The sequence below is a fragment of the Xyrauchen texanus genome, chromosome 31, assembly GCF_025860055.1.
Source record: "Xyrauchen texanus isolate HMW12.3.18 chromosome 31, RBS_HiC_50CHRs, whole genome shotgun sequence".
In the NCBI taxonomy this organism is placed as follows: domain Eukaryota; kingdom Metazoa; phylum Chordata; class Actinopteri; order Cypriniformes; family Catostomidae; genus Xyrauchen; species Xyrauchen texanus.
Genome location: NC_068306.1, coordinates 1,695,431 through 1,831,098, shown reverse-complemented (window position 1 = coordinate 1,831,098; position 135,668 = coordinate 1,695,431). Strand labels below are relative to the sequence as shown.

The window sequence follows — 135,668 nt, the reverse complement described above, 5'->3', positions numbered from 1 at the left end:
ACAAGCAGTACAATATATTAGTACACGCTCGACAGTTCCCGCTGATCCACATAATCTACAGTTACCAGATACACTTTGTTCATCCTATATAGTTCATCCTTTCATAGTGGCCTTTTACCGTTATCCAATAAGTCATTAACTGCATAATCTGCATAATTTGCAAAAGTTTCCAATTCAAGACTAATGTTGCCAATTAGATAAGCGTTATGAACTGTTCCATACCAAGGAAAAATCCTTTCTAATGTTTTACTTAAGGTGAAATTTTCAAATGTGGCCTTTATAATTCACGTCTAATCTTTCCCAGGGGTTTGTGTGACTATTTTTCTAAGATATTGTAATGATTGCAGGATGAGGCAGACAAGGAGTTTGGATCTACGTACGGGTTTTAATAGAACAGGAGTGAAAATAAACAGACATGAACAAATGAAACAGCCACGATGGGCAAACTGAGACTAAAACATGAAAACAATGAAAGAACACGGACTGGAATAACACGGCACGATAAACAGGTTAAGACATGCAGCAGAGCAAACATCAGAATATCAAGACTGTGGGAACATCGACATACAACAATCGACAAGGTAATGGAGGAACAGGCAGGGTTTAAATACACAGACACATGAGGATACAAACGAGAGTCAGGTGCGCACAATGACAGAATGGAACATGGTGACGGTGACACGGAAAACACGGGGCAGACAACCAGGGATCGTAACATAGTGACGGTGACACAGAAAACATGGGGCAGACAACCAGGGATCGTAACATAACCCCCTCAAAGGATCGGATACCAGATGATCCTAAACAAAACAAAACATACAAAAAAAATCGTCCAAGGAATGAGGGGGACTGGCAGACCACGGAGAGCACACGGGAAACCAGACAGTCCAAGGGGGCACAAGGGGCAGACAGGCAGACCAAGGGGCCACAGAGGGCAGACGGGCAGTCCAAGGGGGCACAAGGGGCAGACAGACAGTCCAAGGGGGCACAGAGGGTAGGCAGGCAGTCCACGGGGGCACAAGGGGCAGACAGGCAGTCCACAGGGAGCACAAGATGAGGACTGGGTTAGGTGGCCTGGGAGCTGGCCAGAGAGCAAAGACAGGGTCTGGAGGTCTGGGAGTCGGCCTCAGGACCACAGCCATGGGGAACTCTGAGGGCGGAGCCGAGGACTGCTCAGGTGGCGACGTCGTAGCAGGCTCAGGAGGCGGCACCGTAGGAGGTTCTAGAGGTGGGGCCCTGGAAGGCTCTGGAGGTGGAGCCGAGGGAGGTGGTGGCGTAGGAGGCTCTAGAGGCGGAGACCTGGAAGGCTCGGGAGGCGGAGCCGAGGGAGGTGGTGGCGTAGGAGGCTCTAGAGGCGGAGACCTGGAAGGCTCAGGAGGCGGAGCTGAGGAAGGCTCAGGAGGCAGAGCCGTAGAAGGCTCAGGAGGCAGAGCCGTGCAAGGCTGAAGCAGCATAAGGCTCTGGAGGCGGAGCCGAGGGAGGAGGCGCCGTAGGAGGCTCTAGAGGCGGAGGCCTGGAAGGCTCTGGAGGTGGAGCCGAGGAAGGTGGCTCAGGAGGCTGAGCCCTAGGAGGCTCGGGAGGCGGAGCCCTGGGAGGCTCGGGAGGCGGAGCCGTAGGTGGCTCAGGAGGCGGAGCCCTGGGAGGCTCGGGAGGCTTGAGAGGCGGAGCCCTGGGAGACTCGAGAGGCGGAGCCCTGTATGGCTCTGGAGGCAGAGCCATAGGAGGCTCGAGAGGCAGAGCCCTGGGAAACTCGGGAGAGGCGGAGCCCTGGAAGGCTCTGGAGGCGGAGCCGTAGGGAGGCTCGAGAGGCGGAGCCCTGGGAGACTCGAGATGAGGAGCCCTGGGAAGCTCGAGAGGCTTGAGGCGGAGCCCTGGAAGGCTCGAGAGACTTGAGAGGCGGAGCCCTGGAAGGCTTGAGAGACTTGAGAGAGCTCTGGAGCTGAGGCGGAGCCCTGGAAGGCTCTGGAGGCAGAGCCGTAGGAGGCTCGGGAGGCGCTGGAGGCAGAGCCGTAGGAGGCTCGGGAGTCTCTGGGGCGGAGCCGTAGGGAGGCTCGGGGAGTCTCTGGGGGCGGAGCCATAGGAGGCTTGGGGCGGAGCCCTGGAAGGCTCAAGAGGCTTGAGAGGTGGAGCCCTGAAAGGCCCGAGAGACTTGAGAGGCGGAGCCCTGGAAGGCTCGAGAGACTTGAGAGGCGGAGTCCTGGGAGGTTCGAGAGGCGGAGCCCTGGGAGGCTCGGAGACACTTGAGAGGCGGAGCCCTGGGAGACTCAGGAGGCGGAACCCTGGAAGGCTTGGGAGGCGGAGCATGGGGAGGCTTGGGAGGCGGAGCCCGGGGAGGCTCGGGAGGCGGAGCCTGGGGAGGCTCGAGAGACTTGAGAGGCGGAACCCCGGGAGGCTCGAGAGACTTGAGAGGCAGAGCCCTAGGAGGCTCAGGAGGAGGAGCCCTGGAAGACTCGAGAGACTTGAGAGACGGAGCACTGGGAGGCCCGAGAGGAGCCCTGGGATGCTCGAGGTGCGCTGGCTCACTGACGCCGGAGGCTACAGGCGCTGGCTCACTGTCGCCGGAGGCTACAGGCGCTGGCTCACTGACGTCCGGAGGCTACAGGCGCTGGCTCACCGACCATGGCAGGCGTAGGCTGGAGAGCGGAAGCCTTTCTTCTCCTCCTCCTCCGGACGGACGAAGTTGACAGCGCTGGTTCATTGACCAAGGCAGGCGTGAAGGGACGAACCACGGGCGAATGGAGGGTTACCACTGTGGGAGGAGAGGCAGGGTTCTCCTCGACGACGCCCACAGTGAATGGTGAGGCGCAGGCCAGCAGAGTCTCCTCAATGTACGCGCGGAGCGTCCAGCCGCGCGAGCCAGTGGCAACCGCTCCTTGAGCGCACGGTTTAGGTTGGCCCGAAAAACACCACCATGGAGGAGTCAGGGATGTCGGTGGCACTCGCAATCGCGAGAAAATCGCGGATGTGGTCTTCTGCCGGACGGTTTCCCTGCATCAGGCTGAGCAGCTGACAGTTCGCTCAGTAGAACCACTAGATCCATGGGTGGTCGATTGTTCTGTAATGATTGCAGGATGAGGCAGACAAGGAGTTTGGATCTACGTATAACAACAACCTGACCAGGATTGTGGTTAGCCATACATAGGCAGAGCTGCCACATATCCAATATTGATTCCTCAGTGCCACAAATTTAGCATCTCTCATGCATAAACAGAAAATTAAACTTGAATATCTACAGGTGAAACTCGAAAAATTAGAATATCGTGCAAAAGTTCATTAATTTCAGTAATTCAACTTAAAAGGTGAAACTAATATATTATATAGACTCATTACAAGCAAAGATATTTCAAGCCTTTATGTGATATAATTTTGATGATTATGGCTTACAGCTTATGAAAACCCCAAATTCAGAATCTCAGAAAATTAGAATATTGTGAAAAGGTTCAGTATTGTAGGCTCAAAGTGTCACACTCTAATCAGCTAAACACCTGCAAAGGGTTCCTGAGCCTTTAAATGGTCTCTCAGTCTGGTTCAGTTGAATTCACAATCATGGGGAAGACTGCTGACCTGACAGTTGTGCAGAAAACCATCATTGACACCCTCCACAAGGAGGGAAAGCCTCAAAAGGTAATTGCAAAAGAAGTTGGATGTTCTCAAAGTGCTGTATCAAAGCACATTAATAGAAAGTTAAGTGGAAGGGAAAAGTGTGGAAGAAAAAGGTGCACAAGCAGCAGGGATGACCGTAGCCTGGAGAGGATTGTCAGGAAAAGGCCATTCAAATGTGTGGGGAGCTTCACAAGGAGTGGACTGAGGCTGGAGTTACTGCATCAAGAGCCACCACACACAGACGGGTCCTGGACATGGGCTTCAAATGTCAAACGTCTTACCTGGGCTACAGAAAAAAAGAACTGGTCTGTTGCTCAGTGGTCCAAAGTCCTCTTTTCTGATGAGAGCAAATTTTGCATCTCATTTGGAAACCAAGGTCCCAGAGTCTGGAGGAAGAATGGAGAGGCACACAATCCAAGATGCTTGAAGTCCAGTGTGAAGTTTCCACAGTCTGTGTTGGTTTGGGGAGCCATGTCATCGGCTGGTGTTGGTCCACTGTGCTTTATTAAGTCCAGAGTCAACGCAGCCGTCTACCGGGACATTTTAGAGCACTTCATGCTTCCTTCAGCAGAAAAGCTTTATGGAGATGCTGACTTCATTTTCCAGCAGGACTTGGCACCTGCCCACACTGCCAAAAGTACCAAAACCTGGTTCAATGACCATGGTATTACTGTGCTTGATTGGCCAGCAAACTCGCTTGACCTGAACCCCATAGAGAATCTATGGGGCATTGCCAAGAGAAAGATGAGAGTCATGAGACCAAACAATGCAGAAGAGCTGAAGGCCGCTATTGAAGCATCTTGGTCTTCCATAACACCTCAGCAGTGCCACAGGCTGATAGCATCCATGCCATCCATGCCACGAGGCAGTAATTAATGCAAAAGGGGCCCAAACCAAGTACTGAGTACATATGCATGATTATACTTTTCAGAGGGCCGACATTTCTGTATTTAAAATCCTTTTTTTATTGATTTCATGTACTATTCTAATTTTCTGAGATTCTGAATTTGGGGTTTTCATAAGCTGTAAGCCATAATCATAAAAATCATATCAAATAAAGGCTTGAAATATCTTACTTTGCTTGTAATGAGTCTATATAATATATTAGTGTCACCTTTTAAGTTGAATTACTTAAAAGATTTTCAAATAATAATAAAATCAAAAACAAAGACATACAGGCAAACAAGCCAACAAACAAACCCCAGGCGCTGCAAGTTAGATAAAATGTACATTGTACAAATGTGTCCGTTTACAAAAAACACAAGTCAAAACAAGAGAAGCCAAAACCTTCTCAAAATAAAAATGTCAAAATTTGTATAGAAAGGATTGGAGAGGATCCCAAAGACTCAGTAAATTTGTCCTGTTTGTGGTTGAGGTCATAGGTTAGTTTCTCCAAAGGAAGAAAGGCTGACAGTTGAGAAATCCACATAGAAATAGTAGGGACCTGAGGTGTAGACCATTTTAATAGTATACATTTCTTAGCCAGGAATATAAGGGTTGTAAACAGAGGATTGAAGCCTGAGTCAAGCAGGTCTTTAGGAATGTCATTCAGCAAAAAAGTGAGGGAGATAAAATAAAACGTTTTCCTATTATCTCCTGAATTGCAGAGTGAACCCCTTTCCAAAATGGTTGGATATGAACACATGACCAAAATACATGAAAAAAAACGGTCCAGTGTTTAAACAAAGATTTTGTATGAACTTTAAGATTTATGACTAATGTCTATGAAGTCCATCCTGGATTAAGTTCTCATAATAATAATAACAATAATAATAACAATACTTTTTATTTATTATGCTTTTCTTCCACTCAAAGCTACAAAAACAGCAACCACCTTACCAACAAATTTGAAGACTAAACACAAAATTACTAACATACAACAACTACCACACATAAAAGTAATATTGATAATTATTAAAAGACTACCTTAAATAAATGAGTCTTAAGTAACTTTGTAAAACAATCCAAGGTTGTGGCATTTCTAATAGTAAAAGGAAGAGCATTCCATAGCATAGGGCCTCTGAAAGAGAAAGCTCTTTCCCTATAGATTTAAGTTTGCAGGAGGGCTTCTGAAGTGCAAATAATTGGCAGAATGAAGAGAACGGGACGGAGTGGAGGGAGCAACAAGACTGCAAAGATACTCTGGTGCAATACCATGAACAGCTTTATACTGTACATTAAAATGAGAGTTTTAAAATCAATACAAGCATGGATGGGAAGCCAGTGCAACTCGCGAGAGCACAGAGGTAATGTGTAGACATGGTGAGGTATGTGTAAGAACACGAGCAGCAGAGTTCTGAATATACTGAAACCTATTTATGTTTTTTGCTGGTAGGCCTGAAAAGAGGGCATTGCAGCAATCCAGCCTAGAGGTGATAAAAGCATCGATAAGCCTTTCTGCATCAGCCAGAGGGAGGCCTAAGTCGTAGTCATAGATGAATTGTCCTTTGTTAGTTAGCTGATGAAGGGTTTTGTTGGCAACTAATTGATAGTCAATGTATTCCATTTCAAGAGTTTAGTCCATCATTAGACCGAGGTGATGTAGGCAGAGATCAGTTAGGTGCATCGCAGTTCAACTAACCGGAAATTTTGGTGAGGTCTATCTTTAGACCAAAGTTCAGGCAATGGCATATGATGTCCCATGTGGTTGGAGTTGGCATCAGTTCATCCTCTGAAGTCTATCTTAATAGACTGAAGTGATGTTTGGCTGGCACCAGCTGCTATTTGTCATCATCACATGTGAGGAACAATAGGGAACAGCTGGCAGAAATGAGAGCAGGGAATTATGGGAAGTGTAGTCCGGAAACAGATGACAGGAGAGAAACACAGGCCAGACAACAGTGAATCGTGACAATTATAGAAATTCTACCACAGAGCGATGACACCTCATATCATTACCTCGTCACTTGTTTGTTGTGATCAGCTAATGTCACTCAATCTACACCATGCTATCGTTCAGGTAGAACTATTCTCTAGACCACTAAAGAGAGCTTCACTAATAATCCTCCAGAACTGTCTCATACTCATTAAGCCAAAAAGTTGAGAACGATATAATAACAGAAAACATAAATACAGTCTTCTCTAGCACTCTCTATAGTGTCAGCCTCACCCTTCAATTAAAGCCTGCACCATGGTACAATGATCACACTCATGCTCTCAAGAGAGCAGCTGAGAAAATGGAGCACAAGTGGAAGAATACAAAATAATAAGTATTTCACAGTGCATGGAAGAATGGTGTCTTTAGCTACAGAAAAGCACTAAAAGCTGCCAGGTCAGCATATTTGAGCAAACTCATAGAACATAACCACAACAATCCTAGATGTTTATTCAGTACTGTGGTGACATTGTTAGTAATAAAGCATCGACTGAACCAGATATTCTGTCACAGCACAATAGTACCGACTTCATGAATTTCTTTACTGATCAAATTTAAATGTACAGAAATAAAATTGAACTATGCAATCAACTGTCTATGCTCCTTTCTAAGGTGCAATGCACCTTAGAAAACAGTGTCTCAAAAATGTTTCTTCACAAGCAACTTCAATCCTTCACTGTCATAGGTCACGAAGATCTAACAAAAAAACTAAAAATCAAAAGCCACAGCCACAGCATGTATGTTAGATCCAATACCAACTACGCTCTTAAAAGAGGTATTCCCTGTAATCTCAGAACCCCAGCTTGATCCTGAGGAATTGGCTAATTATAGACCAATTTCAAATTTAACATTTATGCTGAATATATTAGAAAAGGCAGTATCCTCCCAACTATGTTTACATTTATGCATTTGGCAGACGCTTTTATCCAAAGCAACTTACAGTGCAATTATTACAGGGACAATCCCCCCGGAGCTACCTGCAGTTAAGTGCCTTGCTCAAGGACACAATGGTGGTGGCTGTGGGGTTAGAACCTGTGACCTTCTGATTAACAGCCCTGTGCTGTTAAGTCAGGATTTAGGCCCCATCACAGTACAGAGACTGCATTTATTAGAGTTTTAAATGACTTCCACTTATCTGATCACAGCTGAATTTCTCTTCTAGTGCTTTTAGATCTTAGTGCTGCATTCGACAAAATAGATCACAACATTCTCTTGAATAGGCTGGAGATCATCATAACATCATGATGTTTTTGGAAGTCATGAACAGTGTTAGGGAGACTATTCAATAGTTTAGGAGCCAAATATGAAAAGGATCTTCCTCATTTTGTGTATTTTTACATTCTAGAAACTATTAACATGCCAGAATTTTGTGATTGTAGTGAACATGTTGGAATATAGCGTGTTAGAAGATCACTTAAGTACTGCGTGAGCTAGACCATTCAAAGCTTTGTACGTAGTTAACAGAATTTTATAATGAATATGAAATTTACATTTTTCTTGGTTCTCGTCAGCACTCTGGCTGCTGCATTTTGAACCAATTGAAGTTTATTTATTGATCTTGCTGGACATCCTCCCAGTAATGCATTACAATAATCTAGTCTTGAGATCACGTAACGCATTCATTAGTTTTTCGGCATCAGCAATTGAGAGCATGTGTCGTCATTTAGCAATATTTCTGGAAGAATGCTGTTCTACTGGTAATTTGATTTTCAAAGGACAGATTGGTATCAAATATAACACCTAATTATTCACTGTTGAAGATTATGTAACAGTACATCCAACAAGAGTCAAATTATATTTTATATTTTATATATTTCTTGTTTTTAGAGGTTTTTGTTCCAACAATTAGTACCTCTAAAACAATTAGTTTTATTGGAATTGAGTAGAAGGACATTTCTGGCCATCCAATCTATTATTTCATTGATACACTCTGCTAATTTGGAGAATTGTGAAATTTCGTCAGGTTTTGAAGAAATATAAACTTGGGTATCGTCGGCATAACAGTGAAAACTTATTCCACATTTCCTGATAAAATCTACCAGGGGAAGCATTTACAAGGAGAAAAGCAGAGGCCCTAAAACTGATCCCTGTGGCACTTTTGTTTCAACTGTTTGACAATTCCTCATTTACATAGACAAAGTGGTAGCGGTCTGCTAAATAGGACCTAAACCATGCTAATGCAAGTCCACTAATGCCAACATAATTCTATAGCCTATTTGTGTAATGTTGTAATCTATCATGTTAAATGCAGCACTAAGATCTAAAAGCACTAGAAGAGAAATGCAGCCACAATCAGTTGATAAGAGCAAATAATTTGAAACTCTAATAAGTGCAGTCTCTGTACAGTGATGAGGCCTAAATCCTGACTCAATTTGCTCATATATACTAGTTCTCTGTAGAAATGAACATAGTTGGGAGGATACTACCTTTTCTAGTATTTTTGACAGAAACGGGAGATTTGAAATCGGTCTATAATTAGCAAGTTCTCCAGGATCATGTTGTGGCTTCTTAATAAGCGGTTTGATAACTGCAATTTTAAAGTTTCTTGGGACATGTCCTAAGGATACCGATGAGTTAATAATATTAAGAAGAGGTTCTGAGATTATATGGAATACCTCTTTTAAGAGCTTAGTTGATATTGAATCTAACATACATGTTGTGGCTATCCGAGAACCTATAGGGACTTGTGGACTATAGCACTGAATTGGTAATCAGAAGGTTGCTGGTTCGATCGCCACAGCCACCACCATTGTGTCCTTTAGCAAGGCACTTAACTCCATGTTGCTCGGGGATTGTCCCTGTAATAATTGCACTGTAAGTCGCTTTGGATAAAAGCATCTGCCAAATGCGTAAATATAAATGTAATAAAGCAGCACACATTCAGACATCACTGGGAAACCAAAACGTTTAAAGTATGAAAGTTTAAAAGAATAGTTCACCCCAAAAGGAAAATTATGTCATAATGTAATCACCCTCATGTTCAGAGGTGGACAACGTACAAGTCCATTACTTGAGTGAAAGTAAATTAAGATGCTGCGCAAGTGAATTACAACAGCATGAGCTCACGACGTAAAATGTAATCCTACAGAATTTGCAAATCACAAACTCGAGCACCAAAATAAATATGATTGGGTGCACAAATTAACAAGTCGCAATAACGGGTAGAAATAACAAAAAGATCTGAACACACACGCGCAAGGGGAGATTATAAAGCCTCGCTACTGACGATGATCATTATCAATCATATAATGTTGCGACTGACAAATCAGAATCAAACATTTCAGAGAGCCATGTAATAAGAATCTTAATGTACAGAATGATAAGAGTGGTATCAACGCCTTGCACTTTGATGTTTGGGGCATTTAAGAGTAAATGGTTGAAATCATACTTGGCACAACCTTACTCTATGTGGTTTTACATACCTTCATCTCTATTTAATAAAATAGGTGGGCTTGAATTTCTTTTAAAATGTGATTTTGAGGTAACTAAGATTCCTATTAAATTATCAAACTTCCACAAACAACTTCTTCAATACTGTTAAATTATATTTACCCACAACTGAGTGCTCTTCCCATGGATCCACCCTATGGAATAACAGGGTCATTACAGTATGACACGGGTATTGTGTTTGTGAATGATATATTAGATGATATAGTAACTTCTTGGAATATATTGGCTTTTTGCTCAAGTATAATCTTAACCGCACTTCTAGAGAATATAATAAAAATGTGTAAATCAATCGTTATTACCGTTAATCCAAAACACATTGATGTATGTGAGAATAAGACTTTCACCAACCTTACCAAATCTAGTAATTAATGAATGTAATTTACATTACAGTAAATGTAAGAACAAACATAGAATTATTTATTTAATCTAGAATGTTTTTTGGATTATAATAAAGGATTGAAGTTCCAAATATGAAAGCCTCGATCCATAGATAAACCACAAATTCATCAAATGGCCCATTTCCCCTAAAGTCAAAGAGACTCACTTTAAAATAATTTATAAAATATATCCGGTTGCTGACTTTCTTAGAGGTTTAAATTGGAAGTAGATCCCTGTGTATTTTGTGAGGCAGCTGATGAGACTCTGGAACACTTGTTCTTGTTATGTCCTATGGCCAAAAGCTTCTGGTCTGATTTACATAACTGTCTGTCATTTAAGATTTATGACATCCTGATGTTTGACTTATCACACAAATTCTCTTTTATATGGATCATGTAGATTCATCCCTTTCTGATTTGGTCCTCATGGGTAAATATCATTCATTATAATAAGAGGAGATATTCAAAGCCTTCTTTTTTATGGTTTATGAATGATTATAAATTGTATTTTCCTCACTGAAATAAGTCTAGTACAATTGCAAGACAGATGTGTAGTGATATACCCAGACAATTGTTTCGATAAATATCCACTTGTATGCTACGTCTAAAGGATGCTTTTATTTTAAAAAAATTATTACATTTTTTTATCTAGCCTTTAGCTGTCAAGCCTTTTTTTTTTTTTTTTACTAATATTTAAAAACTAATTTGTAACTTTTTAACCCCCTCATTGTTTGCCGTTTGTTGTTCAGACGCTTTTCTTTAATTTACACTGACAATAATTGTATTGTTTCTATTGATGTTTATTTCTTATTTCCCCCCTAAGAGAGTTTTGTATGTTTTTTTTTTGTTGTCAAAAAAATTAAAAAAGTTCCCGCTTTCTGTCTGTCCTCGTCCAACAGCCAATCACGAGAGATTCGAAGAGATGCAGCCAATCAATACAGGATTTGGTCAGCAGCCAATAGCATTTGTTAACAGAAAGGATCGGGCCCCGCCCGAGTGTCAAAACCGACATGTGTGCGTAAAGATTGTTCGCGCGAACATCCAATCCAACTTTGGCATCTGGCTCCTCTACAGTTAACGTAGAACCAATAATCTGAAGGGCATGGTCGATATACCACACCAGGCCGTAAGTACTCCGACCACCAGGCATCAGGGAAGAAACTGGCTCACTCATACAGTCCTTGAGGGCCATTTCATTTTATTCAAGTCCACCCGGCAGGCCAGAGCGCAGAAGTTCTCCACATAATCCACAAGGGACGACTCCCTGATGTAGACGTAGAAGTCGGATCACTGGGTTCATATTATGTAGGTCAGGTATTCTGTACCGATGTTGCGGATGATGACGACGACTAAGTAAAGAACCCAAGTTCATTTTATATAACAAAAGTGAGATCCAAAAAAAACCCAACGATAAACGTGAAACATAAAAATGAACTTGTCTAGACTTAAACTTGTTTGCAACTGTGTGTGTGTATATATGTGTTTGTGTATAATATACACACACACACACACACACACACACACACACACACACACAATCATCTTTCCTAGCGTTGTCCGACATGGGTACAGGATCTGCTTCACGTGTAAGTTTTACACTGGATGCCCTTACTGACGCAACCCCCAGTGGCTGGTGGACTCAATTTAGAGTCTCGCATTTTACATAACCTGCATGGTTTTTGGACTTGAGGAGGGAAACCAGAGCACCCAGAGGGGAGAACATGCAAACTCCACACATAAAATGTGAACCGGGACCTTCTTGATGCGAGGCAACAGTGCCAACCCCCGAGCCACCCATACACGTACATGAAATCTGTTTTGCATCTTATTATTTTTAGTAATTCACTCTTCTAGACTGTATTTGTTATTTCAATGTTATTTGGGTCCTGTGCCAGCTGGACGCAGGTCCTTTAACTACAAACTCATCAGTTTCAGATATTAAGTTTTAGACCAATCCCTATAGGTTCTCGGATTGACCCGTTTAGTCTTATTTGGCCAAGTTCTATTATAGGTTCTGGACTCACCGTTTAGCCTTTTACTTCACTAATGGGGTTCTTCTGAGGTAGCTTTGTTAAGCCAACTCTGACCATAGATTTGTAGTTAATAAGAAATATACCAAAAAAAAAAAAAAAAAAAAAAAAACAGTCCTTCAGGATGAATTAAAAAGTAACAATTTATTTTAGTAGGTATTAGTAATACAGTCAAACAATCCAATTAAAATAATACATCAAACTAAAATCATCAATGAATAATATAATTACAGTTGCATTCCATTCAAACATTTTCCAAATATAAGAAAATTAAAATTGTAATTACCCGGGATAGAAAAAAAAAACACGTTGTCTGTGTGGATCAATCTGGCTGCAGAGAGACCTTTTCATTCAAATTGCAATTACCATTAATTGATTACCTGATAGAAAACTACACACAGTTATCCATGTGTGAGATCCGAAAGGCAGATTTTTCATTGAACAATGCGTCACGTCGCCTTAAGTATTCAAACCAGAGAAAACAGACAAAGGGGATTTTGGGAGGGGTAGAGGGAAGAGATTTGCATTTTATGGTTCAAGCTGGGCAGGGTGTGTTTGTTTATGTGGAGATATTCTTCTGTGTGAGAGCTTTTATGACTTGTTTCTTGCAGAGTTGAATAGCCATCCCAGAGCCATCCTTACAGTGGCCACTTTGAAGATATAACAGTTTTGATTAATTTGGGATTTTTTTTTTAGTCACAACATAATTCCCATATTTCCATTTCTACCATTACATAGTTTTGATGACTTTACTATTATTCTAAAATACACTACAGTTTAAAAGTTTTAGATCGGTAAGATAATCTCTCGCATAGTATTGCATATAAGCATTGTAATCTTTGAAGTGAACAGTTCACAGCACATAGATTTGAGAATACAGTTACAAGGCTTCGTGATATTTTTTAAAACAGTTCCTGCTCAACTGAACACACAAGTAAACATCACATGCCTGACATTTCCAAGGTGTGATATTCCTTGGAATGTCCTGTACTCTGCAAAACATGCATTCCCGGCGACAAACACTAGAAAGGTTCTTTACATGAGATGTCATATTAGCTCCTGGAACTGGTACATGATCGGTACAGGCATGTTTTGGTGCTCCTTTCTGTGACACACCACAGAGCTCTTCAATAAGCTGTTTCATGAATTCTTTGTTGGTCATGTTACCACCTAGCTCTTTGTGCATAATGAAAGCGTTGGTGGAAGCAATGTCCAATAATTGAAGAAAGATCTTTCTATACCACTTCATTGTTTTGTGTAGTGCAACAGCTGTCTTTAACAGCCGATAAGACAGGTCAATGCCCCCCATGTGTTGGTTGTAGGCAGTCACAGGTGCAGGACATGGAAATGTCTCTATCCTCTTTTTATCTTGTGATTTCACCTTCCTCTGCACAGTCTCGCCTGTATAAGCAGAATGGATGGTAGAACAGACAGCTACCGCTCGTGTCTCCATCCATTTCACAAACAAAAGAGGTCCATCCCGAATCCACCTAAAGGATCCCCGGCCAAATCTTCTTTTGAGTGAACAAATAGCAACCTGTGGGCAGTCCTTCCTAGAGTCTCTGTAAGTCCCACAAGCACCAAACTTCATGGCAAACAAGTCTTTCAGGAGCTTTGGACTTGTGTAGAAATCGTCCATGTACACATGGTATCCAGAGCCTAAAACTTTACAGTCCAAAAGAGATGTCACAGCATCATATGATATTCCATGGCCTGTGGGAAAGTTGTTTTTTCCTGTGTATACAGAAAAATCCACAGTGTATCCATTTGATGAATCAGTAAGGGCAAACAACTTGAAGCCCCACCTGCTTGGCTTGGCTTTCATGGACGGTGTCATTTTTCTGTATGATTTACATTCCACCATTTTTTCATCCACAGCTAAGTTTCTTTTAGGATGATAGATGGCTTTACAAGCATGACGGATAGTGTCCATCAGAGGTTTGACCCTGAAAAGATGGTCATGTTCAGCTGTGCCCCTTTTTCTGTCATTTTCTTTATCTGCATCTGGGTGACTCATGTGCAGATTCCATGAAATGGTGCGGTATCTTTCTTTTGACATGATTGTGGCAGGAAAAGGCACAGAGAAAACACTGTCTGGCCGCCAGTAGTCTCTGATGGAGCTCACCTTCACCATGGCCATGTAAAACAGCAGGCCAAAGTAGCAGTACATCTCACTGACGCTGACATCTACCCATTTATATTTGCGGCCCTTTGCAATTGCCCTGGCAGCCTGAGCATTGGTGTTGTGGCACAGAGTTGACACTGCATTCTCAGAAAAAACATTTTGAAGAGACTCAGGGAGTGTGTGCATCAGCAGGACTCAGCTGTGGTCCAGGTTCCCGTGCAGGCAGAAATTTCAGAGTCTGGGGAACCGTGTCAATATCAGTCTCTGTTTTCCATGACAGAGTGGACTGCTTTTTCCTTGTCTTGGCCTTCTTTGCCCTCTTTGCAACAGGTGTCTGATCACTATCATTCTCATCGCTGTAAAACAAAAAAACAACTGTGAGCATGTTTATTACACAAAGAACTATATTATTAGCATTATCAATAACTAAAATACACACATTTGTGCACTTCATCGACCAGGAATATTTACAGCAAATTTGACACATTTACACCCAAACAGATATTTGCGAGCACAAGCTTCGTGGATGATAACGAGGCAGCGTAAACACTAGTTAAAATATTATCTAAACAATATTATTTTTAAATCATACAGCATTAGGGATGTAACGATACACTCCGAGCCGGTTGAAAATATTTGACGATTCGTGTCGGTTGAGATGTTAAAGGAATCGCGATACACGTATTAAACAGCAGGGTCGCTGAAGCAGTATATTTTGACCTCGCTTTACAGGCACGATAGCAGCGAACAAGTTGAAGCGTTAAACAGTAGCAAACATGGCGGCGGCGAGTGTAGATCGTGATCTTGAGGATGCCGCATTTTGGCTTTCCGAAGACTAAAAATGAAAGCGGTGAGGTGGTAACAGACAAAACAAAAACGGTGTGCAGATACGGCAAGATGTTAATATACACCAATAGCACAACAAACATGATGCAGCATACAAACAGTTACCGCCATCTGCACGTAAAAACTTAGTAGGGCAAACCACTCTGACCGGCGGATTTGCAGCCCCACTTGCGGCGACGAGTGTGAGAGCCAAGGAGATCACAAGGTGTATCGGTGTTTTCATGGCAAAAGATGAGGCTGTTTTCTGTCTTAGAAAATTACGGATTTAGGCTACTCCTCGGAGGGACTTTCGATTAACCAGTTGCACAGCACATCAGATAGATTGATGCAGAAATTAATAAATATAGAGCTGAAACATCCATTTCCCTCAATAGCTGTCCACTCAAGTGGTGGAAAGAGAATGCTAGGCTATACCCACTGCTATCCAGTATAGCAAAAGCATATCTCTCCACACCAGCCACCTCTGTCCCTAGTGAAAGTGTTTGTTCATCAGTAGGGGACATTGTGAATGTGCAGGGATCTCAGCTTCTGCCAGAAAATGTGGATATGCTGATATTTCTTAAAAAAAAAACTTGTAAAAAAACAAAAAACATTATAAGCTAGGAAAGAGCACAGGCAAAGCCTTAGTTTGTTTATATGAAGAGATTAATTTTGTTGTATTTTATTTGGGATTTGTTTTAAAATGTCAATTTAGTTTTGTTATTTGACAAAGATATTTCAGTTTCACAAAGAAATGTGCAGCATTTTGTCTGAGTGAGAAATAATAAAAGGACACTTTTTCATTTATCTTAAATCTCATTTTGTTAAAAAAAAAAAACGTGAGAATATCGTATCGTGAAACCCGTATCGTGAATCGTACCGCGAGTTGAGTGAATCATTACATGCCTATACAGCATACAATTTAAATACATTCTTTAGCCGAAACAACATTTAAATGTAACTAAATCTCGCTTATTAGGACATATTTCAAAACTCTGAATACTGGCTGGGAAGTCTGGAAATAGTGCAATTAGTAAAATATGTACATGTTTATATAAAATAGCATGTCAACTAATGTAAGTAAAACGAAATGACTTACTCATCCGCAATTGTATCCTCGGCTGGATCAAGTCCCTCTTCAAAATGAAACAGTTCATCGTTGGCGTGCCACTCTTCGTCTGAAGAAATTGTGAACTCTTCGTCACTATCCAGGCAAACATGCTGGGAAGTGATTGAATCTGATGTTGAAACTTCATGCTTTTTAAGACTACTTTTACTTGAGAAACACATTCCACACCGAGAGCAGGTGAAAGATTTCTTGGCTGCACTTCTTCGAGGCCTTCTTGGAGATAAATTCTTTTTAGTGTTTGAGACATTCAAACATTTTTCTCCAGATATGAAATCTTTCTTTTCGTCCTTCACTTCATTCAGTTCTTCACATTCCTCTTTCACTTCCATCAGCTCTACAATGAACACAATAAATTGAAAAAAAAAAATAATTCAAAAGGATTGTACAATCAATATTATATATGATTTGTTACTGGGGTAATATTATTACGATGTAATGCTTGAGTTGGTGCAATATTGTTTATTGTCTGTTGTTTTGCTTTGTTCTTGTTGTTTTTATCTATTATATTAATAGTTTTTAAATTATATATATTTGTTAAGATATGGGTTGTGTTGCTGCTGTAATGTGTGAATTTCCCCCTAGGGGGATCAATAAAGTTATCAATCAAATCAATAAACTTCTGACCGACACATAAATTCTTGCTCAAGGGGGCAGTTTTAACTGTTCATGAGATGGATGGCCTGAGGGAAGAAACTGTTCCTGTGTCTGACGGTTCTGGTGCTCAGAGCTCTGAAGCATCGGCCAGTAGGCAACAGTTCAAAAAGGTAGTGGGCAGGGTGAGTGGGGTCCAGAGTGATTTTACCAGCCTTTTTCCTCACTCTGGAAGTGTATAGTTCTTGAAGGGGGGGGCACGGGGCAACCAATAATCCTCTCAGCAGTCCGTGTGTGTCTCCCACTTCGGGTCCTGTCAGGAGGGGACATGTTTGGGTGTTCCTCCTGAAGTCCACAATCATCTCCACCGTGGAGCGTAGCTCTTAACACATCTGCACTGCTCTTACACTTTAGTTTAGAACAGCACGAAAACAAGCGAAGTGATACACACACAGTGATGCGTCAGGGTGCTGATGGTGTGAGATAATCAGTGCTTGGCATTGTACTTGATGTAAGGCTTGCATACAGCTGCTCGACCATGGAAACCCATGCCAGTTTTTGTGCTGATGTTAATACCAGAGGAGGAACTCTGTATTTATTGAGGTAGCAGAGCGTTGGCGACTTTTACGCACTATGCACCTCAGCACTCGACGACCCCGCTCTGTAACTTTACGTGGTCTGCCACTTTGTGGCTGAGTCGCTGTGGTTCTTAAATGCTTCCACTTTGCAATAATACCACTTACAGTTGAACATGGAATATCTAGGAGGGAAGAAATTTCACAAACTGATTTGTTGCAACAATGGCATCCCATTACAGTACCACACTAATTCAGTGAGCTCTTTAGAACGACCCATTCTTTCACAAATGTTTGTAAAGGCAGACTGCATGGCTAGGTGCTTGATTTAATACACCTGTGGTAATGGGACTGAATGAAACACCTGAATTCAATGATTAAGTGGTGTGTTCCAATACTTTTTTCCATATAGTGTATATATCCGCATATGGCCCAGCCCTAGACACAGAACGAAAGTCACACATGTTTGGGATTTCATGAGGGTCAGTACATGCACCTTTTAAAAGACAACAGAGCACTAAAACTAAAATAAAAACAGCAGGGAACTTTTTAGTTTGACATGTGAGTGATAAAATGGTCTTTCTTGAATCAAACTCAGACAAAGTGGATTGTCATGAAAATGTAACATTAAACTTATGAACAACAGAAACATACCTGCAGGAACAACTTCACCACTCTGATGTTCCTCTGTTGTGTTTTCTTCTTTTATCTCCTCCTGCTTCACTTCAATCTTCACTGGTGTCTGCAGCATCTGCTGTTCATCAGCATGAATCACATCCACCTGCGCACTCATGATGAACATCTGAACACAAAAACATTATAATGGACTGACATTCATCAAACTCAAAAACATTATTATATGATTATACACAAGAACAGATCTGTTCTTTCTGAAATGCTATAAATACAAATGTGTGTTTGTTTTTTTTCTTCCTGACTGCATATTATAACAGGTTATATATAAATGGAACACAAATACTTGTTTTTGGGTGAACTTTCCCTTTAATTTTTCAGGCCATTTTGTCAACATTAAACTTATGAATTCATGTCAATGTTAATCAAGGGAAAGTTCAACCAAAATGAAAAGTCTGTCAATATTTGTTTTTGGTGGTTGCATTTTCCTCATATGAATGTTTCTCAGATTGGGACATGTCCTAAGGATAGTGTTGCGTTTCATCTGTTTGAACAGCCCCTGTCCTGGGCTCATAGTCTGAGCCGCTTCATCCACGAGTTCAGCCGAATACCACTGATATCTGGGAATATTGCTACTCTACATACAGCTGTACTGAATAAAACACAATGTGGTATTTTGCGGTTATTATGAAGCTTGAGTCTGGAGTAGCAGGAATCAGTGCAAGTGTTACATCATGTGTACGGTTCCCCGTGTACTGTTCATGACTTCCCGCAATTGTTTGTTGTTGTAATGGTTGTACCTGAATGGCGAGGGTTTGAGATCGATGTAAATCCCTCACGCAGTTGTTTGTTGTTATGGTTGCGTTGAGAACGATGTAATAATCTGTGTAACAGAGGAGAAAATGGGTGCACATGGTAAAATTTGCAGTTTAATCAAGATGAAAAAAAGAAAGCGGAGGCACATGTACAAATGCACACAGATGAATCGCAATAAGAGAATAAAGTGGGAACTTAAACCAGGATGCGTGCTGAAAAATGGCAGCGATGAATGATTAAAAGCAGGAAACCGATAGTTAAGCAATGAGCACCAGTATGACTTCTTTCCATTGTATGAGCACTTGTATGGTTTCTCTACAGTAGGAATTTATGCATTCAAGTTTTTTGAAACTTCCTCTTCAATCTGTCAGAACTCACTTAGATCGTTTATTTTACTAATACTTCCTGTTCTATTAGGAAGACTTAAATTTAAGATGGCATTTATTTGATAAATATAAAGTCTCTCTTTGGCGTAAGCCCCATCTGGCGGTCCAAAGAATTTGTACTCTGAATCATCATATCCTGTCGGAGAGCCTACCCCCATGCAGGATGGGACTCAACTGGAGATGGTGGGGTGGTGGAGTTTGTCATGTTAGCACACTGAAACAGCAATGTGATAGATTGTGAGCAGACTTCTAAAGCAATGGCTGACATGTAGCTAAGAATTACACAGCTAATGGTGTGATAATGTACAGCTGCTAGTCTTCCCACTAGAACTACACTGCGCTTCCATTTCTGGTTGCTGCTGGTGTGCTAGATGAGTGCTTGTAGCTTGCTAGCCTGCTTATTCTTATACGATTGTAGTTATATCCTTTGCCATTTTACCACTATTTCAACTGCATGTATTTTACGGCACACACCAGTTCTCTCTTTTTTTATTTTCCTGCTTGCCTCGACTGAATGCATTTGCTTTCTCCACTGTGTTTTACACAGATTATTGCATCAATCCCAAACATCTGCTGATCAGGAACCATATTGAACCACATCAATATCAAACCCTCGCCACTCAAGAACAACCTTTACAACAACAACAAATAATTGTGGAAAGTCATAGCATGCACTCATAATATTTCTTCCTGCATATCATGCCATGTTTAATATAGCTTCTTCCATTGGTAGTGAGGGATTCACATGTGATAAATGTACAGAATTAGTCAGGACTGAGAAGGGTTGGAGACATGCATCTGAACACTAGTGGAGGTCAGTGAGAAAGAGAAGCCGGTAGCTATGGATTCAGATGCGGGTTGTATAGCCAGCAACACACTTTGTTCTGACTCTAGAGCCCCCGCAGCAAGACGTTTGGGTGATCATCGACATACTCGCTCAGCAAAGCGACACCACGCTCACGTTCCTGTTAGGGTTTCCAATCTATTCTCTCCACTCAGTGATGCACCCACTGAGAATCATGTTGAAAGAGCTTTAATAACTGGTGATTCTATTGTAAGGGACGTGGAAATAGAGCCTTCAGCCACCATTGTTAAATGCGTTTCCGGGGCTCGAGCATCTGACAACAGATCAAATTTACAACTGCTGGCTAATGCTAAATGTAGATTTCCTAAAATTGTTATTGTTATTCATGTCGCCACTAACAATGTCCAGCTTCGCAAGTCGGAGATCACTAAAGATAATGTTAAAGAGCTGTTTGAACTTGCAAAAATGATGTCAGACACTGTAATATGCTCTGGTCCCCTCCCTGCTCACCATTTTGATGAGGTTTATAGAAGATTAGAGTCACTGAATAGCAGAATGTCTAAGTGAGAGAATAGCATAGGATTAATAGACAATTGGAAGGGTTTTTGGGGTGGATCTGACCTGCTAAAGAGAGACAGCCTTCATCCCTACAGGGAAGATGATGATCTCCTCTGTAGTAATTTGGCTCATAGTCTTAATAGTGATAGTATTTGACAAATTGGGGACCAGATCAGGAAGCAGACAAACTGGTTAATCCAAACATCTGCTAGCTGCCTTGAGAAATCACAAAGATCACATAAACTACAACACATAGAGACTGTATCACATAGATATCATATAGAGACGGTGTCTGTTCCCCGAGCTACCAAACACAAAACTCAGTAAATCATTTAGAAAAAATGTGATTAAATTCAAACTTCAAGATAAACATAATATAAAAAAGTAGGGCTACTAAATATTTGATCTCTCTACCAAAACACTAAATATAAATTCAATTATTACAGATCATAGTTTGAATGCGCTCTGTTTGACTGAAATCTGGCTTAAACTGGATGAATATATTAGTTTAAATGTTTCTACTTTAACAGGTTATTGTTATAAATATGAGCCTTGTCTGTAGAGGTGTTTCTACAATTGACAGTGATTTTTAGTCAGAGATCAGGATTTAAGTTGAAGTCTTTTGAACTAATTATGCTTATTGTAACACCATTGGATATAAAAAAAAGAATCGTGACAGTATATAGATCACCTGGGTTGTACTCAGATTTCCTTGGTGAATTTGAATTTTCTAAAATATAATTTTATATCAGACCTAGTAGTTAATGTACATAGAGCTTTAATTGTTGGTGACTTCAACATTCACATATATAATTAAAATGACATATTGGGATTAGCATTTATCGATATTCTCAACTCCATTTAGTCAGACAAAATGTGACAGGACCAACTCATTACCATAATCAGACGCAAGATTACATTTTGTCATATGGAGCTAATGTTGATACCATAGAAATTTTACCGCAGAGCGATGACATCTCAGATGTTTACCTCATCTCTTGTTTGTTGCGATCAGCTAATGTCACTCAATCTACACCACATTATCTTTCATTCGACCACTAAAGAGAGCTTCACTGATAATCTTCCAGAAATGCCTCACACTCAGGAAGCCAAAAAGTCTAGAACAATATAACAACAGAAAACATAAACACAGTCTCTTGCACTCTCTATAATGCTGCCACTTATCGTACGATATAAGGACCTGACCGTGATCATTTTTGCTGATCTCAATATTGCCCATTGAGTTTACATCTGTGTTTGTTTACATATAACATATAATGTTACCAACATTTTAACCAGTCCTGCTGCTTATGATCTATAAACTGCTGTGTCGGAGGCGAGGCTCAGGCAGCTCAACCCACACACATCATCACATACACAGGTTAAGATTACGCGTTACTCGAGGCTAATAGGCATTTTTCCCGACGGCTGCATAATACCAGCCAGAAAGTTTGGAAGAATAAGTCCAAATGGACTTGGTTTCAAACCTGCATTTCACAGCATTAAGCCGAACGAGACAGGAGAGCCCAATAAAATGAACGAGCCGGTATGTCGAATTTGTTTAAAAACAGTGGCCATACAACAAACTAGGGCTGGGCGATACATCGAATACCCACACTGTAAAAAAAAATATGATTGTTTAAAATTTACAGTAATAAAACTTCATAAACATGCCTTCTGAAACTGTAAAAAATCGGTTGTTTACTTTATAAAGTATTTTGTTGATCACCGTAGTAACTACAGAAGGGCACATGATGACATGTTCATCAATAGAGACTCTTCCAGGAGAAATGACCAATAAACGTACAGAGACGGTGCTCAATATCACTCACACAAACACTAAACACCATCATGGGAACACGTATGAGATTTAAATAATGCAGAAAAACATTATCTAAATTACATCAAATATAACACAGATCACCCCAGTGTATGTAACTGATATTAAAAATATGATGAAACATAACTATTCCCATAAAATATAATGAAATGTAATGGGTCATGCAGGGAATCGTGGGAACGCCAGATTATTTTTTTTTTACTGTAATTTTAACAATAATTTACTGTAAAAAAGTACATGTACTCTCTTGTTCTTTTTACCATTAATTATACAGGAAAATCTTTTTACATTTAAATATTTTAATTTTTACATCATTTTATTGTAAAAACTACTGTATTGTCTTTTAAAATATTAAAACATTTTACAGTTAATATATGTTAATCAATTAACATTTTATTTCTGTAGCATTTTTACAGTAGTTTACTGTTACAATTACAGACATTTGCACGATATCATCGCAATGATTTTGCTGAAGATATAAAATTCAACAAAAGTGAATATCGTGATGATTTTAATGAGCATTTATTTGGCCATTAAGTTTTATAGATTGCATCAGTAGACTAATTTCACAATCCTTCTGGGCTCAATAATTAATCAAAATAACAACAAAATGGAGATATGATCATTTGTGATTATTTAACTGGCGAAGTCTGCGATTAAAGACAGATAAACGTGGTCTTAAGAATGAACCGGATCTGTGCGCACGTGCGATTATTTCTGGGACGATATATCGTCCAACAAAAATTGTTTTCGTAACAGGCCTAAAGACAGTGATAAGTGCAAGAGAAGAATACAAATCAAATGAAACTGAAATGAAATTCAAATGAAAAAAAAAAAAATACAGATTAGAAACACTGGACTTCTCTTAACTGTTTTTTTGTTTTGTTGTTGTTGTTGTTGTTCTCTCTCACATCTCGTGCATGTGACCAGTAACAAAACAAACTACATCAGGCGGTTATAAGATTCTCTTACACTCATTAAAACACCAAGTAGATTCAAAAACTACACGCACAGAAAAATAAACATCAAAATAAATACAAAAACCAATAATAATAATAATAATAATAATAATAATAATGTAAAACGCATTGAACACTTACCGAACTGAGCGACCACACTATCAGCCCTTCTGAGGTTTTCTGTCGGTTAAAATAAACTACTTCCGGTGAATTCCCGCCTCCTCCTCCTTCTTCTTTTTCTTCTTCTTCTTCTACGGATTTCTTGGCGGGTTGCATACCAACTTTAAGGTGCATACCGCCACCACCTGGGCTGGAGTGTGAAGTGATTTCAGTCTAGATGTATGTTAAAAGATATGATGTCTATATTCTATTCCTAAGAACACTATGCTTAATGAATTTTAAAACTGACCTTACAATTTCCCCGGATTCTTGTTTTGTGTTTAATATGTTATTGATTGTAAATTCTTTGCATCCCATTTCCTGTAGCTCTCTCATTAACTCATTCCTTTCCTGTTCATACCTAGGACAAAATAACAACACATGCTCAACTGTTTCCTTTACTTGGCATATTTCGCATAAGCCTGTACACGGTTTCACTATAATATGTTATATTATAATATTAAGTTTTGTATGTCCCATCCTTAGTCTTGTTAAAATAACCTGATCGTCTCTATTTAAATTTTGTGTCAATATACTTTGTCTTACAGTATTATGTATATTATAAAAATGTCTTCCTGTTTTACATTCATTCCCATTTCTTTGCCATTTCTGGTTGCAAGCTTCTTTAATGATACTTTTTCCTTCCATCCTACTTAATGCAACTGTAATAGTAGGGATGTTTAGTTTAAGTGACTCTTTAGCCATTTTATCAGCTCTTTCTTTTCCTGGTATATGTGGAGTGGTAGTGGTGGTGGTGGTGTAGTGGTCTAAGCACATGACTGGTAATCAGATAATCAGAAGGTTGCTGGTTCAAGCCCCACAGTCACCACCATTGCGTCCTTGAGCAAGGCACTTAACTCCAGGTTGCTCCGGGGGGATTGTCCCTGTAATAAGTGCACTGTAAGTCGCTTTGGATAAAAGCGTCTGCCAAATGCATAAATGTAAATGGTATATCAGCATGTGCTGGTACCTAAACAAATTTTATTATTGTTCCAGCTTGCCTTAATCTAAACAAAATATTCAATATTACTATATAGATATCATATCTAACTGTTTGATATGTTTGTAGGCTTATAAGTGATGCCATTGAATCTGAACATATCACAACTTTATTTGGCATCACTTCTTCCACCCAACTAAGAGCCATCTGAATTGCCACCAATTCTGCTGTATACACTGAAGTCCCATCTGTTAATCTCCCATATTTTCCTATTTTAAATTCTGGAACATAAAATGCTGATCCAGTACGACCTATCTCTGGATTTCTTGATCCATCTGTGTATATTGGAAGAAATGCATAATAAACTGTTCTGATATATTCAGTTGTATAGCTCTTAATATCAATTTGTCCTTTTTTTAACACTCTCATGAATTTGTAAATCAGCTTCAGGTTGGCTAAAAAACCAGGGGGGTATTGGAGAAATGGTAGTCGTTAATGAAAATACTATATTATTTAGCAACATTTCTGTTGCCCATTCCTTTGCATTCCATGCAAATCCTGTTCCTGTTAAGTTTATTGTTTCCCAACTCCCTTCTATTATTGCTTTTGTAAAATGATCCTGTTTATGCCCTAGTAAATTGATCCAGTAAGCAACAGATAATTTTTGACGTCTTATTTCTAATGGGGACTCTCCTGTTTCCACTTGCATTGCTGAGATTGGAGATGTTTTAATTGCTCCTGTGATACATCTCAAAGCTCGTGCTTGAATTAAATCTAACCTTTTTAGCATACTAGTTGATGCAGATCCATATATAATGCATCCATAATCCAAAACGGATCGTAAGAGAGCACAATATATGTTGATCATAGATTGTTTATCAGTCCCCCATTCTTGGCCTACTATACATCTCATTAGAGTCAAACCATAAACCTAAATATTTAAAATTTGATACCCTTTCTAGTGGCTGTTTATATAAATAAATTTGAATATTTTCTGAAATCCTCTTTTTAGTAAAAAACTGACAACATGTTTTGGAAATAGAGTATCTAAATCCTCACTCCACTGACCATTTCTCTACATTCTCAATTGCTTCTTGTATTTTTTTCACTATATATTGAACATTTCTTCCCCTCTTCCACATTGCTCCATCATCTCCATATAATGCTGTTTTAATTCCTGGATGAATTCCTTCAAATATATCATTGATCATTATGTTAAATAATACAGGACTTATGGCACTTCCCTGTGGTGTTCCATTTTCTACATTCACCATCTGAGATAATGTATTTCCTGCCTTGACTTGAATCGAAGGTCCAAATAAGAAACTTAAAACCCAATTATAATTCCTGCCTCCTGCTGGACTGGAGTGTTTAAAATACCAACGTCTTTCTTCTTCTTCTTCTTCTTCTGGCGTTTTATGGTGGTTGGCAAACAAACGAAAGGTGTATTCCCGCCACCTACTGGGCTGGAGTGTGGCGCATTGATGAGTGGGGAAAAATAAATAAATAACAGTAAAACAAATTCTATAAACTTCTAAATCCTATTAAACAGTTCTACCTTTCTTAATTATCTCATTAAAGTCATTAAGCATCAGTGTTTTAAGAGTAAGATTTCCTATCCCCATTTCTCTTATCTCTTCCAACAGAAATAATCTTTCATTTTCACAAGCAGTACAATATATTAGTACACGCTCGACAGTTCCCGCTGATCCACATAATCTACAGTTACCAGATACACTTTGTTCATCCTATATAGTTCATCCTTTCATAGTGGCCTTTTACCGTTATCCAATAAGTCATTAACTGCATAATCTGCATAATTTGCAAAAGTTTCCAATTCAAGACTAATGTTGCCAATTAGATAAGCGTTATGAACTGTTCCATACCAAGGAAAAATCCTTTCTAATGTTTTACTTAAGGTGAAATTTTCAAATGTGGCCTTTATAATTCACGTCTAATCTTTCCCAGGGGTTTGTGTGACTATTTTTCTAAGATATTGTAATGATTGCAGGATGAGGCAGACAAGGAGTTTGGATCTACGTGCGGGTTTTAATAGAACAGGAGTGAAAATAAACAGACATGAACAAATGAAACAGCCACGATGGGCAAACTGAGACTAAAACATGAAAACAATGAAAGAACACGGACTGGAATAACACGGCACGATAAACAGGTTAAGACATGCAGCAGAGCAAACATCAGAATATCAAGACTGTGGGAACATGGACATACAACAATCGACAAGGTAATGGAGGAACAGGCAGGGTTTAAATACACAGACACATGAGGATACAAACGAGAGTCAGGTGCGCACAATGACAGAATGGAACATGGTGACGGTGACACGGAAAACACGGGGCAGACAACCAGGGATCGTAACATAGTGACGGTGACACAGAAAACATGGGGCAGACAACCAGGGATCGTAACATAACCCCCCCTCAAAGGATCGGATACCAGATGATCCTAAACAAAACAAAACATACAAAAAAAATCGTCCAAGGAATGAGGGGGGGACTGGCAGACCACGGAGAGCACACGGGGAAACCAGACAGTCCAAGGGGGCACAAGGGGCAGACAGGCAGACCAAGGGGCCACAGAGGGCAGACGGGCAGTCCAAGGGGGCACAAGGGGCAGACAGACAGTCCAAGGGGGCACAGAGGGTAGGCAGGCAGTCCACGGGGGCACAAGGGGCAGACAGGCAGTCCACAGGGAGCACAAGATGAGGACTGGGTTAGGTGGCCTGGGAGCTGGCCAGAGAGCAAAGACAGGGTCTGGAGGTCTGGGAGTCGGCCTCAGGACCACAGCCATGGGGAACTCTGAGGGCGGAGCCGAGGACTGCTCAGGTGGCGACGTCGTAGCAGGCTCAGGAGGCGGCACCGTAGGAGGTTCTAGAGGTGGGGCCCTGGAAGGCTCTGGAGGTGGAGCCGAGGGAGGTGGTGGCGTAGGAGGCTCTAGAGGCGGAGACCTGGAAGGCTCGGGAGGCGGAGCCGAGGGAGGTGGTGGCGTAGGAGGCTCTAGAGGCGGAGACCTGGAAGGCTCAGGAGGCGGAGCTGAGGAAGGCTCAGGAGGCAGAGCCGTAGAAGGCTCAGGAGGCAGAGCCGTGCAAGGCGAAGCAGCATAAGGCTCTGGAGGCGGAGCCGAGGGAGGAGGCGCCGTAGGAGGCTCTAGAGGCGGAGGCCTGGAAGGCTCTGGAGGTGGAGCCGAGGAAGGTGGCTCAGGAGGCTGAGCCCTAGGAGGCTCGGGAGGCGGAGCCCTGGGAGGCTCGGGAGGCGGAGCCGTAGGTGGCTCAGGAGGCGGAGCCCTGGGAGGCTCGGGAGGCTTGAGAGGCGGAGCCCTGGGAGACTCGAGAGGCGGAGCCCTGTATGGCTCTGGAGGCAGAGCCATAGGAGGCTCGAGAGGCAGAGCCCTGGGAAACTCGAGAGGCGGAGCCCTGGAAGGCTCTGGAGGCGGAGCCGTAGGAGGCTCGAGAGGCGGAGCCCTGGGAGACTCGAGATGAGGAGCCCTGGGAAACTCGAGAGGCTTGAGGCGGAGCCCTGGAAGGCTCGAGAGACTTGAGAGGCGGAGCCCTGGAAGGCTTGAGAGACTTGAGAGACTTGAGAGGCGGAGCCCTGGAAGGCTCTGGAGGCAGAGCCGTAGGAGGCTCGGGAGGCGCTGGAGGCAGAGCCGTAGGAGGCTCGGGAGTCTCTGGGGCGGAGCCGTAGGAGGCTCGGGAGTCTCTGGGGGCGGAGCCATAGGAGGCTTGGGGCGGAGCCCTGGAAGGCTCAAGAGGCTTGAGAGGTGGAGCCCTGAAAGGCCCGAGAGACTTGAGAGGCGGAGCCCTGGAAGGCTCGAGAGACTTGAGAGGCGGAGTCCTGGGAGGTTCGAGAGGCGGAGCCCTGGGAGGCTCGAGACACTTGAGAGGCGGAGCCCTGGGAGACTCAGGAGGCGGAACCCTGGAAGGCTCGGGAGGCGGAGCCCGGGGAGGCTCGGGAGGCGGAGCCTGGGGAGGCTCGAGAGACTTGAGAGGCAGAGCCCTGGGAGGTTCGAGAGACTTGAGAGGCGGAACCCCGGGAGGCTCGAGAGACTTGAGAGGCGGAGCCCTAGGAGGCTCGGGAGGAGGAGCCCTGGAAGACTCGAGAGACTTGAGAGACGGAGCACTGGGAGGCCCGAGAGGAGCCCTGGGATGCTCGAGGTGCGCTGGCTCACTGACGTCGGAGGCTACAGGCGCTGGCTCACTGTCGTCGGAGGCTACAGGCGCTGGCTCACTGACGTCGGAGGCTACAGGCGCTGGCTCACCGACCATGGCAGGCGTAGGCTGGAGAGCGGAAGCCTTTCTTCTCCTCCTCCTCCGGACGGACGAAGTTGACAGCGCTGGTTCATTGACCAAGGCAGGCGTGAAGGGACGAACCACGGGCGAATGGAGGGTTACCACTGTGGGAGGAGAGGCAGGGTTCTCCTAGACGACGCCCACAGTGAATGGTGAGGCGCAGGCCAGCAGAGTCTCCTCAATGTACGCGCGGAGCGTCCAGCCGCGCGTCGCCAGTGGCAACCGCTCCTTGAGCGCACGGTTTAGGTTGGCCCGGAAAAACACCACCATGGAGGAGTCAGGGATGTCGGTGGCACTCGCAATCGCGAGAAAATCGCGGATGTGGTCTTCTGCCGGACGGTTTCCCTGCATCAGGCTGAGCAGCTGACAGTTCGCTCGTAGAACCACTAGATCCATGGGTGGTCGATTGTTCTGTAATGATTGCAGGATGAGGCAGACAAGGAGTTTGGATCTACGTATAACAACAACCTGACCAGGATTGTGGTTAGCCATACATAGGCAGAGCTGCCACATATCCAATATTGATTCCTCAGTGCCACAAATTTAGCATCTCTCATGCATAAACAGAAAATTAAACTTGAATATCTACAGGTGAAACTCGAAAAATTAGAATATCGTGCAAAAGTTCATTAATTTCAGTAATTCAACTTAAAAGGTGAAACTAATATATTATATAGACTCATTACAAGCAAAGATATTTCAAGCCTTTATGTGATATAATTTTGATGATTATGGCTTACAGCTTATGAAAACCCCAAATTCAGAATCTCAGAAAATTAGAATATTGTGAAAAGGTTCAGTATTGTAGGCTCAAAGTGTCACACTCTAATCAGCTAAACACCTGCAAAGGGTTCCTGAGCCTTTAAATGGTCTCTCAGTCTGGTTCAGTTGAATTCACAATCATGGGGAAGACTGCTGACCTGACAGTTGTGCAGAAAACCATCATTGACACCCTCCACAAGGAGGGAAAGCCTCAAAAGGTAATTGCAAAAGAAGTTGGATGTTCTCAAAGTGCTGTATCAAAGCACATTAATAGAAAGTTAAGTGGAAGGGAAAAGTGTGGAAGAAAAAGGTGCACAAGCAGCAGGGATGACCGTAGCCTGGAGAGGATTGTCAGGAAAAGGCCATTCAAATGTGTGGGGAGCTTCACAAGGAGTGGACTGAGGCTGGAGTTACTGCATCAAGAGCCACCACACACAGACGGGTCCTGGACATGGGCTTCAAATGTCAAACGTCTTACCTGGGCTAAAGAAAAAAGAACTGGTCTGTTGCTCAGTGGTCCAAAGTCCTCTTTTCTGATGAGAGCAAATTTTGCATCTCATTTGGAAACCAAGGTCCCAGAGTCTGGAGGAAGAATGGAGAGGCACACAATCCAAGATGCTTGAAGTCCAGTGTGAAGTTTCCACAGTCTGTGTTGGTTTGGGGAGCCATGTCATCGGCTGGTGTTGGTCCACTGTGCTTTATTAAGTCCAGAGTCAACGCAGCCGTCTACCGGGACATTTTAGAGCACTTCATGCTTCCTTCAGCAGAAAAGCTTTATGGAGATGCTGACTTCATTTTCCAGCAGGACTTGGCACCTGCCCACACTGCCAAAAGTACCAAAACCTGGTTCAATGACCATGGTATTACTGTGCTTGATTGTCCAGCAAACTCGCCTGACCTGAACCCCATAGAGAATCTATGGGGCATTGCCAAGAGAAAGATGAGAGTCATGAGACCAAACAATGCAGAAGAGCTGAAGGCCGCTATTGAAGCATCTTGGTCTTCCATAACACCTCAGCAGTGCCACAGGCTGATAGCATCCATGCCATCCATGCCACGAGGCAGTAATTAATGCAAAAGGGGCCCAAACCAAGTACTGAGTACATATGCATGATTATACTTTTCAGAGGGCCGACATTTCTGTATTTAAAATCCTTTTTTTTATTGATTTCATGTACTATTCTAATTTTCTGAGATTCTGAATTTGGGGTTTTCATAAGCTGTAAGCCATAATCATAAAAATCATATCAAATAAAGGCTTGAAATATCTTACTTTGCTTGTAATGAGTCTATATAATATATTAGTGTCACCTTTTAAGTTGAATTACTTAAAAGATTTTCAAATAATAATAAAATCAAAAACAAAGACATACAGGCAAACAAGCCAACAAACAAACCCCAGGCGCTGCAAGTTAGATAAAATGTACATTGTACAAATGTGTCCGTTTACAAAAAACACAAGTCAAAACAAGAGAAGCCAAAACCTTCTCAAAATAAAAATGTCAAAATTTGTATAGAAAGGATTGGAGAGGATCCCAAAGACTCAGTAAATTTGTCCTGTTTGTGGTTGAGGTCATAGGTTAGTTTCTCCAAAGGAAGAAAGGCTGACAGTTGAGAAATCCACATAGAAATAGTAGGGACCTGAGGTGTAGACCATTTTAATAGTATACATTTCTTAGCCAGGAATATAAGGGTTGTAAACAGAGGATTGAAGCCTGAGTCAAGCAGGTCTTTAGGAATGTCATTCAGCAAAAAAGTGAGGGAGATAAAATAAAACGTTTTCCTATTATCTCCTGAATTGCAGAGTGAACCCCTTTCCAAAATGGTTGGATATGAACACATGACCAAAATACATGAAAAAAACGGTCCAGTGTTTAAACAAAGATTTTGTATGAACTTTAAGATTTATGACTAATGTCTATGAAGTCCATCCTGGATTAAGTTCTCATAATAATAATAACAATAATAATAACAATACTTTTTATTTATTATGCGCTTTTCTTCCACTCAAGCGCTACAAAAACAGCAACCACCTTACCAACAAATTTGAAGACTAAACACAAAATTACTAACATACAACAACTACCACACATAAAAGTAATATTGATAATTATTAAAAGACTACCTTAAATAAATGAGTCTTAAGTAACTTTGTAAAACAATCCAAGGTTGTGGCATTTCTAATAGTAAAAGGAAGAGCATTCCATAGCATAGGGCCTCTGAAAGAGAAAGCTCTTTCCCTATAGATTTAAGTTTGCAGGAGGGCTTCTGAAGTGCAAATAATTGGCAGAATGAAGAGAACGGGACGGAGTGGAGGGAGCAACAAGACTGCAAAGATACTCTGGTGCAATACCATGAACAGCTTTATACTGTACATTAAAATGAGAGTTTTAAAATCAATACAAGCATGGATGGGAAGCCAGTGCAACTGCGAGAGCACAGAGGTAATGTGTAGACATGGTGAGGTATGTGTAAGAACACGAGCAGCAGAGTTCTGAATATACTGAAACCTATTTATGTTTTTTGCTGGTAGGCCTGAAAAGAGGGCATTGCAGCAATCCAGCCTAGAGGTGATAAAAGCATCGATAAGCCTTTCTGCATCAGCCAGAGGGAGGCCTAAGTCGTAGTCATAGATGAATTGTCCTTTGTTAGTTAGCTGATGAAGGGTTTTGTTGGCAACTAATTGATAGTCAATGTATTCCATTTCAAGAGTTTAGTCCATCATTAGACCGAGGTGATGTAGGCAGAGATCAGTTAGGTGCATCGCAGTTCAACTAACCGGAAATTTTGGTGAGGTCTATCTTTAGACCAAAGATCAGGCAATGGCATATGATGTCCCATGTGGTTGGAGTTGGCATCAGTTCATCCTCTGAAGTCTATCTTAATAGACTGAAGTGATGTTTAGCTGGCACCAGCTGCTATTTGTCATCATCACATGTGAGGAACAATAGGGAACAGCTGGCAGAAATGAGAGCAGGGAATTATGGGAAGTGTAGTCCGGAAACAGATGACAGGAGAGAAACACAGGCCAGACAACAGTGAATCGTGACAATTATAGAAATTCTACCACAGAGCGATGACACCTCATATCATTACCTCGTCACTTGTTTGTTGTGATCAGCTAATGTCACTCAATCTACACCATGCTATCGTTCAGGTAGAACTATTCTCTAGACCACTAAAGAGAGCTTCACTAATAATCCTCCAGAACTGTCTCATACTCATTAAGCCAAAAAGTTGAGAACGATATAATAACAGAAAACATAAATACAGTCTTCTCTAGCACTCTCTATAGTGTCGCCTCACCCTTCAATTAAAGCCTGCACCATGGTACAATGATCACACTCATGCTCTCAAGAGAGCAGCTGAGAAAATGGAGCACAAGTGGAAGAATACAAAATAATAAGTATTTCACAGTGCATGGAAGAATGGTGTCTTTAGCTACAGAAAAGCACTAAAAGCTGCCAGGTCAGCATATTTGAGCAAACTCATAGAACATAACCACAACAATCCTAGATGTTTATTCAGTACTGTGGTGACATTGTTAGTAATAAAGCATCGACTGAACCAGATATTCTGTCACAGCACAATAGTACCGACTTCATGAATTTCTTTACTGATCAAATTTAAATGTACAGAAATAAAATTGAACTATGCAATCAACTGTCTATGCTCCTTTCTAAGGTGCAATGCACCTTAGAAAACAGTGTCTCAAAAATGTTTCTTCACAAGCAACTTCAATCCTTCACTGTCATAGGTCACGAAGATCTAACAAAAAACTAAAAATCAAAAGCCACAGCCACAGCATGTATGTTAGATCCAATACCAACTACGCTCTTAAAAGAGGTATTCCCTGTAATCTCAGAACCCCAGCTTGATCCTGAGGAATTGGCTAATTATAGACCAATTTCAAATTTACCATTTATGCTGAATATATTAGAAAAGGCAGTATCCTCCCAACTATGTTTACATTTATGCATTTGGCAGACGCTTTTATCCAAAGCAACTTACAGTGCAATTATTACAGGGACAATCCCCGGAGCTACCTGCAGTTAAGTGCCTTGCTCAAGGACACAATGGTGGTGGCTGTGGGGTTAGAACCTGTGACCTTCTGATTAACAGCCCTGTGCTGTTAAGTCAGGATTTAGGCCCCATCACAGTACAGAGACTGCATTTATTAGAGTTTTAAATGACTTCCACTTATCTGATCACAGCTGAATTTCTCTTCTAGTGCTTTTAGATCTTAGTGCTGCATTCGACAAAATAGATCACAACATTCTCTTGAATAGGCTGGAGATCATCATAACATCATGATGTTTTTGGAAGTCATGAACAGTGTTAGGGAGACTATTCAATAGTTTAGGAGCCAAATATGAAAAGGATCTTCCTCATTTTGTGTATTTTTACATTCTAGAAACTATTAACATGCCAGAATTTTGTGATTGTAGTGAACATGTTGGAATATAGCGTGTTAGAAGATCACTTAAGTACTGCGTGAGCTAGACCATTCAAAGCTTTGTACGTAGTTAACAGAATTTTATAATGAATATGAAATTTACATTTTTCTTGGTTCTCGTCAGCACTCTGGCTGCTGCATTTTGAACCAATTGAAGTTTATTTATTGATCTTGCTGGACATCCTCCCAGTAATGCATTACAATAATCTAGTCTTGAGATCACTGAACGCATTCATTAGTTTTTCGGCATCAGCAATTGAGAGCATGTGTCGTCATTTAGCAATATTTCTGGAAGAATGCTGTTCTACTGGTAATTTGATTTTCAAAGGACAGATTGGTATCAAATATAACACCTAATTATTCACTGTTGAAGATTATGTAACAGTACATCCAACAAGAGTCAAATTATATTTTATATTTTATATATTTCTTGTTTTTAGAGGTTTTTGTTCCAACAATTAGTACCTCTAAAACAATTAGTTTTATTGGAATTGAGTAGAAGGACATTTCTGGCCATCCAATCTATTATTTCATTGATACACTCTGCTAATTTGGAGAATTGTGAAATTTCGTCAGGTTTTGAAGAAATATAAACTTGGGTATCGTCGGCATAACAGTGAAAACTTATTCCACATTTCCTGATAAAATCTACCAGGGAAGCATTTACAAGGAGAAAAGCAGAGGCCCTAAAACTGATCCCTGTGGCACTTTTGTTTCAACTGTTTGACAATTCCTCATTTACATAGACAAAGTGGTAGCGGTCTGCTAAATAGGACCTAAACCATGCTAATGCAAGTCCACTAATGCCAACATAATTCTATAGCCTATTTGTGTAATGTTGTAATCTATCATGTTAAATGCAGCACTAAGATCTAAAAGCACTAGAAGAGAAATGCAGCCACAATCAGTTGATAAGAGCAAATAATTTGAAACTCTAATAAGTGCAGTCTCTGTACAGTGATGAGGCCTAAATCCTGACTCAATTTGCTCATATATACTAGTTCTCTGTAGAAATGAACATAGTTGGGAGGATACTACCTTTTCTAGTATTTTTGACAGAAACGGGAGATTTGAAATCGGTCTATAATTAGCAAGTTCTCCAGGATCATGTTGTGGCTTCTTAATAAGCGGTTTGATAACTGCAATTTTAAAGTTTCTTGGGACATGTCCTAAGGATACCGATGAGTTAATAATATTAAGAAGAGGTTCTGAGATTATATGGAATACCTCTTTTAAGAGCTTAGTTGATATTGAATCTAACATACATGTTGTGGCTATCCGAGAACCTATAGGGACTTGTGGACTATAGCACTGAATTGGTAATCAGAAGGTTGCTGGTTCGATCGCCACAGCCACCACCATTGTGTCCTTTAGCAAGGCACTTAACTCCATGTTGCTCCGGGGGGATTGTCCCTGTAATAATTGCACTGTAAGTCGCTTTGGATAAAAGCATCTGCCAAATGCGTAAATATAAATGTAATAAAGCAGCACACATTCAGACATCACTGGGAAACCAAAACGTTTAAAGTATGAAAGTTTAAAAGAATAGTTCACCCCAAAAGGAAAATTATGTCATAATGTAATCACCCTCATGTTCAGAGGTGGACAACGTACAAGTCCATTACTTGAGTGAAAGTAAATTAATAAGATGCGCGCAAGTGAATTACAACAGCATGAGCTCGCACGTAAAATGTAATCCTACAGAATTTGCAAATCACAAACTCGAGCACCAAAATAAATATGATTGGGTGCACAAATTAACAAGTCGCAATAACGGGTAGAAATAACAAAAAAGATCTGAACACACACGCGCAAGGGGGAGATTATAAAGCCTCGCTACTGACGATGATCATTATCAATCATATAATGTTGCGACTGACAAATCAGAATCAAACATTTCAGAGAGCCATGTAATAAGAATCTTAATGTACAGAATGATAAGAGTGGTATCAACGCCTTGCACTTTGATGTTTGGGGCATTTAAGAGTAAATGGTTGAAATCATACTTGGCACAACCTTACTCTATGTGGTTTTACATACCTTCATCTCTATTTAATAAAATAGGTGGGCTTGAATTTCTTTTAAAATGTGATTTTGAGGTAACTAAGATTCCTATTAAATTATCAAACTTCCACAAACAACTTCTTCAATACTGTTAAATTATATTTACCCACAACTGAGTGCTCTTCCCATGGATCCACCCTATGGAATAACAGGGTCATTACAGTATGACACGGGTATTGTGTTTGTGAATGATATATTAGATGATATAGTAACTTCTTGGAATATATTGGCTTTTTGCTCAAGTATAATCTTAACCGCACTTCTAGAGAATATAATAAAAATGTGTAAATCAATCGTTATTACCGTTAATCCAAAACACATTGATGTATGTGAGAATAAGACTTTCACCAACCTTACCAAATCTAGTAATTAATGAATGTAATTTACATTACAGTAAATGTAAGAACAAACATAGAATTATTTATTTAATCTAGAATGTTTTTGGATTATAATAAAGGATTGAAGTTCCAAATATGAAAGCCTCAGTCCATAGATAAACCACAAATTCATCAAATGGCCCATTTCCCCTAAAGTCAAAGAGACTCACTTTAAAATAATTTATAAAATATATCCGGTTGCTGACTTTCTTAGAGGTTTAAATTGGAAGTAGATCCCTGTGTATTTTGTGAGGCAGCTGATGAGACTCTGGAACACTTGTTCTTGTTATGTCCTATGGCCAAAAGCTTCTGGTCTGATTTACATAACTGTCTGTCATTTAAGATTTATGACATCCTGATGTTTGACTTATCACACAAATTCTCTTTTATATGGATCATGTAGATTCATCCCTTTCTGATTTGGTCCTCATGGGTAAATATCATTCATTATAATAAGAGGAGATATTCAAAGCCTTCTTTTTTATGGTTTATGAATTATTATAAATTGTATTTTCCTCACTGAAATAAGTAAAGTCTAGTACAATTGCAAGACAGATGTGTAGTGATATATCCAGACAATTGTTTCGATAAATATCCACTTGTATGCTACGTCTAAAGGATGCTTTTATTTTAAAAAAATTATTAAATTTTTTTATCTAGCCTTTAGCTGTCAAGCCTTTTTTTATTTATTTAAATATTTTTACTAATATTTAAAAACTAATTTGTAACTTTTTAACCCCCTCATTGTTTGCCGTTTGTTGTTCAGACGCTTTTCTTTAATTTACACTGACAATAATTGTATTGTTTCTATTGATGTTTATTTCTTATTTCCCCCCTAAGAGAGTTTTGTATGTTTTTTTTTTTTGTTGTCAAAAAAATTAAAAAAAGTTCCCGCTTTCTGTCTGTCCTCGTCCAACAGCCAATCACGAGAGATTCGAAGAGATGCAGCCAATCAATACAGGATTTGGTCAGCAGCCAATAGCATTTGTTAACAGAAAGGATCGGGCCCCGCCCGAGTGTCAAAACCGACATGTGTGCGTAAAGATTGTTCGCGCGAACATCCAATCCAACTTTGGCATCTGGCTCCTCTACAGTTAACGTAGAACCAATAATCTGAAGGGCATGGTCGATATACCACACCAGGCCGTAAGTACTCCGACCACCAGGCATCAGGGAAGAAACTGGCTCACTCATACAGTCCTTGAGGGCCATTTCATTTTATTCAAGTCCACCCGGCAGGCCAGAGCGCAGAAGTTCTCCACATAATCCACAAGGGGACGACTCCCCTGATGTAGACGTAGAAGTCGGATCACTGGGTTCATATTATGTAGGTCAGGTATTCTGTACCGATGTTGCGGATGATGACGACGACTAAGTAAAGAACCCAAGTTCATTTTATATAACAAAAGTGAGATCCAAAAAAAACCCAACGATAAACGTGAAACATAAAAATGAACTTGTCTAGACTTAAACTTGTTTGCAACTGTGTGTGTGTATATATGTGTTTGTGTATAATATACACACACACACACACACACACACACACACACACACACATCTTTCCTAGCGTTGTCCGACATGGGTACAGGATCTGCTTCACGTGTAAGTTTTACACTGGATGCCCTTACTGACGCAACCCCCAGTGGCTGGTGGACTCTCACTCACAGATACAATTTAGATACTCGTATTTTACATAACCTGCATGGTTTTTGGACTTGAGGGGGGAAACCAGAGCACCCAGAGGGGAGAACATGCAAATTCCACACATAAAATGTGAGCCGGGACTCAAACCCGGGACCTTCTTGATGTGAGGCAACAGTGCCAACCCCCAAGCCACCCATACTTGTACATGAAATCCGTTTTGCATCTTATTATTTTTAGTAATTCACTCTTCTAGACTGTATTTGTTATTTCAATGTTATTTGGGTCCTGTGCCAGCTGGACGCAGGTCCTTTAACTACAAACTCATCAGTTTCAGATATTAAGTTTTAGACCAAGTCCCTATAGGTTCTCGGATTGACCCGTTTAGTCTTATTTGGCCAAGTTCTATTATAGGTTCTGGACTCACCGTTTAGCCTTTTACTTCACTAATGGGGTTCTTCTGAGGTAGCTTTGTTAAGCCAACTCTGACCATAGATTTGTAGTTAATAAGAAATATACCAAAAAAAAAAAAAAAAAAAACAGTCCTTCAGGATGAATTAAAAAGTAACAATTTATTTTAGTAGGTATTAGTAATACATTCAAACAATCCAATTAAAATAATACATCAAACTAAAATCATCAATGAATAATATAATTACAGTTGCATTCCATTCAAACATTTTCCAAATATAAGAAAATTAAAATTGTAATTACCCGGGATAGAAAAAAAAAAACACGTTGTCTGTGTGGATCAATCTGGCTGCAGAGAGACCTTTTCATTCAAATTGCAATTACCATTAATTGATTACCTGATAGAAAACTACACACAGTTATCCATGTGTGAGATCCGAAAGGCAGATTTTTCATTGAACAATGCGTCACGTCGCCTTAAGTACTCAAACCAGAGAAAACAGACAAAGGGGATTTTGGGAGGGGTAGAGGGAAGAGATTTGCATTTTATGGTTCAAGCTGGGCAGGGTGTGTTTGTTTATGTGGAGATATTCTTCTGTGTGAGAGCTTTTATGACTTGTTTCTTGCAGAGTTGAATAGCCATCCCAGAGCCATCCTTACAGTGGCCACTTTGAAGATATAACAGTTTTGATTAATTTGGGATTTTTTTTTTAGTCACAACATAATTCCCATATTTCCATTTCTACCATTACATAGTTTTGATGACTTTACTATTATTCTAAAATACACTACAGTTTAAAAGTTTTAGATCGGTAAGATAATCTCTCGCATAGTATTGCATATAAGCATTGTAATCTTTGAAGTGAACAGTTCACAGCACATAGATTTGAGAATACAGTTACAAGGCTTCGTGCCATTTTTGAAAACAGTTCCTGCTGAACTGAATACACAAGTAAACATCACATGCCTGACATTTCCAAGGTGTGATATTCCTTTTAATGTCCTGTCCTTTGCAAAACTTGCATTCCCGGCGATCTAACACTAGAAAGGTTCTTTACATGAGATGTCATATTAGCTCCTGGAACTGGTACATGATCGGTACAGGCATGTTTTGGTGCTCCTTTCTGTGACACACCACAGAGCTCTGCAATAAGCTGTTTCATGAATTCTTTGTTGGTCATGTTACCACCTAGCTCTTTGTGCATAATGAAAGCGTTGGTGGAAGCAATGTCCAATAATTGAAGAAAGATCTTTCTATACCACTTCATTGTTTTGTGTAGTGCAACAGCTGTCTTTAACAGCCGATAAGACAGGTCAATGCCCCCATGTGTTGGTTGTAGGCAGTCACAGGTGCAGGACATGGAAATGTCTCTGTCCTCTTTTTATCTTGTGATTTCACCTTCCTCTGCACAGTCTCGCCTGTATAAGCAGAATGGATGGTAGAACAGACAGCTACCACATGTGTCTCCATCCACTTCACAAACAAAAGAGGTCCATCCCGAATCCACCTAAAGGATCCCCGGCTAAATCTTCTTTTGAGTGAATAAATAGCAACCTGTGGGCAGTCCTTCCTAGAGTCTCTGTAAGTCCCACAAGCACCAAACTTCATGGCAAACAAGTCTTTCAGGAGCTTTGGACTTGTGTAGAAATCGTCCATGTACACATGGTACCCAGAGCCTAAAACTTTACAGTCCAAAAGAGATGTCACAGCATCATATGATATTCCATGTCCTGTGGGAAAGTTGTTTTTTCCTGTGTATACAGAAAAATCCACAGTGTATCCATTTGATGAATCAGTAAGGGCAAACAACTTGAAGCCCCACCTGCTTGGCTTGGCTTTCATGGACGGTGTCATTTTTCTGTATGATTTACATTCCACCATTTTTTCATCCACAGCTAAGTTTCTTTTAGGATGATAGATGGCTTTACAAGCATGACGGATAGTGTCCATCAGAGGTTTGACCCTGAAAAGATGGTCATGTTCAGCTGTGCCCCTTTTTCTGTCATTTTCTTTATCTGCATCTGGGTGACTCATGTGCAGATTCCATGAAATGGTGCGGTATCTTTCTCTTGACATGATTGTGGCAGGAAAAGTCACAGAGAAAACACTGTCTGGCCGCCAGTAGTCTCTGATGGAGCTCACCTTCACCATGGCCATGTAAAACAGCAAGCCAAAGTAGCAGTACATCTCACTGACGCTGACATCTACCCATTTATATTTGCGGCCCTTTGCAATTGCCCTGGCAGCCTGAGCATTGGTGTTGTGGCACAGAGTTGACACTGCATTCTCAGAAAAAACATTTTGAAGAGACTCAGGGAGTGTGTGCATCAGCAGGACTCAGCTGTGGTCCAGGTTCCCGTGCAGGCAGAAATTTCAGAGTCTGGGGAACCGTGTCAATATCAGTCTCTGTTTTCCATGACAGAGTGGACTGCTTTTTCCTTGTCTTGGCCTTCTTTGCCCTCTTTGCAACAGGTGTCTGATCACTATCATTCTCATCGCTGTAAAACAAACAAACAACTGTGAGCATGTTTATTACACAAAGAACTATATTATTAGCATTATCAATCACTAAAATACACACATCTGTGCACTTCATCGACCAGGAATATTTACAGCAAATTTGACACATTTACACCCAAACAGATATTTGCGAGCACAAGCTTCGTGGATGATAACGAGGCAGCATAAACACTAGTTAAAATATTATCTAAACAATAATATTATTTTTACATCATACAGCATTAGGGATGTAACGATACACTCCGAGCCGGTTGAAAATATGTGACGATTCGTGTCGGTTGAGATGTTAAAGGAATCGCGATACACGTATTAAACAGCAGGGTCGCTGAAGCAGTATATTTTGACCTCGCTTTACAGGCGCGATAGCAGCGAACAAGTTGAAGCGTTAAACAGTAGCAAACATGGCGGCGGCGAGTGTAGATCGTGATCTTGAGGATGCCGCATTTTGGCTTTCCGAAAACTAAAAATGAAAGCGGTGAGGTGGTAACAGACAAAACAAAACTGTGTGCAGATACGGCAAGATGTTAATATACACCAATAGCACAACAAACATGATGCAGCATACAAACAGTTACCGCCGTCTGCACGTAAAAACTTAGTAGGGCAAACCACTCTGACCGGCGGATTTGCAGACCCACTTGCTGCGGCGAGTGTGAGAGCCAAGGAGATCACAAGGTGTATCGGTGTTTTCATGGCAAAAGATGAGGCTGTTTTCTGTCTTAGAAAATTACGGATTTAGGCTACTCCTCGGAGGGACTTTCGATTAACCAGTTGCACAGCACATCAGATAGATTGATGCAGAAATTAATAAATATAGAGCTGAAACATCCATTTCCCTCAATAGCTGTCCACTCAAGTGGTGGAAAGAGAATGCTAGGCTATACCCACTGCTATCCAGTATAGCAAAAGCATATCTCTCCACACCAGCCACCTCTTGTCGTGGAATATCACGATGAATCTCTCTAAGTTGTAAGAAAACTCTCAGAGTCTTGAGTTCCAGATGCCAAAATTGTAGTTTATTGAACACCAACAAACATGAGACCGGCCAGCTGTCCGTTCTGACTCATTTTTCTAAGTTCTCAGTTATATACCTTTTTTGTTATCTTGTTACCCACTGTCTCTGACGCATGAGGTCACTGCCTTGTCTCTTTCCCACCAATATGTTCTACGTCCTTTGTTAATTAAATATTGGTGGGAGATCCCTCGTCTATCTATTAAAAAGAAAAAGAAACATATCTTTGGTAGCCTCTCATAACTTGACCTCATGTTACAGTTCATGGACATAGTACATCAACTCCTAGAAACATCTGCGTAAACAGCCATGTCTCCATCAAATACTTTTTATCTTTTTCCTGCATTTTCAGCACATTCTCTCAATGGGCAGCCTTGTTTGTTCATACACATTGTTATTTGAAAGAAAACACCAGCTGCAAAATTATAATACATTTAGCTTATTAAAACAAGACACCATTCATATAACTGATTAAAAGTATCTTTGAAAAGATACATACCAGCACACCAAGGATTCTCATCAGTGTACTATTGATTAACAGAAACACTTTTTGTTTTTGAAGAAATACACTTGTTTTTCAAGGTTATATACCATTCTTTGTGGCCTCTGCAGTATCAACACTTTTAGTAACCTCATATGCTCTCTCCTGGCTCACTCAAAGGCCTGGAAACTCATATAAGTATTTTGATATATAAAAACATACTAAAATATTGAATGATATATAAAAACATACTAGAATATTAAAATATACTATACTCTCTCCCTAGTGAAAGTGTTTGTTCATCAGTAGGGGACATTGTGAATGTGCAGGGATCTCAGCTTCTGCCAGAAAATGTGGATATGCTGATATTTCTTAAAAAAAAACTTGTAAAAAAAAAAAAAAAAAACATAAGCTAGGAAAGAGCACAGGCAAAGCCTTAGTTTGTTTATATGAAGAGATTTATTTTGTTGTATTTTATTTGGGATTTGTTTTAAAATGTCAATTTAGTTTTGTTATTTGACAAAGATATTTCAGTTTCACAAAGAAATGTGCAGCATTTTGTCTGAGTGAGAAATAATAAAAGGACACTTTTTCATTTATCTTAAATCTCATTTTGTTAAAAAAATAAATATATCGTGAGAAAATCGTATCGTGAAACCCGTATCGTGAATCGTACCGCGAGTTGAGTGAATCGTTACATGCCTATACAGCATACAATTTAAATACATTCTTAGCCGAAACAACATTTAAATGTAACTAAATCTCGCTTATTAGGACATATTTCAAAACTCTGAATACTGGCTGGGAAGTCTGGAAATAGTGCAATTAGTAAAATATGTACATGTTTATATAAAATAGCATGTCAACTAGTGTAAGTAAAACGAAATGACTTACTCATCCGCAATTGTATCCTCGGCTGGATCAAGTCCCTCTTCAAAATGAAACAGTTCATGGTTGGGGTCCCACTCTTCGTCTGAAGAAATTGTGAACTCTTCGTCACTATCCAGGCAAACATGCTGGGAAGTGATTGAATCTGATGTTGAAACTTGATGCTGTTTAAGACTGCTATTACTTGTGAAACACATTCCACACCGAGAGCAGGTGAAAGATTTCTTGGCTGCACTTCTTCGAGGCCTTCTTGGAGATAAATTCTTTTTAGTGTTTGAGACACTCAAACATTTTTCTCCAGATATGAAATCTTGCTTTTCGTCCTTCACTTCATTCAGTTCTTCACATTCCTTTTTCACTTCCATCAGCTCTACAATGAACACAATAAATTGAAAAAAAAAAAAAAAAATAATTCAAAAGGATTGTACAATCAATATTATATATGATTTGTTACTGGGGTAATATTATTACGATGTAATGCTTGAGTTGGTGCAATATTGTTTATTGGCTGTTGTTTTGCTTTGTTCTTGTTGTTTTTATCTATTATATTAATAGTTTTTAAATTATATATATTTGTTAAGATATGGGTTGTGTTGCTGCTGTAATGTGTGAATTTCCCCCTAGGGGGATCAATAAAGTTATCAAATCAATAAACTTCTGACCCACTGGAATTTAGTTATAGTCAATTAAAAGTGAAACAATCAGTCTGTAAACCACTGTTGGAAAAATTACTCATATCAAGCACAAAGTAGATATTCTAAACAACTTACCAAAAGTATGACTAATGACTATATACACTCACCTAAAGGATTATTAGGAACACCTGTTCAATTTCTCATTAATGCAATTATCTAATCAACCAATCACATGGTAGTTGCTTCAATGCATTTAGGGGTGTGGTCCTGGTCAAGACAATCTCCTGAACTCCAAACTGAATGTCAGAATGGGAAAGAAAGGTGATTTAAGCAATTTTGAGCGTGGCATGGTTGTTGGTGCCAGACGGGCCGGTCTGAGTATTTCACAATCTGCTCAGTTACTGGGATTTTCACGCACAACCATTTCTAGGGTTTACAAAGAATGGTGTGAAAAGGGAAAACATCCAGTATGCAGCAGTCCTGTGGGCTGAAAATGCCTCGTTGATGCTAGAGGTCAGAGGAGAATGGGCCGACTGATTCAAGCTGATAGAAGAGCAACTTTGCCTGAAATAACCACTCGTTACAACCGAGGTATGCAGCAAAGCATTTGTGAAGCCACAACACGCACAACCTTGAGGCAGATGGGCTACAACAGCAGAAGACCCCACCGGGTACCACTCATCTCCACTACAAATAGGAAAAAGAGGCTACAATTTGCAAGAGCTCACCAAAATTGGACAGTTGAAGACTGGAAAAATGTTGCCTGGTCTGATGAGTCTCAATTTCTGTTGAGACATTCAGATGGTAGAGTCAGAATTTGGTGTAAACAGAATGAGAACATGGATCCATCATGCCTTGTTACCACTGTGCAGGCTGGTGGTGGTGGTGTAATGGTGTGGGGGATGTTTTCTTGGCACACTTTAGGCCCCTTAGTGCCAATTGGGCATCGTTTAAATGCCACGGCCTACCTGAGCATTGTTTCTGACCATGTCCATCCCTTTATGGCCACCATGTACCCATCCTCTGATGGCTACTTCCAGCAGGATAATGCACCATGTCACAAAGCTCGAATCATTTCAAATTGGTTTCTTGAACATGACAATGAGTTCACTGTACTAAAATGGCCCCCACAGTCACCAGATCTCAACCCAATAGAGCATCTTTGGGATGTGGTGGAACGGAGCTTCGTGCCCTGGATGTGCATCCCACAAATCTCCATCAACTGCAAGATGCTATCCTATCAATATGGGCCAACATTTCTAAAGAATGCTTTCAGCACCTTGTTGAATCAATGCCACGTAGAATTAAGGCAGTTCTGAAGGCGAAAGGGGGGTCAAACACAGTATTAGTATGGTGTTCCTAATAATCCTTTAGGTGAGTGTATATATTACATTACACACAGATAATCAGAATCAGCTTTATTGCCAAATATGCTTACACACAAGGAATTTGGCTTCCAGTGTACAACAACATAAAAACAGCAGCAAGACGTAGATAATAATAATAAAAAATCATCATACCTACACACAAAGACAGACATACACAGTTCAAATCTTATACAGTGCAAAATACAAATCTGTTATGTACAATGCAATTGTTTTTTTTTTTTTTTTCCAGAGGAATGAAATGGCAAAAGAGGTAGATGTGTTGGATAAATATAAAAAGACTGAACTGTTTATTGCACATAATTCTTGCTCAAGGGGGCAGTTTTAACTGTTCATGAGATGGATGGCCTGAGGGAAAAAACTGTTCCTGTGTCTGATGGTTCTGGTGTTCAGAGCTCTGAAGCGCCGGCCAGAAGGCAACAGTTCAAAAAGGTAGTGGGCAGGGTGAGTGGGGTCCAGAGTGATTTTACCAGCCTTTTTCCTCACTCTGGAAGTGTATAGTTCTTGAAGGGGGGCAGGGGGCAACCAATAATCCTCTCAGCAGTCCGAACTGTCCTCTGTAGTCTTGACTGACTGCTGAGTAGAACTGTATCAGCAGTGCCTGTGGCAGGTTGAACTTCCTCAGCTGGCGAAGGAAGTACAACCTCTGCTGGGCCTTTTTCACAATAGAGTCAATGTGTCTCCCCCACTTCGGGTCCTGTCAGGAGGGGACATGTTTGGATGTTCCTCCTGAAGTCCACAATCATCTCCACCGTGGAGCGTAGCTCTTAACACATCTGCACTGCTCTTACACTTTAGTTTAGAACAGCACGAAAACAAGCGAAGTGATACACACACAGTGATGCGTCAGGGTGCTGATGGTGTGAGATAATCAGTGCTTGGCATTGTACTTGATGTAAGGCTTGCATACAGCTGCTCGACCATGGAAACCCATGCCAGTTTTTGTGCTGATGTTAATACCAGAGGAGGAACTCTGTATTTATTGAGTCAGCAGAGCGTTGGCGACTTTTACGCACTATGCACCTCAGCACTCGACGACCCCGCTCTGTAACTTTACGTGGTCTGCCACTTTGTGGCTGAGTCGCTGTGGTTCTTAAATGCTTCCACTTTGCAATAATACCACTTACAGTTGAACATGGAATATCTAGGAGGGAAGAAATTTCACGAACTGATTTGTTGCAACAATGGCATCCCATTACAGTACCACACTAATTCAGTGAGCTCTTTAGAACGACCCATTCTTTCACAAATGTTTGTAAAGGCAGACTGCATGGCTAGGTGCTTGATTTAATACACCTGTGGTAATGGGACTGAATGAAACACCTGAATTCAATGATTAAGTGGTGTGTTCCAATACTTTTTCCATATAGTGTATATATCCGCATATGGCCCAGCCCTAGACACAGAACGAAAGTCACACATGTTTGGGATTTCATGAGGGTCAGTACATGCACCTTTTAAAAGACAACAGAGCACTAAAACTAAAATAAAAACAGCAGGGAACTTTTTAGTTTGACATGTGAGTGATAAAATGGTCTTTCTTGAATCAAACTCAGACAAAGTGGATTGTCATGAAAATGTAACATTAAACTTATGAACAACAGAAACATACCTGCAGGAACAACTTCACCACTCTGATGTTCCTCTGTTGTCTTTTCTTCTTTTATCTCCTCCTGCTTCACTTCAATCTTCACTGGTGTCTGCAGCATCTGCTGTTCATCAGCATGAATCACATCCACCTGCGCACTCATGATGAACATCTGAACACAAAAACATCATCATTATTATATGATTATACACAAGAACAGATCTGTTCTTTCTGAAATGCTATAAATACAAATGTGTGTTTGTTTTTTTCTTCCTGACTGCATATTATAACAGGTTATATATAAATGGAACACAAATACTTGTTTTTGGGTGAACTTTCCCTTTAATTTTTCAGGCCATTTTGTCAACATTAAACTTATGAATTCATGTCAATGTTCATCAAGGGAAAGTTCAACCAAAATGAAAAGTCTGTCAATATTTGTTTTTGGTGGTTGCATTTTCCTCATATGAATGTTTCTCAGATTGGGACATGTCCTAAGGATAGTGTTGTGTTTCATCTGTTTGAACAGCCCCTGTCCTGGGCTCATAGTCTGAGCCGCTTCATCCACGAGTTCAGCCGAATACCACTGATATCTGGGAATATTGCTACTCTACATACAACTGTACTGAATAAAACACAATGTGGTATTTTGCGGTTATTATGAAGCTTGAGTCTGGAGTAGCAGGAATCAGTGCAAGTGTTACATCATGTGTACGGTTCCCCGTGTACTGTTCATGACTTCCCGCAATTGTTTGTTGTTGTAATGGTTGTACCTGAATGGCGAGGGTTTGAGATCGATGTAAATCCCTCACGCAGTTGTTTGTTGTTATGGTTGCATTGAGAACGGTGTAATAATCTGTGTAACAGAGGAGAAAATGGGTGCACATGGTAAAATTTGCAGTTTAATCAAGATGAAAAAAAGAAAGCGGAGGCACATGTACAAATGCACACAGATGAATCGCAATAAGAGAATAAAGTGGGAACTTAAACCAGGATGCGTGCTGAAAAATGGCAGCGATGAATGATTAAAAGCAGGAAACCGATAGTTAAGCAATGAGCACCAGTATGACTTCTTTCCATTGTATGAGCACTTGTATGGTTTCTCTACAGTAGGAATTTATGCATTCAAGTTTTTTGAAACTTCCTCTTCAATCTGTCAGAACTCCCTTAGATCGTTTATTTTACTAATACTTCCTGTCCTATTAGGAAGACTTAAATTTAAGATGGCATTTATTTGATAAATATAAAGTCTCTCTTTGGCGTAAGCCCCATCTGGCGGTCCAAAGAATTTGTACTCTGAATCGTCATATCCTGTCGGAGAGCCTACCCCCATGCAGGATGGGACTCAACTGGAGATGGTGGGGTGGTGGAGTTTGTCATGTTAGCACACTGAAACAGCAATGTGATAGATTGTGAGCAGACTTCTAAAGCAATGGCTGACATGTAGCTAAGAATTACACAGCTAATGGTGTGATAATGTACAGCTGCTAGTCTTCCCACTAGAACTACACTGCGCTTCCATTTCTGGTTGCTGCTAGTGTGCTAGATGAGTGCTTGTAGCTTGCTAGCCTGCTTATTCTTATACGATTGTAGTTATATCCTTTGCATTTTACCACTATTTCAACTGCATTTATTTTACGGCACACACCAGTTCTCTCTTTTTTTATTTTCCTGCTTGCCTCGACTGAATGCATTTGCTTTCTCCACTGTGTTTTACACAGATTATTGCATCAATCCCAAACATCTGCTGATCAGGAACCATATTGAACCACATCAACATCAAACCCTCGCCACTCTAGAACAACCTTTACAACAACAACAAATAATTGTGGAAAGTCATGGCATGCACTCATAATATTTCTTCCTGCATATCATGCCATGTTTAATATAGCTTCTTCCATTGGTAGTGAGGGATTCACATGTGATAAATGTACAGAATTAGTCAGGACTGAGAAGGGTTGGAGACATGCATCTGAACACTACTGGAGGTCAGTGAGAAAGAGAAGCCGGTAGCTATGGATTCAGATGCGGGTTGTATAGCCAGCAACACACTTTGTTCTGACTCTAGAGCCCCCGCAGCAAGACGTTTGGGTGATCATCGACATACTCGCTCAGCAAAGCGACACCACGCTCACGTTCCTGTTAGGGTTTCCAATCTATTCTCTCCACTCAGTGATGCACCCACTGAGAATCATGTTGAAAGAGCTTTAATAACTGGTGATTCTATTGTAAGGGACGTGGAAATAGAGACTTCAGCCACCATTGTTAAATGCGTTTCCGGGGCTCGAGCATCTGACAACAGATCAAATTTACAACTGCTGGCTAATGCTAAATGTAGATTTCCTAAAATTGTTATTGTTATTCATGTCGCCACTAACAATGTCCAGCTTCGCAAGTCGGAGATCACTAAAGATAATGTTAAAGAGCTGTTTGAACTTGCAAAAATGATGTCAGACACTGTAATATGCTCTGGTCCCCTCCCTGCTCACCATTTTGACGAGGTTTATAGAAGATTAGAGTCACTGAATAGCAGAATGTCTAAGTGAGAGAATAGCATAGGATTAATAGACAATTGGAAGGGTTTTTGGGGTGGATCTGACCTGCTAAAGAGAGACAGCCTTCATCCCTACAGGGAAGATGATGATCTCCTCTGTAGTAATTTGGCTCATAGTCTTAATAGTGATAGCATTTGACAAATTGGGGACCAGATCAGGAAGCAGACAAACTGGTTAATCCAAACATCTGCTAGCTGCCTTGAGAAATCACAAAGATCACATAAACTACAACACATAGAGACTGTATCACATAGATATCATATAGAGACGGTGTCTGTTCCCCGAGCTACCAAACACAAAACTCAGTAAATCATTTAGAAAAAATGTGATTAAATTCAAACTTCAAGATAAACATAATATAAAAAAGTAGGGCTACTAAATATTTGATCTCTCTACCAAAACACTAAATATAAATTCAATTATTACAGATCATAGTTTGAATGCGCTCTGTTTGACTGAAATCTGGCTTAAACTGGATGAATATATTAGTTTAAATGTTTCTACTTTCACAGGTTATTGTTATAAATATGAGCCTTGTCTGTAGAGGTGTTTCTACAATTGACAGTGATTTTTAGTCAGAGATCAGGATTTAAGTTGAAGTCTTTTGAACTAATTATGCTTATTGTAACACCATCGGATATAAAAAAAAGAATCGTGACAGTATATAGATCACCTGGGTTGTACTCAGATTTCCTTGGTGAATTTGAATTTTCTAAAATATAATTTTATATCAGACCTAGTAGTTAATGTACATAGAGCTTTAATTGTTGGTGACTTCATCATTCACATATATAATTAAAATGACATATTGGGATTAGCATTTATCGATATTCTCAACTCCATTTAGTCAGACAAAATGTGACAGGACCAACTCATTACCATAATCAGACGCAAGATTACATTTTGTCATATGGAGCTAATGTTGATACCATAGAAATTTTACCACAGAGCGATGACATCTCAGATCATTACCTCATCTCTTGTTTGTTGCGATCAGCTAATGTCACTCAATCTACACCACATTATCTTTCATTCGACCACTAAAGAGAGCTTCACTGATAATCTTCCAGAAATGCCTCATACTCAGGAAGCCAAAAAGTCTAGAACAATATAACAACAGAAAACATAAACACAGTCTCTTGCACTCTCTATAATGTCGCCACTTATCGTACGATATAAGGACCTGACCGTGATCATTTTTGCTGATCTCAATATTGCCCATTGAGTTTACATCTGTGTTTGTTTACATATAACATATAATGTTACCAACATTTTAACCAGTCCCGCTGCTTATGATCTATAAACTGCTGTGTCGGAGGCGAGGCTCAGGCAGCTCAACCCACACACATCATCACACACACACACACACACACACAGGTTAAGATTACGCGTTACTCGAGGCTAATAGGCATTTTTCCCGACGGCTGCATAATACCAGCCAGAAAGTTTGGAAGAATAAGTCCAAATGGACTTGGTTTCAAACCTGCATTTCACAGCATTAAGCCGAACGAGACAGGAGAGCCCAATAAAATGAACGAGCCGGTATGTCGAATTTGTTTAAAAACAGTGGCCATACAACAAACTAGGGCTCTGCGATACATCGAATACCCACACTGTAAAAAAAATATGATTGTTTAAAATTTACAGTAATAAAACTTCATAAACATGCCTTCTGAAACTGTAAAAAATCGGTTGTTTACTTTATAAAGTATTTTGTTGATCACCGTAGTAACTACAGAAGGGCACATGATGACATGTTCATCAATAGAGACTCTTCCAGGAGAAATGACCAATAAACGTACAGAGACGGTGCTCAATATCACTCACACAAACACTAAACACCATCATGGGAACACGTATGAGATTTAAATAATGCAGAAAAACATTATCTAAACTACATCAAATATAACACAGATCACCCCAGTGTATGTAACTGATATTAAAAATATGATGAAACATAACTATTCCCATAAAATATAATGAAATGTAATGGGTCATGCAGGGAATCGTGGGAACGCCAGATTATTTTTTTTTTACTGTAATTTTAACAATAATTTACTGTAAAAAAGTACATGTACTCTCTTGTTCTTTTTACCATTAATTATACAGGAAAATCTTTTTACATTTAAATAATTTAATTTGTACATCATTTTATTGTAAAAACTACTGTATTGTCTTTTAAAATATTAAAACATTTTACAGTTAATATATGTTAATCAATTAACATTTTATTTCTGTAGCATTTTTACAGTAGTTTACTGTTACAATTACAGACATTTGCACGATATCATCGCAATGATTTTGCTGAAGATATAAAATTCAACAAAAGTGAATATCGTGATGATTTTAATGAGCATTTATTTGCCATTAAGTTTTATAGATTGCATCTAATTTCACAATCTCGCAATTTCTAATTGCTAGACTAATTTCACAATCCTTCTGGGCTCAATAATTAATCAAAATAACAACAAAATGGAGATATGATCATTTGTGATTATTTAACTGGCGAAGTCTGCGATTAAAGACAGATAAACGTGGTCTTAAGAATGAACCGGATCTGTGCGCACGTGCGATTATTTCTGGGACGATATATCGTCCAACAAAAATTGTTTTCGTAACAGGCCTAAAGACAGTGATAAGTGCAAGAGAAGAATACAAATCAAATGAAACTGAAATGAAATTCAAATGAAAAAAAAAAAAAACAGATTAGAAACACTGGACTTCTCTTAACTGTTTTTTTGTTTTGTTGTTGTTGTTGTTGTTGTTCTCTCTCACATCTCGTGCATGTGACCAGTAACAAAACAAACTACATCAGGCGGTTATAAGATTCTCTTACACTCATTAAAACACCAAGTAGATTCAAAAACTACACGCACAGAAAAATAAACATCAAAATAAATACAAAAACCAATAATAATAATAATAATAATAATAATAATGTAAAACGCATTGAACACTTACCGAACTGAGCGACCACACTATCAGCCCTTCTGAGGTTTTCTGTCGGTTAAAATAAACTACTTCCGGTGAATTCCCGCCTCCTCCTCCTTCTTCTTTTTCTTCTTCTTCTTCTACGGATTTCTTGGCGGGTTGCATACCAACTTTAAGGTGCATACCGCCACCACCTGGGCTGGAGTGTGAAGTGATTTCAGTCTAGATGTATGTTAAAAGATATGATGTCTATATTCTATTCCTAAGAACACTATGCTTAATGAATTTTAAAACTGACCTTACAATTTCCCCGGATTCTTGTTTTGTGTTTAATATGTTATTGATTGTAAATTCTTTGCATCCCATTTCCTGTAGCTCTCTCATTAACTCATTCCTTTCCTGTTCATACCTAGGACAAAATAACAACACATGCTCAACTGTTTCCTTTACTTGGCATATTTCGCATAAGCCTGTACACGGTTTCACTATAATATGTTATATTATAATATTAAGTTTTGCATGTCCCATCCTTAGTCTTGTTAAAATAACCTGATCGTCTCTATTTAAATTTTGTGTCAATATACTTTGTCTTACAATATTATGTATATTATAAAAATGTCTTCCTGTTTTACATTCATTCCCATTTCTTTGCCATTTCTGGTTGCAAGCTTCTTTAATGATACTTTTTCCTTCCATCCTACTTAATGCAACTGTAATAGTAGCGATGTTTAGTTTAAGTGACTCTTTAGCCATTTTATCAGCTCTTTCTTTTCCTGGTATATGTGGAGTGGTAGTGGTGGTGGTGGTGTAGTGGTCTAAGCACATGACTGGTAATCAGATAATCAGAAGGTCGCTGGTTCAAGCCCCACAGTCACCACCATTGCGTCCTTGAGTAAGACACTTAACTCCAGGTTGCTCTGGGGGGATTGTCCCTGTAATAAGTGCACTGTAAGTCGCTTTGGATAAAAGCGTCTGCCAAATGCATAAATGTAAATGGTATATCAGCATGTGCTGGTACCTAAACAAATTTTATTATTGTTCCAGCTTGCCTTAATCTAAACAAAATATTTAATATTACTATATAGATATCATATCTAACTGTTTGATATGTTTGTAGGCTTATAAGTGATGCCATTGAATCTGAACATACCACAACTTTATTTGGCATCACTTCTTCCACCCAACTAAGAGCCATCTGAATTGCCACCAATTCTGCTGTATACACTGAAGTCCCATCTGTTAATCTCCCATATTTTCCTATTTTAAATTCTGGAACATAAAATGCTGATCCAGTACGACCTATCTCTGGATTTCTTGATCCATCTGTGTATATTGGAAGAAATGCATAATAAACTGTTCTGATATATTCAGTTGTATAGCTCTTAATATCAATTTGTCCTTTTTTTAACACTCTCATGAATTTGTAAATCAACTTCAGGTTGGCTAAAAAACCAGGGGGGTATTGGAGAAATGGTAGTCGTTAATGAAAATACTATATTATTTAGCAACATTTCTGTTGCCCATTCCTTTGCATTCCATGCAAATCCTGTTCCTGTTAAGTTTATTGTTTCCCAACTCCCTTCTATTATTGCTTTTGTAAAATGATCCTGTTTATGCCCTAGTAAATTGATCCAGTAAGCAACAGATAATTTTTGACGTCTTATTTCTAATGGGGACTCTCCTGTTTCCACTTGCATTGCTGAGATTGGAGATGTTTTAATTGCTCCTGTGATACATCTCAAAGCTTGTGCTTGAATTAAATCTAACCTTTTTAGCATACTAGTTGATGCAGATCCATATATAATGCATCCATAATCCAAAACGGATCGTAAGAGAGCACAATATATGTTGATCATAGATTGTTTATCAGTCCCCCATTCTTGGCCTACTATACATCTCATTAGAGTCAAACCATAAACCTAAATATTTAAAATTTGATACCCTTTCTAGTGGCTGTTTATATAAATAAAGTTGAATATTTTCTGAAATCCTCTTTTTAGTAAAAAACTGACAACATGTTTTGGAAATAGAGTATCTAAATCCCCACTCCACTGACCATTTCTCTACATTCTCAATTGCTTCTTGTATTTTTTTCACTATATATTGAACATTTCTTCCCCTCTTCCACATTGCTCCATCATCTCCATATAATGCTGTTTTAATTCCTGGATGAATTCCTTCAAATATATCATTGATCATTATGTTAAATAATACAGGACTTATGGCACTTCCCTGTGGTGTTCCATTTTCTACATTCACCATCTGAGATAATGTATTTCCTGCCTTGACTTGAATCGAAGGTCCAAATAAGAAACTTAAAACCCAATTATAATTCCTGCCTCCTGCTGGACTGGAGTGTTTAAAATACCAACGTCTTTCTTCTTCTGGCGTTTTATGGTGGTTGGCAAACAAACGATAGGTGCATTCCCGCCACCTACTGGGCTGGAGTGTGGCGCATTGATGAGTGGGGAAAAAATAAATAAATAACAGTAAAACAAATTCTATAAACTTCTAAATCCTATTAAACAGTTCTACCTTTCTTAATTATCTCATTAAAGTCATTAAGCATCAGTGTTTTAAGAGTAAGATTTCCTATCCCCATTTCTCTTATCTCTTCCAACAGAAATAATCTTTCATTTTCACAAGCAGTACAATATATTAGTACACGCTCGACAGTTCCCGCTGATCCACATAATCTACAGTTCCCAGATACACTTTGTTCATCCTATATAGTTCATCCTTTCATAGTGGCCTTTTACCGTTATCCAATAAGTCATTAACTGCATAATCTGCATAATTTGCAAAAGTTTCCAATTCAAGACTAATGTTGCCAATTAGATAAGCGTTATGAACTGTTCCATACCAAGGAAAAATCCTTTCTAATGTTTTACTTAAGGTGAAATTTTCAAATGTGGCCTTTATAATTCACGTCTAATCTTTCCCAGGGGTTTGTGTGACTATTTTTCTAAGATATTGTAATGATTGCAGGATGAGGCAGACAAGGAGTTTGGATCTACGTGCGGGTTTTAATAGAACAGGAGTGAAAATAAACAGACATGAACAAATGAAACAACCACGATGGGCAAACTGAGACTAAAACATGAAAACAATGAAAGAACACGGACTGGAATAACACGGCACGATAAACAGGTTAAGACAGGCAGCAGAGCAAACATCAGAATATCAAGACTGTGGGAACATCGACATACAACAATCGACAAGGTAATGGAGGAACAGGCAGGGTTTAAATACACAGACACATGAGGATACAAACGAGAGTCAGGTGTGCACAATGACAGAATGGAACATGGTGACGGTGACACGGAAAACACGGGGCAGACAACCAGGGATCGTAACATAGTGACGGTGACACGGAAAACATGGGGCAGACAACCAGGGATCGTAACATAACCCCCCCTCAAAGGATCGGATACCAGATGATCCTAAACAAAACAAAACATACAAAAAAATCGTCCAAGGAATGAGGGGGGTCTGGCAGACCACGGAGAGCACACGGGGAAACCAGACAGTCCAAGGGGGCACAAGGGGCAGACAGGCAGACCAAGGGGCCACAGAGGGCAGACGGGCAGTCCAAGGGGGCACAAGGGGCAGACAGACAGTCCAAGGGGGCACAGAGGGTAGGCAGGCAGTCCACGGGGGCACAAGGGGCAGACAGGCAGTCCACAGGGAGCACAAGATGAGGACTGGGTTAGGTGGCCTGGGAGCTGGCCAGAGAGCAAAGACAGGGTCTGGAGGTCTGGGAGTCGGCCTCAGGACCACAGCCATGGGGAACTCCGAGGGCGGAGCCGAAGACTGCTCAGGAGGCGACGTCGTAGCAGGCTCAGGAGGCGGCACCGTAGGAGGTTCTAGAGGCGGGGCCCTGGAAGGCTCTGGAGGTGGAGCCGAGGGAGGTGGTGGCGTAGGAGGCTCTAGAGGCGGAGACCTGGAAGGCTCGGGAGGCGGAGCCAAGGGAGGTGGTGGCGTAGGAGGCTCTAGAGGCGGCGACCTGGAAGGTTCAGGAGGTGGAGTTGAGGAAGGCTCAGGAGGCAGAGCCGTAGAAGGCTCAGGAGGCAGAGCCGTGCAAGGCGAAGCAGCGTAAGGCTCTGGAGGCGGAGCCGAGGGAGGAGGCGCCGTAGGAGGCTCTAGAGGCGGAGGCCTGGAAGGCTCTGGAGGTGGAGCCGAGGAAGGTGGCTCAGGAGGCGGAGCCCTAGGAGGCTCGGGAGGCGGAGCCCTGGGAGGCTCGGGAGGCGGAGCCGTAGGTGGCTCAGGAGGCGGAGCCCTGGGAGGCTCGGGAGGCTTGAGAGGCGGAGCCCTGGGAGACTCGAGAGGCGGAGCCCTGTATGGCTCTGGAGGCAGAGCCATAGGAGGCTCGAGAGGCGGAGCCCTGGGAGGCTCGAGAGGCTTGAGAGGCGGAGCCCTGGAAGGCTCTGGAGGCGGAGCCGTAGGAGGCTCGAGAGGCGGAGCCCTGGGAGACTCGAGATGAGGAGCCCTGGGAGGCTCGAGAGGCTTGAGGCGGAGCCCTGGAAGGCTCGAGAGACTTGAGAGGCGGAGCCCTGGAAGGCTCGAGAGACTTGAGAGGCGGAGCCCTGGAAGGCTCTGGAGGCAGAGCCGTAGGAGGCTCGGGAGGCGCTGGAGGCAGAGCCGTAGGAGGCTCGGGAGTCTCTGGGGGCGGAGCCGTAGGAGGCTCGGGAGTCTCTGGGGGCGGAGCCGTAGGAGGCTCGGGAGTCTCTGGGGGCGGAGCCATAGGAGGCTTGGGGCGGAGCCCTGGAAGGCTCAAGAGGCTTGAGAGGTGGAGCCCTGAAAGGCCCGAGAGACTTGAGAGGCGGAGCCCTGGAAGGCTCGAGAGACTTGAGAGGCGGAGTCCTGGGAGGCTCGAGAGGCGGAGCCCTGGGAGGCTCGAGACACTTGAGAGGCGGAGCCCTGGGAGACTCAGGAGGCGGAACCCTGGAAGGCTCGGGAGGCGGAGCCCGGGGAGGCTCGGGAGGCGGAGCCTGGGGAGGCTCGAGAGACTTGAGAGGCAGAGCCCTGGGAGGTTCGAGAGACTTGAGAGGCGGAACCCCGGGAGGCTCGAGAGACTTGAGAGGCAGAGCCCTAGGAGGCTCGGGAGGAGGAGCCCTGGAAGACTCGAGAGACTTGAGAGACGGAGCACTGGGAGGCCCGAGAGGAGCCCTGGGATGCTCGAGGGGCGCTGGCTCACTGACGTCGGAGGCTACAGGCGCTGGCTCACTGTCGTCGGAGGCTACAGGCGCTGGCTCACTGACGTCGGAGGCTACAGGCGCTGGCTCACCGACCATGGCAGGCGTAGGCTGGAGAGCGGAAGCCTTTCTTCTCCTCCTCCTCCGGACGGACGAAGTTGACAGCGCTGGTTCATTGACCAAGGCAGGCGTGAAGGGACGAACCACGGGCGAATGGAGGGTTACCACTGTGGGAGGAGAGGCAGGGTTCTCCTCGACGACGCCCACAGTGAATGGTGAGGCGCAGGCCAGCAGAGTCTCCTCAATGTACGCGCGGAGCGTCCAGCCGCGCGGAGCCAGTGGCAACCGCTCCTTGAGCGCACGGTTTAGGTTGGCCCGAAAAAACACCACCATGGAGGAGTCAGGGATGTCGGTGGCACTCGCAATCGCGAGAAAATCGCGGATGTGGTCTTCTGCCGGACGGTTTCCCTGCATCAGGCTGAGCAGCTGACAGTTCGCTCGTAGAACCACTAGATCCATGGGTGGTCGATTGTTCTGTAATGATTGCAGGATGAGGCAGACAAGGAGTTTGGATCTACGTATAACAACAACCTGACCAGGATTGTGGTTAGCCATACATAGGCAGAGCTGCCACATATCCAATATTGATTCCTCAGTGCCACAAATTTAGCATCTCTCATGCATAAACAGAAAATTAAACTTGAATATCTACAGGTGAAACTCGAAAAATTAGAATATCGTGCAAAAGTTCATTAATTTCAGTAATTCAACTTAAAAGGTGAAACTAATATATTATATAGACTCATTACAAGCAAAGATATTTCAAGCCTTTATGTGATATAATTTTGATGATTATGGCTTACAGCTTATGAAAACCCCAAATTCAGAATCTCAGAAAATTAGAATATTGTGAAAAGGTTCAGTATTGTAGGCTCAAAGTGTCACACTCTAATCAGCTAAACACCTGCAAAGGGTTCCTGAGCCTTTAAATGGTCTCTCAGTCTGGTTCAGTTGAATTCACAATCATGGGGAAGACTGCTGACCTGACAGTTGTGCAGAAAACCATCATTGACACCCTCCACAAGGAGGGAAAGCCTCAAAAGGTAATTGCAAAAGAAGTTGGATGTTCTCAAAGTGCTGTATCAAAGCACATTAATAGAAAGTTAAGTGGAAGGGAAAAGTGTGGAAGAAAAAGGTGCACAAGCAGCAGGGATGACCGTAGCCTGGAGAGGATAGTCAGGAAAAGGCCATTCAAATGTGTGGGGAGCTTCACAAGGAGTGGACTGAGGCTGGAGTTACTGCATCAAGAGCCACCACACACAGACGGGTCCTGGACATGGGCTTCAAATGTCAAACGTCTTACCTGGGCTACAGAAAAAAAGAACTGGTCTGTTGCTCAGTGGTCCAAAGTCCTCTTTTCTGATGAGAGCAAATTTTGCATCTCATTTGGAAACCAAGGTCCCAGAGTCTGGAGGAAGAATGGAGAGGCACACAATCCAAGATGCTTGAAGTCCAGTGTGAAGTTTCCACAGTCTGTGTTGGTTTGGGGAGCCATGTCATCGGCTGGTGTTGGTCCACTGTGCTTTATTAAGTCCAGAGTCAACGCAGCCGTCTACCGGGACATTTTAGAGCACTTCATGCTTCCTTCAGCAGAAAAGCTTTATGGAGATGCTGACTTCATTTTCCAGCAGGACTTGGCACCTGCCCACACTGCCAAAAGTACCAAAACCTGGTTCAATGACCATGGTATTACTGTGCTTGATTGGCCAGCAAACTCGCCTGACCTGAACCCCATAGAGAATCTATGGGGCATTGCCAAGAGAAAGATGAGAGTCATGAGACCAAACAATGCAGAAGAGCTGAAGGCCGCTATTGAAGCATCTTGGTCTTCCATAACACCTCAGCAGTGCCACAGGCTGATAGCATCCATGCCATCCATGCCACGAGGCAGTAATTAATGCAAAAGGGGCCCAAACCAAGTACTGAGTACATATGCATGATTATACTTTTCAGAGGGCCGACATTTCTGTATTTAAAATCCTTTTTTTTTATTGATTTCATGTACTATTCTAATTTTCTGAGATTCTGAATTTGGGGTTTTCATAAGCTGTAAGCCATAATCATAAAAATCATATCAAATAAAGGCTTGAAATATCTTACTTTGCTTGTAATGAGTCTATATAATATATTAGTGTCACCTTTTAAGTTGAATTACTTAAAAAGATTTTCAAATAATAATAAAATCAAAAACAAAGACATACAGGCAAACAAGCCAACAAACAAACCCCAGGCGCTGCAAGTTAGATAAAATGTACATTGTACAAATGTGTCCGTTTACAAAAAACACAAGTCAAAACAAGAGAAGCCAAAACCTTCTCAAAATAAAAATGTCAAAATTTGTATAGAAAGGATTGGAGAGGATCCCAAAGACTCGTAAATTTGTCCTGTTTGTGGTTGAGGTCATAGGTTAGTTTCTCCAAAGGAAGAAAGGCTGACAGTTGAGAAATCCACATAGAAATAGTAGGGACCTGAGGTGTAGACCATTTTAATAGTATACATTTCTTAGCCAGGAATATAAGGGTTGTAAACAGAGGATTGAAGCCTGAGTCAAGCAGGTCTTTAGGAATGTCATTCAGCAAAAAAAGTGAGGGAGATAAAATAAAACGTTTTCCTATTATCTCCTGAATTGCAGAGTGAACCCCTTTCCAAAATGGTTGGATATGAACACATGACCAAAATACATGAAAAAAAACGGTCCAGTGTTTAAACAAAGATTTTGTATGAACTTTAAGATTTATGACTAATGTCTATGAAGTCCATCCTGGATTAAGTTCTCATAATAATAATAACAATAATAATAACAATACTTTTTATTTATTATGCGCTTTTCTTCCACTCAAGCGCTACAAAAACAGCAACCACCTTACCAACAAATTTGAAGACTAAACACAAAATTACTAACATACAACAACTACCACACATAAAAGTAATATTGATAATTATTAAAAGACTACCTTAAATAAATGAGTCTTAAGTAACTTTGTAAAACAATCCAAGGTTGTGGCATTTCTAATAGTAAAAGGAAGAGCATTCCATAGCATAGGGCCTCTGAAAGAGAAAGCTCTTTCCCTATAGATTTAAGTTTGCAGGAGGGCTTCTGAAGTGCAAATAATTGGCAGAATGAAGAGAACGGGACGGAGTGGAGGGAGCAACAAGACTGCAAAGATACTCTGGTGCAATACCATGAACAGCTTTATACTGTACATTAAAATGAGAGTTTTAAAATCAATACAAGCATGGATGGGAAGCCAGTGCAACTGCGAGAGCACAGAGGTAATGTGTAGACATGGTGAGGTATGTGTAAGAACACGAGCAGCAGAGTTCTGAATATACTGAAACCTATTTATGTTTTTTGCTGGTAGGCCTGAAAAGAGGGCATTGCAGCAATCCAGCCTAGAGGTGATAAAAGCATCGATAAGCCTTTCTGCATCAGCCAGAGGGAGGCCTAAGTCGTAGTCATAGATGAATTGTCCTTTGTTAGTTAGCTGATGAAGGGTTTTGTTGGCAACTAATTGATAGTCAATGTATTCCATTTCAAGAGTTTAGTCCATCATTAGACCGAGGTGATGTAGGCAGAGATCAGTTAGGTGCATCGCAGTTCAACTAACCGGAAATTTTGGTGAGGTCTATCTTTAGACCAAAGATCAGGCAATGGCATATGATGTCCCATGTGGTTGGAGTTGGCATCAGTTCATCCTCTGAAGTCTATCTTAATAGACTGAAGTGATGTTTAGCTGGCACCAGCTGCTATTTGTCATCATCACATGTGAGGAACAATAGGGAACAGCTGGCAGAAATGAGAGCAGGGAATTATGGGAAGTGTAGTCCGGAAACAGATGACAGGAGAGAAACACAGGCCAGACAACAGTGAATCGTGACAATTATAGAAATTCTACCACAGAGCGATGACACCTCATATCATTACCTCGTCACTTGTTTGTTGTGATCAGCTAATGTCACTCAATCTACACCATGCTATCGTTCAGGTAGAACTATTCTCTAGACCACTAAAGAGAGCTTCACTAATAATCCTCCAGAACTGTCTCATACTCATTAAGCCAAAAAGTTGAGAACGATATAATAACAGAAAACATAAATACAGTCTTCTCTAGCACTCTCTATAGTGTCAGCCTCACCCTTCAATTAAAGCCTGCACCATGGTACAATGATCACACTCATGCTCTCAAGAGAGCAGCTGAGAAAATGGAGCACAAGTGGAAGAATACAAAATAATAAGTATTTCACAGTGCATGGAAGAATGGTGTCTTTAGCTACAGAAAAGCACTAAAAGCTGCCAGGTCAGCATATTTGAGCAAACTCATAGAACATAACCACAACAATCCTAGATGTTTATTCAGTACTGTGGTGACATTGTTAGTAATAAAGCATCGACTGAACCAGATATTCTGTCACAGCACAATAGTACCGACTTCATGAATTTCTTTACTGATCAAATTTAAATGTACAGAAATAAAATTGAACTATGCAATCAACTGTCTATGCTCCTTTCTAAGGTGCAATGCACCTTAGAAAACAGTGTCTCAAAAATGTTTCTTCACAAGCAACTTCAATCCTTCACTGTCATAGGTCACGAAGATCTAACAAAAAACTAAAAATCAAAAGCCACAGCCACAGCATGTATGTTAGATCCAATACCAACTACGCTCTTAAAAGAGGTATTCCCTGTAATCTCAGAACCCCAGCTTGATCCTGAGGAATTGGCTAATTATAGACCAATTTCAAATTTACCATTTATGCTGAATATATTAGAAAAGGCAGTATCCTCCCAACTATGTTTACATTTATGCATTTGGCAGACGCTTTTATCCAAAGCAACTTACAGTGCAATTATTACAGGGACAATCCCCGGAGCTACCTGCAGTTAAGTGCCTTGCTCAAGGACACAATGGTGGTGGCTGTGGGGTTAGAACCTGTGACCTTCTGATTAACAGCCCTGTGCTGTTAAGTCAGGATTTAGGCCCCATCACAGTACAGAGACTGCATTTATTAGAGTTTTAAATGACTTCCACTTATCTGATCACAGCTGAATTTCTCTTCTAGTGCTTTTAGATCTTAGTGCTGCATTCGACAAAATAGATCACAACATTCTCTTGAATAGGCTGGAGATCATCATAACATCATGATGTTTTTGGAAGTCATGAACAGTGTTAGGGAGACTATTCAATAGTTTAGGAGCCAAATATGAAAAGGATCTTCCTCATTTTGTGTATTTTTACATTCTAGAAACTATTAACATGCCAGAATTTTGTGATTGTAGTGAACATGTTGGAATATAGCGTGTTAGAAGATCACTTAAGTACTGCGGAGCTAGACCATTCAAAGCTTTGTACGTAGTTAACAGAATTTTATAATGAATATGAAATTTACATTTTTCTTGGTTCTCGTCAGCACTCTGGCTGCTGCATTTTGAACCAATTGAAGTTTATTTATTGATCTTGCTGGACATCCTCCCAGTAATGCATTACAATAATCTAGTCTTGAGATCACGAACGCATTCATTAGTTTTTCGGCATCAGCAATTGAGAGCATGTGTCGTCATTTAGCAATATTTCTGGAAGAATGCTGTTCTACTGGTAATTTGATTTTCAAAGGACAGATTGGTATCAAATATAACACCTAATTATTCACTGTTGAAGATTATGTAACAGTACATCCAACAAGAGTCAAATTATATTTTATATTTTATATATTTCTTGTTTTTAGAGGTTTTTGTTCCAACAATTAGTACCTCTAAAACAATTAGTTTTATTGGAATTGAGTAGAAGGACATTTCTGGCCATCCAATCTATTATTTCATTGATACACTCTGCTAATTTGGAGAATTGTGAAATTTCGTCAGGTTTTGAAGAAATATAAACTTGGGTATCGTCGGCATAACAGTGAAAACTTATTCCACATTTCCTGATAAAATCTACCAGGGGAAGCATTTACAAGGAGAAAAGCAGAGGCCCTAAAACTGATCCCTGTGGCACTTTTGTTTCAACTGTTTGACAATTCCTCATTTACATAGACAAAGTGGTAGCGGTCTGCTAAATAGGACCTAAACCATGCTAATGCAAGTCCACTAATGCCAACATAATTCTATAGCCTATTTGTGTAATGTTGTAATCTATCATGTTAAATGCAGCACTAAGATCTAAAAGCACTAGAAGAGAAATGCAGCCACAATCAGTTGATAAGAGCAAATAATTTGAAACTCTAATAAGTGCAGTCTCTGTACAGTGATGAGGCCTAAATCCTGACTCAATTTGCTCATATATACTAGTTCTCTGTAGAAATGAACATAGTTGGGAGGATACTACCTTTTCTAGTATTTTTGACAGAAACGGGAGATTTGAAATCGGTCTATAATTAGCAAGTTCTCCAGGATCATGTTGTGGCTTCTTAATAAGCGGTTTGATAACTGCAATTTTAAAGTTTCTTGGGACATGTCCTAAGGATACCGATGAGTTAATAATATTAAGAAGAGGTTCTGAGATTACATGGAATACCTCTTTTAAGAGCTTAGTTGATATTGAATCTAACATACATGTTGTGGCTATCCGAGAACCTATAGGGACTTGTGGACTATAGCACTGAATTGGTAATCAGAAGGTTGCTGGTTCGATCGCCACAGCCACCACCATTGTGTCCTTTAGCAAGGCACTTAACTCCATGTTGCTCCGGGGGGATTGTCCCTGTAATAATTGCACTGTAAGTCGCTTTGGATAAAAGCATCTGCCAAATGCGTAAATATAAATGTAATAAAGCAGCACACATTCAGACATCACTGGGAAACCAAAACGTTTAAAGTATGAAAGTTTAAAAGAATAGTTCACCCCAAAAGGAAAATTATGTCATAATGTAATCACCCTCATGTTCAGAGGTGGACAACGTACAAGTCCATTACTTGAGTGAAAGTAAATTAATAAGATGCGCGCAAGTGAATTACAACAGCATGAGCTCGCGACGTAAAATGTAATCCTACAGAATTTGCAAATCACAAACTCGAGCACCAAAATAAATATGATTGGGTGCACAAATTAACAAGTCGCAATAACGGGTAGAAATAACAAAAAGATCTGAACACACACGCGCAAGGGGAGATTATAAAGCCTCGCTACTGACGATGATCATTATCAATCATATAATGTTGCGACTGACAAATCAGAATCAAACATTTCAGAGAGCCATGTAATAAGAATCTTAATGTACAGAATGATAAGAGTGGTATCAACGCCTTGCACTTTGATGTTTGGGGCATTTAAGAGTAAATGGTTGAAATCATACTTGGCACAACCTTACTCTATGTGGTTTTACATACCTTCATCTCTATTTAATAAAATAGGTGGGCTTGAATTTCTTTTAAAATGTGATTTTGAGGTAACTAAGATTCCTATTAAATTATCAAACTTCCACAAACAACTTCTTCAATACTGTTAAATTATATTTACCCACAACTGAGTGCTCTTCCCATGGATCCACCCTATGGAATAACAGGGTCATTACAGTATGACACGGGTATTGTGTTTGTGAATGATATATTAGATGATATAGTAACTTCTTGGAATATATTGGCTTTTTGCTCAAGTATAATCTTAACCGCACTTCTAGAGAATATAATAAAAATGTGTAAATCAATCGTTATTACCGTTAATCCAAAACACATTGATGTATGTGAGAATAAGACTTTCACCAACCTTACCAAATCTAGTAATTAATGAATGTAATTTACATTACAGTAAATGTAAGAACAAACATAGAATTATTTATTTAATCTAGAATGTTTTTTGGATTATAATAAAGGATTGAAGTTCCAAATATGAAAGCCTCGTCCATAGATAAACCACAAATTCATCAAATGGCCCATTTCCCCTAAAGTCAAAGAGACTCACTTTAAAATAATTTATAAAATATATCCGGTTGCTGACTTTCTTAGAGGTTTAAATTGGAAGTAGATCCCTGTGTATTTTGTGAGGCAGCTGATGAGACTCTGGAACACTTGTTCTTGTTATGTCCTATGGCCAAAAGCTTCTGGTCTGATTTACATAACTGTCTGTCATTTAAGATTTATGACATCCTGATGTTTGACTTATCACACAAATTCTCTTTTATATGGATCATGTAGATTCATCCCTTTCTGATTTGGTCCTCATGGGTAAATATCATTCATTATAATAAGAGGAGATATTCAAAGCCTTCTTTTTTATGGTTTATGAATGATTATAAATTGTATTTTCCTCACTGAAATAAGTAAAGTCTAGTACAATTGCAAGACAGATGTGTAGTGATATACCCAGACAATTGTTTCGATAAATATCCACTTGTATGCTACGTCTAAAGGATGCTTTTATTTTAAAAAAATTACATTTTTTTTCTAGCCTTTAGCTGTCAAGCCTTTTTTTTTTTTTTTTTTTACTAATATTTAAAAACTAATTTGTAACTTTTTAACCCCCTCATTGTTTGCCGTTTGTTGTTCAGACGCTTTTCTTTAATTTACACTGACAATAATTGTATTGTTTCTATTGATGTTTATTTCTTATTTCCCCCCTAAGAGAGTTTTGTATGTTTTTTTTTTGTTGTCAAAAAAATTAAAAAAAGTTCCCGCTTTCTGTCTGTCCTCGTCCAACAGCCAATCACGAGAGATTCGAAGAGATGCAGCCAATCAATACAGGATTTGGTCAGCAGCCAATAGCATTTGTTAACAGAAAGGATCGGGCCCCGCCCGAGTGTCAAAACCGACATGTGTGCGTAAAGATTGTTCGCGCGAACATCCAATCCAACTTTGGCATCTGGCTCCTCTACAGTTAACGTAGAACCAATAATCTGAAGGGCATGGTCGATATACCACACCAGGCCGTAAGTACTCCGACCACCAGGCATCAGGGAAGAAACTGGCTCACTCATACAGTCCTTGAGGGCCATTTCATTTTATTCAAGTCCACCCGGCAGGCCAGAGCGCAGAAGTTCTCCACATAATCCACAAGGGGACGACTCCCTGATGTAGACGTAGAAGTCGGATCACTGGGTTCATATTATGTAGGTCAGGTATTCTGTACCGATGTTGCGGATGATGACGACGACTAAGTAAAGAACCCAAGTTCATTTTATATAACAAAAGTGAGATCCAAAAAAAACCCAACGATAAACGTGAAACATAAAAATGAACTTGTCTAGACTTAAACTTGTTTGCAACTGTGTGTGTGTATATATGTGTTTGTGTATAATTATATATATATATATATATATATACACACACACACACATACACACAATCATCTTTCCTAGCGTTGTCCGACATGGGTACAGGATCTGCTTCACGTGTAAGTTTTACACTGGATGCCCTTACTGACGCAACCCCCAGTGGCTGGTGGACTCTCACTCACAGATACAATTTAGATACTCGTATTTTACATAACCTGCATGGTTTTTGGACTTGAGGGGGGAAACCAGAGCACCCAGAGGGGAGAACATGCAAATTCCACACATAAAATGTGAGCCGGGACTCAAACCCGGGACCTTCTTGATGTGAGGCAACAGTGCCAACCCCCAAGCCACCCATACTTGTACATGAAATCCGTTTTGCATCTTATTATTTTTAGTAATTCACTCTTCTAGACTGTATTTGTTATTTCAATGTTATTTGGGTCCTGTGCCAGCTGGACGCAGGTCCTTTAACTACAAACTCATCAGTTTCAGATATTAAGTTTTAGACCAAGTCCCTATAGGTTCTCGGATTGACCCGTTTAGTCTTATTTGGCCAAGTTCTATTATAGGTTCTGGACTCACCGTTTAGCCTTTTACTTCACTAATGGGGTTCTTCTGAGGTAGCTTTGTTAAGCCAACTCTGACCATAGATTTGTAGTTAATAAGAAATATACCAAAAAAAAAAAAAAAAAAAACAGTCCTTCAGGATGAATTAAAAAGTAACAATTTATTTTAGTAGGTATTAGTAATACATTCAAACAATCCAATTAAAATAATACATCAAACTAAAATCATCAATGAATAATATAATTACAGTTGCATTCCATTCAAACATTTTCCAAATATAAGAAAATTAAAATTGTAATTACCCGGGATAGAAAAAAAAAACACGTTGTCTGTGTGGATCAATCTGGCTGCAGAGAGACCTTTTCATTCAAATTGCAATTACCATTAATTGATTACCTGATAGAAAACTACACACAGTTATCCATGTGTGAGATCCGAAAGGCAGATTTTTCATTGAACAATGCGTCACGTCGCCTTAAGTATTCAAACCAGAGAAAACAGACAAAGGGGATTTTGGGAGGGGTAGAGGGAAGAGATTTGCATTTTATGGTTCAAGCTGGGCAGGGTGTGTTTGTTTATGTGGAGATATTCTTCTGTGTGAGAGCTTTTATGACTTGTTTCTTGCAGAGTTGAATAGCCATCCCAGAGCCATCCTTACAGTGGCCACTTTGAAGATATAACAGTTTTGATTAATTTGGGATTTTTTTTAGTCACAACATAATTCCCATATTTCCATTTCTACCATTACATAGTTTTGATGACTTTACTATTATTCTAAAATACACTACAGTTTAAAAGTTTTAGATCGGTAAGATAATCTCTCGCATAGTATTGCATATAAGCATTGTAATCTTTGAAGTGAACAGTTCACAGCACATAGATTTGAGAATACAGTTACAAGGCTTCGTGCCATTTTTGAAAACAGTTCCTGCTGAACTGAATACACAAGTAAACATCACATGCCTGACATTTCCAAGGTGTGATATTCCTTTTAATGTCCTGTCCTTTGCAAAACATGCATTCCCGGCGACGAACACTAGAAAGGTTCTTTACATGAGATGTCATATTAGCTCCTGGAACTGGTACATGATCGGTACAGGCATGTTTTGGTGCTCCTTTCTGTGACACACCACAGAGCTCTGCAATAAGCTGTTTCATGAATTCTTTGTTGGTCATGTTACCACCTAGCTCTTTGTGCATAATGAAAGCGTTGGTGGAAGCAATGTCCAATAATTGAAGAAAGATCTTTCTATACCACTTCATTGTTTTGTGTAGTGCAACAGCTGTCTTTAACAGCCGATAAGACAGGTCAATGCCCCCCATGTGTTGGTTGTAGGCAGTCACAGGTGCAGGACATGGAAATGTCTCTGTCCTCTTTTTATCTTGTGATTTCACCTTCCTCTGCACAGTCTCGCCTGTATAAGCAGAATGGATGGTAGAACAGACAGCTACCACATGTGTCTCCATCCACTTCACAAACAAAAGAGGTCCATCCCGAATCCACCTAAAGGATCCCCGGCTAAATCTTCTTTTGAGTGAATAAATAGCAACCTGTGGGCAGTCCTTCCTAGAGTCTCTGTAAGTCCCACAAGCACCAAACTTCATGGCAAACAAGTCTTTCAGGAGCTTTGGACTTGTGTAGAAATCGATCCATGTACACATGGTACCCAGAGCCTAAAACTTTACAGTCCAAAAGAGATGTCACAGCATCATATGATATTCCATGTCCTGTGGGAAAGTTGTTTTTTCCTGTGTATACAGAAAAATCCACAGTGTATCCATTTGATGAATCAGTAAGGGCAAACAACTTGAAGCCCCACCTGCTTGGCTTGGCTTTCATGGACGGTGTCATTTTTCTGTATGATTTACATTCCACCATTTTTTCATCCACAGCTAAGTTTCTTTTAGGATGATAGATGGCTTTACAAGCATGACGGATAGTGTCCATCAGAGGTTTGACCCTGAAAAGATGGTCATGTTCAGCTGTGCCCCTTTTTCTGTCATTTTCTTTATCTGCATCTGGGTGACTCATGTGCAGATTCCATGAAATGGTGCGGTATCTTTCTCTTGACATGATTGTGGCAGGAAAAGTCACAGAGAAAACACTGTCTGGCCGCCAGTAGTCTCTGATGGAGCTCACCTTCACCATGGCCATGTAAAACAGCAGGCCAAAGTAGCAGTACATCTCACTGACGCTGACATCTACCCATTTATATTTGCGGCCCTTTGCAATTGCCCTGGCAGCCTGAGCATTGGTGTTGTGGCACAGAGTTGACACTGCATTCTCAGAAAAAAACATTTTGAAGAGACTCAGGGGAGTGTGTGCATCAGCAGGACTCAGCTGTGGTCCAGGTTCCCGTGCAGGCAGAAATTTCAGAGTCTGGGGAACCGTGTCAATATCAGTCTCTGTTTTCCATGACAGAGTGGACTGCTTTTTCCTTGTCTTGGCCTTCTTTGCCCTCTTTGCAACAGGTGTCTGATCACTATCATTCTCATCGCTGTAAAACAAACAAACAACTGTGAGCATGTGTATTACACAAAGAACTATATTATTAGCATTATCAATCACTAAAATACACACATCTGTGCACTTCATCGACAGGGAATATTTACAGCAAATTTGACACATTTACACCCAAACAGATATTTGCGAGCACAAGCTTCGTGGATGATAACGAGGCAGCATAAACACTAGTTAAAATATTATCTAAACAATATTATTTTTACATCATACAGCATTAGGGATGTAACGATACACTCCGAGCCGGTTGAAAATATGTGACGATTCGTGTCGGTTGAGATGTTAAAGGAATCGCGATACACGTATTAAACAGCAGGGTCGCTGAAGCAGTATATTTTGACCTCGTTTTACAGGCGCGATAGCAGCGAACAAGTTGAAGCGAACAGTAGCAAACATGGCGGCGGCGAGTGTAGATCGTGATCTTGAGGATGCCGCATTTTGGCTTTCCGAAAACTAAAAATGAAAGCGGTGAGGTGGTAACAGACAAAACAAAAACGGTGTGCAGATACGGCAAGATGTTAATATACACCAATAGCACAACAAACATGATGCAGCATACAAACAGTTACCGCCGTCTGCACGTAAAAACTTAGTAGGGCAAACCACTCTGACCGGCGGATTTGCAGCCCCACTTGCTGCGGCGAGTGTGAGAGCCAAGGAGATCACAAGGTGTATCGGTGTTTTCATGGCAAATGATGAGGCTGTTTTCTGTCTTAGAAAATTACGGATTTAGGCTACTCCTCGGAGGAACTTTCGATTAACCAGTTGCACAGCACATCAGATAGATTGATGCAGAAATTAATAAATATAGAGCTGAAACATCCATTTCCCTCAATAGCTGTCCACTCAAGTGGTGGAAAGAGAATGCTAGGCTATACCCACTGCTATCCAGTATAGCAAAAGCATATCTCTCCACACCAGCCACCTCTCTCCCTAGTGAAAGTGTTTGTTCATCAGTAGGGGACATTGTGAATGTGCAGGGATCTCAGCTTCTGCCAGAAAATGTGGATATGCTGATATTTCTTAAAAAAAAAAACTTGTAAAAAAAACAAAAAAACATTATAAGCTAGGAAAGAGCACAGGCAAAGCCTTAGTTTGTTTATATGAAGAGATTAATTTTGTTGTATTTTATTTGGGATTTGTTTTAAAATGTCAATTTAGTTTTGTTATTTGACAAAGATATTTCAGTTTCACAAAGAAATGTGCAGCATTTTGTCTGAGTGAGAAATAATAAAAGGACACTTTTTCATTTATCTTAAATCTCATTTTGTTAAAAAAATAAATATATCGTGAGAAAATCGTATCGTGAAACCCGTATCGTGAATCGTACCGCGAGTTGAGTGAATCATTACATGCCTATACAGCATACAATTTAAATACATTCTTTAGCCGAAACAACATTTAAATGTAACTAAAACTCGCTTATTAGGACATATTTCAAAACTCTGAATACTGGCTGGGAAGTCTGGAAATAGTGCAATTAGTAAAATATGTACATGTTTATATAAAATAGCATGTCAACTAATGTAAGTAAAACGAAATGACTTACTCATCCGCAATTGTATCCTCGGCTGGATCAAGTCCCTCTTCAAAATGAAACAGTTCATCGTTGGGGTCCCACTCTTCGTCTGAAGAAATTGTGAACTCTTCGTCACTATCCAGGCAAACATGCTGGGAAGTGATTGAATCTGATGTTGAAACTTGATGCTGTTTAAGACTGCTATTACTTGTGAAACACATTCCACACCGAGAGCAGGTGAAAGATTTCTTGGCTGCACTTCTTCGAGGCCTTCTTGGAGATAAATTCTTTTTAGTGTTTGAGACACTCAAACATTTTTCTCCAGATATGAAATCTTGCTTTTCGTCCTTCACTTCATTCAGTTCTTCACATTCCTCTTTCACTTCCATCAGCTCTACAATGAACACAATAAATTGAAAAAAAAAAAAAATAATTCAAAAGGACTGTACAATCAATATTATATATGATTTGTTACTGGTGTAATATTATTACGATGTAATGCTTGAGTTGGTGCAATATTGTTTATTGTCTGTTGTTTTGCTTTGTTCTTGTTGTCTTTATCTATTATATTAATAGTTTTTAAATTATATATATTTGTTAAGATATGGGTTGTGTTGCTGCTGTAATGTGTGAATTTCCCCCTAGGGGGATCAATAAAGTTATCAAATCAATAAACTTCTGACCCACTGGAATTTAGTTATAGTCAATTAAAAGTGAAACAATCAGTCTGTAAACCACTGTTGGAAAAATTACTCATATCAAGCACAAAGTAGATATTCTAAACAACTTACCAAAAGTATGACTAATGACTATATACACTCACCTAAAGGATTATTAGGAACACCTGTTCAATTTCTCATTAATGCAATTATCTAATCAACCAATCACATGGTAGTTGCTTCAATGCATTTAGGGGTGTGGTCCTGGTCAAGACAATCTACTGAACTCCAAACTGAATGTCAGAATGGGAAAGAAAGGTGATTTAAACAATTTTGAGCGTGGCATGGTTGTTGGTGCCAGACGGGCCGGTCTGAGTATTTCACAATCTGCTCAGTTACTGGGATTTTCACGCACAACCATTTCTAGGGTTTACAAAGAATGGTGTGAAAAGGGAAAAACATCCAGTATGCGGCAGTCCTGTGGGCTGAAAATGCCTTGTTGATGCTAGAGGTCAGAGGAGAATGGGCCGACTGATTCAAGCTGATAGAAGAGCAACTTTGCCTGAAATAACCACTCGTTACAACCGAGGTATGCAGCAAAGCATTTGTGAAGCCACAACACGCACAACCTTGAGGCGGATGGGCTACAACAGCAGAAGACCCCACCGGGTACCACTCATCTCCACTACAAATAGGAAAAAGAGGCTACAATTTGCAAGAGCTCACCAAAATTGGACAGTTGAAGACTGGAAAAATGTTGCCTGGTCTGATGAGTCTCAATTTCTGTTGAGACATTCAGATGGTCGAGTCAGAATTTGGTGTAAACAGAATGAGAACATGGATCCATCATGCCTTGTTACCACTGTGCAGGCTGGTGGTGGTGGTGTAATGGTGTGGGGGATGTTTTCTTGGCACACTTTAGGCCCCTTAGTGCCAATTGGGCATCGTTTAAATGCCACGGCCTACCTGAGCATTGTTTCTGACCATGTCCATCCCTTTATGGCCACCATGTACCCATCCTCTGATGGCTACTTCCAGCAGGATAATGCACCATGTCACAAAGCTCGAATTATTTCAAATTGGTTTCTTGAACATGACAATGAGTTCACTGTACTAAAATGGCCCCCACAGTCACCAGATCTCAACCCAATAGAGCATCTTTGGGATGTGGTGAAACGGGAGCTTCGTGCCCTGGATGTGCATCCCACAAATCTCCATCAACTGCAAGATGCTATCCTATCAATATGGGCCAACATTTCTAAAGAATGCTTTCAGCACCTTGTTGAATCAATGCCACGTAGAATTAAGGCAGTTCTGAAGGCGAAAGGGGGTCAAACACAGTATTAGTATGGTGTTCCTAATAATCCTTTAGGTGAGTGTATATATTACATTACACACAGATAATCAGAATCAGCTTTATTGCCAAATATGCTTACACACAAGGAATTTGGCTTCCAGTGTACAACAACATAAAAACAGCAGCAAGACGTAGATAATAATAATCTTATACAGTGCAAAATACAAATCTGTTATGTACAATGCAATTGTTTTTTTTTTTCCAGAGGAATGAAATGGCAAAAGAGGTAGATGTGTTGGATAAATATAAAAAGACTGAACTGTTTATTGCACATAATTCTTGCTCAAGGGGGCAGTTTTAACTGTTCATGAGATGGATGGCCTGAGGGAAAAAACTGTTCCTGTGTCTGACGGTTCTGGTGTTCAGAGCTCTGAAGCGCCGGCCAGAAGGCAACAGTTCAAAAAGGTAGTGGACAGGGTGAGTGGGGTCCAGAGTGATTTTACCAGCCTTTTTCCTCACTCTGGAAGTGTATAGTTCTTGAAGGGGGGGGGCAGGGGGGCAACCAATAATCCTCTCAGCAGTCCGAACTGTCCTCTGTAGTCTTCTGATGTGTGATTTCATAGCTCCACAAAACCAGACAATTATTGAAGTGCAGAGGACAGACTGCTGAGTAGAACTGTATCAGCAGTGCCTGTGGCAGGTTGAACTTCCTCAGCTGGCGAAGGAAGTACAACCTCTGCTGGGCCTTTTCACAATAGAGTCAATGTGTCTCCCCCACTTCGGGTCCTGTCAGGAGGGGACATGTTTGGGTGTTCCTCCTGAAGTCCACAATCATCTCCACCATGGAGCGTAGCTCTTAACACATCTGCACTGCTCTTACACTTTAGTTTAGAACAGCACGAAAACAAGCGAAGTGATACACACACAGTGATGCGTCAGGGTGCTGATGGTGTGAGATAATCAGTGCTTGGCATTGTACTTGATGTAAGGCTTGCATACAGCTGCTCGACCATGGAAACCCATGCCAGTTTTTGTGCTGATGTTAATACCAGAGGAGGAACTCTGTATTTATTGAGTCAGCAGAACGTTGGCGACTTTTACGCACTATGCACCTCAGCACTCGACGACCCCGCTCTGTAACTTTACGTGGTCTGCCACTTTGTGGCTGAGTCGCTGTGGTTCTTAAATGCTTCCACTTTGCAATAATACCACTTACAGTTGAACATGGAATATCTAGGAGGGAAGAAATTTCACGAACTGATTTGTTGCAACAATGGCATCCCATTACAGTACCACACTAATTCAGTGAGCTCTTTAGAACGACCCATTCTTTCACAAATGTTTGTAAAGGCAGACTGCATGGCTAGGTGCTTGATTTAATACACCTGTGGTAATGGGACTGAATGAAACACCTGAATTCAATGATTAAGTGGTGTGTTCCAATACTTTTTTCCATATAGTGTATATATCCGCATATGGCCCAGCCCTAGACACAGAACGAAAGTCACACATGTTTGGGATTTCATGAGGGTCAGTACATGCACCTTTTAAAAGACAACAGAGCACTAAAACTAAAATAAAAACAGCAGGGAATTTTTTAGTTTGACATGTGAGTGATAAAATGGTCTTTCTTGAATCAAACTCAGACAAAGTGGATTGTCATGAAAATGTAACATTAAACTTATGAACAACAGAATCATACCTGCAGGAACAACTTCACCACTCTGATGTTCCTCTGTTGTGTTTTCTTCTTTTATCTCCTCCTGCTTCACTTCAATCTTCACTGGTGTCTGCAGCATCTGCTGTTCATCAGCATGAATCACATCCACCTGCGCACTCATGATGAACATCTGAACACAAAAACATTATAATGGACTGACATTCATCAAACTCAAAAACATTATTATATGATTATACACAAGAACAGATCTGTTCTTTCTGAAATGCTATAAATACAAATGTGTGTTTGTTTTTTTCTTCCTGACTGCATATTATAACAGGTTATATATAAATGGAACACAAATACTTGTTTTTGGGTGAACTTTCCCTTTAATTTTTCAGGCCATTTTGTCAACATTAAACTTATGAATTCATGTCAATGTTCATCAAGTGAAAGTTCAACCAAAATGAAAAGTCTGTCAATATTTGTTTTTGGTGGTTGCATTTTCCTCATATGAATGTTTCTCAGATTGGGACATGTCCTAAGGATAGTGTTGTGTTTCATCTGTTTGAACAGCCCCTGTCCTGGGCTCATAGTCTGAGCCGCTTCATCCACGAGTTCAGCCGAATACCACTGATATCTGGGAATATTGCTACTCTACATACAACTGTTCTGAATAAAACACAATGTGGTATTTTGCGGTTATTATGAAGCTTGAGTCTGGAGTAGCAGGAATCAGTGCAAGTGTTACATCATGTGTACGGTTCCCCGTGTACTGTTCATGACTTCCCGCAATTGTTTGTTGTTGTAATGGTTGTACCTGAATGGCGAGGGTTTGAGATCAATGTAAATCCCTCACGCAGTTGTTTGTTGTTATGGTTGCGTTGAGAACGGTGTAATAATCTGTGTAACAGACGAGAAAATGGGTGCACATGGTAAAATTTGCAGTTTAATCGAGATGAAAAAAGAAAGTGGAGGCACATGTACAAATGCACACAGATGAATCGCAATAAGAGAATAAAGTGGGAACTTAAACCAGGATGCGTGCTGAAAAATGGCAGCGATGAATGATTAAAAGCAGGAAACCGATAGTTAAGCAATGAGCACCAGTATGACTTCTTTCCATTGTATGAGCACTTGTATGGTTTCTCTACAGTAGGAATTTATGCATTCAGGTTTTTTGAAACTTCCTCTTCAATCTGTCAGAACTCACTTAGATTGTTTATTTTACTAATACTTCCTGTTCTATTAGGAAGACTTGCAGACTTGAGTGAAATTTAAGATGACATTTATTTGATGAATATAAAACAGAAATGTAATGTCTCTCTTTGGCGTAAGCCCCATCTGGCGGTCCAAAGAATTTGTACTCTGAATCGTCATATCCTGCCGGAGAGCCTACCCCACACAGGATGGGACTCAACTGGAGATGGTGGGGTGGTGGAGTTTGTCATGTTAGCACACTGAAACAGCAATGTGATAGATTGTGAGCAGACTTCTAAAGCAATGGCTGACATGTAGCTAAGAATTACACAGCTAATGGTGTGATAATGTACAGCTGCTAGTCTTCCCACTAGAACTACGCTGCGCTTCCATTTCTGGTTGCTGCCGGTATGCTAGATGAGTGCTTGTAGCTTGCTAGCCTGCTTATTCTTATACGATTGTAGTTATATCCTTTGCCATTTTACCACTATTTCACGGCACACACCAGTTCTCTCTTTTTTGTATTTTCCTGCTTGCCTCGACTGAATGCATTTGTTTTCTCCACTGTGTTTTACACAGATTATTGCATCAATCCCAAACATCTGCTGATCAGGAACCATATTGAACCACATCAACATCAAACCCTCGCCACTCAAGAACAACCTTTACAACAACAACAAATAATTGTGGAAAGTCATGGCATGCACTCATAATATTTCTTCCTGCATATCATGCCATGTTTACTATAGCTTCTTCCATTGGTAGTGAGGGATTCACATGTGATAAATGTACGGAATTAGTCAAGACTGAGAAGGTTAATGAGTTCGAGACACGCATCTGAACACTAGTGGAGGTCAGTGAGAAAGAGAAGCCGGTAGCTATGGATTCAGATGCGGGTAGTATAGCCAGCAACACACTTTGTTCTGACTCTAGAGCCCCCGCAGCAAGACGTTTGGGTGATCATCGACATACTCGCTCAGCAAAGCGACACTACTCTCACGTTCCTGTTAGGGTTTCCAATCTATTCTCTCCACTCAGTGATGCACCCACTGAGAATCATGTTGAAAGAGCTTTAATAACTGGTGATTCTATTGTAAGGGACGTGGAAATAGAGACTTCAGCCACCATTGTTAAATGCTTTTCCGGGGCTCGAGCATCTGACAACAGATCAAATTTACAAGTGCTGGCTAATGCTAAATGTAGATTTTCTAAAATTGTTATTCATGTTGCCACTAACAATGTCCAGCTTCGCAAGTCGGAGATCACTAAAGATAATGTTAAAGAGCTGTTTGAACTTGCAAAAATGATGTCAGACACTGTAATATGCTCTGGTCCCCTCCCTGCTCACCATTTTGATGAGGTTTATAGAAGATTAGAGTCACTGAATAGCAGAATGTCTAAGTGAGAGAATAGCATAGGATTAATAGACAATTGGAAGGGTTTTTGGGGTGGATCTGACCTGCTAAAGAGAGACAGCCTTCATCCCTACAGGGAAGATGATGATCTCCTCTGTAGTAATTTGGCTCATAGTCTTAATAGTGATAGCATTTGACAAATTGGGGCCCAGATCAGGAAGCAGACAAACTGGTTAATCCAAACATCTGCTAGCTGCCTTGAGAAATCACACAGATCACATAAACTACAACACATAGAGACTGTATCACATAGATATCATATAGAGACGGTGTCTGTTCCCCGAGCTACCAAACACAAAACTCAGTAAATCATTTAGAAAAAATTTGATTAAATTCAAACTTTAAGATAAACATAATATAAAAGGTAGGGCTACTAAATATTTGATCTCTCTACCAAAACACTAAATATAAATTCAATTATTACAGATCATAGTTTGAATGCGCTCTGTTTGACTGAAATCTGGCTTAAACTGGATGAATATATTAGTTTAAATGTTTCTACTTTAACAGGTTATTGTTATAAATATGAGCCTTGTCTGTAGAGGTGTTTCTACAATTGACAGTGATTTTTAGTCAGAGATCAGGATTTAAGTTGAAGTCTTTTGAACTAAATATGCTTATTGTGACACCATCGGATATATATAAAAAAAAAAAATCGTGACAGTATATAGATCACCTGGTTTGTACTCAGATTTCCTTGGTGAATTTGAATTTTCTAAAATATAATTTTATATCAGACCTAGTAGTTAATGTACATAGAGCTTTAATTGTTGGTGACTTCAACATTCACATATATAATTAAAATGACATATTGGGATTAGCATTTATCGATATTCTCAACTCCATTTAGTCAGACAAAATGTGACAGGACCAACTCATTACCATAATCAGACGCACGATTATATTTTGTCATATGGAGCTAATGTTGATACCATAGAAATTTTACAGCAGAGCGATGACATCTCAGATCATTACCTCATCTCTTGTTTGTTGCGATCAGCTAATGTCACTCAATCTACACCACATTATCTTTCATTCGACCACTAAAGAGAGCTTCACTGATAATCTTCCAGAATTGCCTCATACTCAGGAAGCCAAAAGGTCTAGAACAATATAACAACAGAAAACATAAACACAGTCTCTTGCACTCTCTATAATGCTGCCACTTATCGTACGATATAAGGACCTGAACGTGATCATTTTTGCTGATCTCAATATTGCCCATTGAGTTTACATCTGTGTTTGTTTACATATAACATATAATGTCACCAACATTTTAACCAGTCCTGCTGCTTATGACCTATAATCTGCTGTGCCGGAGGCGAGGCTCAGGCAGCTCAACCCACACACAACATCACATACACAGGTTAAGATTACATGTTACTCGAGGCTAATAGGTGTTTTTCCCGACGACTGCATAATTCCAGCCAGAAAGTTTGGAAGAATAAGTCAAAATGGACTTGGTTTCAAAGCTGCATTTTACAGCATTAAGCCGAAAGAGAGGAGAGCCGATTAAAGTGAACGAGCCGGTATGTCGAATTTGTTTAAAAACAGTGGCCATACAACAAACTAAGGCTGGGCGATACATCGAATACCCACACTGTAAAAAAAAAAACTGGTTGTTTAAAATTTACAGTAATAAAACTTCATAAACATGCCTTCTGAAACTGTAAAAAATCGGTTGTTTACTTTATAAAGTATTTTGTTGATCACCGTAGTAACTACAGAAGGGCACATGATGACATGTTCATCAATAGAGACTCTTCCAGGAAAAATGACCAATAAACGTACAGAGACGGTGCTCAATATCACTCACACAAACACTAAACACCATCATGGGAACACGTATGAGATTTAAATAATGCAGAAAAACATTATCTAAATTACATCAAATATAACACAGATCACCCCAGTGTATGTAACTGATATTAAAAATATAATGAAACATAACTATTCCCATAAAATATAATGAAATGTAATGGGTCATGCAGGGAATCGTGGGAACGCCAGATTATTATTTTTTTACTGTAATTTTAACAATAATTTACTGTAAAAAAGTACATGTACTCTTGTTCTTTTTACCATTAATTATACAGGAAAATCTTTTTACATTTAAATATTTTAATTTTTACATCATTTTATTGTAAAAACTACTGTATTGTCTTTTAAAATATTAAAACATTTTACAGTTAATATATTAATCAATTAACATTTTATTTCTGTAGCATTTTTACAGTAGTTTACTGTTACAATTACAGACATTTGCACGATATCATCGCAATGATTTTGCTGAAGATATAAAATTAAACAATAGCGTGAATATCGTGATGATTTTAATGAGCATTTTATTTGGCCATTAAGTTTTATAGATTGCATCAGTAGACTAATTTCACAATCCTTCTGGGCTCTATAATTAATCAAAATAACAACAAAAAGGAGATATGATCATTTGTGATTATTTAACTGGCGAAGTCTGCGATTAAAGACAGATAAACGTGGTCTTAAGAATGAACCGGATCTGTGCGCACGTGCGATTATTTCTGGGACGATATATCATCCAACAAAAGTAGTTATAGTAACAGGCCTAAAGACAGTGATAAGTGCAAGAGAATAATAATCAAATGAAACGGTAAAAAAAAAATACAGATTAGAAACACTAGACTTCTCTTAACTGGTTTTTTGTTGTTGTTGTTGTTGTTCTCTCTCACATCTCGTGCATGTGACCAGTAACAAAACAAACTACATCAGGCGGTTATAAGATTCTCTTACACTCATTAAAACACCAAGTAGATTCAAAAACTACACGCACAGAAAAATAAACATCAAAATAAATACAAATAATAATAATAATAATAATAATAATAATAATAATAATAGTAAAACGCATTGAACACTTACCGAACTGAGCGACCAAACTACTTCTTCATCTTCTGAGGTTTTCTGTCGGTTAAAAACAACTACTTCCGGTGAATTCCCGCCTCCTCCTCCTCCTCCTCCTCCTCCTCCTTCTTCTTCTTCTATGGATTTATTGGCGGGTTGCATACCAACTTTAAGGTGCATACCGCCACCACCTGGGCTGGAGTGTGAAGTGATTTCAGTCTAGATGTATGTTAAAAGATATGATGTCTATATTCTATTCCTAAGACCACTATGCTTAATGCTTAAAACTGACCTTACAATTTCCCCAGGTCCTTGTTTTGTGTTTAATATGTTATTGATTGTAAATTCTTTGCATCCCATTTCCTGTAGCTCTCTTATTAACTCATTCCTTTCCTGTTCATACCTAGGACAAAATAACAACACATGCTCAACTGTTTCCTTTACTTGGCATATTTCGCATAAGCCTGTACCATGGTTCACTGTAATATGAAGTGTAGAATTAAGTTTTGCATGTCCCATCCTTAGTCTTGTTAAAATAACCTGATCGTCTCTATTTAAATTTTGTGTCAATATACTTTGTCTTACAGTATTATGTATATTATAAAAATGTCTTCCTGTTTTACATTCATTCCAATTTCTTTGCCATTTCTGGTTGCAAGCTTCTTTAATGATACTTTTTCCTTCCATCCTACTTAATGCAACTGTAATAGTAGGGATGTTTAGTTTAAGTGACTCTTTAGCCATTTTATCAGATCTTTCTTTTCCTGGTATATGTGGAGTGGTGGTGGTGGTGTAGTGGTCTAAGCACATGACTGGTAATCTGGTAATCAGAAGGTCGCTGGTTCAAGCCCCACAGTCACCACCATTGTGTCCTTGAGTAAGACACTTAACTCCAGGTTGCTCTGGGGGGATTGTCCCTGTAATAAGTGCACTGTAAGTCGCTTTGGATAAAAGCGTCTGCCAAATGCATAAATGTAAATGGTATATCAGCATGTGCTGGTACCCAAACCAATTTTATTATTGTTCCAGCTTGCCTTAATCTAAACAAAATATTCAATATTACTATATAGATATCATATCTAACTGTTTGATATGTTTGTAGACTTATAAGTGATGCCATTGAATCTGAACATATCACAACTTTATTTGGCATCACTTCTTCCACCCAACTAAGAGCCATCTGAATTGCCACCAATTCTGCTGTATACACTGAAGTCCCATCTGTTAATCTCCCATATTTTCCTATTTTAAATTCTGGAACATAAAATGCTGATCCAGTACGACCTATCTCTGGATTTCTTGATCCATCTGTGTATATTGGAAGAAATGCATAATAAACTGTTCTGATATATTCAGTTGTATAGCTCTTAATATCAGTTTGTCCTTTTTTTAACACTCTCATGAATTTGTAAATCAACTTCAGGTTGGCTAAAAAACCAGGGGGGTATTGGAGAAATGGTAGTCGTTAATGAAAATACTATATTATTTAGCAACATTTCTGTTGCCCATTCCTTTGCATTCCATGCAAATCCTGTTCCTGTTAAGTTTATTTTTTCCCAACTCCCTTCTATTATTGCTTTTGTAAAATGATCCTGTTTATGCCCTAGTAAATTGATCCAGTAAGCAACAGATAATTTTCGACGTCTTATTTCTAATGGGGACTCTCCTGTTTCCACTTGCATTGCTGAGATTGGAGATGTTTTAATTGCTCCTGTGATACATCTCAAAGCTTGTGCTTGAATTAAATCTAACCTTTTTAGCATACTAGTTGATGCAGATCCATATATAATGCATCCATAATCCAAAACGGATCGTAAGAGAGCACAATATATGTTGATCATAGATTGTTTATCAGTCCCCCATTCTTGGCCTACTATACATCTCATTAGAGTCAAACCATAAACCTAAATATTTAAAATTTGATACCCTTTCTAGTGGCTGTTTATATAAATAAAGTTGAATATTTTCTGAAATCCTCTTTTTAGTAAAAAACTGACAACACGTTTTGGAAATAGAGTATCTAAATCCCCACTCCACTGACCATTTCTCTACATTCTCAATTGCTTCTTGTATTTTTTTCACTATATATTGAACATTTCTTCCCCTCTTCCACATTGCTCCATCATCTCCATATAATGCTGTTTTAATTCCTGGATGAATTATTTCAAATATATAATTGATCATTATGTTAAATAATACAGAACTTATGGCACTTCCCTGTGGTGTTCCATTTTCTACATTCACCATCGGAGATAATGTATTGCCGACCTTGACTTGAATCGAAGGTCCAAATAAGAAACTTAAAACCCAATTATAATTCCCACCTCCTGCTGGACTGGAGTGTTTAAAATACCAACGTCTTTCTTCTTCTTCTTCTTCTGGCGTTTTATGGTGGTTGGCAAACAAACGATAGGTGCATTCCCGCCACCTACTGGGTTGGAGTGTGGCACATTGATGAGTGGGGAAAAATAAATAAATAACAGTAAAACAAATTATATAAACTTAAATCCTATTAAACAGTTCTACCTTTCTTAATTATCTCATTAAAGTCATTAAGCATCAGTGTTTTAAGAGTAAGATTTCCTATCCCCATTTCTCTTATCTCTTCCAACAGAAATAATCTTTCATTGTCTTTAGCTACAGACAGGCACTAAAAGCTGCCAGGTCAGCATATTTTAGCAAACTAATAGAAAATAACCACAAAAAAAATCCTAGGTGTTTATTCAGTACTGTTGTGACATCGGTTAGTAATAAAGCATTGACTGAACCAGATATTCTGTCACAGCACAATAGTACCGACTTCATGAATTTCTTTACTGATTAAATTTAAATGTACAGAAATAACATTGGAACTATGCAATCATCTGTCATAGCACCTTAGAAAACAGTGTCTCAAAAATGTTTCTTCACAAGCAACTTCAATCCTTCTCTGTCATAGGTCACGAAGAGCTAACAAAAAAACTAAAAATCAAAAGCCACAGCCACAGCATGTATGTTAGATCCAATACCAACTAACCTCTTAAAAGAGGTATCTCCTGTAATCTCAGAACCTCTTCTTAATATTATTAACTCCTCGCTATGCTTAGGACATGTCCCAAGAAACTTTAAAATGGCAGTTATCAAACCGGTACTAAGAAGTCACAACTTGATCCTGAAGAATTGGCTAATTATAGACCAATTTCAAATTTACCATTTATGCAGAATATATTAGAAAAGGTAGTGTCCTCCCAACTATGTTCATTTATACAAAGAAATGGTATATGAACAAAGTCAGTCAGGATTTAGGCCACGGTCAGATGATAAGACCAAGTCATTTGTAACTCTGATAAGTGCAGTCTCTGTACTGTAATGGGGCCTAAATCCTGACTAGAAATGAACATATTTGGGTGAACATAGCAGTTTGATAACTGCCATTTTAAAGTTTCTTGGGACATGCCCTAAGGATACCGAGGAGTTAATAATATTAAGAAGAGGTTCTGAGATTACATGGAATACCTCTTTTAAGAGCTTAGTTGGTATTGGATCTAACATACATGTTGTGGCTATTGATGTTTCGATCATTTTTGTTAGCTCTTCATGACCAATGACAGCGAAAGATTGAAGTTGCACATGAGAAAAATTATGAGACGCTGTTTTCTGAGGTACTGTGACAGATGATTTCATAATTACAATTTTATTTCTGATTATTTCAATTGTATTATTAACAAAATTCATGAAGTCAATACTATTGTGCTGCGACGGAATATCTGGTTTAGTCGTGGCTTTATTCCTAACCAATTTAGCCACAGTACTGAATAAACACCTAGGATTGTTGTGGTTATTTTTATGAGTTTGCTAAAATATGCTGACCTGGCAGCTTTTAGTGCCTGTCTGTATCTACAGACACTATCGTTCCATGCACCACAAAATACCTCTAATTTTGTATTCTTCCACTTGTGCTCCATTTTCCGAGCAGATCTCACAAGAGCATGAGTGGGATCATTGTACTATTGTGTGGGGCTTTTTTCTTTCAATTTCTTTAATTGAAGGGGTTGATACTATCAAGAGTGCTAGAGAAGACTGTATTTATATTTTCTGTTATATCATCAAGATCTTCTAGTCTTTGAGGCTTACTAAGTACATGAGATAGATCTGCAATATTATTAGTGAAGCTATCTTTAGTGGTTGAAAGAATAGTTCTACCTGAATGATAGCGTTGTGTAGACTGATTAACATTAGCTGATCACAGCATACATGCATACACAGCAAGACATGAGGTAATGATCTGAGATGACATCGCTCTGTGGTATAATTTCTATAGTATCAAAATCAAATCCATATGACAGAATTAAATCTAGCATATGATTATACTGATGAGTTGGTCCTGTCACATTTTGGCTGACTCCAAGTGAGTATATCGATAAATGCTAATCCCAATGTGTCATTTTCAGTATCAATGTGAATGTTGAAATCACCAACAATTAAAGCTTCAGTAACTACAAGACATCATTTTGCAAGTTCACACACCTCTTTAACATCATCTATAGTGATCTCAGACTGACGACATAACAGGTTTAGAAAATCTATGTTTAGCATTTGCCAGCACTTTTAAAATGCATCTGATGTCAGATGCTCTGGTACCCGAAATGCATTTAACAATAGCAGCTGGAGTCTCTATTTCCACGTTCCTTACAATAGAATCACCAATTATTAGGGCTCTTTCAACATCATTCTCAAACCTAACAGGAATGGGAGAGTTGTGTCGCTTTGCTGAGCGAGTATGCCGTTGAGACGTCACCCAAACGCCCTGCTGCTGGGGCTCTAGAGCTGGAACAAAAGTGTGTGTGTTGCTCGCTGTTCTACCTGCATCCAAAACAGTTTCTACTGGCTTCTCTTTCTCACTGACCTACACTAGCATTCGGATACATGTCTCTAAATCATTAACCTTCTCTGTCAGCATGAGTACTTCCTTACATTTATCACATGTGAATCCCTCACTGCTGACAAATTAAGCTATTGTAAGCATGTAACATGCAATGCAGGAAGGAATAAAATTAGAGGATGCCATGACATACCGCAATTGATTGTAGCTGTTGGTTGTTCCTGAGCGCTGAGGGTTTGAGATCGATGTGAATCCCTCACGCAATTATTTGTTGTTATGGTTGTTCTTGATAAGTGGTGCTTTGAGATCGATGCAATAAGCTGTGTAACACAGAGGAGAAAAACGGATGTGCGCTGTACAATGCGCACAATTTAAATGCGATAAAATTAGAAAGTGGATGCATACAGAAAATGTACACATTTGAATCGCGATAAGAGAATAATGTGGGGGGAAACCTGATGCGTGCTGAAAAATGGCAGATGTTAAGTTTTAAAAGCTGAAGACAGATAGATAAGCGATGCTAAAAAAGCTAGCAGTCAACAAACACAGGCTCAATCAAGGCGCCAGTAGCAACAGGTAAAATACACACAGATGAATCAATAGAAAAGCAGAGAAACCTGAAACAAGCAGTAAAAGGACAAAGGATAAAACGATGAACGTATGAGAATAAGAATAAGCAATGCTAAGCAGGTTAGCAGGATACAAACACTTGTGCAGCATGCCGTCAGCAACAGGAACAGAAAGTCAGTGACTTATGAAGAGTACAGCAAGCAGGGAAGAGCATAGTTTGTGTTAGGTGCATCAATCGAGTCAGACCAGGCTCGATTTAAACAAGCACAGAGTTTCAGTTTGTCAACAACACTGATAAGGGCCATCATATTGTGTAGACATTAGTCCAAAAATTCCCACCTTCTCAATTAAGACTCCATCTCCCACATGCACTGGATTTTTCACTCCTAGATTATACGCACTGTGCATTGAATCTCTCATGTTTTGAGTGCTAAGGGCGGTGTAATGCGTGTTTTTGAGACAGTCTGTCAATAGTTTGAGCTAGTCCTGCAAAAGGTCTTTCAACAGACCCATTGACATGCTCTCAACAAGGGCGGCAATCTCATCGGTCATCCCATGCAAATTTCAAAAGGCGGCAATCCTTTTGTGCTTGGGGCTCCCAAAAGCTACCCCTAGTGTCATTACATGGACACAACTTTGAGTGAGTGACAGAAGGTGAAGTAATAATTTCTGTTTCCTGTATGAGCAATGCATAGTGTATATGGCTGTGTGTGACCAGAGTTTGGATTCTTGGAACCATCTGTATATATCCTGAGCACTGAGAAATATGCCTGATCTAGATATTGCTCTCACTTCTGTGGTCATGGAGTCATTTGAGAGACTGGTTTTGGCCTATCTGAAGGACATAACTGGACCCCTCTTAGACCCCCTTCAGTTTGCTTAATAAGCAAACAGGTCTGTGGATGATGCCGTCAGCATGGGACTGCATTATATTCTGCAACACCTCGACAGAACTGGAACTTATGCAAGGATCCTATTTGTGGACTTCAGTTCAGCCTTCAATACCATCGTGCCTGATCTTCTCTCAACCAAAATGATGCAGCTCTCCATGCCCACACCAATCTGTCGGTGGATCAACAACTTTCTGTTAGAGAGGCAGCAGCTTGTGAGACTGGGAAAACTGCCTCTCACTGTAATATTCTGTGTGCACTTGTTTCTTCGATCACCAAAAAAAATCCTTGTGTACATGAGAACACTTGGCAAGAAAGCTCATTCTGATTCTAATTCTTTTTCAAACATTTGAATAATTACACATTTATTCAGAAAACGTTAATTATAAAAAAAAAAAAAAGCATAAATATTTGACATTTCAGCAGTCATTACTTGTGTCAACTAAACCCACAAACTGAGTCAATTCAGATAAAGTTCACAAGGGCTAATGTTACATTCATTATAATTGGATGGATAATTATAATGATGATTGCAATAAATGTTTCAGTAAGTGGAAAAAGCTTTTTCATGTGACTAATATCACAGTGTAGTATCATGTATCAAAGTCAAAACAAATCAAAAACACATTATGAAGAATGACCTTTAATAGTGACGACAGACAGTAAACACACAGATGGCAAGACAAATATAGAAATAATCCCCAAAAATTATTATGAATCTAATTTTCATTAAAATGCTTTCACATTTTACACTATCTGAGACATTTGTAGATCTATTTATGATCACAGAGGCAAGTGCTGCTAAAGATGCAACATCCAGTGAGTGTCGTGGAATACTGAAGATCCTTTTCCTCTCAGTAAGAAAACTCTCCAGGGTTCCAGATGTCAAAGATGAGACTTTATTGAACAAAGCCGAGATGCCATCTGATCATCTAGCATCTGAAATTACACTTCAGAATCATGCATCCTTTATACAGCTTCTGTTCCACCCCCTCTCTTTGAGTGATGGCCTCTTCATCCAATAAAATCATCTCATGCCCCCTAGTGTCATCATCACCATCTCCCTTCCAGCTGGTCATCCTGACCCAACTTGCTTCAATGATGGCAAAAGCATATTTCATTTTAAATGCATAAAACACACTGTAATCACTTCATATGGTTACATGTTTTATATTAACTAACAGTCATTACTTTCTGCATGAATTTGATTAGTATATGAAATGATTTCCCTTATTACAGTCATTAGTTGCACACATTCCTGTAAGATGGGAAATGTGTGCACACCCACATACATTTGTTTCATCTCGTTTCTAGCACTAATTAACGCACATGTGTCCTCTGACTCTTTCAGACAGGTACCAGACAGTGCCTAACTTTGTTTTAATTAAAACATTTGATTATTCCTTTAGTATCAATACACACATTTGTTCTGGGTCATTCACAGAAAGGCTGTAATTCTCCCTAGACAAGTTAAGCTACATTTTTCTGTTGATTTGCACTTTGATTAAATGATAATTAAATCAATAACTGAATGATTAAATATCTAACATATTGAATAACATTCATAATGCAGTTATTCATAGTACATTGATTACACATTGTCATTTTTAGATCAATGCATATTGTATACATGTCAATTCAATGATCAAAATGGATCAATTGAATGAATAAATAAAAATATTCCATATGAGCGGCAGTTCTGTGGATGGAAACATTTACATTTACGCATTTGCTCTTTTATCCAAAGCAAATTACAGAGCACTTATTACAGGGACAATCCCCCGGAGCATCCTGGAGTTAAGTGCCTTACTCAAGGACACAATGGTGGTGACTGTGGGGATCGAACCAGCAACCTTCTGATTAACAGTTATGTGATTTAGCCCACTACACCACCACCACTCCAGAAACCACGTCAGGTTCCACTTCTGTCAGACAAGAACAGAAAGCAGAGACTGCAGTGGACACAGAATCATCAAAACTGGACAGTTAAAGACAGGAAAAACCATCTGGTCTGATGAATCTCCATTTCTTCTGATATAACAAATGGTAGTCCCATTGAAAAATCCATATCGATCGACCACTAACTGTGACTTGTTGGGCAATTGTTTTTACACGAGATGAAGAAATTATATGAAGAACAGTGGTATGGTTTCTCTCCAGTATGAATTCTCTCATGTGTTTTAAGGTGATGTGAAAGAGAGAAACTCTTTTCACAGTGTGAGCACTTGTATGGTTTCTCTCCAGTATGAATTCTTTCATGTGTTTTCAGGTGTTCTGACTGAGTGAAACTCTTTCCACAGTGTGAGCACTCGTAAGGTTTCTTTCCAGTATGAATTCTCTCATGTTTTTTCAGGTTTTGTGACTGAGTGAAACTCTTTCCACAGTGTGAGCACTTGTATGGTTTCTCTCCAGTATGAATTCTCTCATGTGTTTTCAGGTGTTCTGACTGAATGAAACTCTTTCCACAGTGTGAGCACTTGTATGGTTTCTTTACAGTATGAATTCTCTCGTGTGTTTTTAGGTTTTGTAACAAAGTGTAAGTCTTTCCACAGTGTGAGCACTTGAATGGTTTCTCTCCACTATGGATTCTCTCGTGTGTTTTCAGGTCTTGTGACCAAGTGAAACTCTTTCCACATTGTGAGCACTTGTATGGTTTCTCTCCAGTATGAATTCTCTCATGTGTTTTCAGGTCTTGTGACCAAGTGAAACTCTTTCCACATTGTGAGCACTTGTATGGTTTCTCTCTAGTATGAATTCTTTGGTGCAGTTTCAAGTTGCTGGCTGTAATAAAGATCTTTCCACATTCAAAGCACATATGATCCCCCACACCAGTATGTATTTTCTGGTGCTCTTTAAAATAGGACACGCATACAAAACTCTTTCCACAAAATGAACACTTGTAAGGCTTCTCATTTGTGTGAGTTTTCAGATGTTGTTTTAGGTACTTTGCCAGAACAAATGTTTTACCACACTTATCACATCCAAATGACTTTTCCCCAAAGTGACAAAAGAGATGACTCTTGAGATTGGTTGCAGCTGCAAAACTCTTTCCACACTGATGGCACGTGTAAGGTCTCTCTCCAGTATGAACTCTCATGTGAATATTAAGATGCATTTTACGTGTGAAACTCTTTCCACACTGAGAGCAGGTGAAAGATTTCTTGGCTGCTCTTTGAGGATTTTTTGGTGAGAAATTATTTTCAGTGTTTGAGCCACTCAAAGATTTTTCTCCAGATATAAAATCATGCTGTTCATCCTCCACTTCATTCAGTTCTTCACATTCCTCTCTCACGTCCATCAGCTCTGCAATGAACACAATAAATGGAAAAAAAATTAACAAAAGGATTGTACAATCAATATTATACATGATTTGTTACTGGTGTAATATTATTATGATGTAGTGCTTGAGTTGGTGCAATATTGTTTATTGTCTGTTGTTTTGTTTTGCTCTAGTTGTTTTTATTTATTATATTAATAGATTATAAATGATATATATATTTTAAGATATGAGTTGTGTTGCTGCTGCTGTAACGTCTGAAATTCCCCCTAGGGGGAACAACAAAGTTATCAATCAATCAATAAACTTCTAACCCACTGGAATTGTGATATAGTCAATTAAAAGTGAAACAATCAGTCTGTAAAAACTGTTGGAAAAATTACTTGTGACATGCACAATATGGTCTAAGAGGCGCAAAAGGTAATTTACTTTAGTGTTTGTTTTTTATTGTGCATATGTTGTTTTATATGTCTTTACAAGAACAATGTGATGTGTTATCTGTGATCTCATTGGATTTGTCATATGTCTGGTGAGTGAGCAAGTTCAGACTTGCATTTCAGCACACAATCGCAGGGGCATCTTGTGGACAGATCAGATGTCGGAGAAGAGGCTTGCCGATTCGCAGAGTTCGGGAGTGTAGGCTCCTGACACCGCTTAGGAAACTACTGTGACCCGACCAAGAGAGGGCGACGTTTACCAGCATAGGACTACCGCTTTGCAAGTATCCCTTCAAAAGGCTTCTGTCTTCAAGCAGAAGAGTGCGGCTCTGCAGTCAACAGAAGGTTTGACTGTGCTACTTCTACATCTTTATGGAGATTTAAAAATATAAATAAATCTTGCCAACTTGCAAGATTTCATCCCATTTGAACATTCCCACATTCAAAAACCTGAAACCATCAGAAAGTGGAATCATCTGAATAAAATATCACAGGAAATACCAAAGCTGATGGGATTGTAAGGTTGGACTCCTTATAGGTTACGACTATTCAAGAGCATTGTCACCACAAGTCATCACAGGTGGTGATGAAGAGCCGTATGCCATCAGGACAGACCTTGGTTGGAGCATTGCTGTCAGTTCACCATGGGTTGCAAAGTCAACAGAAGCTACAGAATGAAAGAATACACCAGAATTTAGAGGTGCACATGGAGATGCCCCTCCCATTTAAGACACGTCCACAACTGCCAGAAAATAAGCGGCTGGCTCTAGTATGGCTGAAGCACCTGAAAGGAAAATTTTAGAAAAACCCCAAATTCAAAGATGACTATGTTAAATTTATGGAAAGTGTCTTCAAGGATGGTGATGCGTTAAGAGCTGAACACCAACCCAAGGCGGGAAATGTGTGGTATATTCCTCACAAAGGGGTGCATCACCCTAGAAAGCCAGAGGAAATTAGAGTTGTGTTTTACTGCTCTGCCAAGTATGATGGCACTGCTCTGAACGATCACTTGCTAGCTGGACCTGATCTCACTAATGGGCTGTCAGGAGAATTCTGCAGGTTTCACAAACATCCAATCACAGTTATCTGTGATGTAGAAAGGATGTTCCACAGGTTCCATGTAAGCCAGGAAGACAGATTACTTTCGGTTCCTGTGTTGGGAAAATGGCAATACAAATTCAGAGCCAAAGGAGTATTGCATGAAAGTCCATCTTTTCGAAGCAGCATCCTCTCCTGGCTGCGCAAGTTATGGAATGAAGTATCTTGCATGCCAAAAGGAAAGGGAGTATCCTGCAGCAGCCAGCTTCATCAAAATAAATTTCTATGTCGATGATGGCCTCATTAGTATAAAAACTGTGGACACAGCTATCAAACTAATGAGAGAATCACGTAATGTGTGTGCAAAGTGTAGATTGCACCTCCGCAAGTTCTTCTCCAACAGCAGAAAATTCTTGGAGTCAATTCCTGTCAGTGAACGAGCCAGTGGAGTTCAGGATGTGGACCTCAGTTTTGATGAACTCCCAGTCCAGACTGTATTGGGAGTTAAGTGGAGTGTGAATAGTGACACCTTTTCCTTTAAAGTTGCCCTGGGTGAGAAACCAGCAACATGCCGAGGAAACCTCTCAACTGTGGCGTCTGTGTTTGCCCCACTAGGCTTTCTGGCTCCCTTCCTCCTACCAGGAAAGAAAGTACTACAGGAGATGTGGGGGCAGTGGTGGCTCAGTGGTTGAGGCTCAGGATTACTGACCAGAAGGTCGGGGGTTCAAGCCCCAGCACCACCAAGATGCCACTGGTGGGCCCTTGAGCAAGGCACTTAACTCCATGTTGCTCTGGGGGGATTGTCCCTGTAATAAGTGCACTGTAAGTAGCTTTGGATAAAAGCGTCTGCCAAATGCATAAATGTAAACAGGGCATTGAATAAATGAACCACTGTCTGAAGAGTTAATGCCATGATGGACGAGTTGACTGAATGATCTAAAGACTCTGTAAAATCTTCAGATTCCAAGATGTTTTGCTCCTGAAAACCTATGGAATTTTCAGAGAATTGAACTCCATCACTTTTCAGATGCGAGTAGCTATGGGTATGGTCAGTGCTCGTACATCCAAGCGTTCAGTGAAGAACTAGAGTAAAATATAAATTTTCCACAACAGGTGCAACCCTTGTGTCGCCAATGAGGAAGGAGCAGTGCACTTTGTCTTCACTGAATGCTTGGATGTACGAGCACTGCTCCTTCCTCATTGGCGACACAAGGGTTGCACCTGTTGTGGAAAATTTATATTTTACTCTAAGACATTATGTGGATTTTCTTTCAATTCAATCATGTTTCTCTATAGTATTTTATTTTCTTTCACCTGGCAGAAACAGGAGACACACACACACAGTAAAACAGATGGTCAAGGAAAAGGCCTTTTGAACTCCCCAATATGAGTGCGGGAAAGACTTTTGTTGAAGTTTCACGGACCACTGTCTTCAGGACGAGATAGTGTTTATATGGCCTTTTATGACCTCACAGATGTAAGCATCGTAAAACCCGGGGGGGCTTAGAAGGGCCATTGGTATTTCTAAGACCAGTTAAAATCCGGTTTTAGTGGGATCAGTGGAAAATTACGGAAGAAGGGACTTTGAGGACGGGGGTATAAATAGGCCATGTGTTTTCTGTGTGAGTTAGGGTCTTGTTCCTATTGCGAGGTAGCTGTCGCGATACTTTTGTGAACAAACCTCTTTTAAAAGAATAAACTATCTTTTAAAATATAATTTGGACCCTGATGTCTCTTATCTTGATGCATATTTGTTTAATAATTGTTTTTTGCCACAACACACCACAAAGGTTGTGACCATATCTAGGCTTGAGTTAATGGCTGCAGTGATCTCCTCAGCTGTCAGTAGAATGTTAAAGGAGGAGCTGGAGCTCAAAACTGACCATGCGTATTTTTGGATAGATTCGCAGGTAGTCTTGGGCTACATTAACAATGAGGCCTGGAGGTTTCATGTTTTTGTGGCAAATCGAGTCCAAAGGATCAGAGAAGCAACTGACACTGCACAGTGGCATTATATAGACACTGATCAAAATCCAGCGGATCACGCTTCCAGAGGCCTCAAGGTGTCAGAGCTGATTAGTTCAGATTGGCTTACTTTACCAATGTTTCTTTAGGAAAGAGAGATTGTCACACCAAAGTCAACTCCAGAGCTCCAGAGTAAGTGAAACTTCAGCTGTATGGCAAGATTTCAAACAAACTTTTCACATTGTCATTATGGGGTATTGTTTGTAAAATTTTGAGGAAATAATTAATTTAATCCATTTTGGGATAAGGCTCTAACATAACAAAATGTGGAAAAAGTGAAGCGCTGAGAATACTTTCCAGCTGCACTGTATGTGTACGTGTATATGTATATATGCATATCTTTTTAGTTTGACCTGTGAGTGAGAAAACTGTCTTTCTTGTATCAAACTCAGACATAACAGAGGATTGTCATAAAAATGTAACACGATATTAAAGAAAGAAACATACCTGCAGGAATAAAATCATCATCATCATCTTCATCACTCTTTTGTTCTTCTGTTGTGTTTTCTACTTTTATCTCCTGCTTCACTTCAATCTTCACTGGTGTCTGCAGCATCTTCTGTTCATCACCATCATCATCATCATAATCTTCATCACTCTGTTGTTCCTCTGCTGTGGTTTCATCATCATCTTCATCACTCTGTTGTTCCTCTGCTGTGGTTTCTCCTCTCATCTTCATCAGGTTCCTGCAGTCCAGCAGCTTCACTGAACACATCTTCACTGATGTCTGCAATATCTGCTGTACCTGTTCATCCTCACCACTCTGTTGTTTCTCTGCTGTGTTTTCTTCTTTTATCTCCTGCTTCACTTCAATCTTCACTGGTGTCTGCAGCATCTGCCGTTCTTCATCATCTTCATCAGTCTGTTGTTCCTCTGCTGTGTTTTCTTCTTTTATCTCCTGCTTCACTTCAGTCTTCACTGCTGTCTGCAGCATCTGCTGTTCTCCAGCATGAATCACATCCACCTGCTCTCTCATGATGAACATCTGAACACAAAAACATCATCATTATATTGGACTGACATTCAAAATTAAAAATATTATTATATGATTACTAGGGCTGTAACGATATGCAAACCGCTACCGAAATCGCGATACAAATATCCATGATCCCATGTCGTTGTTACATGCCCCTCTCTAACTCCAGCAGCCTGACATCTGATACAGATGCAACACCTTGAGCTCTTTACACACACTACAATAAAATTCATTTTCTAGTTTCACAGTAAACATTATAGGTAAATCATGAAATTAGTATTCTATTTAGTTAGTAAGTTAAGGCAAGTATGATTTTACACTTGGTTTTGCATCTTCCAACTATGTGTCATGTGACCACTTTCCCAGACGTGTCCACGCCTGCAAAGTTTAACTATTCAATTATCTCAAGATGGCTAATAACCCTGAAATCGCAGACCCTCCAGGCATATACAGCTCAGTAGTATGGGATATAATTTGGTTATCCAGTGGAGTACAGGGATGGCAATTGTGTCGTAGACAGAACACATACAATTTGCCGTAACTGTTTCAAAAAACTTCCTCAGGTGACAGGCAACACATCAAATATGCTCACGCATATCAGAAGACATCATCCCGACATTGATCTAAGCAGTACACGGAAGAAATCTCAACATCAGCAGGTTACTCTTCCTAATGCCTTACAAATTAAGTTACCAGCCAACTCCGACTGTGCTCAAAATCTTACCACTGCAATCAGCGCTTTCATGGTTCTTAATATGTGCCCCTATTCAATGGCTGACCGCATTCCACCCAAAGGTGTTGCCTAAACTTTATGATGAAGTGATGTTTAAACTACAGGAGGAGTTGGATAATGCCAAATTCATTGCATTGACTACACTACAGATGGGTGGACGTCCCATGCAACATGACCATTACCCTGCACTATATTACGGATAATTGGGTAATTTCAAACCCTGTTCTCTAAACTCGCGCTGTCTACGAAAGTCCCACTAGTGAACATTTGTCAGAGATCCTACAAAAAATTATAGCGGAATGGAGAATTGGCAGACCAAACGCCAGTATCCCTGTGACAATGGACAATGCCAAGAACATTGTGAAAGCGGTTGAAGCTGCCGGATTTTCACCCCAAATTCGATGCTTAGCGCTTACTCTAAATCTGGCTTCACAGAAGGGAATGAGTGTTAACCAAATGTCCCGGCTTTTAGGCAGAGTGAGAAAAGGTCACTTTTTTCCATCGAAGCACTACAGCTGCAGCAGTGTTGAAGACAAAACAAGAAATGCTCCAGCTTTCTTCACATAAGCTAATGCAAGATGTACTGACCAGGTGGAACTCAAGCCACGACATGCTTGAACGCTACCTAGAATAGCAGGCTGCTGTTTTCTCTGCACTTACTGATAGGAGTGTTAAGAGGAACACAAAGGACATTGTTACTTTGTCCGATGATGATGTGAAAGTAGCTGAGGATGTGGTTCAGGCTCTCAAACCACTCAAAACAGTGACAACTATCATGAGCACTGACCAGCTGCCAACAGTTTCAATGATAATGCCACTGAAACACACAATCTTGGCATCCATGAGGCACAATGACTCAGATTCAATAGTTGTGAAAGATGTCAAAACTCCCATTGCATCTGACTTCCAAGAGAGAAACCTGTGGCATGATCTTCATGAGTGTGATTGACAGTATTCTGGAAGACTGTCCACCACAGGTATTTGATAAATAGTTTCAATCTAAACAGAATTTATTTATTTGTCTTTTTTAGGTAGTTTTATTTATGTATTTTTTTTCTTGATTTCCATATTTGGATAATTCAGTGTAATAATATCTGACATCATATTGCAATTGTGTTTGACTTTGATAGGCCCAGGCCTCCGGAGAGACAGAGGAGCAATCAGAGGTGGCATCCAGCAGCAGCGACTGTCCTCCTGCAAATAGAGCACCAATCACTGAACTGTTTGGAAACATCTTTCCAGCGGAAAAGGCACCACCACCATCCAAGCCCTTGTCTCAAAGTGATGGTGTCTGGATCAGTCACAAAAGAATTAACTGGACCCAACCATTTAACAACCTTTGCGGGGACTTTATATTTAGCAGAAAGTTTGGCCATAAACCCATCATCTGCTCTGGATGGGGGGTGAGTGGACAGGTGTTAATCCTGTACTTTCATGCCAAGCAGTATTAATAGCGAATCTGAAATCTGAATTTGTCTCAATGCCGGTGTTGCTCTAATACCAAAGATGCGATCATGGTTTTAAGTTACGATTCATTTGTTCGGTCAGATTTGTCGAAGGATGGTAGGCTGTAGTCAACTTTTGGATAACTCCCCACTGTTTGCATATCAAGTTGATAAGGTGAGAAGTAAATTATGGCCTTTGATCCAATACGAGATATGCCGGGGTTCCTCATCTGGTGAAGATCTCTTCTATGAGAATCCTGGATACCTGGGATGCTTTGGCTTTCCTTAACGGAAACAATTCCACCCACTTGGAACAGTAATACACAGTAACCAGATGATGTTAATTTTGTTCAGCACTTCAAGGTGGTTCAGCACTACAAGGTCCCATGAGGTCAACATCTATCATATCTCCAGATTTGGCAACAGGAGTACACAGCAAATGGCCAGATAATTTCATTAGTGAGGGTTTGTACTTTTGACAGACGTGACACTCTTTACAGTATTTCCACACTTATGGTCTCAGGATAGGCCAGTACACTGTCTCTAGGAGTCGAAAAATATTTTTTAGTTTTCCCAGGTGACCGCTGAGTGGGTTGTCATGGGCATACTGCAGAAATGCATCCCGATGAATACATGGAATGACCAACTGGAGTTTGTGTACTTTGACCATCAGACACACTGTGAAACAAGAAACCATTATCCACAATGTATCAAACTCGTGAAATGTCAGACGATGTCTGACTTTGTCTTTGCAAAAGAACTCCTGAACTTCTATGAAATTAGACTGAGGTCTACCGGCATGTTGACTAGTGGTGCAATGGTCTTGGAAGCTTTTACAATGAAAATAGTATCAGGCAGAGCATTGTGACTGAGTTCTGGATAATACATTTTGTACAATTTTGTATTGTCCTTTCCTGTACCTTACATTGAAATAGAACCCTTGTAAACGTATTGTCCAGTGAATGAGACAAGAGGATGCTTTAGGTGTTGAAAAGCCATGTCAAGGAGGCATGGTCAGTCACCCCTATGAAAGATCGACCTTCAAGGTATGGTCACCATTTCTTTATGGCCCAGACAATGGCCAAGCACTCTTTCTCAGATACAGCATTTGACTTCTCTGCTCCTCTGAGCAACCGGGATGCATAAGCAACCACATGCTCTTCACCTGCTATCTCCTGTATAAGAACAGCCTCAAACCAAAATCACTTGCATCGGTCTGCACACTGAAATGTTTGCTAAAATCAGCTGTAATTAAGACAGTTGCTCGTATCAGATACTGCTTCATTGTGTGAAATGTTAAGAATGTTGAGATTGTTCTGTCCAGATCCATGTAGCACTTATCTGCTTCAACGCATGTAGTGGAGCAGCTTTCCCTGAAAAGTGGGGAATGAAACAGTGATACCAGCCTGCTAATCTTAAGAAACTTTGAACATCCTTAAGGGATTGAGGTTTGGAGAATGACTTGATTGCAGAAACTTTAGATGGATCTGTTTTTATGCCTTCGCCTGAAACTATATGACCCAGGAATGTAAGTGATCTCTGGCTGAAGTTACATTTCTCGATGTTAAAGGTGAGTCCAGCTTTATGAAGCAATGTAAAAACTTGGAGATGTTCTGACATGGTTTTGGAATACACATCAATGTCATCAATGTATACCATGCAACACTTCCCTCTTACTTTTCTGAGTACATGTTCCATCAACCTTTGAAAAGAGATAGCAAAGTCCTTTTGAAAAGAACTTTACATAAGCGGTCTTCTGAATGTTGTCAGACTCCAGCTCCAATTGCCAGTAGCCACTTTTTAAGTCAAGAGTACTGAATTCTGTGGCTCCGTGTAGTGACTCCAGGATATCCTGTATCTGAGACATGGGGTAGGCATCTAGATGTGTCTTGACATTCAGTCCACGGTAATCAATACAAAATCTGGATCCTCCATCCTTCTTTTGAACTACCACCACTGGTTAATCTTAAGGGGAAATAGATGGTTGTATGATTCCTTTGTCCAGTAGTTCCTGTGTTTGTATTTCAATTAATTGCTGTTTTTCAAGAAAGACCTTATATGCACGTTTCCTTACTGGTACTTCGTCTATGGTAACGATTCAGTGTTTGTACCCAAGAAATTGGTCGGTCAAAAATTTTCAAACAGTAGGCCAGCTTAACATCAGACTCTCCAACACTTTTCTTGTGTCTAGATTATACTACGTAGTTCACTTTTGGCAAAAATATCCCACATACTATGTATTCCAATAACAACGTATTCCCTCATCGAGGGCTCATAATCACACATTGTATATCTTTCAAAAAAGGGTATTGCACAGCATCGCCCTCATCGCAGAGCTTCATGCTATGTCCTTCATCCCCCGGCAAAGATATTGCACAAGTAATGGTCAACCTTGTCGGAGGGTTCATAATCAAATGCCATCCACATAGTTTATAAATCACCCTAGTCAAAGGGCTTATACAATACATACATTTTCTCCAGCAAAGGGAACGGACAACAATGTCGCTCCATCACAGGGCCAGAAGAAACATCGTCATCTTCTGACAGATATCACACAATTAACGCCACCCTTGACTTAGGGTTCATAATGAAACGCATAAACCACATCACTCGTATAACCGTCCTTCTTGGAGAGCAAACACCATATATTAATTATCTTTAGCAAATGGATCGCACAACAATGTCACACCATCACAGGGCTTAAATTAAAATTTGTCCATTCTAAAACGGACATCATATAATTAACGCTCACACTTGCCAGAGGGTTCATAATCAAACATCATCCACATCGCTCATACTAAGGCTGCACGATTATAGCAAAAATCATAATTGTCGATTATTGCACTTGATAGTGTAATCGTGATTATTAATGTTGATTAAAATATTAAATTACCATTAAGTCCCAAAGTAAGCAACCGTTCTTCAGAGTAGCAGACTAACTTCACAATCCTTCAGGGCTCTATAATTAATCAAAATAACAAAAAAATGGAGATATAATCATTTGTGAATATTTAACTGCCAAAGTCTGCGATTAAAGACCGATTAAACATGGTCAGTGTGCACTTCAGAATGAACCGGCGATCTGTGTGCATGCATTGGGCTTGTGTTTTTAGCGTAGTTAACCTCCATTTTGAAGTAGTGCAGGTTCAAGCATTCAAGCAATTCTGAACATTAGTAACCGCTATAAAGTTATTATACAAATTTACCAACATGGAACAATAAAGGAGAGTTTGACAGCGGTTCACAAGAAGTGAAACTCATAACTGTCAAACAAACATTGCACTTTTCCCATAATAAAATCTCAGGTGAAGGTGAAATAAACAGGACTGCACTTGCAGTGTCAAAATTAAAACCTCAGTTTAGGGTGAATTAAATAGGGCAGAAATATATACATTTATTTATAATGAATCTTACCCTGAATATAATAATAATTCAGTATTATATTATAATAATAAACTTGACTGGGTTCCACAGTAATAATTTAGTATGATGCTAGATTCAACTGGTTTCTAAAAAATAAGTTACGTAGTTTTTGAACACCTTAATCATTCTCAAAGACAAATGTTTTAGTAAAAATATATGAAGGTAAATAAGATTTTTATTAAACTTCCATGTATGATTTTTTTCTAAATATAAGTATTATTGTGCAAATCAATGAAAAATATTACATTTTACTCTCCCTTGTGTTAATTTAGTATAACTATGTGAGAAATATGCCTTCATGAAAAAAGATTTCTATTTAATACCGTTGAAATATTAATTGTATTTGGCTACAACGGCTGTTTACATGAAATGATGGTTCCTCTGATTGAAAAAATATATATACTTTTATGCTATTTCAGAACAAAAATATCATTATCGAGATGTATTCAACTAACCTAAAAGCGCATCTAAAAAAACAAAAACTGCAGTTGGAGATGGAGAGGAGCCTTTAATGTTTTTATTGACATTTCGATTCCAATGTCTGAATATTCAAAATAATTAAAAGTGAATTGCTCTCTGAATGGGAGTACTTGCATTATTATGCTATAAATGGCTTTAAAATGTCAATAATAGCGTTTATCTCAAGGACAATATATCGTCCAACAAAAGTAGTTATCGTGACTGGCCTTAAGACAGTGATGAGTGCATGAGAAGAATAAAAATCTAAAAATTATTTTGTTTAAATTAAAACAAAGGAGCAGCAAACAATACAGATTAGTGATCGGTCCTTGGCAACACTGTATGCACATGCGCAGCTTGTTGGCAACACTACGCCATCAGTCAAGATACACTGGACTTCTCTGGCTCTTAACGGTTTTGTTTTGATATTTTCTCACCTCGTGCATGTGACCAGTAACAAAACAAGCTACATCAGGCGGTTATACGCTTCTCTTATGCTCATAAAAACACCAAATAGATTCAAAAACAACATGCACAGAAAAATAAATATCAAAATAAATACAAATGCCAATAATAATGTAAAACACATTGAACACTTACAGAACTGAGCGTCCAAACTTTCAGATCTTCTTCTTCTTGTATTTTCTTTCGGTTTAAAAAAAACAACTTCTGGTGAATTTCCGCCTCCTGCTGGACTGGAGTGTTTGAAACACCGACATCTGATTGATCAGTCCTGCTGTTGTTCAACTTAAAAATGCATTTTGTTGCATTATACAAGAAAATCTGAAGTTTCCTGACTTCTGTTTATATAGAAATGTCCTAAATGTTTTCAGAATTTGAAATCTTTGTCTAATAAAGCAGGGCTCTAAAATAAGGACTGCCCGATGGCCCCGGGGCCAGTGTGAGAAAGATTCTGGCCAGTTGCTAGAACGGTCACTTGCCCGATCGGGCCAGTGCTGCATTTATAACATTAGTGTAAGCAAACAAAGCGAGAAAACACAAAAATTACACGGAGCGAGCACGAGTATATTTATCTCGCAAAGATGCGCAAATGCATAATATACTGGAGGCGCCTGTGAACGCACAAGGTCGTGCAGACACCGAGCACACTCTCCTAGCACTGTCCTCGCTCTTTTCCAAATGTTTTAGCAGCAGCTATTAGCAATGTGTAGAAAATTTAAAGAATAACCCCACTTAATGAATTTCGAAGTGGGATTCCCCGCACATTCCGTGTTCACAGTGTGTGAAATCCCCACATTTTTTGTTTTTTACATGTTTGTGAAAATTAGAAAACCACATATTGGACACAAGAAATCGACAGTTGCTTTCGATAGGACTGAAAATCCACGTCTTTCCGTGCATAATGTCTCATCATCATCTCTCTCTGTGAAGTGTAGTCTGTTTAACATGCATGTGTTCTCGTAAAGGGACAGAGCGCTAGTTTTATTCCCACTGTAATAGAACAAACACATTTTCTCACATTATTTCGCTTTTAGAGATGAAGTGCTGAATGAGACGTAATAAACTTTGTTAAACCCCAGTTGTACATGTGTCTGGAAATCACGAGCTGCTCAATATCCAAAATGTAAATATACATTTCATTAGGTAATGTTTCAAAACGTAAGCATTAATTTGACATGATAATGCCTGTACATATCTCATTTCTGGACCACACAGGTATTTCTGTTTTTGTTCTTTGTATATCAGTCAGTATTGGTCTTGTTTGGGTTGTCTGATTTCATGTTCCCATTCTGTCACTCACTCGACGTTGTGTCGATGTAGTTACACTAGGGGTCGATCTTGAGAGCCCCGATCACCTCAGATTTTTGTGGCATATTAGTACAAGGTCCTCCCCTTTGGCCTGCCCCTGTCCCCTCATGTCTTCACGAAAGTCGCAGAGGCAGTTCTTGCCCCGTTAATGGAAGTGTGCATCTGCATACTCAACTACCTCGATGACTGGCTGATTTTAGCACACTCTCGAGAGTTGCTGTGCGCACACAGAGATTTGGTGCTCAGGCTCTCCCCAGTTCAGAGCATCTCTTTTCTCGGCATGGAGTTAGACTCGGTCTCAATGATAGCGCGCCTCACAAGCGAGCGTGCGCAGTCGGTGCTGGACACAAATGCCTCCACACTAGGCTGGGGCACCATGTGCGATGGGCATGCAGCCGCCGGTTCCTGGTCAGGACCGCGACTGGGTTGGCACATCAACAGCCTAGAGTTGCTGGCTGTACTTCTCACCCTGCGGAGGCTATTGCCGTTGATCCAGGGCAAGCATGTGATGGTCCGATCCAACAACACAGTAGTGTTCCTGAGACCCTGACCGGGCTATGTGCCCAAGGTTCCCACGGCCCCCTTCAGCAGACCCCTCTAGCAGACATCTGCAAATTTTACAGTCTCCGGGTTGAGCCGGTTTCGCCCCGTGCTCTTTCAGGTATGAACAGGTAGAGTTCAGTAATACGGAACAGCTGGCCGGGTGTATAACGCCTTTCCCCTCCCCTGAGGTGAAAACGTGCACTTTTACCCCCATTTGAGTTCTCGAAATCGTGGACCTGGATGTCCTTCCTCCCTAGCCCTACGGATCGCGAATTTGGTGGAGTTCGCAGCCAGCCCCGCTATGGTGTCTAATATGCCCTGTACTGGGATAGGTGCTCCACAGGTGCCGATTACTCCAGTAACCTCTGTGATGTATATTCAGTGGTACGGTCTCCCTGTCAGTGGACCAGCATCTCACTTGGGCAGAGCTCTCTCTGCCCCCGGTCGCTGTGTTTGTAGAGTCCCCCCCTCGTGGCGGGACCTACCACCTCGTCTCTTCCAAGTGCGGCTGCTGAGACCATGTGTCGTATTGCCACATGTTGACCTCCCCTTTTGGGCAGGATGTGGTCTCCGCTCGGTCTTTTCCCCCTGCAAGAATAGGAAAGGAAAAGAACAACTTCCCCGATGCGTATGATAGTGTTAGATGGCCCCGGCCGAATCTAATACTCTGTGGAGAGAAAACATAGAGGGAAAAGGCTGCAGCTGGCATGGTCTGATCCCATGCTAGTTACATCACTTCCCCCCGTCAAGGTTGTGGGGAACTACATGACATGTTTTGGGGCATTGGGGGAGGTTACCTGCAGTCTGATGCATCTGCTATTACGCACGCAGCAGCTTGCACCTGCATTGGCAGTTCACGTAACATGGTTCAGCTATTGTGATGTTTTCCCATAGGGACCCCTAGTGTCACTACATCAACACAAGATCGAGTGAGTGACAGAAGGGGAACATCTCGGTTAATGTCGTACTGTCCCTCTTGCCACAATGCTGCACTAGCCGCTGAAATGGACGAGACCGTGTCTCGGCTCCTGAGCACAAAACCTGAGTGAATCCTGCTTTCCAGCTCCCTTTTATACTCCTATTGTATTAAAAACATAAGATATGTAATAAATATTTATCTTTGGACACATTTTTTTTAAAGCCACGATGGTAAAAACAGCTGTGTGTCATTTTTGTGTTGGGGCTAGTGAAAATCTGAAGCACTGGCCCAACAGGTCCAGTAGAAAAATCCTTAGCGCTGAGCCCTGCACCTTCAAACATCACTGGGAAACAAAAACGTTTAAAGTATGAAAGTTTAAAAGAATCATTTACCCTCATACTGTTCCAAAACTGTACAACTTTCTCTCTTCTGCTGACTACAAAAGACAACCTTTTATCATTGCCACACATTTTCATAATATTTGCTAAAAGGAGACTGTCAAGCTCCAAAATGACAAAATAAATACAAATAAACCATAAAAGTTACATAACTTCTTGACTAAAGCTCCGCTCAGCAAAAGCTCTGAAATGGACCACAAAAGATTTCAAGATTTATGTATTGTCATATGTGTAAGTGTTACAAGTGTAAAATCTTACTTTGCAATCCTCACCAATCCATCGGATATGGTTGTCAATTTAATTTCGAAAGGCAATCATACTTTGCAGAACATCATCACGTCATATTATAAGTATAGTCAGGAATAAATGAACAGCACTTTTCTCCAATTAGAGCACATAGTCCTTCTTTAACTAAGAGATAATCAAGGGCAGCTCTGTTTTTGAGAGAACCAAGCTTGAGGTTCTTCATTTCATCAGTCATCAAATGAAATCCTTCAGTTGCATAATCTGCAAAAGTTTCCAATTCAAGTCTAATGTTGCCAATTAGATAAGCGTTATGAACTGTTCCATACCAAGGAAAAATCCTTTCTAATGTTTTACTTAGGGTGAAATTTTCAAATGTGGCCTTTATAAATAACGGCTAGGCCTAATCTTTCCCATGGGTTTGTGTGACTATTTTTCTAAGATATGCCCAGTCTTGGAATCAGGTGTAATGAACAACATAAACATTAAATAACAACAAACTGACCAGGATTGTGGTTAGCCATACATAGGCAGAGCTGCCGCATATCCAATATTGATCCTTCAGTACCCCAAATTTAGCATCTCTTGGGAGAATGATTGAATCAGAATAAACAGTAAGATTCTTATACACTGGTGTGAGTTAAAACGTGGAGAAAATTGGCATTTCTCTTAAAACATAAATTTCAGATTTATAGACTCTAAATCTATTACGGATGAAAGGGTCAATAGAATCATGTTCACATGATACATTACCCATAAATGAACATGCTGTTTTGACAATATCAATTTTCATCGGAGCAAATCGATGGGCTATATAAGTTAGCCGTCCAGTACAGGTTCCTTCCGTCAGGACAATGACCAGGGCATATAACCATATAATACACTTAGATTCAGTCTCTGGCAGTGGATTCGGTTGAAGTCGGAGTGGTTTATCTATGGAGTGTGGAGTATTAGCACAACCATAAGAGTTGTGATATCCATTACTTCGGGCAGTCTAATTAATCAATGTCCACCAAAAATTGTCTGTGGGCAGCGTTATTCGTTTAAAAATAGTCCAAGTTTTTGGCCACCAGAATCAGACTGTTCTCATTAGGTTGAGCTAACATAACAGCTCTGAGAATAATGAAGGAGTACTTTTTACTTTTATGTTTAGTTAATGGTGAAGGAGTAATAAAAAGTATACCGGATAATGTCTCACAAGCACAATTAGGACATTTCTTACAAAACCAATAACAAGCTTGGATGTCTTGTTTGGGTGCTGGGGGTGTAACACAATGCCCGTCGATGTATACAAAGTTTCCTGGGTTTGGGGCGAATCACATATGGTGGAAGTACCAGCCTCCTACGGCAACAGATTTATTCTCAAACGATGGCAGAGATGATGTCGGGATGGATCGGCCAACTGACACAGCTAGGCTGCAGGATCGCTCAGGAGGACGTCATCCATATAGTTTCTCCAGAGTATTGATGCAGATGTCAGTTATTCGACTATTCGAACTGGACCAAGGAATTCCTTGTAGTTCCCTGAGAGCATCAATTGGTACCTAATTTTTAGATTGGTATAGATAAAGAAAACACTTAAACATAAAACAACAGGAGAGGAACGAGAGAGAAAAAGGGAGAAGAAAACACATGCAAAGGATGACCCTTCCCAATAAAGTTAGTCACTACTTATAGAGCAATGAAATTCCCATTCCCTTGAAGGAGCATTACATAGGCACCATGGGGCACATTCATGTGGCTGACCTGTCAGGAAATAGGTTATTGCAGCATTAACTGGTGAGGTAGTTATGTTTGTGAATTCGTACTATCAGTATCGTTATTTTTATCGTAGAGCAAGTCAAGTCATTTTTATTTGTATAGCGCCTTTCACAACACACATCGTTTCAAAGCAGCTTTACAGAAAAACTTGCATAAACAGAAAATGAAACTTTAATATCTATAATGTCTTGGATTCATCATTGTGTAGTTTGATAAAATACTATTGTGAATTGTGTTTAAAATTAAGAAAATTAAATAATAATTGTATTTATAACCCCAGTGAACAAGCCGAAGGGAATTGTTGTAAGGAACACAAAACTCCATAAGATGTTGGTTAATGGGAGAAAAATAACCTTGGGAGAAACCAGACTCACTGTGGGGGCTAAACAACACTCTGACTAAACAACATGAATATAATGTAAATATTACTTATGTATAGTGCACGTCAAGGTATAAAATGACTAAACTAAGTGTTAACGGTCCAGTGTTTAAACAAAGATTTTGTATGAACTTTAAGATTAATGACTTTTAAGTCCATCCTGGATTAACTGCAGAAGTTCTCATAATAATAATAATAATAATAATAAATGTTATTTATAATGTCCTTTTCTTCCACTCAAGCGCTACAAAAACAGCAACCACTATACCAACAAATTTAAAGACTAAACACAAAATCACTAACATACAACAGCAACCACACATAAAAGTAATATTGATAATTATTAAAAGACTACCTTAAATAAATGAGTCTTAAGTAACTTTGTAAAACAATCCAAGGTTGAGGCATTTCTAATAGTAAAAGTAAGAGCATTCCATAGCATAGGGCCTCTGAAAGAGAAAGCTCTTTCCCCATAGATTTAAGTTTGCAGGAGGGCTTCTGAAGTGCAAATTAATTGACAGAATGAAGAGAACGGGAGGGAGTGGAGGGAGCAACAAGACTGCAAAGATACTCTGGTGCAATACCATGAACAGCTTTATACTGTACATTAAAATGAGTTTTAAAATCAATACAAGCATGGATGGGAAGCCAGTGCAACTGCGAGAGCACAGAGGTAATGTGTAGACATGGTGAGGTATGTGTAAGAACACGAGCAGCAGAGTTCTGAATATACTGAAGCCTATTTATTTTTGCTGGTAGGCCAGAAAAAGGGCATTGTAGTAATCCAGCCTAGAGGTGATAAATGCATCGATAAGCCTTTCTGCATCAGCCAGAGAGAGGCCTAAGTCGTAGTCATAGATGAATTGTCCTTTGTTAGTTAGCTGATGAAGGGTTTTATTGGCAACTAATTTATAGTCAATGTATTCCATTTCAAGAGTTTAGTCCATCATTAGACCGAGGTGATGTAGGCAGAGATCAGTTAGGTGCATCGCAGTTCAACTGGCCGGTCATTTTGGTGAGGTCTTATGTTCAAGGTTCAGGCAATGACATATGATGAATCCCATGTCTTATGGTTAGAGTTGGCATCAGTTCATCCTCTGAAGTCCATCATAATAGACTGAAGTGATGTTTGGCACCGGCTGCTATTTGTCATCATCACTCAGAGAAACATAGCAGCGGAGTCAAACAAGAAGCAGGAATGGATCCAGACTGCTCTGGTGACCTCAGGATAGGAGTCCCGAGGTTGAGATATGGAAACAAATAGAATAATATTAGCTTAGGTGCCATTAAATTTATTGCAGCATTATAGATCATGATCAATGTTTCTGGTTCCGGCAGACCAAATATACTATATATTAGTGGCTTGTTTTTAGAGGTTTTTGGTCCAACAATTAGTACCTCTGTTTTGTTGGAATTGAGAAGGTAATTTCTGGCCATCCAATCTTTTATTTCATTGATACACTCTGCTAATTTGGAGAATTGTGAAATCTCATCAGGTTTTGAAAAAATATAAAGTTGGTATTGTTGGGTATAACAGAGGAAACTTATTCCACGATTCCTGATAATATCTCCCAGTGGAAGCATATACAAGGAGAAAAGCAGAGGCCCTAAAACTAATCCCTGTGGCACTCCATATTTTACTTTTGTTTGGTTTGACAATTCCTCATTTACATAGACAAAGAAGCAGCAGCCTGCTAAATAGGACCTAAACCATGCTAATGCAAGTCCACTAATGCCAAAATAATTCTCCAGCCGATTCAAGAGAATGTCATGATCTATCATGTAAAATGCAGCACTAAGATCTAAAAGCACTAGAGGTGAAATGCAGCCGCGATCAGATGAAAATCTATTATGACTTTAATCTACTGATGGACTAAGTCCTTAATCATAGTGAAGCAAAAGTGTGTAAGCCCCCTAGAGCTACAATGATGCTTCACAGTATGTGTAAAAATCTTGGTCTTAGACATATTTGGAGACATTTGAACCCATCTGGTAGGGACTATGTATTTTTTTCATCAGTCCATAAGATTTATTATAGAATATTTTTTTAAATATCCAAATCCCTCATTTCATCTGTTGTTGATTGCTCAATTGGTAATATCTTAGTCTCAGTTCACGCCCTGGCGTGTTTAGAGGTGTTGCCATATATGGATAAAAATAAATCATATAGTTGGTTCTTTAATGTATCCCTTTTGCAAAACCCTGATTTCCAACAAATGTTAAATACTGAAATCAATGTTTATATGGAGACCAACTGGTCCTCAGTATCCTCTGTGTGTGTGGTTTGGGAGGCACTTAAGGCAGTTCTTAAGGGTAGGATAATACAGTATGCCTCATTTACCAAAAAATTCAAAGCACGAGACCTCGTGGACTTGGAAGGAAATATTAAAAGTGCCAAGTGTCATCTGATGGCCTCAGTGAATTGACACGTTTGAAATATAGATATAATACTATTTTGTCGCGGAAAGTGGATTTTGATTACTCAGGGCAAGACAGTCATTCTTTGAGATGGGGACAATGCAGGAAAACTTTTGACTAGATATATAAAGCAGAGAGTGTCTTTTTCTACCATTCCCTCAGTGAAATCTGCTGGTGGTGAAATATATACCATTGATATTAACAATGCCTTGAATATTGATCTTTATATATACACATCTTTGTCTAATGATGAAGATATTAGAAACTTTGTGGAACCATTAGAACTCCCTAAACTGACAACTGAATTGATTCTGAGATAACCGTGTAGGAGCTTGACGAGGTAATTAAGGCCTTGCCTACTGGCAAGGCTCCAGGTGCGAGATGGCTTTGCCACTGAGTTTTAAAACAGAACAGCTACAGAACCGGCTCCACTTTTGTTAGAAGTTTATATGGAATCATTTAAGAATGGAAGGCTTCCCCCAACCATGACAAAAGCCTGGATCAGTCTGATTCTTAAAAAGGACAAGGATCCAAACGAGTGTAAAAATTACCGTCCAATTTCCCTGATCCAGTTAGATGTAAAAAACTTTTTACAAATTCTGGCTAACAGATTAAGTTATCACATCTCTTATACATAATGATCAGATGGGGTTTATTCATGGCCGTACCTCTTCTGATAACATTAGGCGTTTCATCAATATCATGTGGTCAGTGGTGAATGATCAGTCTCAGGTCACTGCCATCTCACTTGATGCAGAAAAGGCATTTGATATGGTGGAATGGGATTATCCTTTTAACATTTTAGGAATATATGGGTTTGTGAGTACTTTTATTGGTTGGATTAAGCTACTTTATAGACACCCGTCAGCGGCGGTACAAACAAATGGATTAATTTGGACAAAACAATAATGGGGAAAGAGTGCAACCCTGTCGGTACCCCTATCCAGAGTCAAATAAATTACCCCCAGAATCAGCGGGGGCGGAAGATGACTCACAGGCAGACAACACAGCAAATGACCTAGGAACGGAACAGACATCGAATATGATGATCCGCACAATATCTGAGACTACAACACCTGCACCAGGAAACAAGCTACAGAGATGCATTTGTGTCTGGGCAAAGGTAACCACCACTGCATGCCTGAGAATTCATCAAGGCAGTAAAAAGTGCTTGAAGGTAACGGAACAGGGACCTCACATTGACCACTACTTTCTAAGAAGCAAGTCAAGTCAGTCAAGTACAGTGGCAGGTCGAAAACTAAAGTCCACAGGATATCAATCCCCCTGTCCCAGAGGAGGAGGAATAGAGCACAGCAGAGCACTACGAGCCTAACCTACCACCACCTGCAACTGAGACTAAGATCCAGGGGCGAAAGCCACTTATCAAGTGGCCCAAATCCTGTGAGAAAAAGGAGTGGGAAACAGTCAACACAGACCTCAGCAAACTCTTGGAGCAACTGGGGGGAATGGCAGAGAAGAAACTGGAGAGAATGGGAGAACTGATCTACAGCTATGCCGAGCGCTTTGGAGCTGCGGAGAAGAGGGAAGAATACATCACCTATCCCAACCAAGTCCAGGAGGCAGCAGGAGTTAGAGCAACTTATCAGGAAAAGAAGGCAGCTAAAGAAGCAGTGGAGGAAGGCCTCAGAGGAGGAGGAGGAGGGAGGACTAGACCGGCTGCAGTTAGAAATCAAAAATTGGCTAACAGTATTGAGAAGAGCTGAGAACCTGAGAAAGAGGCACAGGAAGTAACAGACAAGGTCAAGCTTCTTCAAAGATCCCTTCAAGTTTGCGAAGGGTCTGTTTACAAAGGCGAAAAGCGGCAAACTCGAAACATCAAATAAAGAACTCGAAGCCCATCTAAAAAGAAGCCACATTGACAGCCGGTGGCGTGAACAGATCACTCTTCCACCCGACATGCCACCAATACATCCCCCAGAACACCAGCTGGATGTCAGCCCTCCTAAGTGGAGTGAAGTGGTAAGAACTGTACATCGTGCAAGAGCTTCATCCTCCCCTGGGCCCAACGGGGTCCCATACAAGCTCTACAAGAATGCACCAGATACCTTACGTTTTCTGTGGAGACTGATGAAGGTGGGGTGGTAAAAACAAGCAATACCAACAAGCCTGGCTGGAGACATCCTTATCCCAAAGGAAAAGAACTCTGTTGACATTGACCAATTTTGCGAAATCAGCCTCCTGAACGTTGAAGGCAAAAACCTTTTCAGCTTAGTGGCTCACAGGCTGTCTGTCTACCTAGAAAGGAACCACTTTATCGACACATCAGAGCAGAAAGCTGGAATTCCAGGCTTTTCTGGGTGTTTAGAGCACTCAAGCATGATATCGCATAAAATCCAAGCTGCTAAAATGGATTGAAGAGATCTCCATGTTGTGTTCCTGGACCTCGCCAATGCTTTTGGCTCAGTTCCTCACAACCTTCTTTGGACTGCATTCAACTACTTCAGTGTCCCAGAAGCAATCACTACCCTTGTCAAAACCTACTTCCAGGACATGCAGCTATGCTTGATGACAGCAGAGTACACCACATCATGGCAATGGCTGGAAGTAGTCATCATGGCAGGATGTACCATCTCCCCGCTAGCCTTCACCATGGCCATGGAGGTCATCATCAGAGCATCACGGTGGGTGGTGGGAGGAGAGCAGCTAAAACCTGGCCTTCGGCTCCCTCACATCAGGGCATACATGGACGACAAGACCACACTCAATACAACCAAGGCATGCACAATGCGACTGCTGGGAAAGCTGCAGGAGAACATCGAGTGGGCCCGCATGAAGATAAAGCAGAGTAAGTCCAGGAGCATATCAATCGATAAGGGAAAGCTGTCAGAACAACGCTTCCACATTGGTGATGAGCCCATACCATCTGTTAGTGAGAAGCCAGTCAAAAGCTTGAGACGCTGGTATGATGCAAACCTCAAGGACACAGATCAATTGGACCAGCTCAGGCAGGACACCACCAACACCCTAGAGAGTATCGATAGGTCCTTGCTTCCTGGCAGGTTGAAGCTCTGGTACCTCCAATTTGGTCTCCTACCCCGGCTAATATGGCCATTGACCATCTACGAGGCCTCAATATCAAAGGTTGACAAGTTGGAGAGGATGATAAGCTCATTTGCTAGAAAATGGCTAGGTCTCCCCAGGTGTTTTAGCAACATAGGGCTCTATCGGAAAAGGCATCCTGGAACTTCCTATCTCCAGATTGTCAGAGGAGTTCAAGTGAACCAAGGTAATCCTGGAGATGACAATGACAGAATCCCGTGATCCATGTGTAGCCCAAACTGCTCCCACCCTGGCAACTGGGAGGAAGTGGACACCATCGGCAGCTTCACAGCAGGCAAAGTCAGCCCTCAAGCACAGGGACATTGTTGGCCATGTGCAAAAAGGGAGAGGAGGCCTCGGCCTTGGAGAGAGCAAACCATCCTGGTACAGGGCAATTCTATCTCAGCGACGAGGCAAGAGCAGGCAGCAAGGTGTGCCAAGGCTGTTTCTCAAGCGAAGCAAGGGCAGTGGATGAGATGAGAAAGTTCTCTTGGAAGGAGTGGTGGGACATGGAAGAATGGTCAGTAACCAGCTTCATTAAACGAGCCACATATGATGTCCTGCCATCTCCCAAAAACCTCAGCCAATGGTACGGTGAAGACCCTACATGCCCACTCTGTCCATCCCCAGCAAACCTGAAGCACATTCTAGTTGGCTGCAAGACAAGCCTTAAACAAGGCTAGCAGCTGAATTGTCTAGCAGCTACGTTGGAGACCAGACGGACAGACATTAATGCTCAGCCTCCTCAGTCATCCCATCCTGCATCGGCAAGAGAGTTTGTTTGGGAAGGTGCAAAGCAACCCAAGGCTGGCACTTCAAAACCAGAGACTGGGCAACTGGGAGAGGCACAGGACTGGAAGCTACTGGCGGACCTGGAACAGAGGCTCTGCTTCCCAGCGGAGATCGCCACAACCAACCTCAGATCGGACCTTGTGCTCTGGTCCACCTCAATTCGCACCACATACATCATTGAGCTTTCAGTGCCCTGGGAGGATGCTGTGGATGAGGCCTATGAACGGAAGAGCCTTAAGTACGGTGAACTGGCAGACAACGCTGAACAAAATGGCTAGAAAGCTAAGGTAGGTCCAGTGGAAGTAGGCTGCAGAGGCTTCGTAGGCATGTCAGCTACCAGGCTGCTTAAGGACAGGGGAATCCGAGGCCAGGCCCAACGGCAAGCCATCAAAGCCCTTTCTAGTGCAGACGAAAGGTCAAGCCAGTGGCTCTGGGTTAAGAGGGGAGACATAACCTGGGCTCCAAAGTAACATCAAGAACGAGTTGATGTCAAGGGAGGGTGAGCCTGGGATGCCAGGTCTCGTTGATGAACCCTCTGGAGGTGTAGTGGGCTCATCAGAGAAACACTGAAGAAGGAGGGTGCCCACTTGAAAACCCTGAGATGTCATCATCCTTCCACTCATAGCAGCAAGGCCTCAAGGTTATGTGCAACACAATAGGGATTGTATCACCTAGTCCTAAATATAATCTAATCATGTGTGTTTCCAAATATTTATGACCACTGGGGTGAGTGTTTGTGTCAGATGAATGTGTTCGGGGGAAGGGTTTAATTGTATATAATTTGACACCGCATTTTCTGTGATGTTTGTTTAATATGTTGAATGGAATCAATACAAATTGTTAATAACAAAAACATTTGGTCATCCCTTTAGTATCAATACACACATTTTTTCAGGGTCATACACAGAAAGGCTGTAATCCTCCCTAGAGAAGTTAAGCTGCATTATTCTGTTGATTTGCACTTTGATTAAATAATAATTAAATCAATAAATGAATGCTTAAATATCTCACATATTGAATAACATTCATAATCCAGTTATTCATAGTACATTTATTACGCATTGTCATTTTTAGATCAATGCATATTGCATACATATCAATTCAATGATCAATAATGGATTAACTGAATGATTAAATAAAAATATTCCATATGAGCAGAAGTTCTGCGGATGAAAACGCCTTTTTGATGAGAGAGGTGAGGTGAGGCGAGGCGAGGCGAGGCGAATGTACTACAACAGCAGAAGATCACGTCAGGTTTCACTTCTGTCAGACAAGAACAGAAAGCAGAGACTGCAGTGGACACAGGCTCATCAAAACTGGACAGTTAAAGGCAGAAAAAACACAGTCTGGCCTGATGAATAATTTCTTCTGATATAACAAATGGTAGTCCCACTGAAAAATCCATATCGATCCACCACTAACTGTGACTTGTTGGGCAATTGTTTTTTTGCATATCTATAGAGAGTACTTGGTGACATGAAGAGTAGTGGTATGGTTTCTCTCCAGTATGAATTCTCTCATGTGTTTTCAGGTGATGTGACTGAGTGAAACTCTTTCCACAGTGTGAGCACTTGTATGGTTTCTCTCCAGTATGAATTCTCTCATGTGTTTTCAGGTGTTCTGACTGATTGAAACTCTTTTTACAGCGTGAGCACTTGTATGGTTTCTCTCCAGTATGAATTCTATTGTGTGATTTCAGGTTTTCTGACTGAGTGAAACTCTTTTCACAGTGTGAGCACTTGTATGGTTTCTCTCCAGTATGAATTCTCTCGTGTGTTTTCAGGTTATCTGACCGATTGAAACTCTTTCCACAGTGTGAGCACTTGTATGGTTTCTCTCCAGTATGAATTCTCTCATGTGTTTTCAGGTGTTCTGACTGATTGAAACTCTTTTTACAGCGTGAGCACTTGTATGGTTTCTCTCCAGTATGAATTCTATTGTGTGATTTCAGGTTTTCTGACTGAGTGAAACTCTTTTCACAGTGTGAGCACTTGTATGGTTTCTCTCCAGTATGAATTCTATTGTGTGATTTCAGGTTTTCTGACCGACTGAAACTCTTTCCACAGTGGGAGCACTTGTATGGTTTCTCTCCAGTATGAAATCTCTCGTGTTTTTTCAGGGTATTTGACAGAGTGAATCTCTTTCCACAGTGTGAGCACTTGTATGGTTTCTCTCCAGTATGAAATCTCTCATGTGTTTTCAGGTCAGGTGACCGAGTGAATCTCTTTTCGCAGTGTGAGCACTTGTATGGTTTCTCTCCCATATGAATTCTCTCATGTGTTTTCAGGTTTACAGACCGAGTGAATCTCTTTTCACAGTGTGAGCACTTGTAGGGTTTCTCTCCAGTATGAATTCTTTGGTGCAGTTTCAAGTTGCCGGCTGTAATAAAAATTTTCCCACATTCAAAGCACATATGAACCCCCACACCGGTATGAATTTTCTGGTGCTGTTTAAAATAGTACAGTTGTGCAAAACTCTTTCCACAAAATGAACACTTGTAAGGCTTCTCATTTGTGTGAGTTTTCAGATGTTTTTTTAGGTACTGTGCCAGAACAAATGTTTTACCACACTTTTCACATTCAAATGACTTTTCTCCAGAGTGAAGAGAAAGATGACACTTGAAACTGCCTGCATCTGCAAAACTCTTTCCACACTGATGGCACGTGTAAGGTCTCTCTCCAGTATGAACTCTCATGTGCTTATCAAGATAGCATTTAAATGAGAAACTCCTTCCACACTGATGGCACGTGTGAGGTCTCTCTCCAGTATGAACTCTAATGTGCTTATTAAGATCACCTTCACATGTGAAACTCTTTCCACACTGATGGCACGTGTAAGGGCTTTCTCCAGAATGAACTTTCACGTGTCTATTAAGATTGCTTTTACATGTGAAACTCTTGCCACACTGATGGCACATGTAAGGTCTCTCTCCAGTATGAATTCTCATGTGTATATTAAGATGGCTTTTACATGTGAAACTCCTTCCACACCGAGAGCAGGTGAAAGATTTCTTGGCTGCTCTTCGAGGTTTGTCTGGAGAGAAATTGTTTTCAGTGTTTGAGCCACTCAAAGATTTTTCTCCATTTATAAAATTAAGCTGTTCCTCCTCCACTTCATTCAGCTCTTCACACTCCTCTCTCACGTCCATCAGCTCTACAATAAACACAATAAATGGAAAAAAAATCAATTCAAAAGGATTGTACAATCAATATTATACATGACTGATTTGTTACTGGTGTAATATTATTATGATGTAGTGCTTGAGTTGGTGCAATATTGTTTATTGTCTGTTGTTTTTCTTACATATATATATGTTATTTATTATATTAATACATTATAAATTATATATATTTTAAGATATGGGTTGTGTTGCTGCTGTAATGTGTGAATTATCAACAAAGTTATCAATCAATCAATAAACATCTGACCCACTGGAATTTTGTTATAGTCAATTAAAAGTGAAACAATCAGTCTGTACAAACTTTTGGAAAAATGACTTCTAATGTACAGATTGTGCGGTTTCATAAGGGAATTGGTACTTTAATTCAAGTGACATTCATCTGATCACAAAGTATAGTCAGGACATTACTGGTGTAAAAAACAGCACCATCACTTCAACACCTTATCCTTGAGTAGTCATGCTAATTTGGCACTAGAAAATCACTTGCCATTATATCAAACACAGCTGAAACACAGCTGAAAGCTGTTTGGTTCATTAAATGAAGCTTAACATTGTTTTTGAGTTGCCACAGTATGCAATAGACTGGCATGTCTTAAGGTAAGCAGTGCTGATTTAGGGCCATATAGCACGACTGCGAGTGTGATATTGCTTATATACAACAGTTCAATGAACAAATAAATTTAATAGAATTAGGAAAACCTGAGTATGGTCATAAAAAACACATTTGTGCATGGAAATACTTTCTTACGCCACGGATCAGAATCTGCCGTTGATGGTTCAAAACAAATAATGCATCCAAGCCTCCGTTAGTAATTAAAAAATGTCACTTCAGAAATAGTTATCACAGTGCCGGTGCATAAGAGTCCATCACTATAGAAACCGCAATGTCCTTTGCCACTTTAAACAGCATGCATTGTGTAATTAGTCTGTTGTTTCTCTCAGCTGTGATGAGCCATAATTCTTAAGTTGTTCATTTAAAGCCGTTTAAAGATATTTCCTAGCTTTAGTAGTGTAGTAGTAATACACACGATCAAGAAGAGCTGTTATACGTGGATGATGTGGATATGACACACAAAAATTATCTTTTTCCACCACCTGCAGAAACATATGTAATGTAAAAAAAAAAAGACAAACAGTAGCTCTTAACACATCAGCACGAACACAAGCGGAGTGATACACACAGAAGCGTCCGAGTGCTCATGGTTGAAGATTTGAGGATCGGAACAAACGGTTCAATATATATATCATCATATCACCAAGCCCTAGTCGCAGAATGAAAGTCATACATGTTTAGAATAACATGAGTGTCAGTACATGCACCTTTTTAAAATACAACTGAGCACTAAAACTAAAATAAAAACAGCAGGGAACATTTAGTTTGACATGTGAGTGATAAAAATGTCTCAAACTTGGACATAACAGAGGATTGTCATAAAAATGTAACACAACATTAAAGAAAGAAACATACCTGCAGGAATAAAATCATCATCATCTTCATCATTCTGTTGTTCTTCTGTTATGGTTTCTCCTCTCATCTTCATCAGGTTCCTGCAGTCCAGCAGCTTCACTGGTGTCTGCAGTATCTGCTGTTCTTCATCATCTTCATCAGCCTGTTCTTCCTCTTCTTTTATCTCCTCCTGCTTCACTTCAATCTTCATTGATGTCTGCAGCATCTGCTGTTCATCATCATCATCATCTTCATCAGTCTGTTGTTCTTCTGTTGTGATTTCTTCTTTTATCTCCTGCTTCACTTCAATCTTCACTGGTGTCTGCAGCATCTGCTGTTCTCCAGCATGAATCACATCCACCTGCTCTCTCATGATGAACATCTGAACACAAAAACATCATCATTATTATGGACTGACATTCATCAAACTCTAAAACATTATTATATGATTATACACAAGAACAGATCTGTTCTTTCAGAAATGCTATATATATATATAAATGAGTTTGTTTTTTCTTCCAGACTGCAGGAATATTATAACAGGTTTTATATAAATGGGAGAGAAATACTAGTTTTTTGGTGAACTTTACATGACATTTTTCAGGCCATTTTGTCAACTATAAACTGGTGAACATTGACATGAATGAGTCACATTACATAAACTGGCCTTTTACATTCAGTATGAACTGTAAACAAACCATCCACAAGATTAAATAACTGCTTCAGTTTTTCAGTTTCTTTTTTTTAGAACCTAAAATCTCTTCAAAGCACAAGAACAACAAAACTGGTTCCATTACTTCAGCCGATGAAATCATTTAATAGTTTTTAATTATTAGTTAAAATTAATCTATGCAATGCCATTCATTTTCATTTTTAAGTACAAATGGATGTTGCTGGTCCAGGATGAGAGCTATATCTGCTGAGTAGGGTTGCAGCAGTATAACGGTTTCACGGTATACCACGGTTTGAAAATTTACGTTTATCATACCATGTACATTTGCTTATCTACGGTATTGAGAAAAAATGCAACCGGATGGAGAATCTCACATGCGCATCTCCTTTCCTCCTTGTCTGCCTGTCAGACTCGTCAACTTGCTTCACACGCACGCACACACACACACACGCACACACACGCACGCACACGCACGCACACGCACACACACGCACACACACGCACGCACGTACGCGCACGCACGCACACGCACGCACACACGCACACAAATGCAGTGGAGAAAATGTAAGAGAGAAGCGAGGCAATGTGGTCTGACATGAGTGAGTGTGTGAGAGAGTTAAAGCAGAGATTAAAAGCAGGAAACAGATAGATAAGCAATGAGCACTTCTAAGGTTTCTCTCCAGTATGAATTTTTGTGTTTTCAGGGTTTTTGAAACTTCCTCTTCAATATGTCATAACTCACTTAGATCAATTATTTTACTAAAACTTATCAGGAAGACTTGCAGAAATTGCATCTCAATTAAGATGACATTTATTTGATGAATATAAAACAGAAACGTAATGTCTCTCATTGGCGTAAGCCGCGTCTGGCGTTCCGAAGACGTTTTACCCTGAACTGTTGTATCCAGCCGGAGATAGGAGGCAGGGGTGAGGAGCCTACCCCCATGCAGGACGGGACTCAACTGGTGACAGTGGGGTGGTGGAGTTTGCAGAGTTAACACACTGAAACAGCAATGTGATAATATTGTGAGCAGACTTATAAAGTGATGGCTGGCATGTGATTGGCTAGGAATTACCTAGGTAATGGTGCGATGATGTACATCTGCTAGTCTTCCCGCTAGAACTACACAGCGCTTAATGTTTGCTGTTGGTACACTGCATGAGTGTTTGTAGCTTGCTAGCCTGCTTAGCATTGCTAATTCTTATACGTTTTTAGTTTTATCCTCTGGCATTTTACAGCATGCTTCGGATTTTCTATGGTTTCAACTGAGTGTATTTTATGACACACACCCGTTTTCTCTCTTTTTTTTCCTTTCCTGCTTGCCTACATCTCGTGTCTCGACTGCATGCATTTCTTTTCTCCACTGTGTTTTACACAGATTATTGCATCAATCCCAAACATCTGCTGATCAGGAACCATATTGAACCACATCATCCTCAAACGCTCGCCACTCAAGAACAACCATTACAACAACAACAAATAATTGTGGAAAGTCATGGCATGCACTCATACTATTTCTTCCTGCATATCATGCCACGTTTACTATAGCTTCTTCCATTGGTAGTGAGGGATTCACATGTGATAAATGTACAGAATTAGGTTCAACTCATTAAGGTTAATGAGTTCGAGACACGCATCTGAACACTAGTGGAGGTCAAGTAGATATGGTTTCAGATGCGGGTAGCATAGCCAGTAACACACACTTTTCTTCCAACTCTAGAGCCCCTGCAGCAGGACGTTTGGGTGATCATCAACATACTCACTCAGCAAAGTGACACTACTCTCACGTTCCTGTTAGGGTTTCCAATCTATTCTCTCCACTCAGTGATGCACCCACTGAGAATCATGTTGAAAGATCCTTAATAACTGGTGATTCTATTGTAAGGAACGTGGAAATAGAGACTTCAGCCACCATTGTTAAATGCATTTCCAGGGCTCGAGCATCTGACGTCATATCAAATTTATAAGTGCTGGCTAATGCTAAATGTAGATTTCCTAAAATTGTTATTGTTATTCATGTCAGCACTAACAATGTCCAGCTTCACAAGTCGGAGATCACTAAAGATAATGTTAAAGAGCTGTTTGAACTTGCAAAAATGATGTCAGACAATATAATATGCTCTGGCCCCCTCCCTGCTCATCATTTTGATGAGGTTTATAGAAGATTAGAGTCACTGAATGGCAGGATGTCTAAGTGGTGTCCGGAGAATAGCATAGGATTAATAGAGAATTGGAAGGATTTTTGGGGTGGATCTGACCTGCTAAAGAGAGACAACCTCCATCCCTCCAGGGAAGATGATGATCTCCTCAGTAGTAATTTGGCTCATAGTCTTAATAAGATAGTATTTGACAAATTGGGGCCCAGATCAGGAAGCAGACAAACTGGTTAATCCAAACATCTGCTAGCTGCCTTGAGAAGTCACAGAGATCACATAAACTACAACACATAGAGACTGTGTCTGTTCCCTGAACTACCAAACACAAACTAATCAAGCAAGTTCAATAAATAAACTTCAATTGGTTCAAAATGCAGATGCCAGAGTGCTGACAAGAACAAAGAAATATGATTATGTTAGCCCCAAATTATCATCGTTACATTGGCTACCTGTCAAATTTCATATTGATGGAGTATACTCTTGAAACTGAATATATAGATTATCGTTCAATTGCCAACAAAAGCCTTCATCAGCTAAATAACAAAGGACAAATCATTGATGTGTAACTCTGCAGTTAATCCAGGATGGACTTCAAATACATTAGTCATCAATCTTAGCCTAGAGTTTTTGCTACAAATGATGTGAAAACCATCCTGATCACTCATTCATACAAAACAATATATTAATTGAACTTTTGTAAGACAATTTTAGTGTTGAAAGGTAATATGGGAGGAGGCGTGAACTATCATGAATATGGATGTAATTCACACCTGAGGATACAAAGACCCTCCCCTGGTGCGATCAATGAGGAATGTGACAGAGAGAGAATGATGTTGAGGAGACTTAATAATCAAAATCAAGTTTTAAGTTAAAAGAAGTAATCTGACTATATATTTTCTTTACATTAAAAACTTTACTTAATTTTAGACCTACACTACTGTTTAAAAGAAGTCTCTTCTGCTCACCAAGACTGTATTTATTTGATCCAAAATACAGTAAAACATTGATATTTTGAACTATTTTTACAATGTAAAAGAACAGTTTTCTATTTGAATATATTGTAAAATGCCATTTGTGATCAAAGCTGAATTTTCAGCATCATTACTGCAGTCTTTAGTGTCACATGATCCTTCAGAAATCATTATAAGATGGTGATTTTCTAATATGGGCATATTTAAAGTACATTTTACTCATTTAACCTGAACACATATTTGCAAGCACAAGCTTTGTTGATGATAATGGGGCATTAGAAACACTAGATAAAATATAATCTAAACATTCACATTATTTTTTATATCTTTTTAAATATCATATTTATATTATACAGCATACGACTTAAATACCTGCATTATCCGAAACAGCATTTAAATGTAACTAAAATTTGCTTATTAGGACATATTTCAAATTTCAATAAGTAAAATATGTACATGTTTATATAAAATAGCAGGTCAACTAATGAAAATTAAAGACTTACTCATCCGAAATTGTATCCTCGGCTGGATCAAGTCTCTCTTCAAAATATTAACGTTCATCGGAGTCCCACACTACTTCTAATGAAAATGTTAAATCTTATTAATATCCAGAAGTTTCCTCGCCTGTGTGTCCTTACAAACGTGCAGAAAAATGAATGAAATGTGTTTACATCAGACTTCACAGTCAGGGGGGCATGTACATTTGCGTTGATCATCTCACCATATTAGCGTATGAATGGCATGCTCTGCTGGTGCGTGGGATCACATTTCAGATAATTAGATGAACCTGTACATCGCTTTGTTTCAAACAGATTGCATTGCAGGAGAATATTCGTTTTAAATTTGAATTATTTTATTTAAAAGTAGACATTTTAAGCTTTCTTTAGACATATGTTTCATGTTTGTGTGATAAGTATTCGCGGAGTTTCAGTTATTTTTTGTGACGTGTTTCTGAAATATGCTTGTGAACACAGAGACTGCTGAAAGCTCACCCTTTTTAATTTCTTTATTTTACAAAAGCACGAGATTTTGTTGTTACTGTGAATGTACACAAATAAAAGAAGACCATTTATAGTCTCTAATGATGTCTTCCACTTATCTGTATTCCCAAAAATGATGGAGTATTTTAAGTTGTTTCTGCTGTTACGACGAAAATATCCAGCAGGATGCACCGGTGCGTCCGTCGACCCCAGAGGGTTAAGCCAAATGAGAGAGGAAAGCACAACCGAACAGAACGAGCCGGTATGTCCATTTTGTTTAAAAACAGTGGCAACGAAAAGTGGCAATACAACTAACTAGGGCTGGGCTATACATCAAATACCCATAAAGATAACAAATTCAACAATAGCGTGAATATCGTGATGATTTTAATAAGCATTTATTTGGCCATTAATTTTTATAGAGTGCATCAGTAGACTAATTTCACAATCCTTCAGGGTTTTGAGTCTGCGATTAAAGACAGATAAACATGGTCTGTGTGCACTTCAGAATGGACCGGCGATGCACTGATCTGTGTACATGCATTGGGCTCTTGTTTTTAGCACTCGTGAGGCTGTAGTGTGTGTGCATATCAAACCCCACCTATGTGAAAGATGTGGAAAAGATAAAAAGCGTGGCTACATTTCACCAGCCTCGATACCAACAGTGTGCGATGCAATATTTGCGACCGGCAACATGACAAATCTGATGAAGCGCTTGACAGTGCACAGAATAAACTTAAGAGCAGAACGTTGCTCCGTCTTCGACTGTAAGACCTGTGCAGTCATCCTCTCAGTGTCCTCCTGCCACAGAGCTTAGTAACATTTCACTTTTACTGTATCATAATAAAATCTCCTGGTGAAGGTGAAATAAACACGACTGCACTTGCAGTGTCAAAATTATAACCCCAGTTTAGGGTGAATTAAATAGGGCAGAAATATATACATTTATTTATAATGAATCTTACCCTGAATATAATAATAATTCAGTATTATATTATAATAATAAACTTGACTGGTTTCCACAGTAATAATTTAGTATGACGCTATATTCATCTGGTTTCTAAAAAATAAGTTACGTAGTTTTTGAACACCTTAATCTTTCACAAAGACAAATGTTTTAGTAAAAATATATGAAGGTAACTAAGATTTATTAAGCTTTCATGTATGATTTTTTACTAAATATAAGTATTATTGTGCAAATCAATGAAAAATATTACATTTTACTCTCCCTTGTGTTAATTTAGTATAAATATGTGAGAAACATGCCTTCTCAGCAAATATTTGTATATGCGATTGAATGCAATTAATTAATCCGGACACAGTGTTATTAATTTGATTACAAATATGAATCGATTGACAGCCCTAATATATATGTATATTCCTACTTGATACCAGGCGATGCACCCTAATAAATGCACTATTAGATTGGTGTAAAAGTCAACATCATACTGAATGTCGAAATGATTGATCCCCGTCATGCAAAATTAACTGGCTGACGGTTGATGCACATATCAAATTCATGGCTCTAAGAATGACATTCCCAACTCCATCTAACTCACTTTCTCCACGAGCACTTAACCTGTCCACTTAAAACAATAATCTTGTTGCACTTCAATCTGTCTTGAAAACTATTCTGATGCTAGTGAAACTTTGTAATATGGCACTTTTCATACCACTGTCTCCTTAAGATGATTCGCTTATGTGTTCCTCTTTTGTAAGTGTCGTGGAAAATCTTTGAAGAATCTCTCTAAGGTGCAAGAAAACTCTCAGAGGGTTCCAGATGCCAAAGTCGAAGTTTATTGTGTCCCCAACAAACTTGAGAAGGTCAGCTGTCCGTTCTGAATACACAATTCCAAGTTCTCATTTATATACCTTTTAGTTACCTCTTTTGGACCCCTTAATCTCATGTCCACTATCTCTGACCAATGGGCTTTCAGACAGTGTCCTTCCACTCGCCACCATTATCTTTCTGGCCTTCTACTTTTTAACTATTGGTGGAAAGTCCATCACCTGTCTATTTTTAAAAAAGGATATCTTTCTTCCTTTGAATATACAGTTGTCTACTTTCAATAGATTGTGCTGTCACATCTTATGTAAGGGACTTTTCTACACGTAGTCTAAATGGTGACCCAATACACCTCTGCCTTCTTTTACAGCATAATAACATCATATTGGTTACTTTTGTTTACACATAATATGAATTCATTATTTTTTAGAAAATACACCATATAAGTCGCTTTAGATAAAAGAACTGTCAAATGAATAAATGTAAATAAATATAAAATATGAGCTCATTTAATGACATAAATGAGCTCATATTTTATAAGTCTGCTTTTTATTTCCATCAATTACTCCTGGTCGGACGTTGCCCTAAATATTCTAGTTTCTAATCCTACCGAAGTTTAATGATGCAACGCTCAAATATTTAGTAGTGTGTAAATTGTGGCTCATTTACTCCACAATTAAGCAACGCACGTATAACTGATGCAACCGACCCCTCTAAACTGTTTTTAAAAACAATCCTCACCTCGTGCATGTGACCAACTAACAAAACCAGCTAAAACACCAAATATATTCTAAAACAACATGCAAAAAAACATCAAACGCCAATAATAATATAAAACACATTGCACACTTACCGTACGAGTCTAAACTGTCAGCTCTTCTTCTTCTGGTGTTTTCTGACGGTGTATGAAACAACTTCCGGTGAATTTCCGCCTCCTGCTGGACTGGAGTGAATAAAACACCGACATCTGATTAATCAGTCTTGCTGTTGTTTAACTTAAAAATACATTTTGTTGCATTAAACAAGAATATCTGAAGTGGCCATAATTCTATTTCCATTGACATTTCATAAATGTTTCTATAATTTGAAATATTTCTCTAATAAAGCAACACACATACGTTACTGGGAAACCAAAACGTTTAAAAGAATGAAAGTTTAAAAGAATAATTCACCCCAAAATAAAAATTATGTCATCATTTAATCATCATGTTGTTCCAAACCTGTTTGACTTTCTTCTGTTGAATACAAAAAGACAACCTTTTATCATTGCAACACATTTTCATAATATTGTCATTACTTTTAATCAGAATTATTTATTCAGCTTTATAGAGAATCAACTTTTATGTCTATACCGTCTCAAAAACATGAATAATCAACACTCCTGGTCACACAATAAACTATTTGATGAAAAAATCTGACTTTCTATAGCTTGGCATTACCTAAAATTTCAAAATTTAGTCCCGCTGTCCACATATGTGTTTACTTAGGAAATCTTAATGTAAGGCGGAGATGACCTCGTTGCTATGGATGATGTTATATGAGCGTGCTCTTTTAAATCGCCCAAAGTAATTGGTAGATCATTTTTCAATAAAGTCCTCATAGACCGATAATGGGACGTAAATGGTCTGCACTTATATAGCACTTTTTTAACTTTAACGGTATTCAAAGTGCTTTACACTGTGACTCATTCACACATTCACATACACCAATAATGGCCGAGCTGCCATGCAATGTGCTAGTCTGCCTTTGGGAGCAACTTGGGGTTCAGTGTCTTGTCCAAGGACACTTCGGCATGTGGAGTCATGTGGGCCGGGAATCGAACCACCAATCCTGCGATTAGTGGCCGACCCCATCTACCAACTGAGCCACAGCCGCCCATGTATAGCTATATTGTGTTGGTGCAATGAAACATGCGTGTGTCTCATCTACTGTTTCAGCTACACCGGTGAGTCCCACGATGGCTGTGAATGCTGCTTTTTTTTCTCTGAAATGTATCTGCAGGAAAACATATGCTATGAATTGTCAGATGATGTGCGGTCTGGAGAGGGCATATATAGTTTGATAGATAATTCTGCTAATGGAAGAAATCCCCAATTCATCTGGACTAAACTGTTTCATTTTTGCCTGTGGTCAGGGAGTACAGAGTTGTTAAAACCTTTATCTCCGGTGTAACTGGGTTGTTTCTAAGGAGGACCTCTTAGCTGTCATTGGTTTAGGAGCTAATTTTAGTATTAAAATGCTTCATAAATTACTCTTAGATGGTCTGAAATTAGGAATGACACACATCTAATTTTTAAGAGTTGCTCCAAAATGTCCATGTTAGGAGTTACTTTTGGCCTTAAGAATTTTAGTGAATATGGGCACTGGAGGGGTGGTGGCGTAGTGGGCTAAAGAACATAACTGGTAATCAGAAGGTTGCTGGTTCTATCCCCAAAGCCACAACCATTGTGTCCTTGAGTAAGGCACTTAACTCCAGGTTGCTCCAGGGGGGGTATTGTCCCTGTAATAAAGGCACTGTAAGTCACTTTGGATAAAAGTGTCTGCCAAATGCATAAATGTAAATATATTAATCTTTACTGGGATTTGGTAATAAGCAAAAAACGTTTTTATGTTTTTCTTGATGTTGTTTTCTGGGTATTTTTTCATTCACACGGTAATTCAGAGAAACTCAAAGATGGAATTTGCAGTATCATCTAAAAAAAATTACAAAGAACATCTGAGAAAAGTCTTTGTGTTTATTGAGAAAATGTGTTTATGTGGCTCAAAGACTAAGAACGTCTCACCAAAAAAGACAAAAAGGAAGAAACATAACTGCAGGAATAAAATCATCTTCATCTCTCTGTTGTTCTTGTGTTGAGTTTTCTTCTTTTATCTCCTGCATCACTTCAATCTTAGTAGTAAATATTATATACATTGTGTCAAAATGATTGATGGGTTATGATTGATGACATAATTGGTGCACCTTTGACCTTTGCTTCCGGTCCCCTCCCCACCCTACCTCCGGCAGATGTACAGGATGTGATATGAAATGTTTGGTCAGAAGTTCTGTACAGGAAGTAGTATGAAGTGGCTGTTCTGATACCCCACATGCTGTAGCTGAGCCCATCTGTGTATTTAAAAAGAGTAGACAAAATATGGGTGTGGGGTCATTTTATTTGTATTATTATTGTAGAACATAAAAAGTGTTTATTAGGTTTAAAATGTGTTTAAATGATGTGTCTTTAGTGGGGTGCAATGCTTGATGACAAACTTAAGGCTTTATTTATACCAGAGGCTAAAATGTGTTTCTAAACAGTGACTGAACCTAACTCATTCAAATGTTATTATTTATTTTGTATTTTTTTTACACCAGCACTAGCCTGCCATTGGGAGCAACTTGGGGTTCAGTGTCTTGCCCAAGGACACTTCGACATGTGGAGTCGTGTGGGCCGGATGTCAAAGATTAGACTTTATTGAACAAATCCATCTGATCATCTAGCATCTGAAATTACACTTCAGAATCATGCATCCTTTATACAGCTTCTGTTCCACCCTCTCTCTTTGAGTGATGGCCTCTTCATCCAATAAAATCATCTCATGCCCCCCTAGTGTCATCTTCACCGTCTCCCTTCCAGCTGGTCATCCTGACCCAACTTGCTTCAATGATGGCAAAAGCATATTTCATTTTAAATGCATAAAACACACTGTAATCACTTCATATGGTTACATATTTTATATTAACTAACAATCATTACTTTCTGCATGAATTTGATCAGTATATGAAATGATTTCCCTTATTACAGTCATTAGTTGCACACATTCCTGTAAGATGGGAAATGTGTGCACACCCACATACATTTGTTTCATCTCATTTCTAGCACTAATTAACGCACATAGGTCATCTGCCTTTTTCAGGCAGGTACCAGGCAATGCCTAGCTTTGTTCCAATTAAAAATATTTGATCATGGGGTTTATGCGATGCCATGGAAGAAGCAGACGGGTGAGCATCGAGCTCAGTGCACTTTGTAAATGTTTTCATTATTCTCATGTTAAAAATATGTGAGGCAAAATGTAACTATCCGTTTGCAAAGTTGTCGCAGAGGCTCGTGGGCGTACATGGATCTTTTGAGTTTAGAGGGATTGCTGCCGTTTTGTTTTGTTCGGGGTTTGATTGTTTCACTAATGGGGAATGTGTGGTCATTATAATTTTGTTTCTGACAGACAATCTATTTTTTCTAATATAACAAAATGTCAAGTGGGTTATCCTTCTCCACATGGAATGTGAATGGTTTGGGCACCACCCCATAAAAAAGAAGAAAGGTTGTTACTTTTCTTAAAAGTAAGAAATATGATATTGTGTTTCTTAACAATAACAAATAACAAAGAAACCCATCTTTCTCCGCAGGAAGCTGAAAAATTTGGAAAGATATTGGGTGGGCATGTTTTCTTTAGTACTGGCTCAAGTAAGAGCAGGGGAGTCATTACATTGATAAGTAAACATCTACAATTCAAATGTCTCAAACAGAGTAAAGATAAATTAGGGAGAATCATTATTGTTTTTAACAGAAATTCAGGGGCAAAGGCTGAATTTGCCTAATATTTATGCACCTAACGCTGATGATCAGGGCTTTTTATAGATCTTGAAGGGATTATTTTTTTGCTGCTAGCACCTCTTATTAAATAATATTGGGAGGAGACTTTAATATATTGATGGACTCAGTCCTTGATCATAATGAAGCAAAAGTGTGTAAGCCCCCTAGAGCTACAATGACGCTTCACAGGATGTGTAAAAATCTTGGTCTTACACATATTTGGAGACATTTGAACCCATCTGGTAGGGACTATACATTTTTTTTATCAGTCCATAATATGTATTATAGAATAGATTTTTTCAATATCCAAATCCCTCATTTCATCCGTTGTTGATTGCTCAATTGGAATATATTAGTCTCAGATCACGCCCTGGCGTGTTTAGAGGTGTTGCCATATATGGAGAAAAATAAATCATACAGTTGGTGCTTTAATGTATCTCTTTTGCAAAACCCTGATTTCCAACAAATGTTAAAGACTGAAATCAATGTTTATATGGAGACCAACTTGTCCTCAGTATCCTCTGTGGGTGTGGCTTGGGAGGCACTTAAGGCAGTTCTTAGGGGTAGGATAAAACAGTATGCCTCATTTACCAAAAAATCCAAAGCAAGAGAACTTGTGGAGTTGGAAGGAAATATTAAAAGTGCCAAGTGTCATCTGATGGCCTCAGTGAATTGGCATGTTACTATTTTGTCACGGAAAGTGGATTTTGATTATTCAGGGAAAGACAGTCATTCTTTGAGTTGGGGGACAATGCAGGAAAACTTTTGACTAGATATATAAAGCAGAGAGTGTCTTTTTCTACCATTCCCTCAGTGAAATCTGCTAGTGGTGAAATATTTACCATTGATATTAACAATGCCTTGAATCTTGATCTTTATAGTTCCACATCTTTGTCTAATGATGAAGATATTAAAAACTTTGTGGAACCATTAGAACTACCCAATCTGACGACTGAGCAAACAACTGAATTGATTCTGAGATAACCTTGTAGGAGCTTGACGAGGTAATTAAGGCCTACTGGCAAGGCTCCATAGGCAAGATGGCTTTGCCACTGAGTTTTTAAACAGAACAGTTACAGAAATGGCTCCACTTTTGTAACAAGTTTATACAGAATAATTTAAGAATGGAAGTCTTCCCCCAACCATGACAAAAGCTCGAATCAGTCTGATTCTTAAAAAGACAAAGATCCAAGCAAGTGTATAATTTATTGTCAAATTTCCCTGATCCAGCTAGATGTCAAAAATTGTCAAAAATTCTGGATAACAGATTAAGTAAAGTTATGACATCACTTATACATATTGATCAGATGGGGTTCATTCATGGCCGTAGTTCTTCTGATTACATTAGGCGTTTCATCAATACCATGTGGTCAGTGGTGAATGATCAGTCTCAGGTCACTGCCATCTCACTTGATGCAGAAAAGGCATTTGATATGGTGGAATGGGATTATCTTTTTAAGATTTTGGGAATATATGTGTTCGTGAGTATTTATATTGGTTGGATTAAGCTACTTTATAGACACCCGGTAGCGGCGGTTCAAACAAATGGACGAATCTCAGATTATTTTACTCTGGATAGGGGCACCGACAGGGTTGCACTCTTTCCCCTTTATTGTTTTGTCTTGCCCTGGAACCATTAGTAGCAGTGATAAGAAAGTAGGATGATTTTCCAGGGGTGATAACGGGAGATATGGCACATAAGATCCTACTTAACGCAGATAATATTTTATTATTCATCTCCGACCCCACTAGATCTATGCCTTGCCTCCACAGAATGATTCATTCCTTATACAAGTTCTCAGGATACAAAGTAAATTGTTCTGATTTTGAAGCTTTGGCCTTGACAGCATACTGCCCAGTAATGACTTTTCAGCCGGGCACCTTCCAGTGGCCCAGATTTGTCTGATTTAGTTAGTTAATTTTGACCCTTTAATAAAAAAGATTTTCAAGCAATGTGGGCAGGTGGGCTTCATTACATTTATTGATGAATGGGAAGGTTAATGTAATAAAAATGAATTGTGTTCCGAAATGTATCTACCTGTTACAATCTCTCCCTGAAGATGTTCCCCTCTCTTATTTCAAGCTATTTGATAGCATAGCGGAGTCATTCTTTTGGAATGGTAAGCATCCCATGTTAAATTTCAATAAATTACATAGGCCTAACCAAGATTTTGTTTTATTTTTATGCATTCAGTCTCAGACATTTGGCTGAATGGACGCTTCCACCTGAGAGAGCCCCTCCCTGGTTTTGTATTGAAAAGGAAGTTCTTGCCCCTATCTCACCACTGCAAAGCCTTTCGGTCAAACTAACCAGAGAAGTTAAGTCACACCCCAGTATTTTGTATTTATAGTCGACATGGACAAAAGTGTCCAGAGTGTTTAATTTGGATATTTATTTAAACGTAGCCTCAAGCATATGGCTGAACCCTAAACTTTGAATTAATAAGTCCCCTTTCTGCTGGTCAGATTGGATTGTGAATACACTCTGTGACCTATTTGAGGGCGGAGTATTTAGACCTTTTGAAAATTTGATTCAACAATTTGACATCCCAGATCACAATTTAATAAGTATTTACAGCTGTGCCACCTACTCTGCACTGTTTTTGGGAGTGGCATGCACCCCCTGGAATTGCAGATAATCTGAGAGTGGTGATTGCTGCTTTTGGGAAGGGTCATGAGGCATCAGTTTATTACTCCCTGCTAATCCAGAGTCTGGGGGATGGAACTCAAATTATGGAAGAAAGATCTAAACATGACATTTAAGGAGGGGTGTGGGCTAGGATCCTAAAAAACGTCAAATCTGCATCTAGAGATGCAAGGGTTTGCCTTGTGCAATTTAAGATTTTACATTGATTTTATTGGACCCCCACAAGAATGTATAGGCTTAGTCGTAAAGACACGCCCACCTGCCACCCACTTGCCACCTCAGAGTTTTATATGTGATGTATTGGGCACTCTGCTTTCAATTTGCCCCAGACTCTGTAATTTGGGTGATGGGGTGGTCATTGACTTTGAGAATTGACACATAAAGAGTTGGGTCCTAACGAGAATCATGATCACCAGACAGGTGGTTAATTGGTTTTAAGTCGATTGGAGCACCCTCATTTCACGAGTGATGCTCAGAGATGGGGAGGATGGCAGCATTTGAGGAAGGGATATATAGAAGGCTAGGAAATCTGGGGTTATTTGATAGGAAATGGGGCAGATATTTGCTATAGGGATAGTGGAGAGGGATCTTTAGTTTTAAATGAGTGTGTGAAATAATTGTTTTTGAAAGTATACTTTTTATTCATCTATTTTTTTAGGCTTTTTATTCTAGTGCAGCCGAAAGGGCAAGCCAGTGGCTCTGGATTAAGAGGAGAGACAACACCTGGGCTCCAATGTAACATCAAGAATGAGTTGATGTCAATGGGGGTGAGCCTGGGACACCAGGTCTCATTGCTGAACCCTCTGGAGGTGTAGTGGGCTCATCAGTGAAACACTGAAAGAGGAGGGTGCCCACTTGAAAACCCTGAGATGTCATCATCCTTCCCACTCATAGCAGCAAGGCCTCAAGGTATGTGCAACACACAAGGGATTGTATCACCTAGTCCTAAATATAATCTATTATCTGGCGTCAACCAGTGACTGCTGTGAAAGAGCAGCTACGAAAAGTTCAAAGAAAATACCCCCAGAATCAGCGAGAGCGGGGGCGGAAGATGACTCACTGGCAGACAACACAGCAAATGACCTAGGAACGGAACAGACAATGAATATGATGAGCCACACAATACTTGAGACTACAACACCTGCACCAGGAAACAAGCAGAGATGCATTTGTGGCTGGGCAAAGGTAACCACCACCGCAGGCCTGAGAATTCATCAAGGTAGGAAAAAGTGCTTGAAGGTAACGGAACAGGGACCTTGCACTGACCACTACTTTCTAAGAAGCAAGTCGAGTCAGTCAAGTGAAGTACAGCGGCAGGTCAAAAAACCAAAGTCCGCAGGATATCAATCCCCCTGTCCCAGAGGAGGAATCAAGCACAGCAGAGCATTACAAGCCTAACCTACCACCACCTGCAACTGAGACTAAGATTCAGGGGCGAAAGCCGCTTATCAAGTGGCCCAAATCCTGTGAGAAAAAGGAGTGGGAAACAGTCAACACAGACCTCAGCAACTCTTGGATCAACTGGGGGGAACGGCAGAGAAGAAACTGGAGAGAATGGGAGAACTGATCTACAGCTATGTAGAGTAGTGGAGCGGAGCGCTTTGGAGCTGCGGAGAAGAGGGAAGAATACATCACCTATCCCAACCAAGTCCAGGAGGCAGCAGGAGTTAGAGCGACTTATCAGGGAAAGAAGGCAGCTAAAGAAGCAATGGAGGAAGGCCTCAGAGGAGGAGGAGGGAATAGACTGGCTGCAGTTAGAAATCAGAAATCATCTAACAGTATTGAGGAGAGCTGAGAACCTGAGAAAGAGGCACAGGAAGAAGAAACAGGCAAGGTCAAGCTTCTTCAAAGATCCCTTCAAGTTTGCGAAGGGTCTGTTTACGAAGGAGAAAAGCGGCAAACTCGAAACATCAAATAAAGAACTCGAAGCCCATCTAAAAATAACCCACACAGCCGGTGACGTGAACAGATCACTCTTCCACCCGACATGCCACCAATACATCACCCAGAACACCAGCTGGATGTCAGCCCTCCTAGGTGGAGTGCAGTGGAAAGAAGTGTACATCGTGCAAGAGCTTCATCCTCCTCACTTCCTCACAACCTTATTTGGACTGCATTCAACTACTTCAGTGTCCCAGAAGCAATCACTACCCTTGTCAAAACCTACTTCCAGGACATGCAGCTATGCTTGACAACAGCAGAGTACACCACAGCATGGCAACGGCTGGAAGTAGTTATCATGGCAGGATGTACCATCTTCCCGCTAGCCTTCACCATGGCCATGGAGGTCATCATCAGAGCATCACGGTGGGTGGTGGGAGGAGAGCAGCTAAAACCTGGCCTTCGGCTCCCTCCCATCAGGGCATACATGGACAACATGACCACACTCACTACAACCAAGGCATGCACAATGCGACTGATGAGAAACCTGCAGGAGAACATTGAGTGGGCCCGGATGAAGATAAAGCATAGGAGCATATCAATCGTTAAGGGGAAGCTGTCAGAACAACGCTTCCATATTGGTGATGAGCCCATACCATCTGTGAGTGAGAAGCCAGTCAAAAGCTTGAGACGCTGGTATGATGCAAACCTCAAGGACACAGATCAAGTGGACCAGCTCAGGCAGGACACCACCAACACCCTAGAGAGTATCGATAGGTCCTTGCTTCCTGGAAGGTTGAAGCTCTGGTACCTCCAATTTGGTCTCCTACCCCAGCTAATATGGCCATTGACCATCTACGAGGCCTCAATATCAAAGGTTGACAAGTTGGAGAGGATGATAAGCTAATTTGCTAGAAAATGGCTAGGTCTCCTCAGGTGTTTTAGCAACATAGGGCTCTATGGAAAAGGCATCCTGGAACTTCCTATCTCCAGATTGTCAGAGGAGTTCAAGTGCACCAAGGTAAGGCTGGAGATGACACTGACAGAAACCCGTGATCCATGTGTAGCCCAGACTGCTTCCACCCTGGCAACTGGGAGGAAGTGGACCCCATCGGCAGCTTCACAGCAGGCAAAGTCAGCCCTCAAGCACAGGGACATTGTTGGCCTTGTGCAACAAGGGAGAGGAGGCCTCGGCCTTGGAGAGAGCAAACCATCCTGGTACAGGGCAATTCTATCTCAGCGACGAGGCAAGAACAGGCAGCAAGGTGTGCCAAGGCTGTTTCTCAAGCGAAGCAAGGGCAGTGGATGAGATGAGAGTGAGATGAGAAGAGAAAGTTCTCTTGGAAGGAGTTGTGGGACATGGAAGAATTTCGAACCAGCTTCATTATACGAGCCACATATGATGTCCTGCCATCTCCCAAAAACCTCAGCCAATGGTATGGCGAAGACCCTACATGCCCACTCTGTCCATCCCAGCAAACCTGAAGCACATTCTTGTTGGCTGCAAGACAAGCCTTAAACAAGGCCGCTACACCTGGTGGCACAACCAAGTGCTGAAGTGTCTAGCAGCTACGTTGGAGAGCAGACGGACAGACATTAATGCTCAGCCTCCTCAGTCATCCCATCCTGCATCGGCAAGAGAGTTTGTTCAGGAAGGTGCAAAGCAACCCAAGGCTGGCACTCCAAAACCAGAGACTGGGCAACTAGGAGTGGCACAGGACTGGAAGCTACTGGCGGACCTGGAACAGAGGCTCTGCTTCCCAGCGGAGATCGCCACAACCAACCTCAGACCGGACCTTGTGCTCTGGTCCACCTCATTTCGCGCCACATACATCATAGAGCTTACAGTGCCCTGGGACGATGCTGTGGATGAGGCCTATGAACGGAAGAGCCTTAAGTACGCTGAGCTGGCCGCCGACGCTGAACAAAATGGCTGGAAAGCTAAGGTTTGTCCAGTGGAAGTTGGCTGCAGAGGCTTCGTAAGCATGTCAACTACCAGGCTGCTTAAGGACAGGGGAATTCAAGGCCAGGCCCAACGGCAAGCCATCAAAGCCCTTTCTAGTGCAGACAAAAGGTCAAGCCAGT

At 40.2% G+C, this 135,668-nt stretch overlaps 3 protein-coding genes across 5 annotated transcripts in view; all 3 read right to left on the bottom strand.

The window, feature by feature from the left end:
- Nucleotides 1-14,570: 14,570 nt before the first annotated feature.
- On the bottom strand, nucleotides 14,571-80,933 carry LOC127625002 (piggyBac transposable element-derived protein 4-like). 3 transcript variants are annotated; one of them, XM_052100030.1, is made up of 7 exons: nucleotides 80,891-80,933; nucleotides 76,198-76,280; nucleotides 75,420-75,567; nucleotides 19,014-19,096; nucleotides 18,235-18,382; nucleotides 16,385-16,748; nucleotides 14,571-14,816 (listed from the first exon to the last, which is right to left on the bottom strand). In XM_052100030.1, the coding sequence occupies exons 3-7, from the start codon at nucleotides 75,565-75,567 to the stop codon at nucleotides 14,630-14,632; spliced, it is 930 nt and encodes a 309-aa protein (XP_051955990.1). In that variant the 5' UTR covers nucleotides 76,198-76,280; nucleotides 80,891-80,933; the 3' UTR covers nucleotides 14,571-14,629. The 3 variants fall into 3 exon arrangements, 2 of the variants coding, with proteins under 2 accessions (XP_051955990.1, XP_051955989.1); XR_007968237.1 differs by lacking the exons at nucleotides 14,571-14,816; nucleotides 16,385-16,748; nucleotides 18,235-18,382; nucleotides 19,014-19,096 and adding exons at nucleotides 38,856-39,731; nucleotides 68,753-70,219; nucleotides 71,792-72,155; XM_052100029.1 differs by lacking the exons at nucleotides 14,571-14,816; nucleotides 16,385-16,748; nucleotides 18,235-18,382; nucleotides 19,014-19,096 and adding exons at nucleotides 67,898-70,219; nucleotides 71,792-72,155.
- On the bottom strand, nucleotides 41,006-52,778 carry LOC127625039 (uncharacterized). Its single transcript, XM_052100092.1, has 5 exons — nucleotides 52,723-52,778; nucleotides 47,980-48,062; nucleotides 47,231-47,378; nucleotides 43,605-43,968; nucleotides 41,006-41,195 (listed from the first exon to the last, which is right to left on the bottom strand). Exons 3-5 carry the CDS (start codon nucleotides 47,376-47,378, stop codon nucleotides 41,009-41,011), a joined length of 699 nt encoding a protein of 232 aa, XP_051956052.1. The 5' UTR covers nucleotides 47,980-48,062; nucleotides 52,723-52,778; the 3' UTR covers nucleotides 41,006-41,008.
- Nucleotides 80,934-87,820: 6,887 nt separating the features above from the next.
- The window catches only part of LOC127625514 (zinc finger protein 160-like), a 72,942-nt gene continuing 25,094 nt past the window's right edge, over nucleotides 87,821-135,668 (bottom strand). Inside the window, exons 2-7 of the mRNA XM_052100836.1 lie at nucleotides 117,939-118,299; nucleotides 114,712-116,442; nucleotides 114,539-114,552; nucleotides 101,607-101,651; nucleotides 94,418-94,955; nucleotides 87,821-90,496 (exon numbers count right to left, since the gene is read on the bottom strand). Of these exons, the coding sequence (XP_051956796.1) occupies nucleotides 89,274-90,496; nucleotides 94,418-94,955; nucleotides 101,607-101,651; nucleotides 114,539-114,552; nucleotides 114,712-116,442; nucleotides 117,939-118,299 (3,912 nt within the window). The 3' untranslated portion in view covers nucleotides 87,821-89,273. The remainder of the gene's footprint in view (nucleotides 90,497-94,417; nucleotides 94,956-101,606; nucleotides 101,652-114,538; nucleotides 114,553-114,711; nucleotides 116,443-117,938; nucleotides 118,300-135,668) is intronic.

What these genes read in the sequence shown, in the direction of transcription:
- LOC127625039 (XM_052100092.1), bottom strand. Translation starts at nt 47,378, where the DNA reads ATGTTCATCATGAGTGCGCAGGTGGATGTGATTCATGCTGATGAACAG. An exon ending in TGGTGAAGTTGTTCCTGCAG is followed by an intron (nt 43,969 to 47,230) that starts GTATGTTTCTGT and finishes TGTTCATTGTAG; the next exon opens with AGCTGATGGAAGTGAAAAAG. An exon ending in GAGGATACAATTGCGGATGA is followed by an intron (nt 41,196 to 43,604) that starts GTAAGTCATTTC and finishes TTTGTTTTACAG; the next exon opens with CGATGAGAATGATAGTGATC.
- LOC127625002 (XM_052100029.1), bottom strand. Translation starts at nt 75,567, where the DNA reads ATGTTCATCATGAGTGCGCAGGTGGATGTGATTCATGCTGATGAACAG. An exon ending in TGGTGAAGTTGTTCCTGCAG is followed by an intron (nt 72,156 to 75,419) that starts GTATGATTCTGT and finishes TGTTCATTGTAG; the next exon opens with AGCTGATGGAAGTGAAAGAG. An exon ending in GAGGATACAATTGCGGATGA is followed by an intron (nt 70,220 to 71,791) that starts GTAAGTCATTTC and finishes TTTGTTTTACAG; the next exon opens with CGATGAGAATGATAGTGATC.